General features: G+C 43.8%; 1 protein-coding gene and 1 long non-coding RNA gene across 2 annotated transcripts; one reads left to right on the top strand and one right to left on the bottom strand.

Annotated features, from left to right (window-relative positions):
• Positions 1-21068: 21068 nt before the first annotated feature.
• On the top strand, positions 21069-27381 carry LOC119803730. Its single transcript, XR_005283699.1, has 3 exons — positions 21069-21195; positions 23711-23745; positions 26764-27381. It is a non-coding gene; the product is annotated as an uncharacterized LOC119803730 (long non-coding RNA).
• Positions 27382-53007: 25626 nt separating this feature from the next.
• Pawr (pro-apoptotic WT1 regulator) lies at positions 53008-133147 on the bottom strand. The gene is given in 8 exon segments (XM_038314868.1): positions 53008-57786; positions 59284-59388; positions 62683-62830; positions 77753-77768; positions 77771-77786; positions 83223-83354; positions 131963-132576; positions 133021-133147. Coding segments are annotated over 7 exon segments (999 nt in total). The 5' UTR covers positions 132458-132576; positions 133021-133147; the 3' UTR covers positions 53008-57699.
• Between the last annotated feature and the right edge of the window lie 11032 nt (positions 133148-144179).

Here is a 144179-nt window from a genome sequence, read left to right as displayed (position 1 = left end):
TAACTATTATGTTTGTTGGTGTTTTGCTTGCATGCATGTCTGTGTGTGGATGTCAGAAGCCCCGGAGTTACAGACAGATGTGAGTTGCCATGTGGGTGTGGAGAATCGAAGCAGGGTTCTCTGGAAGAAGAGCCAATGCTCTTAACCACTAAGTCACCTTTCCAGCACCCAGCCTCCTTTCTTCTAGAGCCCAGGACCACCATCCTGGGATGGCACCACTCACTATGGGCTGGGCTTTCCCATATCAATCACTAATTAAGACAATACTTTACAACTGGATCTTTTTTTTTTTAATATTTATTTATTTATTTATTTAATATGTATACAGTATTCTGTCTGTGTGTATGCCACAGGCCAGAAGAGGGCACCAGACCCCATTACAGATGGTTGTGAGCCACCATGTGGTTACTGGGAATTGAACTCAGGACCTTTGGAAGAGCAGGCAATGCTCTTAACCTCTGAGCCATCTCTCCAGCCCTACAACTGGATCTTATGGAGGCATTGTTTTCAATTGAGGTTTCCTCCTTTCAGGTGACTCTAGCTTGTGTCAAGTTGACATAAAACTAGCCAGGACAGATATAATCTGACATAAGCTAACATTGGAAAATGGAAATGCATAGGATATGTTTTGGGGTTAATCCCAAGTGAGCCAGCAGCAGTTTTTAACTTGAAAAAAAATGAATATTGTAATGAATAACAAAGCAAAGGATATAAGCAGCAAATTTACAAATTAGGAGGAAAATTAGGAAATATATGGGAAAATATACAAAACATGCAGGTTTAAGCACACTGATACAAAGACCGGCTCAAGATGGTGGATTAAGCCACATTCTAGTTATTCCCTTGACTCCAAACCCCATAGATTACTGGAATGGCATAAGGGCAACTCAGAGATCCGCCTGTCTTTGGCCCCCGAGTGCTGGGATTAAAGGTACGTGCTACCATTGGGCAGGGTTACTGTCTTAAAGAAAGCTTACTTTACTTTTCTTCTCTAACAACACATCTATTGTTAATCCAACCCAATCTTTCACTTCAGAAGGGTGTTTTCATCTTCAAAAGACCCCTTTGCATCTTAAATATCTGTATATACATATATATACACATATATAAATACATATATCTTCCGCTTCTCTTCTAAATGCACTTCTTCTTTGACATTCTTGAACACACGGTGCATATTCATAAAGATACTTTTCTGCTATTTCCATCACCTGTCTAGTTCGTCTTATTCCTTTAAATAAGGCTGAATGTTTTGCTGGCACATTGGAAAGTTCCTTAGAGTCAACTGGCTGCTTCCAAGGTTTGCTTCTAAGCTTTGTTAGGGTGGATTCAAGCAGACCTTAGTCAAAGACTGATTTAGGCCCACTACTAAGGCAACCCTGTTGGATAATCTCTACCCAATCTGTTCACGATGCCTGGTGGGAACAAGAGCTACTACCAAACTTATTTATGCTGGAATCATTGCTTTTCCTATTGCTTCTGGATATTTGTTTTTCTGATCTCGAAGAAATACACACACACACACACACACACACACACACACACACACATCGATAGTCAGCGGGAGCAGGAAACCTCTTCCTGCATGCTCTCTCTCCCTCCTTTTCTTTCTCTCTCTATCCCTCTCTATCTACCCATTCTCCCTCCCTCTTCTTCGTCTCCTCCCTCTTCCTCTCCTTCCGCCCTTCTTTGCCCTTCTCAAGCTCTATTTCTTGAGGTACTCAGACCCACAAATTCTTGACATCTTAGTTATCCTAAACTTTGATTTCTGCTTTTCCCCCTAACTGATCATGCCAGACCCTGCTTGCCCTGCTTTGTGACTGGAAGCTGCCTTCAGACAGTGAGCTGCCTGGTTCGGACAAACAACTCATTTTATGTACGTTTCTTCCCCGTGGTAGATTTCTGTGGGGCTCATTATCCAATTTTTGGAACTTATTTAATGTATATTTGCCTCATTTTTCAGGTAATGTTAGAAAGTAAATCTTAGCCAGGTGGTGGTGGCTCATGCCTTTAATCCCAGCACTTGGAAGGCAGGTGGATCTCAGTTGAGTTCAAGGCTAACCTGGTCTACAGAGCGAGTTCAAAGACAGCCAGAATAACACAGAGAAACACTGTCTTGAGAGAAAAAGTAAGGAAGGAAGGAAGGAAGGAAGGAAGGAAGGAAGGAAGAAAGAAAGAAAGAAAGAAAGAAAGAAAGAAAGAAAGAAAGAAAGAAAGAAAGAAAGAGAATCTTGTCCTTTCATTCTGCTTTGGCTAACAGGTTGCCATTGTGGCTTCCATTTCATTTCTCTGGTGCTGAGTTCCCTAGCAAAAGGTTTGCCTCTTGCAGACTCGGAGGGACACTATCTACTTGTTCTACCCCCAAGTGGCCACAAATTGTTGTTCCCAGATCTTGGAGAGTTTCCTGCATCCATAGAACAAAAAGATGGCCAAACTTTGAAACACTAGACAGAGATCAAAACAGGAAATGCAAATTCACTGGAACTGTGAAAAAGATGCTTAATCCAATGTCAAAGAAGTGAGAATCTGCAAAAAAATGAAAACAGCAAATGATATGTTACTAATCAGTGAGAGAATGCTATTCGTTTTAAAATGGGATGTCGTTTTTTAAAACGGATTTCAGAGGACAAAAAAAATGCTTTCAAATTAAAGATGTGATAGTAGGTAGGGCCAGGGAAAAGGCTCAGTGAATAAGAGTGTTCCTTGTGCTGGACGGTGGTGGCGCACGCCTTTAAACCCAGCACTCGGGAGGCAGAGGCAGGTGGATCTCTGTGAGTTCGAGACCATCCTGGTCTACAAGAGCTAGTTCCAGGACAGGCTCCAAAGTCATAGAGAAACCCTGTCTCAAAAAACAAACAAACAAAAAAGAGTGTTCCTTGCTCTTCCAAAGGACCCAGGTTTATTTTTCAGTATCCACGTGGTGATTTACAACCGATCTTTAACTCCAGGCCTGGAATACTTTCTTCTGGCCTCCCTGAGCACTGTACACATGTGATACACACAGGCAAATCACCTATACATGTAAAATAAAATACTGGCCGTGGGAAGAGGAGGCAAGAGGAGCAGGAGGAGGAACCGAAAGAGGAGGGGGCCTAGAAGAAGAATAAGATTGGAAGAAATTCTCCATAGGTTGTATGAACCACACACACATGCAGAAACACTGTAAAAGATAAGGTTAAAAATAATATAAGAATATGCCACTCAAACCCAGGAAGCTCGGGGTCTTGGTAATAGAATTCCACACAGAAAACAAAGAGAGGGATATTATCATTGAAGTATTTCAGAAGTCATCCCATATTCACAGAGTAAACACATGTGATTCCAGCTATGTGTGATATATGACGGGAGAGAAAGAATGGAAGGCAGTCATTCCCGAATAAGGAGAGTGGCAGCAATTCACAGGTTAGGCAGGGTTTTCTTGAAAACCCCAGAATTTCCAGTGACAGTCAATGCATCATCACAGTAACCCTCAGAATTCATGTGGTAAAGATCTTTACAGTCCTCATGTAAGAAATGTGGAAGCTGAAGCTAATACAACTGAACAAAGTTTGCTGCACAGCATATAGCTAGAAGTAGTGGACCAAGAACAAACCCCAGTCTCCTGGCTTGACATTTGTCCCCTGCTCTGTTGTCTGGGCCATCTGACCTCGTCCCACTTGCTATTCTTCAGAATTAGCTGCTTCTGCAACTGAAGTTACCAGGATGGAGCTACACTCTCAGTTACCCAGATTGAGCATGAGGAAGTGTATGAAGCACTTAGCAGAAGACCCTGCACTCAGTGAGTGGCCAGCGATTGCGATTGATAATATTAATGCCAATGAGAAAAAATGAAATACTATACAACAAAGCATTAGGCATTCAAGAATGAATCCAAGTGCCCTGACCAATGGCATGCAAGAATGAATCCAAGTGCACTGAACAATGGCATGAAAGAATGAATCCAAGTGCCCTGACCAATGGCATGCAAGAATGAATCCAAGTGCACTGACTAAAAGCATGCAAGAATGAATCAAAGTGCATTGGGAACAGACAGCACCAGCAATGTCTAAGGACTGATGGAGGTAGACACAGAACACAATGGGAGCAGAGAGAAGAATCATTTAGAATGGAGCTGGTTGGCTGATTGAGAATGAAGGAATTTGCCTGGAGGTGTACGGTTGAATTACGAAGAACAGAAACAATAAGGAAGAATGTTAGTGGGAAGGACAGACAGATGTTAAAGAAAAGGACAATATAATATCTTTATTAGATATAAACTTACCTATAATATCTTATATTACTGTGCTAAAAGACAAATCAAAGGAATTAAGAACCAGGATCCTTTATACAATAAATAAAGGATAACAAGTGGCCTGGGGTGTAGTTTGGTGGTAGAATACACATTCAGTATGAGGCCTTGTTTTCAATCCCTACCACAAAAATAAACAAGATAACTAGTATCAGAAAAAGTTGCACATGAACTGGGAAATTATATAGCATCCATGATGTGTTCTCTTTGTTATATACATTATGGCTGTTTTAATTCCAAATGTATATGTAATGTCTTTGTTAGGGTTCATTTTCTATAGTCAGAATTGGCCAACAAGAATAATGGCCGAGTGGTAATTATTTTTTAAATGTATCATAAGGAAATATCCAGGGTTTCGGGAAGAAGAATAAAAATACTTTCACATTTTTTTTCAATCTGATTTTTATCTGTTCCATAGTAAAAGATTTCAATTTAAAAAGAATCACTATCTTGAAAGAAATCATTTCAGATCCATGTGATGGACCTGAGGTTGAACCTATAGGAAGGATGGAGGCAAATTCATACTGAGTGATTAGAAGCTGGTAGGACAGGGGGCAATGTCAAATACTGAAGATACCCCAGCTAGCACTGGCATGTGGACCACACCAGTCTTCCACAGTCTTCCACAGCCCTGCTTATCTGAGAGAATTCTATTAAACTCAGGTCCAGCTTAAGGCTTCCAGACCGGGAAGGACAGGGGTTCTGACCCGCGTTGGAGTTAGTTATCTGAATTGTTAACATGGTTATCTGAATTGTTAACATGGTCCCAGCCTAAGATGAAGCAGGCTGCATTGGGCCCTAGAAGCATCTGTGATATTTCAGAGAAGCTCTGAGGCTCAAGGGTCAGCCTAAATTCAGCCTGACTCGTTTGGTTTGAAGTGGCAGCAAGTTGCTTAAATGGTCATCCACAGTGCCCATACATTCCTACACTAAATTTAACAATGCAGGAATTTTGGATCAGCAGCTCTCTGTAAATCAATTTCCATGGTTCCTCCTAAATTAGGACATGTCAGGACAAATTTCGCTTAAAATAGTTGTAAGTTAAAAACAACTTAATGAGTTGCTTGTAAAATCGTTGGACTTCTCTACGCAGATCCAAAACGTATTTACTACGTTTTTGCCTATATCTATACCAAAAGGATTCTGTATAAGTGGCCCTTTGAGAGTCCAGAAGTGTCTCAACTGCAAAAAAAAAAAAAAAAAAAAAAGCAGAATTTGGGGCTGTTGAGTGTTCAGGAGTAAGGGCCTAACCACTGGAGTTTGGAGTTTGATCCCTAGAGTCCATTTAAAACTGAAAAGAGGAAATTGACTATAAAGTTGTCCCCTGACTTCATCCATGCCCCATGGACCACTCCCAGCTCCATCCTCTCACATTGAGAATAAATATAAACAAACATAAAGAATAAAACACACATGCATATTAGAATTAGACCGGAACAAGTAACTTTAACAAAGCCAACCAAAGAACCTAGAACTATTAGTTGCACTATTTAATTGCCTTCGTGGAACATCATTAAAATTTCTTCCGCCAGTCAGTAGATGTAACGCAAGCATCCCAGTGAGCATCCCTGGAACCAGGCTTTCTGCCCACCCAGAAACTAAGCTGGCGGGCACAATGAGATCCGGTGGCAAGTGTCCCACATCTGCTTTCCTGAGCCGAATCCACGTTCTGCCTCTACTTAGAGCCACCAAGGTTCCCTCCACAACCCCAAAATGTCTAACTCTCCATCCCCGTATCGTGGACTCAGCCTTGGAGCCAGCTCGCCCATGGTATTCCACTGTAGCTTGCTTACTCCTGTGTGTGTTTAATTCCCTGGGACACAATCCGTTTTCCCCCACCAGGAATTCTCTGAGAAAACAGCTCACCCAGTTCCAAGCTTCATTTGTCTTTCCCCACGGGTCATTTATCACAGGGAGCTGGCTTGTGGAGGCAAATCCTGACGGCACATCCACAGGATCCTCTGTGTATAATCTCACGCCAGCGCCGAGCAAAGGAAATCATTTTGCGCTCCGTCTGAATATGAGCCAGTATAGAAACAGAAGAAATCCTGGCAGCGGGGGACAACACAAGCTCTATCTCTTTTTTGAAAGAGTCTTCTAAGAGTCTTAGTGAAGAGATATCACCTGATAGCAGAGTTTACATAGGGACCTGCCATCTCCCTTCTACCAAAGACTTTCTTCCTATTGGAGCTGTAATTACCTTTAAAAGAAAATAAAACACTTTTTTTTAAGATTGTAATTTCATCAGGGGTTGGAGATATGGCTCAGTGGTTAAGAGCACTGGCTTCTCTTCCAGAGGACCCAGGTTCAATTCCCAGCACCCACGTGGCAGCTCACACCTGTCTGTAATGGCAGTTCCAGGGGCTCTGACGCCTTCACGCAGACATGCTGTAAGCAAATTAACACCAAGGCACATAAAATACGTTTAAATTATTTTTAAAAGAATTATAATTTCACCATTTCCCCCTTCCCTTTCCTCCCTCTAAACCCTTCATATATCACTCCTTTCTCTCTTTCAAATTTAAGGCCTCTTTTTAAACAACTAATTGTTGTTGTTGCTGGTAGTGGTGGAGGTGGGGTGTGTGTATGTATTCCAAAATACTTAAATACAACCTACTCAGTCTGTAAGATGTTACTTGCATGTATATGTTTTCAGGACCGACCATTTGGTATTGGATAACCAATTGGATTTGCTCTTCCTGGGTAAGACTATTTCTCTTAATGCTCTTAGCATTCCTTTGTGGTCTGTAGTTCTTGGTACAGGGTTGAGGTTTTGAGAATTTACCCCCATCCAAACAGCATGTCTATTGATGTCATCCTTACTCGGCTCATGATCAGACAATAATGTTGATGAATCTTTACGGGTGTAGCTTCTAGCATTTCTAGGAGACACAACCTTACAACAAACTTCTTGTTCATCTGGCCTTTACCATCTTTCTGTCCCTTCTCCCCGGTGATCCCTGAGCCTTGGGTAAAGGAGTTGTATTGTTGAGATATCAGTTAGAATGAGGCTCCGTGGCTCTGCATTTTGATTGGTTGTGACTTTCTGTAATGGTCTCCGTTATTGCAAAGAAAAGTTACTTTAATGCAGGGTGAAGGCTACACTTGTCTGTGGGGATACAGATGAGTAGTTAGGATGTAGCTGGGGATTGTGCTGGATTAATAAAATGGTGGTTGGAGGTTCTCCTCCAAGATCCATGGCTTCTCTAGCCCTGGTAAGCTGGCTAGGTCTCCAGTACTGGGATGATTTACCTCTTGCTAAGTAGGTATTAAGTCCAATTAGAGAGTTGATGCTTACCACCAAGGTATGTGTGGCACTACTGTGCATTTAGTGTTATTAGGTCATGCCATTTGTTCATGTGATTAAAAGGCATCATATCTGGGTGGGACTTTGGTGTATTGCATTGTGCTTTCTGGTACTACAACAGGACCCTAGTCCATAGTTGTTGGCAAAGTTTTCCCATCCCAGGAGCCACTTCCAAATTACCACATAGAGGCTTATATTAATTGTAACTGCGTGGCCAATCGCTCAGGCTTATTACTAACTAGCCACTACATTTTAAATTACCCATATTCTTATTTACCCTCTGACACATGGAGGGACCTCTATTAGCATGGGACGTTCATTTTTCTTCTCTGTGCCTCCTCTTGACTCTTCGACTCCACCCTTCTTTCTCCCTGTGTCCTCCGTTTGATCACCCAGCCTATACTTTTTGCCTGCCTATTAGTCAATGAGAGTAATACATATTCATAATATACAAAAGGATTATTCCATAGCACTTAGTAGGACCCCAGACCCTAGCATAATTGAGGTCATGATGAAAATACTATCCAAGCCTTGGAACCCAGCATGTAGGCAGAAACACCTGCCTAAATGAGGTCAAAGACCTAATCCATCAAAGTCCATAGTTTTAGGAAAGTCCCTAAATGTGCTTGTCTTGTTTTTTTGGCTTCTGTAGTTCCATTTCTGGGTTAACTGTTCTTGTTAATTGGGGTGTGACAAGCCAGAATGTGATTTTTGTGCTTAAAAGTTCACCCTGAAAAAAGCTCAAGACTATACCCAGGTCCTAAACAACCATTATAGTCACCAGTCAGCTAATGAAGACTTTTTTATGGGTTTGAACACATGTCCAAGTGATCTTCTTTGGTAGATACCATACAACAGTACCATGAAAGTTTGTTCTCAGGAGGAGGCTTTCAGGTCAGTTCCAGCTCAGGGGCTTCTGGGTCCTATGTCTGAAATGCATGGTGTCTTCAGTAGTAAGAACTTGCATTCCACCTCCTGTTGGGGAAGGGAGCAACCAAGGGAAATAGCAATAGCCCGCAATGTTTTGGGGGGTGTCCCTTGGACAATCCTAACAACTAGGCTTGGTGTTAGAGGTTTTGTTAGTTTCTATGGCTCTTGGAGAGAGCACTGTAGCCCAGATGGGAAAATTTAATTTAAAATTTATGTATATGTATATATGTATATGCCAGGCGGTGATGGAGCACACCTTTAATCCCAGCACTTGGGAAGTAGAGGCAGGTGGATCTCTGTGAGTTCAAGGCCAGCCTGGTTTAGAGAGCTAGCTCCAGGACAGGCACCAAAGCTACAGAGAAACTGTCTTGAAGAAAAAATAGTATAAATGGACTTACGTGTTTATAGATATGTTAGGTACACAGTTATTAATTTGATTCCTTATGACCTTTCCAGACATCATTAGCGTTGATGTTATTTTACCCACATCACTCGTTCGTCTGCATTTCTCTCTCCCTTCCTAGCTAAAGCTCCTCCCTGCTTTTCCTGTTTCCCCCTTCAGATTGCTTGTATCTTGCTATCCCTCTCTCTATTGAAGAGCTGTAATTATCTTACAGAAACCAGGATGAGAAAGCAAGTCCCAAATGTAGACATTTTCATACATCCATTGCCGAGCCCTTCTCCACTCTCTCTACCCTACCAGTATAGTAAGTATGGTTGGCGGGATAGTGGAATCCATTTATATTAACTCGGGGATATATATTCATTTTCATTCATTCAGCAAATGTGAGAATGTCCTCCATATAGCAGACACAATGAGGAGCAAGTCCGCATTACTAGAAGAAAAACAAGTTTGATTTTGAAAAGCCCTTATGCACCACAATGATGTCCACATTGATTTCTGAGGTTCAACTCTTAGGGATGATCCATACACACGATTGGAATTGGGTTAAAAATGCACAGAGCAGCTTGTGAAAATGAGCAGAAGTGACAGCATGCCAGCATGGATGACAAATGCTAGGAAGGAGGAGGGCGGGGCAATTGTTTGTGGGAGGGGATAGGGATGAAGAGATTGTCTAGAAGCAGCGGACAATAAACGAAGACAGAAAGACATCTGAGAGGTCAGTCATGGACACCCGCCTCTTCTCTGGCCCATTGCTGCCCTCTCTCAGCATCTGCCTCTTGCCCCGTTGCTTCTTTCTCGTGGTCACTTTATGCTTTGGCATCACAACCTCAGAATAGTCAGAATAATGTATAAATGGTAGCAATTCCACCTTCATCTCCTAAAGAATATACAGATATGCGTGACTGGTTTTGTCAGAGCCAGGAAGAGAAAGTATACAAGGTTTCTGAAGAAATGCAAAGGAAGAAATAGCTTCCTGCGTTCTTTGGACATTGTTTGGATTAGTTTGTCTTATTCATTCATTTATTTATTTACTTACTTATTTATTTTCCTTGGGGCATCATATTGTGAGGAAAAGATTTCTTTTTACTATTCAACTACTGGAATTTTCTGTGACTAGCAATTTAACGAGCAAACACACTACAGCCCACAGAGAAGATACAAATAGTGGTTTAGCTCTACTAAATAGAAGGGGTGGAAGGAGGGCAAAGAAATGCAAACGAAGGTCAGTAGATAAGACACATAGCCTTGTTTTAAAAAGAAAAGAAGAATGGAACTCTGGAAGGCTGTTATCAGAAGAAACAGAAGCTTAAGGAGCTAGGCCTAAGGAGATGGCTGGGTTAGCAAGGGGCTTGCCACCGAAGCAGGATGACTCAAGTTTAACCCCCAGAACCCATCAGGCACGGTAGCAGGTTCTTGTAAAACCAGCTCTGGGAGGGTAAACAGAGGGATCCGGGGAGCCAGCTGCCCAGCCAGCCTAGCCTGTGAGCTCCAGGCTAGTGAGAAACCCTGCCTCATAAGACAGGAGGAACAACACTCAAGGTCTGGCTTCCAGCACGGGCATACATACCTATACACACACACACACACACACACACACACACACACACACACACACACACACGGCCAACATTGAAGAAGTCAGGTAGTTAGTTTTGAATGTTGCTTTTCACTAAAAGTCCTTTTGAATTTTATTATTTTAAAACCACATACAGGTATTATTTTGATAAAAGAACTTTTAACTTTAAAGTAAAATAAATTCAAATTTTGAACAAATTAATCCTTTTCTGGAGAAACTAGGAAAACAGGATTATTTTTTTTTTCTTCTCTCAGAGAAATCAGCAAGTTCAGAGAAGCGCTTTTCACCCAGGCAGCGTTCCAAGGGCCTTGATGCTTTTCCACGGCATTATTATTTTCTTTCCCCACAGCTGTGGATTAGGCTTTTGGCAGCTGAAATGTTGAAAATCAGGGAGATAAGGAAACCTGGAGGACAGAAAAACGGCAAACTCCCCAAACTACACTCCAAGTAGTTTTCTGCTCCCCCCAAACGACGCGGATGACACACACCGCCTGGTTCCTCTCTGGTGAAAGAGGGCTAGAAGCTCCAGGCGGAGAACCACCCAGGTTGCCTGTGCCCCTCTGAAGTAAGACATCAATTTTCTCCACCCTCATTTCACTCTTAAAGCACCAGAGAAAATTGCCCTGGTTCTCTCCCAGTTTCCTTGGGGGTATGAACTAAGGGCATGCCTCAAGCTGGGTCTTCCACACCTGCCAGAGAGACGCCACTAAAAGTCACTAATGGCCTGCAAGAGGCCACCAACGCTGCTTTTAGTCACACAGGGTCGCCCACATCAGCATATTCGATGCTGCCAAACCAGGGGAGCAGAGCTAGCAGCAGGCAAGATGTGGGAGGATTGCTCTATTCCTTCCTTCCCGGTTTCCAAGGTAAATAAATATTTTTTTTGTAGTTTCACTCTTAATGAAGTCCTAGCACAATCTCAGTCAATAGGCCTTTGCCTTTAAGCTTCTTCCAGTACTACAATCAATAGATCAACCCACCAATAGATAAATATTATTTGCATTCTTTTTTTTTTTTCTGGTTATTTGAGATAGGGTTTCTCTATGTAGCCTTGGCTGTCCTGGAACTCACTCTGTAGACCAGGCTGGCCTCAAACTCCCCGATATCTGTCTGCTTCTGCCTCCCAAGTGTGCCACCATATGGTTCATATTTCTTAAATATTAAGATTTTCTGTAACATAATAGTGCATCCACCCAAGTACACTATATAGCCCTTTGAAGAATTAAAAAAATGGTGATTTAGCTGTAGTGAAAGGAACAAGAAAAAGTATAAGGATATATAAGTCTCCATACACACACACATATTCTCTCTCTTATATATGAATTTTTAAAGAAGTTAAAGTAAATCCTAACCACAACCTAAAACTCACCTATTGCACTATTAAATATGCATCAACCTAGCCATATGTATTCTGTGGAATATATCCCACAAAAAAAAGATCAAGTGCTGGTAAGGGTAATAGCTCCTTTTATGCCAAAAAAAAAAAAAAAACTAAAATAAAAAAACTTGGAAAAACTTTAAAGTAAAACAACTGGAAACCAATTAATTGCATAATTTTACTAGGAAATATCACTCAAGTTTGAAAGCCAAAATAAAAATAAAAATTAGAACTGAGAATTAATATACAAAGATGTCCATTTGCATACAAAGTGTGATTCCACTAAATGCAATTTGTGTGTGTGTGTGTGTGTGTGTGTGTGTGTGTGTGTGTGTCTGTGTGTGAGAAAACTGTGACCGACTACACCAGACCGTTAGTAGATCTCTGTGCACATATTACACACTAGAGAAAACTGCTGTGGTGGTTTGAATGAGAAGGGCACCCACAGACTCACAGGTTTGAAGGTTTGGTCCCCAGTTAGTGGAACTGTTTGAGAAGGACTAGGAGGTGTGCCACTGAGGTTGTGCTCTGAGGATTCAAAACCTGATAGCAGGGACCAGCTCTTTTTCAGTGCCTGCCATCGGCAGATCAGGATGCAAAGCTCTCAGCTACTGCTCCAGCTCCCATGCCTGTCTGCTTCCTGCCATGGTGACAATGGGCTGGTCTTCAAAATCTCTAAGCAAGCTGCAGTTAAATGCTTCCTTTTATAAGAGTTACCTGGTTGGGGTGTTTCCTCATGGCAATAGAATAGTATCTAAGACAACTAATTGCTTCCAGTCATTGTCTTAATGAAACATTGTTTTTCCATCAAGGGTGTAAAATGTATTTGTTGAAAATGGGAAAAAGGGCATGGCTGGGGTGGCACAGGCCTTTAATCCCAGCACTTGGGAGGTAGAGGCAGCCAGATCTCTGTGAGTTCGAGACCAGCCTGATCGACAAGAGCTAGTTCCAGGACAGACTCCAAAGCTACAGAGCAACCCTGTCTCAAAAAAACAAGAAAAAGAGAGAAAGAGAGAGAGAGAGAGAGAAAATGGGAAAGGGGGGGCTGGAGGAGAGATGGCTCAAAGGTTAAGAGCATTGCCTGCTCTTCCAAAGGTCCTGAGTTCAATTCCCAGCAACCACATGGTGGCTCACAACCATCTGTAATGAGGTCTGGTGTCCTCTTCTGGCCTTCAGGCATACACGCAGAAAGAATATTGTATACATAATAAATAAATAAATATTTAAAAAAAAAAACAAAAAAATGGGACCACGAGTAATGTAATAATTCTGTGAAAACATGGCCCATTTTTAAATATCATCAGTAGGCGTTATATGTCATAACAGTTTCTATTTCTCAAACAGAATCTCCTTCAGTAGCAGCACTGGGTTTTTAAATCCATTTCATCGGTAAAGGGAAATGCAACAGGAATAGAATCGCCCAGCTCTAATCAAGGGACTAGCCGGGACTTCGAGTGGATCAGACAGTGACATTGCTGCCTTTCCTCTTAGCCTGATGTATCCGTTTCGTCCTTGACTCTGAGGCCAATCCTTGGCTTTATTTCCCACTCAGCATTTTTGTTTTCATTTTTGAGACTGAGTCCCGTGTTAGCCAGGCTGGCCTAGAACTCTCTAGGATGCCAAAGATGATCTTGAACTCCTGACCATCCCGCCTCTGCCTCCCAAGTGCTGGAATTACGGGCATGTGCTACCACCACATCATGCCCAGTTTTGGAATGCTGGTATGGTAGGCAGGTATTCGAATGATCTACACCTCCACCATGACGGTCTATTATTGCTGCTGTTATTATTATTATTATTATTATTATTATTATAATATTATCATTATTATTACTACTACTACTACTGGGGGCTGGAGATTTATCCCATGGCCTCATGCATGCTAAACATAAACTTAGCCACTGAGCTATTCCCCCAGTGCTGAATTGAGTTATAAATGGAAATTCAAGTATAAAATGGAAATATCATCTCACAGAGTTACTAAAAGCAACAAAAGGATAAAAGAAAATTTTCCTAGACCTCAACAAATTCCTTTTTTTCTGTTCAGAAGCCTCCAGAAGACTGACATTTATGAACCGTGTGCCCTGGCCCTCAAAATCCCAATCTTTCTGCCTTATCTTCTAGCAAAATTCTCTCAGTGCAGCCTGTCCAAATTCTCTAAATTGTTCCAGACTTGACAGCAGCCTAGGCGTCATCCTACAGTTGAGTCAAACCAAAAGCCTTCTAAAAGGGAAGGCCTGTCCCCACCTCTCCCTGCCCTGTAGGCATGGTACTATCTCTTGCATAAGAACAAAGACTGAAAGTTGGAGACTTAGTTGTCTGGTTCTAACACAGTTTGCACTGGGCTCGTCACATCTGCCTTAAACTTATTTCATTTGTCAGCAACTCTGTGAGAAGGACAGTGGTCAACAGTGTTTAGAGGGGGGAAAAGCTCATTATGGCCAGAGAAGAAAACTCGGCAGGCTTCAGGAAATGTAAAGCGTAATAAATAAAAAATGGGAGAATACAATAGGTACCAGAGAGGAGAAGGCCCTGTCTCCTGCGGCGTAGCCTGCAACGTGACCGGATTGATGACTGCGGCCATATTCTCACTTGGATTCAGTGACCAGAAATGCTTTTCATCTCTCGCTGGTCGGAAGATCATACTCCCCAGGGACCTAGCACTTCATAATAATGATTCATTATTTATTCCAGCCCCAGGACATTTCGAATGAGTGTTTCAACTACTGCTGGTTATTATATTGGATTTAACTCTCCTGATGCATTTATGGACACCACAGGGATCACTGAGCCGCAGTGGTCGCCATGGCGCTCCGAAGCTGCATCTTTGTTTGATTTCTCTTTCATGAATGCTGAAACTTGGCCTAGAGAATCCTTTCTACAATAATTAATCTAAATAAATATGTTTGGGCGTTAGCTAATGAATGTCTTAACAAACTAACAGAGTAAGAATTAATGAGGAAACTTGTACCAAACTGGTTGTTTTTCTTTTTAAAAAAAAAAAAATATTTATTTATTTATTTATTATGTATGTATACAATATTCTCTCTGTGTGTATGACTGCATGCCAGAAGAGGGCGCCAGACCTCATTACAGATGGTTGTGAGCCACCATGTGGTTGCTGGGAATTGAACTCAGGACCTTTGGAAGAGCAGGCAATGCTCTTAACCTCTGAGCCATCTCTCCAGCCCTGATTGTTTTTCTTAAGGAACATGCCACATCATGCCCAGGCCTGGACCGAGGCAACCATCAGGGTGGGAACCACATCTAGTGACGCCCAACACAGCTTTGGGCAAAGGGAATGACAACCATATACCAACACATACTATCCTCATTTTTCTTTTCTGGTGGCATTATGTAAATGCCATGGAATAGAAAACTGGAAACCTCTATCTGCTCCTCATACCTTTAATCTTCCTGCCTGGGCTTACTGCTTCCCCAGCCCTAGCATTTATACAGCCTACAAAAAGACACACCAGGCCATCGGAAAACTCAGTAGGCTTCTCTGGGACACGGCTGGAAAATCAAACTCTTTTGCTATCAAGAGAAGGAAACAAATAGCATCTAAAAGATTCCCCAAAAGTCTAGATACAGATAATGGGCCACCATTAAGCTGAATCTGAATGAGGCCACAAGTCTTCATGGGTCTGTTTGCTTCCTTCCTAAGAAAGACCCTAGAGCAGTGATTCTCAACCTCCCTAATGCTGCAACCCTTTACGATACAGTTACGTTATGTTGATTCCCCCAACCATAAAACTATTTTCATTGCTACTTCATAAATGTAATTTTGCTACTGAATAGTGTCTCAGTTTCTAAGACCATTGGAAATATGTGCTTTTCGATGGTCGCACCCCACAGGTTGAGAACCACTGCCTTAGAGGGCTGAGGTGAAGCTGGTGCCATGGGTGCTCAGCCACAGACTTCCTTTCAGACACTTTTGCACTGCAAAAGCACTCAGGCTATCGCATATGATAAAGTTAAGCTGTAACATTGAGAAGCTAACAGTATTACCTAACTAAATAATTCTCTTATTCCGATCTAGAAACATTTGGCTATGGAGTTTCGTGGAGCTATCTATTCTACTTATTTTTCCTAACACGGTGCTCAATACAGTCTAATGGACCAGTCATAGCTTTGTATATGATTGAGGCCTAGGGTATAAGGCACAGGCCTGGGCAGACTTAAGGATCCTCCTATTTATCTTCGTTTTCATCTCTGTGCAGTTGCTACATTGATTTTTTGAAAACTCAAGGCTAGTTGGAGCTATCCCACATGGACAGCCCTTCAGTGGCTCAAGCTTACCCCTCAACATGACGTCTACCTCCTGTCAGACTTGCCACAAACCCTTCCTGACTTGATCTACTCAAACCAAGCCACTTGCCCTTACTCATTTTAACTATAGGAAGTTGATAGCACGTGCCAGACAACAAGGGTGGTTGTTGTAGGTCTGTGCATCCCAAAAAGCCAAACAAGTGCCTACAAACAGCAGGTACCTTTTGGCTAAGTAAATAAACAAATGGATAAATATATGATATTAAGCCCAGTTTTGATCCAGAAATCGCTGGTTCATATTTACAGGAAGGAAAATTAATATAACTATCAATACTTATAGGGATAAAGCACTCTCATCGTGTGCTGGGTTGAATAAGGACGTCCTTCCCCATTGACACATATGTTTGGCTACTTCAACTTCAGTTAGGGGCTGTTTGGGAAGGATGGGGAGGTGTGACCTTGCTGGAGGAGTGAGGGCTTTTAAGCTTCAAAATGCTTGCCCTATACTTGCAGGTCAGGATGTGAGCTCTTGGCTATTCCTGCCGCCATGCTTTCCCTCCCTGCAATGACCTCAAACTCTCTGAAGCCATAAGTTCAATTAAATGTTTTTAAATTTTATGTATGTTTAATTTTGGCTTTTGGAGACAGACTTTCTGCATATTCCTGGCTGCCCTAGAATTCACTATGTAGATCAGGTTAGCCTTGAACTCATCGAGATCCTCCTGCCTCTGTCCTGCCATACTGGCTTAAATGCTTTCTTTGATAACTTGCCTTGGTCATGGTGTTTTGTCACCAAAATGGAAAAGTCAGACATTCACCTATCTCCTCTCACTGTTAAAGTGAAGCAAACCAGGTTTTCCTAACCTACCTAAGGGCATGGGGCCAAGGAATTGAAGAATTTACCTCTCGTTATTTTCTAGTTCTTTTCTTTTCTTTTTATTTAAAGACAAAGTTTCTCTGCATAGCCCCAGCTACCTTGGAACTCACTCTGTAAACCAGACTGGTCTTGAACTCAGAGATCCACCTGCCTCTGCCTTCCAAGTGCTGGGATTAAAAGTGTGCACCACCACCATCTGGCTTATTTTCTAATTTTTATTTCTATCCTCCAACATTCCAAAAGGCCTATAACCAATCAACAAACCATCTGATTGGAAATAAAATTGTGGTCTCAATCATCTACTAAGTAGTAGATTTGTTAGACTCTTGACTTTATTATAATTCAATCACAAAAAATTATTTCAAGAAATCATATATTAGTACTAATGTACCACACAGGTCATAAATTACAGGCCAATGAGTACTAGGGAATAAGCATCACACAAGAGTCCACAACTATCACTAGCTAAAATTATTAATTCAATTTTTAAACTAAATAAATGAAAAAGCTTAACACAGAATTAATAATTGTCTCCTTTAAACAAGCATGAGAAGATGATCTATAGATGATCATTTCCTCATAAAATGCCATTTTATACCCAATATCACTGGAAACTTAGTCAACAGCCATGCAACCTCCTTGTGGGTCAGATAAAAATCTTAGGGGCCTAAAGAGATGGGTAGGGCCAGCTACTCATAGAAACCAATTCTCCAAAAAAAAAAAAATGAAAAATTTAAAAAAAAGTTTAAATGGAGTTACCCTATACCGGGGACATCACAGACCAACAAATAAATAGCCAATTGCCAGGAATGGGTTAGCTCTTTTGGAGTTGTTGGCCAGTGGAATCACACAGACCACTCTTCTAAACATTATAGGCTGTTGCCACTACTCTTTGCTTACCCTCACCGAACTTAATGGTAAAACTATATTGCTGAAGACAGCCCATGCTTGAGTATATGGGAAAACCAAGCTGATACTCACCTCAAAGCTTTACCCTATGGGCTAGCTTTCATAGTGTTGGAGAGGGAAGAGCAGTACCAGAGAAGAAAAGTAATTGCCAGTCGTGCTGAGCTGAGAACCGTGCAAGCTACAATGATGACTGGCCTGGAGAGACCTACCCACTGGTGGGAGTGTGGAAAGTGTTATAAATGCAACCAAACACTTTCTGATTGGATTTGAAGTCTGCTCCTTGAGATAGAAGTCATACCCAGCACCGTTATCAAAGCCAAGAACTAATGGCTAGATGGGTCATTAACCTAATGCCATTATTCTGCTAAATGGATATAGTATTCAACTGTTCATTAAGTTCTTATCTTTATAGGTATAGGTTAGTACAGCTCAAGCCTCATCAGAGAAATTGCTTCTTGCTGTGGATGACAATTAATAGAGACCTACAACTTCAAGAGAGGATAAGAGACTGTAGAGTGTTCATCCCCAAATGGAACATCAGTATGACACCCCTGCCCTCAAGGCTTAGGGATCAACAAGGAAGAAAGGGCTAGAAGATTTTATGAGCCAGGGGTGCTGGATAAGGACAAGGAAACAGTGATTTCTGAATCCTACAGGTGGGTTGTGTGTATGACCCTCAGAGCTGTTGTGGCTACATGCATAAGACTCAGCTATTGGCAATTGATAATGGATATGGGAGGTCCTTCTATCTATGTGTTGCTTTTATTGGTTAATGAATAAAGAAACTGCCTTGGCCTGTTGATAGGGCAGAACTTAGGTATGCAGGGAATACAGAATTGAATGTTGGGAGAAAGAAGGGTGGAGAGAGAAGCCATGGAGCTGCCAGAGACAGATGCTGGGAATTTTACCCAGTAAGCCACAGCCTCATGGTGATACACAGATTAATAGAAATGAATTAGCCAATAAGAAACTAGAGCTAATAGGCCAAGCAGTGATTTAATGTATGCCATTTCTGTGTGGTTATTTCAGAGCTAAGCTAGCCAGGCAGCCAGGACAAACAAGCAGGCCCTTCTGTTACAGTGTGGCCTTGTTGGAGTAGATGTGGCTTTGTTGGAGAAGGTGTGTCACTAGGAGGTGGGCTTTGATGTCTCAGATACTCAAGCCTGGCCTATGAATCTCTGTCTCTTCCTGCCGCCTGCCAATCAAACTCTCAGCTCCTCCTCCAGCACCATGTCTGCCTGCACACAGCCATGCCTCCCATCATGGTGATAACTAACTTAACGTGTGAACCTGTAAGCCAGTCCCAGTTAAATGTTTTCCTTTATAAGAGTTGTCGTGGTCATGGTGCCTCTTCACAGCCACAGAAACCCTAACTAAGACAGTAGTCTTCCGTCTTTGATTGTCCATAGCCTGTCCATTGAAGCTACCGCTAGCCTTAGGTATGGTGTCTCTAAACTAATCATGTCTTCTTCAGTGGTGCTCATTTCAAGTTCACCAACACATCCTTCAGCCACCACACTTGCCCTCATTTTCTGTCTACACAACAGACAATTTTTCTAATTGTATTAGACTTCATCTGTCATATGTAAAACATACAGCAACATAAAGCAACGGGTACAACTTACATCCTCTGCAAGGTCACAGAGCCTCCAGTGGCCAAGTGGCCCAGTGGCCATGTCTTTCCAGTCCCATCTCCTTTCACTGACTTGCCCATTGTATCCCAGCCTCCTGACCATGTTTCATTTATGCTAAGTTTAACCCCTGTGCGCTCTCTCTCTCTCTCTCTCTCTCTCTCTCTCTCTCTCTCTCTCTCTCTCTCTCGCCTTCCTAATGCTTTCATCCCTGTATGCAGACATTACTCCTCAAGTCAATTTCTCACATGATGCCCTACTTTTTCCCTCCCCCAAACTGCACTTGTATTATCTGTCTCCTTCCACTAATGCAGACGCTCCTTGTGGGCAGAGTCATGTGATCCACCCTGCACTCTGTCCACATGGACTGGACTGGTTCCTAGCCCAAAACGGAGCGCAGTAAACGTCTGTCAAGTAACTGAGTGACCCCTGCCAACAGGATCTCCTCTCCCAAACACTAAATGCCAACGCTTTGTTAGACACAGAACACTTGGGAAGCACTATTTTTGAAAACAAGCAACTTATCTCTTGGAGGGGAATATTTCAAAGCACAATGTGATAAGACTGTATTCCAAAGTAAAGAAATGACCTGTCACGGACACACGCCACGGGCCATTCATCTTTCATTCCCACTGGATTAAGACCTAGGAGCCTGATTTTAGCACCCTGGTCTTCAGACGAACCCTGATGAGTTATTTCCTTTCTCCAGACAATTGATAAACAGAAACTCCTGGTCAATTCTCAGTATCATTTACTGCATCTTTCATCTTTAGAAACCTGTCTGTGCCATCTCGGTGCGGTCACAGCTCCACTCTGTGGATAAACAAGGAGACAGGTTAGGAATACAGTATCGATATGTTTCCTGGGTGAACAATGGGAAAACCTGATAGACTGTGTTTGAAAGACGGTGATCCAAAATAATAATAATAATAATAATAAACATACACACACGGTAGAATGGAAAAGACTTTGATTCTTATTTAGGTAGGAGAGTAAAAATCTCTAAAAATTAAATATGAATCAAGGTCCAATAAGTATTTGGTAATTTTCATGCTTTTTTTTCCCCAATCATCTTCCATTCCTTATTTCCACCGACTTGAAACTGCTTAGCAACATTCTCCAAGGTATTTCAGCCCTGACAGTAGTTACCAACACATGCATTTTAAAGACTCACAAACAACAAAACCCAAAGTGTATTCTGTTCAGACCTAGAAATGAAATAATTAAAAGCAAATGATTTCATACGTCTGGGTGGAGAGTTCAGCCATGGCAACAAGCAGAAACAGCATGCCTTCTTCTGAGAAGAAAAATAAAAAACCAGAATGTTTTTCACTGATTAGCATCTCTTGACCCTTGCCCAGGGAAAACAATCCGTCACACGAGGCTGCCAAGAGATAGGGGCAACAGCAAATCAAGACCTCAGCAAAGTCCATCTGGCACTGCTTCCTGATCAGGTGCAGAAACGAGTTGATAGCCCCACCCAGGAAAGCCCAGGAATACTTTTAAGTGTCTTTCAGTGTGCTACCTTAAGATCATGGGTCTCCAAGCCACCACAGCTAAGCTCAAACCAGGAGCTGCACAGCGGTTTAAACCTTAAACCATCTCAGACCAGCTTCAACATGTAAGTGATGGAAACAGCAATTACTGTCCTTCCTCTAGTGAGCTGAGTGTGGGCACTGGAATACATTGTGTTTGTCACTGAACTAACTCGGTTAGGAAGCTTCAACACAGAGAGACTAGAAACTTAGTGACTTTTATCTTTGCTGGCCTCAGATAAACCCTCCCGCCTCCTCCCTCCCCGCCCCTGCTGTCCCTCGTTAGCCCTCAAGTTCTTTCCCTATCAAAACAACCTGACAAACAGAGATCTGAATTCCTTAGCTCTAAAATAAATGTTTGTTGGAGCTTCAAGGATGACCTTGCTCAAGGAGCTGAGTGGGAGGTAGAACTGTAGAGATACAGCTTGCTCTGGAATCCCAAAGCAGGCCAGGCAGGGAGGCTTGCCGGGGGAGGCGGCTCTTGGAACCTGTGAAACCACACAGCACAGCAGCTGCCTGCTTTGCCCACACGGTGGTTGCAAATCCATTTCAAAATATCAAGAGCAAGAAAAAAAAAAAAATCAAGAGCAGACTCCTTCCTCGGGTAGGTCATAGTCCACAGCCGTGTAAACACTTCATTTTCCCTTCATGAAAATAAGGATCAGGCTACGTAAGTGACAGAGTTAGTTCAAAGGGGGGGGGGGGGGGTACAGAGGAGACAAAGACTGAACTCGGTTTTCACGGATGGATAAGAATTTGTTGACAGACATGGTCAAACCATGGTGAGCAATGGATCAAAATGTGTGAGGCAGGTAGAATAAAAGCCTTGTTTTATTATATTATCCATTAGTGTGGCCTTTTATGTGCCTGTCTTTCCCTTCCAGGAGCTCCTTACCTTAGATGTTATGAACTCTGTTTACAATTAGCAGTGTTCAGTATTAGAACATAAATATGTCCTGAGCCCGTGACTGGCAGATCTTCGCGGTACAGGGATAATGATGACAAGGATGCAGCCCACCACAAAGCAATTTACAACATAATAGGTTTAGACAGAAATGTGTTCAAATAATACCAAATCACTCAAAACGGAATTCAGGAAATCCCCAAGTCTGGACAAAGTTCTCCTCAAGGCTGCCAGCAACTGTTCCTGCCTGAACCAGTCTTCCCTCAGCCAACAGCATGGAGGTTAATTAGAACGAACAGGGCTTTGCTGAGATTCCAAATGTTGACAACTGTTCCCACCAACCGTGGCGACATCAGCCTGCCTTGGTCTCTGTGTGGAGAGTTTGAACTTGATGACCAAGAAGCCTTAAGCCTGAACATTTCTAACAATTTGGGTAAATGTCCTCCAGAGTTCCTGGTGTTGGGCCAACCACACTTTTCCTTTAGCAAAAAAGCTTCATCCCTTCTCTTTCTACCGTTTAAAGACACATGAACAAGTTTTGGATTAGCTGCCTTGGTTTTGTTGACTGTGGAAATGTGGACAACCCATGATGTAGGATTCCCCTTTGTATGCTTTCACTATGTTTTATTGCCATTGGTGAATAAAGAGGCTTCTTGGGTCTACGAGAGGGCAGAATAGAGTCAGGCTGGAAGAGATATTCACTATGTTTTATTGCCATTGGTGAATAAATTGCTTCTTGGGTCTACAAGAGGGCAGAATAGAGTCAGGCTGGAAGAGAAAGTGAGAGGGTAGGCAGAGTCAGGGAGAAGCCATGTAGCTGCTGCAGGAGACAGACACCAGATGCTAGACAGAACCTTACCAGTAGGCCACAACCACATGGTGATACACAGATTAATAGAAATGGGTTCATTTAAGATATAAGAGCTAACTAACGATATGGTTAAGTGATTGGCCAAGTGGTATTTTAATTGATACAGTTTGTGTGTGGTTATTTCGGGTCTGGGCAGCCAGGAAACGAATGAACGGCCTCCAACTACAAACCCACCTTTAGGAAGGTCTCTCATCTTGCCAAAAGCACGCGGGTCCAGTTTCACATCTACAGATTTGTATCTATATGCCGGCCAAAGTCCCACTGTAAAGCCATCCTTGCAAAAGGATAAAAGGAGTCTCAGTGGGGACTGGAGAGATGGCTCAGAGATTAAGAGCATTGTTTGCTCTTCCAGAGGTCCTGAGTTCAATTCCCAGCAACCACCCACTGGTTCACAACTATCTGTAATGAAATCTGGTGCCCTCTTCTGGCCTGCAGGCATACATGCAGACAGAACACTGTAAGCAAAATAAATAAATCTTTTTTTAAAAAGGAGTCTTGGCAAACTCTGGAGTGTTTATTTGATGGGGGAGAAATACACAGGAAGGCCAGCAAGATGGCTCAGTGAGCAAAGGTACTTGCTACCAGGCCTTCCCATTGGAGTTTGATCTGCTTCCCACACACAGTGGAAGGTTTTTCTCTTAACCCCCTCCTTTGTGCACCATGGCCCATGCCCCCTACCACCACATACACACACAGAGTAAACAAACATAAAGTTATACAAATGGGAGGGTTTTTGTCATAGCATCTTGTAGTTTAGACTCACAGGCACAACTATTCCATCTCATTGCTTGCTTTATTAATTTGTTCCATTTTATCTGTTTTGCAGGACTAGGCATGGAGCTGAGTGCCTCCACATACTAGGTAGGTAAGCACTGAGCTATGGCCCCAGTCTTCTTTTAATTTATTTGAGACAGGATCTCACTAGTAGCCCAGGCTGACCTTGAACTCAGTCTGTAGACCAGAAAGGACTTGAACTTGTGATCCTCAGCCTCCCAAGCAACTGCTATTACAAGCCTAGACCATCAGACTCGATCTCTTATTTTATGAATTGAGGAATTCACTGGTAATCTATCTATATATTCACTCATCCTAACACAGCAGGTTTTATCCCAGTGATTACTAATGTGTCATTCCCATTCCAGCGGCATCACCACCCATTTCAAAGATGGACATATTGAGCCGTACCCCACTTCACCACCTCACACACTGTGGAGGAGAGGCCAGCAAATGACAGTTCAACAAGATGTTCTCACACACCCACAGATCTGAGAAGAACTTCTCTGTGCTCTATTAGTCAAGTGTATTAGTTAGGGCTCCTTAGCTTAACTGGATTAAACAGAAAAGGGAATTTTTAGGCCATGCAAATAAAAAATTCAATCACTTCAGTTATCTTGCACTGTTAACTAAATACTCCTCTGTAGAGATTATTCAACCCTTGCCCCCAGGTAGCCAATTCTGGCTAGTTTCCTGTTGCCTTTCAACAGATACTTTGCCAAGGCGCTTGTGGAATTCCATTCCTTAGCCACATCATGACCGTAGCCCCTGCTCTTACTGCATCCATGACTTAACCTAAGCCAAAACACTTTCCAGTCTCTCATCCCACCCACCGAGCGTCCTGCCTCGGCTTCACAACAGGCTTGTATTCTACCCCTGTATGAAAATTCTGTATCTGGGGGCTGGAGAGACGGCTCAGAGGTTAAGAGCATTGCCTGCTCTTCCAAAGGTCCCGAGTTCAATTCCCAGCAACCACGTGGTGGCTCACAACCATCTGTAATGGGGTCCGGTGCCCTCTTCTGGCCTGGAAGTATACACGCAGACAGAACATTGTATACATAATAAATAAATAAATATTTTTAAAAAAGAAAAAAAAAAGAAAATTCTGTATCTGCTTCCAGCCCTTCCTCACCCATATTCTTTTTCCTTTTAACAGTTTATTTATTTATTATGTATACAGTATTCCTTCTGCATGTATGCCTGCAGGCCAGAAGAGGGCACCGGATCTCATTATAGATGGTTGTGAGCCAATGTGTGGTTGCTGGGAATTGAACTCAGGACCTCTAGAAGAGCAGCCAGGGCTCTTAACCTCTGAACCACCTCATCAGCCCCCTTATAGATATTCTTACGAATTCCTATTCTGTCCAGGATCTGACCCATATGATGCAGTCACTGGTTATTCTGTCAGGAACGGTTTTCTTATTTCTAAAACTTGGTACTCATTTCAGTAAATGCATGTGATGGTAAGGACTAGAAGATTTCATACCAAGACAATGGCTTGATGATTAAACCTCCACAGGGTGAAAGGACTTACATATCAGATTGACAGCCCTTACTTGTCACGTTCCAATGTACTTGAACATAACATGACTTTTGTCCCTAATCTTCAGTCTGTCTCCTTCACCTAATGGGTGAGTTTGGGAGAAACCATGCTTAGCACAGGTCCTTCCTCTCTTCATTTTGGGCGACTTATGAGGGGAATCTTCAATAGAAGATGCCCACATCAGGGCAAGATGGAGATGGGGATGCAGGCAGCTAGGTGATTTTGCATATTCATCTTTAATTAGGTGCCTACATTGGTACCTGAGCTGAAGCTACTAAGACTCTAGCTACTGAAAGGAGGACAGTCTGGCCAAAACTGCCTGGTCTATAACAAGGGTCACTTGCTTCCCCTTTGCCTGAGTTAATCATTGGTCCCCTCGGGTGATCTGAAATTCGGGGAAAGGGAGAAAAGGGATGTCATAATCACAATGAAAGTAAATAGTAGCGACAATCTTATCTTGTGCTATCTCTTGCCTCTTCTTCCTGGAGAGTCACCGGACTCCCTAGGAGAACTTCCTTCTTTGCCATTTATACTGGAGTTGCCACGAGGGACAGACTGCTCATTTCTCACCGAATGTATTTCCTTCTGTTTTATAAAAGGTGACACGACATCTAAATTTCAGGGTGGTCAACAGCAGCCCCAAATAAAGACATTTCTTACCAATGTCATATATGTAAGTTTGGCCAGTGAGGGCTAAGCGAAAGCATTACATGCAACATCTGGAAAACATTGGAAATGGGGATAAAGTGTATTCTTCACATCCAGATGCTTCCTTTCTGCTCAATGAACTACAACCCTAAGGTCTGGACGGAGGGTGGTCCTTCCGAACCATGAATTGGGAGGCAGACCGGGCTCTAACATGCTTGAGGCAGCAGTAGCCAGGAATTTGCAAGCTGCTTGTGAAATCCTTGTGGCTTGAAATTATTCATAGTAGGAAGATTTTCACCAAATGGTAGAGCAAATGCTCTACAAATCAAACCTTCCTCCTCCGTGCCCCTTGCCCTAAAAGCTAGTTTTCCCATATGCTAATGTCAGAATGGTAGAGGAAAAGGGCCCTGAGGCCTGGAGAGTCATGAACAGCTCATCCCATAAGCCTTGATCTACATGAGAGAAAACTCAGTCTCCCTCATGCCTACATATTTCCATGTTGGCTTTCTGCCCGGCAAAGTCAAACCTAATTGTAACAAATACCCATATCGAACCCTCGGGTCTGACTACCACATGATTGTAGCTTTGAGATAATCCAGACACTGAAAAAGGATATCTGCCTAGTTTTAGGTCAAATGTCCACATCCTTAGCACAGTTTGTGGCAGCCAGCGATACGGGTTCCGCCGAACCAAACTGCTCACCCGAACCCATCGTCATGGTAGACCCTGTTAGTTTACACTTGCAAAAGATGATATGGGCTAAGCAGGGAGTCCAAAGTAGTTCACTGTGCTACCATCAACAGCCGGATATCTGACATCATTCTACATTGTCAAATGCATTCCTTCTAAGCCCATATGTCTAAATCGTTTTCCAAAAATACTTTATAAATAATTTTAATGTGTTCTTTTCGTAGGTGCTGGATACAGATGTTCTGGGCTGTACTGGGGATATCATTCTGCCATTCCCTCTTAGCCATTCAGTGTTACGCCATGATACCCTGAGCTTCATATCTTGCTGATTCCAGTACACTCTCCCCCTCCGCTTGTTGATTCATTTCTTTCGGTTCAAACAAACAATTCTAACCAGCAATGCCCTACCAGAGCTACTCATATGACGATGCCGTGTCTGCAGGAAGTTGTAAGAGTGTATCATAGGCAGCTGCGGTGACAGTCAAAACACACACATACACACACACAAAGGAAGAGTGTAATGTCCCTTAGACAGCAGAGGTTGGGGAAGCCCTTTGACATTTGACCTCAGGAAAGGCCCAGCCCTTGCTGCGTCAGGGAAGAGTCACCAACCTGTAGAGCTGGAGTCACGTCATGATTTCAGGAGAACCGAAGGCACTACAAGAGGCCAACAGCACAGTCGTAAACAGAAACGCATTCCTAATGGACTTGGACATAACAACCTTTAACCCCGCTGACTCGATTAGGGTACACAAATTCAAGGGTCTAAACTCAGCACTAAAGTGCACACACTTCAATGGATTCACATGTGGTCTGCTATTAGTTCCCTCATGGGGTCACACATGCCTGGGAGGTCTGAGCTGAAGCCCACAAATAGGACAAGATTCTTGACCAATAAAAGAGAACATTGCAAAACGGGACAAAAAGTGCTTCCAGGGAAGAAACAGGCTGTGGCGTCCATAATGGTTGACTCTCTAGAACCTATTCTGCCCCCTGGGACTGAGCATCCATGAGGTCTCAGTTTCTTCACTGAGCCCCAATTTAAAAATGGATGTAGGATTCCAAGTAGGTCAATAAGACATAAGAGCAAGTGAAGGCTTTATTAGAATATTTGCTGTCTCCTTTGAAATAGACACTAGGAAGAGACACCCCTCCCCTCTCTTGGGTCAGCTGGCTCCCCAGAAGGAAGGCTAACTGGAAAGGAGCAGGCCTTACTTCAGCAGGTGACAATGAAAATTCAGAGAGGAAAAGAGGGAATGAACAGAGCAACTAAACAGGGGCTTTAAAGGCCACCGGGAGAAGAGGCATTCTTCTCATAGGCTCCAAGTACCAGAAGCAAACTGGGGTGCTGGTTAGCATCCCAAATGAAGAGAGGAAAGAGAAAGCCCAAAAGTCACATCCTAGAAAGATGAGTGGATGCAAAAAAGCTCATGCTGGTTAGAGCATTCTGCTGGAAGCTCCATCCCAGCTCCTGGAATCCATATGTTGGTGGAGGCCGCTCGTTCGTTTCCAGCAGCCCAGACTCGAAATAATCACACAGAAACTATATTATTTGCAATACTGTTTGGCCAATAGCTTAAGCGTATTGCTAACTAGCGCTTACATCTAGAATTAACCCTTTCCATTATTTTATATTTTACCACTAGGCTCGTGGTTTACCAGCAAGGTTCCAGCACATCTGTCCCCTGCTAGGGCTAAATGGCTTCTCACTGACTCCACCTTCTTTCTCCCGGCATTCAGTTCAGTTTTCCCTGCCTAGGTCTATTCTGCCCTATTAGAGGCCCAAACAGCTTCTTTTATTCGTTAACAAATAAAAGCAACACATATACAAAAGGACTTCCCACACCACCCATATACCCAAAGAGTCTGAAATATTCTGTTGGAAGCTCCACCCCAGCCCCTGGCATCCATGTACCCAAAGAGTCTGGGATGTTCTGGTGGAAGTTCCACCTCAAGACTCCTCCCCCATCTCTCTCCATAGCCTGTCACATCTCAGAAAGCCTGCCAAATGGTGAGCCCTCCCCTAGAGATACCCAAGACCACTCCCACAGGGTATTTAAACTGTCCCGCAGAAAACAGACGCGTGGGTTTTTTTTTGGTCTCTTTTTCCCTGTCTCCTCTCTGGAGGGAAAATCATCCAGAAGCATTTTATCCATTAAACCTGGACTTTTTCTAATTTAGTCTGATTTGGATTGCTGCATTAGCAGAGCGGCTTATTGGAGTGCAGAAACTTCTCAATAGGGACTGAACGAGGGAGCAGGAATTCTGGGAAGGAAACAGATAGCAACTCATTAAAGGAATAATTATTCTGTCTGGGTTCTTAGAATGACTTAAGATGAGTCTGCCTTCCTGGAGTGGTCCTGACTTCCTTAGCAGTGGATGTTTGACCAGCCAACTGACTGACCAACTAGACTATCTGATGTCTACCCAGGCCAGAGATTTCATCCTTTTGACAAGAAAGATCTAGCTTTCCCTTAATAGACATTTACTGTTGCTGTTTACCACTATTTACCATGTGCTGGGTTGAGGAAGGCCTATCGCTAAGAACGAAATAAAACTCTATATCATGGTCTGTGTGTAAAGAACTTACAGACATGAGGGACGGGGTTTGAAGGTCAACCTTTTAGTAGACCCACTTCTCTATTGAAGGAGGGAGACTTTGGAGAAAACAAAGGATGCGTTTTGCAGAGGAACAGAAATCCCTTCCATAGTCCCTTTTTACCTGGAGTGAATTGGACTGGGCCCTTAACAGGATGAGACTGTAGTGGATATGTTACTAGCCACTGTGGCACCAAGTAGTAGAGTGGAGGGTAACTTTGGGTGGCAAGGTGCAAAGTCTCTGACCTAAGCCAGCACCTGACCCTTGAGAGAGATGCTAACATTGAGAAAGAGGGTATTGTTGAGAGAGAGAGAGGCTAATGTTGAGAGAAAGGCTCACACTGAGAAGGTATACCAGATGTCTAGGCTGATGATCTCTTCAGAGCAGCAAAATCTAAAGGTTTGCTCATAACTCTTGTCAACCACAAAGAAAGCTAAAAAGTGGTTTCACTTAAACCAACAAGCTTGTCAATTAAGTTTGAATATCACATGTGAAGCAGAACACTGCACCTTGGAGAGAAACTCACCTGCGGCCCCATTTAGGTGGGAGCATGTCTTAAGAGCCAGTGCACAGCGCTTAAGAGGGAAACCTCAGATTTTCTATGGAAAACCAAGAGACACACAGTCAGTGTTAACCAGGTAAGCAGCTACAACCTATCAAGAAAGATAACACAGCTGCCTCACTAGGGCAAGGAAGAGGAAGTGTAGGCTTCAGATCCTCCAGCAGGGCAGCCCTGGGGGGTTGGCAGGGGAAGGGTGGACACTAAGGGTTAACACCACCATCTCTTTGGAGAAGGGCAGGAACCCTGAAAGCCGCGGATTTTAAGCTTTTAAGATGAATTCTGCTGAGTCTTAAGGTTGTCTTCAGGGTGTTTAGTAAGCTGAAAGTGCCACAGCCAGCACGCTGAGCTGAGACACCACTAGTGAAGCTCATGGCAGGTGACAAGCAGAGAGTTTTGACAGGATACACTTAGGAACGAGAAAAGCCTTCCTCGTCTGTAGCCAGAGACCAGCAAATATTCCCACTCAACTGCTCTAAGGCTAATGTTTGCACTCCCTGAATGCAGGCGAACTGTCCCTCCAAGGAGGTTTCTATGGATGCAAAGGGTCACGTGATGAGGTTGCAGTCTTTGAGGGCCATGGTGAGTCAGCCTCAAAAGGCAGCCATACAGCAGAACATCGAAACCAGGGCCCCAGAAGCCTCCGAGTCCCGAGTCCATCTCAGGAAACAAATCACATTCTTCTGGCACAATTCCTGGTGTCGAGGAGGTTGCTACAAAAGCAGTTGCACACGTGACCTGGTTTCTGACCATGGCTGTCCTCATGCTTGTGTGAATTAAATGCAGACTCAAATATAAACAAATTATGGCTGGGGACCGAGAATCGGGGCAACCGCTGTGTGATGACACCCGGGGAGTCAATCCCTGGGGCATTTTTCCTTCCTTTTCTATAATAAAAAAGTTACTTCAGAATCTCTTTGGCATATCAAACCAGATAGAGTGCCCAGCGTTTGAACCCAGAAAGATGGGTCATAGGAGATAGGCAGTCGGCTCATTTTTATTCCCTAGCTATCAAAGTCTCAGAGCGGAAGTTCTCAACTTGTGGGTCGTGACCCCTTTAGGAGTCAAACAACCCTTTCATAGGGGTCACCTAAGACCATTAAAAAACCAGATATTTATCAGATTCAAAAACAGCAGCAAAGTTGCAGTTGCAAAGTAGTAACAAAAATGATGTTATATTGGGGGGAGGGTCACCACAACATGAGGAACTGTATTTAAGGGTCGCAGTTATTAGGAGGGTTGAGAAACCCTGTCTTAGGATGAGTAACCTATGATGAAGAGTCAGAGGCAAAATAATTTCACATGGGATATGGCTCAGTGGTTAAGAGTACTGGCTGTTCTCCCAGAGGACCTGGGTTCAATTCCCAGCATCCACATGGCGGCTCACAACTGTGTATAACCCCAGTTCCAGGGAATCTCGCACCCTCACACAGACATACATGCAGGAAAAACACCAATGGACATAAAAAAAAAATTTTAAAAAATGAATCTTAAAAAAAAATTTCACTATAGTCCCTTTCACAGGGACTTCTGTCCCCAGGTGGACAGATCAAGACTCAAGTAACAGACATTTAGGCTCAGGGGTCAGTTCCACATCCTCAGGTAACTGTGGTCAGAGGTAAAGACTCCCTCCACCACTCCCAAGCCAAAACTTCCGTTCCCAGAAGGTCTGAAAAGTGGCGCCAGACATTCTCAACATTCCTGTCATTCCCTAAGGGCTGAGGCAACGCACTAACCAGGCACCTGAGGAACGAGACCACTCTTCTGTGGAAAGCTGAGGACAAAGATAGGAGAAAGCCCTGAAAGAAACACAGAAGAGGGGAGAAAGTTCAAGAAACAAGCTTGGCCTAAGCTGCAACACAAGGTTCTGCTGCTCTCCCCTGAGATGACTCACCTAGGAACGGAAGTAGGGTCTGGAGAGGAAGTCAAAGCCCACCTCCCTATCCCCCCCCCATCCTGAACAAAGATTTTTAGCCAGAATAACTTGGGAACGTGGAACATGAGAGAGAGAGAGAGAGAGAGAGAGAGAGAGAGAGAGAGAGAGAGAGAGAGAGAGAGAGAGAGAGAGAGAGAGAGCGAGCTCAGTCAGAGCGCCTGTATTGAGCACTCCTTAGGAGCTTTCTGCTTTCTCTTCCTGCTTCTCTGTCAACACCAACCCCCTTCGTCCCCTTGTCTTTCCCATACATAATCGGGAACTGTGCTTAGGTAAACTGGAGAATCAAAAGAAGTCCTTTTGATTTTATTCGTTAAAGTTACTCACAGCCACTAGAGGGCAGTATGGATGCCAGCCTCTCCAGATTTCCTCTCTTCAGACTCAGGCTGGCCCATCCGCACATCCTGTAACAGGATGTTTCTAAACTCTTCCTTCAATTCTCCGTTTAAGTAAACAACCCGGGTTGGATACACCCAGACTTACATCCCGGTAACCCCACGGATCACGCAGGTCCACATTCCTGGTAAATCCACAATTTTGCCTCGTTTTATAACCGACCACAGTGAGAGCTTAAACTCACATTCTGCCTGGGTTTTGGAAGGTCTTACAAATGCTATCCCTAAGAGCGGGGCAGGGGGAGGGGGGAAAACGACTTTTCAAAGGACAAGTTAAGTGACATGGGGGCTGCTTAGTTCGTTGTACAAGAGTCCGTTTTGTTTCTGTTCCCAAGTTCTCAGTATAGGCTTTGGTCAAAAGCAGAGAAGCTCAGCTGAGCGAAATCTGTAAAATCCATCATGGACACAAACAGGAGGACAGAGAGCCAAGAATGCTTGTCTTGGAATGAGGCACTATGGGTATAGACTGGGGTCTGCTGAATCTGTCCCAGGGTCTTGGTGGACCAAGAAAAATCAAAGGTATAGTAGTCTGGAGTTCCGGGGGGCAGCCTTTGTCTTCCAGGTAGTTCAGCTTAGTGCTCAGAGACCTCCCACTCCCGCTCAGGAGAAGGCCACCATCTCATTGCCCTGGTGGTGAGTACCAAAGTAATTGTGGGTACCAAAGAACTGTCTTGGTTCTCAACCTGTAGGTCGGACCCCCCACCCCGCCCCCACCCCCACCCCCACCGCAAAGCTCTAACTCCAAGAAGGTTTAGATTACAATTTACAACAGTAGCAGAAACGTACAGTTATGATGTAGTTATGATGGCTGGGGGTGGGGGTCACCACAGCGTGAAGAACTGCAGGGTCCCACAGCTTTAAGGAAGTGGAAAACCATGCTAGGGGAAACTGTGGCTGGGCTTGAGGAGGCTGCAAGGCTCACCACAGACAGCTTTCTGGGCCCCGGTTCTGGAGCTGGACTTCTTCAGACACGGACTGATACCAGGCTTATCGTTGGTTTCTCAGCAGAGGCAGATAAGGTGAGGGAAATATTTGGAGGCAGAGATTTCTGGAATGTCCCCACAGTGCTGAAATAGCATCCAGAGTTCAAGAAGGCCATATTTGGACAATGATAACTATGTTGTGTGTTTTTTTTTTCTCTTCTATCTTCTGTGTTTTCACCGCTTCGTAATAACATTTAAACTTTTTTTTCACACAAGGTCAGTGTTGCTGTCCTAGAACTGTCCCAAAGACCTCCCCACCCGAGGACGGATCCCAGACCCTCCCAGGGTGGGAAACGTACTGTGTTTCTAAAGGGAAAAGTCCAATAGAGGCCAATGCTTACTGAAATCAGTCAGATCGGGAGTGTAGCCCAGCAAATCTTCCTTGGGAGAAAGAAGATGAAACAGACAAAGAGTTCCTAGGTTCAATATTACAATAAATTAATAAATATTGCACGGAAGTCTTTCTTCCAGCGCTGGGTAAAGTTTTCCCTGCAGGCCTAGAGAGAGGAAGTCCAGGAAAAGAAAAGATGGTAGGTGTGTTGCAGGAAGCCACCTGGGAACAGAACCACCCTAGACTACTCCTGAGCCAACAGAGCCTGAAGTAGAGTTGTTGACAAAGGGCGGAGGTGGATTCAAGAGTCTCCAGTTGCCGCCCTCACCTGCTCGCGACCTCTGAGGCTATCAGCGCGACACCAACAAGAGCTTTTCTTCCACAGGCCCTTTATTTACAAGACAGTGAGCTAGCCCCAGGAAGTCAAGTTGCGAGACCTCTCCTCACCCAGGTCACCTTTACAAATCCAAGGTCTGGCACACCGGGACAAATGAAAACAGAGCTTCGGGAAGAGAGGATAAACAGCCCGGGAAGCCCTGGGAGGAACTTGGCTAAATAGAGTTGCTTCTGGACGTGACAAGTTGGCGTCGTTCTGTGTGCTTCTGAATGTATAATTGATGTGGCTCATGTGTTTCCAGTAAAGGAACTTTTGTTTTGCTTTTCTTTTCTTTTTCACCTTCCCTTCTTCTCCTCTACTTTCACTCAGAAAGAATGGCTTTCCCATTAGGCAGTGTTTACAGACTCTCAGAAAATGTGTTTAGACCCGAAAGCCCCAGCCCCCCAATCCCTGTCCCACCCACTCTGCCACCACCTAGACAGCCAGCGGAGTTAAGACTGTTTCTTCCCATTCTGAGCTGGTTAAATGAAAAAGTCCTGCCGGGTCTCCACCTGAGAAGTCAGGTGAAACTACTAAAATCCACCGGGCCATCTATTACGCTTCTGCGGCACTCTCGTGAATGTGTGGACCGGCAGCCAGAATGGGGCTTCCCACCCCAGCCCCTGCAGTTCCTGGACGCGCAGAAGGGAAGCAACAAGAAAAGCCTTTTAGGTCCCCCAAGTTCATTAGGTAAGAACTTAGTCCATGTCTCAGGCACTGGAGTGTGATAATGATTAATATCTAGCATTAACAAGAGAACTGGACGCATGATCGATTATACATCACATAGTGCATAGGTAGTCAAAGAAGTACTACTCATCCCCAGTGTAGAAACAGCCTTGCATACAATGACATCATTTAGTCATAATAAAGGGATGGAATAGAGGTGCATACGATGACATGGGTTAACCCTATAACACATTTAGTAAAAAAAAAAAAAAAAAAAAAGTCAGATTCACAAAGAATGTATGGCTCTGTTTCTATCAAATGCCCAGACAAGGCAAAGCCATAGATAAAAGTAGATCAGTAGTTGTCACATAATTGGGAAAAAAAGCCAATGGTTCTGTGATGTTTCGGGTTTGACACAGTTGCTTTGAAATTGTATAATGGTGATAACTGCACAACCTTTTGAATAAACTAAAAGTCCTGAATTATTATCTTTTTTTTTAAAAGGCGACTCAGGTAAGTTTGTGCTCAATAAAACAGGGTAATTTTGTGTCATGTGGTTCGTGTCCTATTTGACCAGAATGCTGTCCTGCACGGCTGAACTAGAAAAAGAGACTCAGAAAGTAGCCTCTAAAAAAGAGACTTAAGTACTCGGGTGACAGAAGTAGGTGGATCTCTGTGGGTTCGAGACTAGCCTGGTCTAGAGTGAGTTCCAGAACAGCCAGGGTTACACTGAGAAACCCTGTCTCAAAATGAGCAAACAAACAAAACAAAACAAAAAAGAGAGACCAAACAGAGCCCATGGATGGGAAGTGGGGGGAAGATGGATAAAGGAAGACTGAATCAATGCTTAGGAAAGAGCAGAACATACCTAGTGCTGGGGGAGGGGAGGAGGAGGGGAGGACACTGTCCATTTGAGGGGTATGGCAATTAATCCCAATGGGCTGAGAGAATGATTGCAGTGGTCAGGGGACAGCCATGAGGGTTGGGGATGAAAAGAGCTGACAAGCTAGAGTTTGGACCTCACCCCACTGTCCACAGGAAGGCTGTGAGAAGGAGAATGATAAGATCATATTTATTCTTCTCCCGAAAGCCGAATGCAGAGGAAGAATGGACCGGAGGTGGGGCTAGATCAAAAGCTCGGAGAGTTAGCTTGGAAGTAATTGGGCGAAGTCAGAACTGGCTTTTCCCAAATAGGGAAAATTGTGAGGTTGGGGAAGGGCTTCCCAGCGCCCTGTAATTCTCTGCCAACCATAACAGCACCAGGCTCCACCAGGAAGAAAGATGTGGTTTCAACAGGAGGCGGTGCTGATGCTGAGGCGGCAGGCTTGTCCGCCAGCAAGCCCTGCTCTGGGTTCTGGTCCAGACTGTGAATTCAATCCCCTCTACACCCAAGTGCCCTTATCAGAGCAACGTGACGACAAAGATGCTCAACGTTTGCCATAGAAAAAGATCGACTACAAAGATTATGAACCTGAGGGTCAGAAGCACTGAAGTTCAAGTTCCTATCTTCCCACTGCCAAGCTTAGACTCTGGTCTCAGTTTCCTTCGATGTGAATTATGGAACACTACACGCAGCACAGCTTTGTCCGGAGAATATGTGGTTACATATATAAAAACCCTGCATCAGGTCTCAATAAACAGCTTCGCACCATTCTGGCCACTAGGATTCCAATTTTTTGTTTGTTTATTTTTCGAGATAGGGTTTCTGTGTAGCCTTGACTGTTTTGGAACTCGCTCTGTAGACTAGGCTGGCCAAAGACTCACAGAGATCCACCTGCCTGTGTCTCTCGAGTGTTGAAGGTGTGTGCCACCATTACCTAGCCGGCTTCTAATTCTATAGTTTTATAACTGTAATGCTTCATTGTGAGTCCTCTGACCTGGAACTTTTGGCATTTTAGTAGGGTAGGAGTGGCCATTCCGCTATCGTCCTAGAGACAACATACATGATTTGCATCCGTGCTTCCTTCAATACCATTTCAAAGTCAAATGCAGTTACACTGATCCCTTAGAGGTCTCAGAGCATCTTGGGAAGGGCATCAAGCCAAGCTTGTTTGCTGTCAACCCAAGGGAGGTCAAAGTTCCAGGTAAAAGGCTCCTTTTTCTAGACCTCAACATAACTCCAAGGCAGCAGACCAGACAACCAGTTTGAGGCCCCCAACAAATGGAATGCTGTCTGGAATGATAATACGGGAAGGGAAAAACAGTTTGTGTAAACACAGCAGGCCGCTGAATTTCCAGAGGGCCATCCTGAAAGCTACCGAGGCTTTTCAGGCACAGCTGTCTTCCAGGATTTTCTGCAGACAGGAAGTTTAAAAAGTAGGCAAGGAAGGAAGGTATCCAAGCGTGTTGCAGCCGCCAAGTCAGAGAGCTAGCCGCGCTGTCTGCTATCCTTCGCTAGGCTGCGATTCTTAGATGGTGAAAGAGAATTTTCATACTGATCTAATGAAGCCCCTGGATCTCTGGAAAGATCACACGTGAGCGTGCCTGCTACACACACACACACACACACACACACACACACACGCACACACACACACACACCACACTTATTTGGGTCTTCCAGGTATCGGAAAATGTTGTCTCCTCCTCCACCCCCGACCTCCGTTTGCCGGTACTGCCTGAGGTTAAACCAATTTCTCCCCCACGCCCCCATATCACCTTTGCTATGCTCGCTGGGCACTGCAGTGAATTTGGAGAAGCACAAGGTGGCAGAAGCACGCTAGAAATGCAGCTTCAAAGACACCGAGGGCAACCTGAACAGCTTAGAAACTGAAAGAAAAAAAAGAAGCGCCTTCCGGCCTGCAGACCTCATCTGGGAAATGGGATCCCCAATACAAGACGCAGGACAGGGAAATGACCGTGCTGGAATATGGATAGTGTCTGAGTTTTTCATTCTGTGCATATTAGCTGTAATTATGCTAGATGGGCCACTTTTATCATCCTTCAATTTTTAATTTTTAATTATTTTTAATTAAAAATGAAGCATTATTAATTTTAAAACGATCAAACTTTTGAACGTAGTAGAAGGGTCACATCTAACTAACTTCACACACCCGAGCATCGATTTTACAAACGGTTAAAGGCATCTGCACGGGTCCATATTTGTTAAGCAAAGCCCCGAACAAGCTCATTCATTGGTTGGCGCATGGCTTCTTTGACGGAGCCCCTTGCCTATCAGCAATGCTTTCATTCAATAAGCATCAATATCACCTGAGCTGACACATTAACTTTTTTAAGATTTGATTTCACAACAGTAACTGATTTTCAGAGATAATCACGATCAAAGAAATGGAATAGTGACTGGCATCTTTGATTCCCAAATGGAAGGCAATGAGATTCCTTTTCCGTCAGAACAGCTTTCACTTGAAAACCTGGGCAGCTTCAGCTTGTGAGCTGACCTGTAACCGGCTTGGACTTTCACCGTTTTGCTTGTCTTCATCTTTCAAACCACTCTCTGCAGGGGGTATGCACAATCATTTCCCACGCAGCCATGACATAAAACAATTTCTTAAATACCAAAGCATTGCTGCAGCAACCAAAGTCACTGGCATTTTTCACAGACTGAAGCTAATGAGATTTGCTCCCGGAGTATCCACCAGAGCCTTAATTCACCTGCTACTTTTGAGTCACTGAAGCAAGGAGGAACCTATGAAACCATTTTGTTATCTGCTTTAGACAGGAAAAAATTCACCCGACAAGGACTGCGGGGATCTCAGGAAACTGATTGGGAGACAGGGTACCCGGGAACCCTACATCGAAGACTGGTAAAAGGCCACATTATAAATCTTCATTGTTCCTGGACGGTGGTGGTGCACACCTTTAATCCCAGCACTCGGGAGGCAGTGGCAGGTGGATCTTTGTGAGTTCAAGGCCAGCCTGGTCTACAAGAGCTAGTTTCAGGACAGGCACCAAAACTACAGAGAAACCCTGTCTCAAAATAACAATAAATAAATAAGTAAATAAAATTTAAAAATAAAATAAATAAAAAAATAAAAGATAAATCTTCATTGTTGTGACCTGGATACTTTTAATCTGTTGGTCAACATACACAAAGTCAAAAGTGATGTGAAGAAATGGTTTTGCTTTTAAATGAATGCTAAATTTGCTCTCGTCAAAGAACAAAACACTGACTCCGAGGAGAAGAAATTCAAATGTTACAGACTCTGGAAGAACCCAGAGGAGGGAATTCCCTTCAGGAACAATGTCACTATGATCCCATAACCTGGAAGTGAAGCTGGGCCAAGTTCCTATCTCATTCGAATATTCTTCGCCAACTCAGAAAGGGGATTTCCTGGCCTCTGTTGCCTAGGTTAAGTCTGCTGTGCCTTCCCTCCCCCGTCACACACACACACACACACATCACATGCTGCAGAAGAAAGATCACCTTACAGAAACCATAGTATTGGGTGTTCCTGTTGCCTTCTGCATCCCTTCTGGGAGGACAGAAACAAGTACAGATCATCATGTGACCATGACATCAGAGCTAGAACGTCTTCTTTGTTTCTTCCCTGGTTAATAAGGTTTCTGAGAAATTGAGGGCATCTGTTTCCAGAGCCCTGGAAAAGATTAAAAACACTAACTACATTAAGTCCTGTGTCTTGTCTCAGGAGCATCTACGTTCTGAAAACCTGGGGATCTTGGTTTGGGAAGTCTTGAAACACAAATACTAACTCAGATGACTGGAGGAATTAAGCTAACTTCCGTTGCTCTCAATCTGGTCCCCAACCTCTAATAATTTAAGTGTTGGCCCTAGATGTCCTTGCTATTACAAGAATAGCGCCTGTCTTTCTTTCGTCTTTCCCCCGTTTCTTCTCTTCCCACAGGGGTTAAACCAAGCAAGATTAGCCGAACCTAAACTGATTCTAATCCAAGCCATGCAGTCTATGAACTCTGTTCTAAATCAAGTTTAATTTATCGACTTCCATGGGTCACAAATGCATGACCTACTGGAATCCATGATGACGTCACAGAGATTATAGACCAATGAAGGAAAACAACAACAACAACAACAAAAGCAAGTCTGGAAACAACCGGTCCAAGTCATAACTTAAGGAAAGATGTTTGCTGCAGAATTTGAATGTAAAATACTAATTTTTCCACCAAGAAATGCAGCCAAAAGACAGCAGATGCACCTGAATTCATTCATTCATTCATTCATTCATTCATTCATTTATATCACAAATATTATAAAATATGAGGAAGATATTATCATGACTTTTTTATATTAGGAAGTAGAGGTACAAGAGAGAAACGACAGTCACTTAACCATGAATCAAATCTTAAATATGATCAGTGATCTAGGAGTAGTTTAAAATTAAAGCTTTAGGGCCAGCGATGTGGCTTAGTGGGTAGAGGTGCTGGCTCATAAGTTTGGCAACCTGACTTCAATCTCTGGGACCCACCAGGTGACATTGGAGAATATATTCAGGGTTGCCCTCTAATCTCCACAGGCACACCAAGGCGTTTACATAGACACATACACAAACACACATGTGCACACACACATAAACAGATACACGTGTGTTCATGCACTCACACATATATATATACACCATATATATATACACATCACACATATATACACACATATACACACAGACATACACACCCATATGCACACATACATACACACACATATAGACACATGCATACATACACACATACTAATACACACAGACACACACACACATACACCCAGCCATACAACATACACATGCACACACACACACAAATAAATATAAGTAAATAAATAAATTTAAGCATATATGTTCTTTTCACAAGAGTTTAGGATCGTTATGCTTCCTTAAAATTCAAAACGTTTTTACTTCATTTTAATCTCTGGTTTTTGCTTTTAAAGTAGACCTGTCTCCTTTGACTTAAAGACAAAGATTAGACACACAAGAACACCCTAACAGTCACTGCGTGAACACATCAGTAGGCAAACAGGAAACGGGAAAAACAATGTGAGTCTCGGTTTTAGCATTATTTAGTGAGTTTACCTTGGTCTCTCAGACTCTGTCTTTTACCCATTGTTAGATGGGCAGAAAACTGTATTCTAAATTTCCTAAGTAATAAGAATTCATTAGTTATAAAATATTTCAAATAGTACTTAGTTGTTTTTTTGGTTGCTGTTGGCATAAAGATTTTTATAAAGAGGAAAGAAAAAACAAAATCCTAGCTTCACCTGTGCGGCCTCTTACTAGACAAGCGCCCTGCCCGCTCCTTTAACACTTCCTTGTTTAGGATTTAGAACACTGTGTCCACATTCAATGAATTCCTAACATTCCTTTACTGGTATCCCTCTGAACCACGCATCCAAATGAGGTAGTCTTTTTACCTGTTACACAATAAATCAATTGTTTTGCACAAGCTTCACAATGTATCAGTAACAAGAAGAGAGGTCAAATCTCTGATAATATCCTGACAACGCTAGGATCTTTAGGGCACAGCGTAGCTAACGTGGTCTCCTGTGACACCCTCACTAGCGGGGACACAAGTCTCTGAGCTGGGCCCTAGCTAATCATTGAGTTTCTGGCGGCGTGAGGTTTTGTTTGTTTGTTTTTTTAAACCAGCTCTGCCTCGCTTTTGTCTAATGCTAGAGACAATTTAAAGTAAGACAATTTAAAGGAAGGAAAATCTGTAAAAAGCAAAAAGCAATAACTGGATAATCCCCAACCAGACCAATTTACTGACTCAGTGAGCATTAACGACATCACCATCTGCTCCGCGGCTTAGAAAGTCAGTGTTTGTCCATCATGAGGGTGTCAGGACCTAACTGCACTACCTTATTTGGGCACCTCCGAGGTGTTCAAAAAGTTACTCAGCTGCCACATTAATCAGCATTATTGGCAATCCCTTTAATTCTAATTAATGTTCAAATATTTATAGTTAAAAAGATTCTATCACTTATTTTTTCCCCTTTGACTTTCACCCACCAGGAATGGCGGAGGGTCCTATCATTTCTGAACTAAACTTAACAAAGATATTAGATGTTATTGTATCTCACAAAAATCTCAAGTACATACAGCGTGCTTAAGATGAGCAGGACAACGTGAAATCCAGAATGTTTGAAGAGAAAACTACCGCACAGGGGATTTAGCCTTTGTCTAAAATGGTGCAAATCTACATTCTAGTTAGGTCCTTCTCCTAGATCACAGGGAAAACACTACTTTCAAACTGGCCCAGTTCGGCAGGAAATACATTTTGTTCTGAGCTTTTTTGTAGGCATTGTGTGGCCTTCTGCAATGAGGACAGATCTTTCCTCGTGCCAAATGTCTCCCATTGTTTCTCTGCTGTCTCGTACTTGTCCACGAAACAATAAAAACTGCTTGCTATCCAGAAAGAAGCCAGACGGGGAATGATGTCTCGCTTTGATCTGCTATTTAGGACACACCAATCACAAGTGACAAACAAAAAAGCCACAAGTAGAGAAGGAGACTGTCTTGTTATAGCCCCACCTGTTCCTAGCTAATTCACCTGTTAGTTTCGTTTCTGCAGCCACTCAGCTAATGACATAGCCCTGGAATACATCTGCCTCACAGTCCTGGCACAGAGACTTCTCGGGGCAGTAGCTGACCCAGGTGATTCCTATCTGGGCGAGCCATGAGGAAGAGTAAGGGAAGAGGGGGATGCTGGGAAATGCTCAAGTAAGTTAGCTGGAACCCTTTTCTTCCTAAAGGCTATTTTCCTTCGTTCCAGACTTTTTTCAGTGTCTCACGAGTAGCTACAGTTCTCTGTGGTGGTAGAGACAGCCATGCTGAAGAATACTGCGTCCTTTATTAGCTGAGTTCTCACTTCCGTGGAGTTTCTGAGGACAGACTTTTCCCACACACGACCCAGAGGTAGCTTATTGGATGCAGAAGCTTCCTGATAATCGTTTTTCATTTCTGGAGAAAGAGACATTATAATGTCCTCAACTTTTCTATTGGTACAACCCACACAATGACGTTGTGTAGAGTGACATTGTCACACTGTACATTAGTAAACTGTAAAGCCACGTGTACAAGGTCAGACAGCTAAAGCCGTGGAACTGGAAGCTGGTACCCAGGGTAAGTGTTGTATACGAGGATCAACTCCTTCATTAAGCAGCGGTGTTCCTAAAGACTCATAAGGGAGGTCCTCGGACATGGCACTGTGGCTCGTCAGAAATTGAGTGCCATTTTCTCAGTCTTCTGACTTCTTGACACAGATCCAAGCTGAAGTTTTTTAATGCTTGTCTCAAAAGCTGGATCCAAAAGAACTAATTCTCCTTCAGTCCTGTGTGTGTGTGTGTGTGTGTGTGTGTGTGTGTGTGTGTAAAGAGAGAGAGAAAAACAGACAGAGAGACAGAAGACGACCTCACGTATCATTCCTCAGGCACAAGAGTCTGTCTCCTTGGAGTCCACCTGTTGGGTCCAGGTGATATTGATGCAGGGATGGGAGGGACTTTCATATTTAAAGAAACACCACTTCTATTAGCAAAAAATTGAAACCAGTTTCTGAAGGAGGCAAAGGATACAACCAGGGTGAACCCCACTGGGCTCTGCAATATTTTTTATAGTATTTTAAAATCTTCAAGTTTCTTTTGAAACAGGCTATGCTACATACTAATTCTCTCCTCTCCACCCTCCCTTTCTCTCTCTCTCTGCCCCTCCCTCTCTCTCCCCCTCCTTCCTTGTCTCTCCACCTCTCTCTCTCTCTCTCTCTCTCTCTCTCTCTCTCTCTCTCTCTCTCTTTCTTCTCTCTCTCTCTCTCTCTCTCTCTCTCTCTCTCTCTCTCTCGTCTCTCTACGTAGCCTTGGAAGTCCTGGAACTCATTATGCAGACAGGCTGGCCTTGAACTCAAAGATCCACAAGCCTCTGCCTCCAGAGTGTTGGCATGAAAGGTATTTTTCTGATCCTGGCAGAAAACTGAATTTGGTTTTCTCATCACATGACTTTTCAAGGTGAACCAAGGCCCTCCCATAGCTTTCATTCCCCATCTTCAAAGAGAGCCGCGTCTTTAGTGGTGAGACGCTCTAGTGGAATGCCTTTAAGACACGTGAGAGAATGTTCCCGAGTCTCCCAAGGAAAGGAACTAGTTAAAAGTGTTTCAGTTGGTCTCAAAAGATTCTAAGTTGGTAAGTAAATCCTGCAGACTTCATCTAATGCTCTCAAATATGTTCTCCCCACCCCCCCCCCAAAAAGAAACCCTTAGACAAGAACGACCGCAAAAGAATAAAGTGTCTGCAGTACTCAGTTACAAAAAGGGAAAAAGTAAAAGGATGATTTCAACCGTGGTAAGTTGAAGAAACTTGTAACCAGATACAAAGAGCTTGTCAAGAACTGTTCTTGGTTCCACTTCAGCTGCAATGCTCAAAGGCAAAGAAAAGCACAAGCACTGGTTTCAGTTTCCCATAGTGGCTATGGGAATTTCAGGAACTATATGATCACAGATACTTGGAAACTCATTACAAAATTAAAAATGTTCTGAAACTAACTTGCCGCTTGAGATGATCAGAATGTACCAAAAATGTGGGACTCTGACCCCTCCTAAGGCCTTAAAAGCAACAGCCACTAAAAATAAGACTTCTGGACAAAAATAAAATGCATGCCACAAACTCAATTAATGGAAACAGGACTTTGTCCTCCAAATCCCTGTTCATTCAGTTTCTTGACATCAGGGACATCCATGTCATTTCCATTCATTAAACTTATTCCTACAGTTTTTGTTCGTTTGTTTGCTTTTAGTTTTTTGAGACAGGGTTTCTCTGTGTAGCCCTGGCTGTCCTGGAACACACTCTGTAGACCAGGCTGGCCTTGAACTCACAAAGATCCTTCCACTCCTGCCTTCTGAGTGCTGGGACTAAAGGCGTGTGCCACCACACCTGGTTACCTGCACAATTCTCACAGCATAAACCACAGTCAAGGGCTGGAGAGATGGCTCAGAGGTTAAGACCATTGGCTGCTCTTACAAAGGTCCTGAGTTCAATTCCCAGCAACCATGTGGTGGCTCATGGCCATCTATGGTGAGGTCTGGTGCCCTCTTCTGGCATGCAAGCATACATGGAAGCAGAATGCTGTACACATACTAAATAAATAAATCTAACAAAACAAAACAAAACAAACAAACAAACAAACAAAAAACAGCCAAGAATGAGTCCTGCTGTGGTCTCAATAAATTGAGTTCAGTGCTCACCTTTTTGAAAGAATCAAAAGATTTATTTTGAGAAACAACCCTTCCTCATCTCCAGGTCTGCACTCTTTCACTGGGTCAAGAGGTTATCAAATAGTGTATGTAATGGTCTGTCCTGTCCCTTTAAGAGACAAGCCCCACCCCCACCCCATCCACTGAGGCAAGAGATCTTCCTTCTGCTTCCAACCTGGGTCTCTCCCTTTCTGTCTCTCCCCCACCCCTGAAGAGGCAGTTTCTGCCTCTCTTCCTTCTCCCCACTTCTCCAACCCCTCGTTTCTCTTTCTTCCTCTCTCTCTCTGCTCTTCTCCCTTCTCCCCTTCCCCTCCATAACCCACTAAATAAATACCCACTTTCTCTGCATGGCGCATCTCTGCCCTCACCCACCAAGCAGAGCAGCTCTCACCGCCACCGGGCTCCCTGCCTGGGATCCACTGGTTCTCATGGCAGGGAACCACAACAGCCTTTTACCACCGCTGTTCCTGTGGCCCGCTGCCCGCTGCAGCCACTTGGGAAATGGCGTCATTTTACTTTTACCATAACGGTGTGGGCTAGGATTGTTTTGGTTTATTCTTAAGTCCCTAGTACCTGATCTGAATCTGCCATAAAGGAGGTATGACAATGAATTTTTGTGAACCAATCTAAGCTATAAAAAAATGAAAGAACTCTAGACTAAAGCTGGTTTTCACATCTGGAAAAGAAAACACAGTGGGTGTGGTAGTCTGAATGTCACTGGCCCCCATAATCACACAGGAAACGGCACTATTAGGAGGGGTGACTTTATTGGAGTGGGTATGACCTTGTTGGAAGACATGTGTCACTGCGGGGTCAGGCTTTGAGGTGTCCTATGCTCAGGATACCACCCAGTTTCAGTAGACTTCCTTTGCCTGCAAGATGTAGGACTCTTAGCTACTACTCCAGCACCTATCTGCTTGCATGCCCAATACATCATGACATCTGAAACTGTAAGCGAGCCACCCCAATTACGTTTCCTGTATAAAAGCTGCCATGGTCATGCTGTTTCCTCACAGCAATAGAAACCCTAACTAAGACAGTAGACCCTTCTTTTTCAGTGGAGAGGTTATTGGTAGTAGAAAGGTTTGCCAGTTCTTATTGCCACGGTGGTCCCCCAGGTCAAAGCTGCTGGCAACTAGACTTTATTCCAAGCACCTAAGAGGCTCTTGGTTCATTAATCACCACAGGCAACTTCATGACCTGCTCCTGATGATCAGCAAACACTCCTGCCTCAGAAGTAGCAGTGAAAACTGACCAGTGATTGTACCTCTGTGCACACACACACAGACACACACAGTTGTGCACCCCCCCACATACACACAATGAGACCTTGACGTGATTTGTGGAATCTCTAGTAAAACCCATGAGTTTGGGTCAAACGAATGGGCAAAGCACAATCTGGCCATCACTCTCTGTGTGTGTGTGTGTGTGTGTGTGTGTGTGTGTGTGTGTATGCACTAGTGAGTATGCACAAATATAGATAGGCCCGAGATTAACATCAAGTATCTTCTTCAATCCTTCTCTACTTATTTTTGAGACAGGGTCTCTCAAGGAACCTGGAGCACAGTGGGTGAGCTAGGCTGGTTTGTCTGGAGCCCTGGGGACCCTCCTGCTTGACGGCAGGTGCATGTCACCATGCTGGGGTTTCTAAGGGGACTCTGGGGACTCAAATTCAGGTCCCTATGCTTTCACAGGCCCATTTTTTTTTCTTTAAAAGATAGTTTTAATTTTTATATACCTTGATGTCTTTTTCACATGTAGCTCAGTTATCCATTTATATATATGGCTACATTCTAATTTGCACACAACTTTAAGAAGTGTTTTTAACAAATCAAAACAAAAAACCCTCGACATTTCTGACTGATCTCTTGCCCTCTGGAATACATTTGAGTAGATATATGTTTTCCAAGAAGAATGAGAATTCTAAGCCTAAGAATGAGGAAAATTAAAAAATGTCAAAACAGACACCTTGAATATCTAGCTGAATCTATATTTAACCATTCATAGTGAAAGTAGAAGTTAGAAAACATTGCAATCTCCGGTAGATTTCCCAGCTAAGAACAACATCAAGACAGCATGGTATTTGCAACAGACCCCTCAGGTGCTAGCAAAGCTTCATCCTCTACAGAAGGAGTAGCTCTCCCTGACACATCCTGAAAGCGAAACGGACAGGATGAAACTGGACCAGCCTATACCAGAAAACCACCGCAAGCGCTACCAAGAACTGGAAGGATGACGGGGGTCCGCGTGAAAGCTCCCACTGGCTCAGGATCAGACAAACCGGACATAAAAAATGACAGCAGCCGTATAAGACACAAAAACACATGAGACAAACTCATGACTTACCTTTGATGGTTGCCAAGACTCTGGTCCATGATTATAAAATTGGTGAAGAATGGGGCTGGAGAGGTGGCTCGGCAATTAAGAGCACCAGCTGCTTTTTCCAGAGGACCTAGGTTTGATTTCCAGCACCTTTACATCCTGGGAAGCTCACAACCATCTGTTACTTGTTAGAGGGTCAGATGCCCTCTTCTGGCCTCAGTAAGCACCTAGCACACAGCTGGTGGGTGGACATAAATGCTGGCCAAACACCCCTGCACATAAAATTATTCTTTTAAATAAAACAAGATCTTGTTGCATTTTGAGAAACCAAGTAGTTGATATCCTCCCTCTCTCTCTCTCTCTCTCTCTCTCTCTCTCTCTCTCTCTCTCTCTCTGCCTCTCTCTGTTTTTGTTTTTTTTTTCAACAGTCTCGCTATGTAGTGCAGTCTAGCCTCAAGTCCAATCTTCCACCCTCTCACTGCAGATCGTTGATTACAGGCATGTGCTATTACGTTGAGCTGAAAAATTCCTCTTTGAAAGCTCTCTGATAAACCAATCTGCCTCTGTCTTAGGCTACTAAAGTAAATGGAATGATAGAATTACAAAACAACGCCTTCACAAAACTTAATAACCATCCATTTCCTGAACACATTGAAGATGTAGGCTGGGTCTAGTAGTGAGCCCCATAATCCCAGCTGCAAGGGTAGGCGGAGGAGGAAGGAGAATTGCTAATTAAAAGCTTGCCTGGGATTTCCAGCGCAACTTGCTTGCTAGCCTAGCACACCTGAGGCCTTGAGTTCAATTCCAAGATAGGATGATAGAAAGGGAGATAGGGAGGTAGGGAAGATGGATTAAGGAGGAATTCAAAATAGAGAACCCAAGCTGGTTAACATTTGAATAAGCAGTCCTTATATCCTGAAAAGACAGACAAACATTATGGCTTCTCTTAGGATGCAATAGGAACATGCTATCTATAGAACTGCATTTCTAGTCAATAGTCTAATAAATAGTACATTTATCAACTTACAGAACGTAGTGCTTGACAGAGGGATATGATAAATAGAACCATAAAGAGTCAGTCACATCCTGACTGTGGGGAATTCTACAAAGCCAATTATCCAATCTCTTCAGTTTAAAAAGTGGCATGAAATAGAACATGGGACTATGGAATAGGTTAAAAGAGACTGAGCCATAACAAACGCAACGGTTGACTCACAGCAGAAAAAGTCAAGAGGCAAAGGACCCTTTCTTTTTCCTGTAATATCTTGAGGAGATCTGAACACACATTTGACTGTGAACAGCCCACGATGGTACAGTTGTCAGATGCTGGGGTTTAACTGTTGGCTTACTTTGCTCTGAATTCAGTCTAGACTTCAGCTGAAGCCGCCTTCTTACTGGCTTCCCGGAGGCACTCGGTGAACACGAACCCAGCACAGGTTCACGGCACGAGACACGATTCTTCTTCCACTTGAAGAACGTCTTTACAGAACAACCCTCCCTCCCTCCCTCTCCCCTCAATCAGCCCTGCACCTCGGCCAGCTTCGGCAGCTTTCTCTAGCTCCCTCATTTCCATGAAGAAAGGTTCCTCCTAATAAATCTGACAAGACCATTTCTCTGAGAACCCCGCCGGAATACAGATTAGAAAAGCCGCACTTATGCACTCATTTTACCGCCATGACAATACCGTGGTTATTGTTATTGTTATTTAGTTCTCACTGCAGGAAAGTCATAAAGAAATATTTATAGAAAAAGAGACTTTAAGGACCCCAGGGAAAGTGGGTAGATCATAAAAATAAGATCAATAAATAACACTGAGATTTCCTGCACTTTTGTGTGTGTAGTGTCTAAAGGAAGATGTGATCAATCCTGAAAGCAGCTAAGGATGTCAAAATGAAGGGACATCTGAGAAATAAATGGGCACAGCCAGGAGGAGCCTGAGACAAAGACAGAACTGTGTAATTTGCAACCTAAAGTAGGCTTTGGAACACTCATGCTCTCTCTCTCTCTCTCATCTCTCCTCTCTCTCTCTCTCCTCTCTCTCTCTCTCTCTCACACACACACACACACACACACACACACACCAGGGAAATCCGAGAGAAGCAATGGAAAACTGGGAACTGAGTAATTTATCAATATTGATTCATTACTGAACAACGTGAAATATGAAATATAAGATGCAATATGGGAAGGACACAGGATTTAAGAACTCTCTGTGCAACTTTAATTCAGTAAAGCTAAGCATATACTAAAGCTTTCTTTCTTTTTTTCTTTTTTTTAACCAAATCTTATTTGTTGGTAATGGTAGCACAAATTTTTAATCCCAGCATTTGTGGGGTAGAGGCAGGTGGATCTCCATGAACTCAGTGCCACACTGATCTACACAATGAGTTCCAGGCCAGCCAGTAATTATACATAGTAGTACTCTCTAAAAACAGAAGTAAATACATTTAGAAAAAACAATTTAAGTTTATCTTAAAACACCATGTTTAAGAAACTAATGACCCCAAATTAAGTGTTTACCTTTCCTTACAGGAATGCCAACTCTGCATCTGTCACCAATAAGCCATGAGCTAGAAAAATGCCACCTGAGCTGGGCAGTGGTGATGCATGCCTTTAATCCCAGCACTTGGAGGGCAGAGGGAGGTGAATCTCATTGAGTTCAAGGTCAGACTGGTCTGCAAAGAGAGTTCCAGAACAGCCAGGACTACACAGAGAAATCCTGTCTTGGAGAAAAGGAAAAAAAAAAAAAAGGTGCCACTTGATTTTTCTGAACAAGAAAATTTGAAACTTTAGACTCCCTGAGAACCCCCACAGTGTCTGCATTGTACGTGCAAAACAAAACCTGGCACCCGTGAAACACTATTTGTTCCAATCAAGTTTTACAATTTGATAAGAATGCATGGTTGTTACTGAAACACCCTTCAGGAAATAGCCATTAAGAAAGAGAACCAAGGCCGGGCAGTGGTGGTGCACACCTTTAATCCCAGCATTTGGGAGGCAGAGGCAGGTGGATGTCTGTAAATCTGAGGCCACCCTGGTCTACAGAGCAAGTTCCAGGGCAGGGTCCAAAAGTTACACAGAGAAAACCTGCCTTGAAAAACAAAAAAAAAAGGAAGAAAGAAAGAAAGAAAGAAAGAAAGAAAGAAAGGAAGAAAGGAAGGAAGGAAGGAAGGAGGAAAGAAAGGGAGATAAAAAAAGAAAGAAAGAAAGAAAAAAAAAGAAAGAAAGGAAGAAGAAAAAAGAAAGGAAGAAGAAAAAAGAAAGAGAGAAAGAAAGAAGAAAGAAAGAAAGAAAGAAAGAAAGCAGAAAAAACAGGAAGAAAATAAAAAAAAAGAACGAAAGCACGCAGGACGAAGAAAGAAGGAAGAGGCAGAAGGAAGAATCACCTAAATAAAGACAAAAACAAACGAAGAAAAACAAAAAAGAACGGCAGAAAAAAAAAAACGAAAAGGAAGGAGACGAAAAAAAGAAGAACTAAAGAAGGAGACGAAAAAAGCCAGGAGCAGAAAAAAGAAGGCAGAATCAGAAAGGAAGAAAGAAAGAAAGGAAGGAAGGAAGGAAGGAAGGAAGGAAGGAAGGAAGAAAGGAAGATGAAAGAGAAGCAAGATTCTGTCGTCCGTCCAATTTCCTGGACTTTGAAGAATGCACCTGATTTCCAATGACAACACTATACTAATGGGACACGTCCAGCTGCCAGAGCCTGTGTGAGGAGGATTTACTGATAATGTCTTTATCAAGGAAAGAAACAAAGAAAAGACTAAAATTCACATCATTTTCTTTAGACAATAGGTCTAAAACAAAGCAAACGACAATGACAAAGACAGAAATCTTTGCTTTGATCAACACATGATTTCACCCGCCAGGATTACCTGAAGCCTTTGGTAGACAAATGACTGGACTTTACCCTCTGAGTTCCTAATTCAGGTGTTGGGTGGGGCCAAAGACTTGTATTCCTATTAAGTTCCTAAGAGAGAGTAATGCCTGTCTGGTGAGAAATACCAAGAACACAGGCCAAACACTTTGTAGGGCAGTGGTTACAGACTTGAGTCTACAGATCAAAGTCCTGTAGTCAAATGCAGGAGCTTTGTGAAGTCTGCGAAGGGCCCCTCCTGCAAGCCTGCTCACAGATTGGGAAGAACCAAATACGACTGTTTGGAAAGCAGGGAGCACACACAGAGCCATTCCAAGGCCGCCAGTAAGCATTGGCGTTTTTAAGGTCTCGTTCTGTGAAGACGCCCGCCGACCCCACTGATTTCAGTAGGTGATCCTGAGCATGAGGGACATCCTCATACTTTTCATTACTTACCATTGCTATCTGCCGTCCCTGAACGCGGAGCCTTCGACGTCCCACCTAAGGGGAAGCTTTCCAGCTCTCCTTAATGCTAGCTAATGAGTGTTTTCTTATCAAAAGCAATTTTCTGATTCTTCCGCCTGGATTCCTTACCTCTGAGCGACAGCTTTGCTAACCCTTTCCCACTACAAAAAACAGTAAAAGAAATCTAATACCTTCCTATCCATTTTTCTTAACAATTGCCTTCTATAAAGTTAAAATACCCTACGGTGACAGCTTCTACCGCAGGTTAACCACAAGAGATAGTTCAGATTTTAAAGGATGACAAACATTTCTCCGGCTAGAAGCCTGTAACATAAATATGTGCTTAGGCCCCTCAGAACGTCTAAGTAAGAATACCAGCCAACTATTAATTGAGGTGATATAGCAAATAACAGTATATTTTAACATGGGAAAAAGCAGACGTTATAATAACCCCTTTTTTCACGGCTATAAAGTAAAAGCTCAATTATTTTTTTACTTCATTGATTTCTTTTTTTTTTCACACTGCATTCCCAATACAGAGCGCCTTTCCCTTTGTTTAAAGGCATTAACAACGGCAGGGTAACTCCTTAACATTGTTCTAGAACCAGTACCTAGCATGTATGAGCGACAGACACACATTACTGCTCTCTCACAGAAATCTTCGGTGACAGCAAAACTGTATCCAGCCCATGATGAAGAAAAAAATTTTGCTTCCTAGCTTTCTTGCTATCCCACTAGACATAAATAAATAAATTAATAAATAAATGGATGCAAAGGTCATTATTACCAGCCCCATGTGTTTGACATGAAGGCTTAACATCATGTCATTGTTCTGAAGGGCAATGGTAAAATGTGAAGAGGCAGAGAAAGTGGAGACCCGGGGTCAGGGACCAGAGGAGCCTTCAGCTCGGCAGCTAACAAAGGTTGCACGCATGCTTGCGCACGCGCGCGCACACACACACAGTAAATCTGGAACTAAAAAACCTTTATATCTCAGATATAAAGGTTTCTGTTTCAATGACGATGACGAGATCTCTGCGTCTGAAGGAGGGCGAAGAGGGGTGCACGGGAGAGCTTGGAGGGAGGAAAAGGAATGGAGAGATGTTGGGATTATTATAATCTCAAAAAAAATAAAAATAAAAGAGTGAGGTCGTGCACAAACTTTTTCACTAGGCGTGCTAATTAGAGGAATACCTTGACAAGGATGCTGATGCATGTTAAAGACATGCGGTATTACTGAGATCTGATGCATGTTAAAGACACGCGGTATTACTGAGATCTGATGCATGTTAAAGACACGCGGTATTATTGAGATCTGGGGAGAGTTCTCTGGGGCGAGAGGGGCTAGTTAGCTTGTGCAGGCGGACAGAGAATGACACCTTAGCTAAAAGGTTATGTAAACCATTTGCTGGAAAAACAAAGACTAGGTTTTTACATTCCCGAACCCTACTATCTGTTTTAAGCTACTTGAGAGCTCAAATTCTTCGCACGCCATCAGATTGCGTGACAGTTCCAGCTCTGAATTAATAAATCATTTCTGTAGTTTTGGAATGCAAAAGAACTTTTTTTCAGCCACAACTGAACCTACTTAGCCAAATAAATAAATAAATAAATATTAAATAAAAAAATGACCATTAGTGAATCCTGACCTTAACCCTGTTATTTCTTAATGTTTTATTTCTTCTTAAACAATATAAAGACTTTTGAAGTACCACTATCATTTTAGTATAAGCTGATCACGATGATATCCTATAACTTTAAAATAAACTCCTAATGAGAATTCCACTAATATATAGAAGGAAAAAAAAACAATTAGCCAATGTTGAAAAGAAATGAAATGTACTTTTTATTGAGGATTCATTTTTTTTTTACATGCAAAGCTTATTCTAAAAGTGAATCTGTATTGAGTTGACCCTGTCACGAAAGAAGTCCACACATGGGAAAAACCAAAGCTGTTTACACAAAACTTCATTCCAATTACTCAATCCAGATAATTTTCACTAGTATTTGGGTTCAGAACTTCTGATCTTAACCAAATAGTAAGTCTAGCTAGCTTGTGACTTTTGCTGGTAGTGCTTCTCAAATTTAAAGAAAAAAAAAGTTACATGAGAATAAAATCCCTACAGAGTGAAGCCAAATTTTTTAAGGAGTAAACTAACAAAAACAAAAACGAACAAAAGCCCCACAACAATAACAATAAAATAACAAAACAACAAAAAAGGTCAATACACTCAATTTGGCATGCAGAAGGAAAACCAAAATAAAACAAGGCAATCCATGTCCATCATGAGGTTGCCATTTACATTTTAATTACCAGAATGACTGACATCATAAAAACTGCAAGTCAGATAGAAGACGGCATAGTCAAAAGGAAACCAGTAATCAATATTGTGTAAGAAATACTAATTTGAGGATAACCGACCAAATCCATTTGAATATGACCAACACTTCTGTGGATGGGACAGGAACTTCATTCTTTTTACTTTGTGACATTTCTAAAAAATTAATTAAAATTCATTTATTTATATGTGCATTGGTTCTTTGCCTGCATGTATGTCTGTGTGAGGGTGTCAGATCTTGGAGTTATAGACACTTGTGAGCTGCCATGTGGGTGCTGGAAATTGAACCCGGGTCCTCTGGGAGAGCAGTCAGTGCTCTTAACCGCTGAGCCATCTTCTCAGCCCCTTTTTTGTGACATTTCTTACTGATCTTTTCCTAATGTATAGTTATATTAAAATACAGTAAGATACTTCCCAGTATGCACCAGTTTCTTCCCTTTCCTGATCAGAAATGTTGGAGCAAAAAACTCAGTACCTATCAACTAGACCAGACAGACAAGGGATAGATAGTGATGAAGCCTATCTGGAACCAGCCATTCAGACTGGACAGACTAATGCCAGCTAAAGCTGTACCTCCCGCTGCTGGTGCACACTACACGGACTATACTCTGCTAGAATTAGCAGATGCCCACTTCAATGTCTGCTTGAAATGCACATGAAAATCTAATACCAAACAGACTTATATGTCACTACTTGATTTGGGATCAGGGTGAAGATGCAACCTGAACATGTTTGGAATTATAGCTAAGCAAAAAAATAAATTTAAAACAGGCCTAGGCAGAGGATCATGACATTGAGGTTGGTCTGGATAATAGTGTGAGTCTCAGGCCGGCTTGGGCTATAAAGGGAGGACCTTAAAAATTCAAAACAAAGGACAAATATTGGCTTGGGTTTTCTTGAATAAAGATTTGTCTTATTTTCACATTTACTGTAAATGTGTCTCTCGGTGTGTGCACGCATGTGCGACACATTAAACATCTAGAAATCAGAGGAGCACTCGAGGGAGTTGGGTCTCCTTCTACCACTGTATGGGTTCTGGAGTTTGAAGCCTGGGGCTTGCCAGTGTTGGGAGGAGGAGTTTCTCCAAGGCAGGACATCGCTGGCCCTGGTTCAAGTCTCCCAAGCACAGGATGATAGCATCGCCATCTCCACAGCAAAGAGCAAGTGACCAGCATGGAGGGAGGGAGCGCCTTTGGCAAGAGCTGACCAGAAAACTGCTGGATATTCCTAGGGTTCTGTTTTCAGTTTAAAGGGACGAAAAGCATCACACCATTTTCAGGTACGTATTGTTAGTTAAAATTCTTATGCATAAGATGTCCCATGGAATGCACACACTGTGGTACAGCACTTAGCCTGGAATCTGTGAGATTCTGGGCTTAATCATTGGTACCACAGAGAATAACAGTAACTATAACTTAACAATTAAAAAAGGATGCCCTTGAGTTCCAGTATAAAAGAACTGTGCTGGTGCACACCAGGAATGGTTTGGATGCAGATGTGGGTGCTGGACACTAATTTTAACTTCAAATGTTTGTTCTTTTGCATTTTGTGTGTTTTCTCTAATGCAAAGTTGGTGCACCTAGGTTCATATCGTCCAGTGAGGACACATGACTAAATCCTGGGGGAAATCTGAAACGGCCTGAACAAAGGTAACAGTGCTAATTAATACTGAACGTCTCTCTCGGGTTGCTGGAAACCACACAGCCCTCCCCCTTCCCCTTCTAACACAAGTGCCTTACAGCAAAGCCACCAGGACATCTGGAAAGAAGGAGATGTGTAGCAATTTTCAGTTCTTGTCGGCATCGGAAAAGCCCACTATGCTCATTTGAGGCATAATGAAGTTATTGTTTTAGAAGAACTCTGTGTTCTGTGTTATGGTATTACAGGTATGAACCACTGTGCCTGGCTCTAAGTCACAAATGACTGGTGAGCCAAAATTGGCTATAAGTCTTGCTTTAACATTTTATAGAAGTTCAATTTAAAAATAAATTGAATTGTAGATCATATGTCTTTTTCAAAAGCGTGTAAAAATCTGTATGTGGAGTAAATACGTATTTTAAGGAGCTAGGGGAAGGGCTCCAACGGAAGGCTCTGCCTAACTGTACAGGTTCCTGTAGTTCTGCCTAAGGATGTGCACACCTGCGAGTATTGTTAAAAAAGAAAAAAAATATGTGCTGAAAAGAGCTCCAAATTAGCCAAATGGGGCAAACTTCAAAACAGCTCAGTTTTTAAAACTTTCATAGCTGCTTTAAAAAGTGAAATTGTTTCTTTACATACAGATTAAAAAGGAAATTCAAACTATCTTATTGAAAAATCAATATACTACTGTATTTTAGGGTTGGCTATTGACAGCATTTTTACAACATCTAAAGGTAAGCGAGGAATAAGGTAATGAAGATACTTGTCACAGGCCTAAGGACGGCCAAAGAGAGAGTACCTCGCGGCCAAGGGGTTCACAGAGTCTGGCGTAGTACCTTATGCGTGGGCCTCCCTGCTGGGCAGGCCAGGGGACCTAAGTCAAAGGAGGAAATGTAGGAGAGAGAGTTCCAGCGCCAGTGACTTCAGTGGGAAATACAGGCAGAAAGAGAGAGCAGAGCCAAGGGACTCAGGACCGGCAGGCGAGCAGCAGCAGAATTCTGGAAACCAAGGCCTAAAGTGGGCCTCTCCAGGAGCTGGTGTTTCTGTTCCTCCAAGGGTACGGTCGATCTGTAACTTCTGGGGGTGAGGAGTGGGAAAACCCTTGTGGCGAATAAAGAGACTTGTAGAAGATTGCATCTATATGGATCGCTCCTCCTCCTTCCCCCGATTGTCTTGTCTTATCTTGTTTTCCCAGCAGCGGATAAATGAATGGATTTTGTTAAGTGGAGCAAAAGGAGCCGGCAGGGCACCCAGTGGGGCTTTACCATGTTCAGGTTCTGAACTGAACTCTGATGAGCAGGCAGTCTGCCTGAAAATCACCTAGCCAGCCACTCAGTGGCAGAGTGCCTGCCGGGTTCAGCCCCCAGAACCATTACAAAGAGGGAAGAGAAAGGAAAGAGAGTCAACTGCAGGTATCCATGTGTTGAGGGAGGAGGAGGGGGTCCCAATACGAAAACACAACACAAAACAACCCTAGATACAAGGATACTGAACAGGAGCCAACTTTATTTTTATAAATCTTCAAATATGGTCTCTTTAGGATTTTCAGTATTAGGAAGCAGGAGCCCTTGGGACATGGGACTGTTCTCTCATGAGGAAAATTGCATCCCAGTGCCTCTCCAAGTCAGGAAATCAGCTGAGCTATTCTGCTTATCAAATGTATAAATATTTTTAAGTGTGGAAAAATATTTCGGTTCTGATTTTGAAGCACATGCTATTAAAGGCATCGATTTTCTTCAACACTGAAATTGTATACAACTCGAGACCTCAAGGATAAGCAACTTTTTAAATATCCCATATTTACTGATAAAACCTAAAGCCATAAAAATGATACGATAGTACCTACATAAGAAACTATACATTAACTGTTTTTTTCAGAAGTAATTGAAATTTTTCAAAATTCAAACACAAAATAGTAAATTTTCACTTACTATAACACAGTTCAAGTATTCTCTTAAGTTTACATTTAACCAGCTAGAACATATTAAGTAACTCTATAAAATCGCTTTCCTTTCAAGATTACCGCTATACAAAATAGTGTGTCTATCACTACTCAGAATCATTCGAGCACATGGAAAGAAAGACGACCGCAGAGAGGTCTTTATGAGCAAGTATTAACACACAGAAGACTGCACACATTAGTAATAAAGCATTTGTAGGCAATTCCCCAAGTACTTAAATTCATGTAAACAAAGACTAGGCATATTCCTGTAGGGAAAATATGTACTAACCTAGATAAAATATAGGCAAATGGTTGCTACTTTGAACCATATATTACTGGGATATCACACAAAACCAAGAGACATTACCTTATCCTTTTTAAAAACTAAAAATGTTACGAATTTGTGAAACACAGGTTGATATTTTTTTAAGGCTAATAATGAAAAGGAGTAATTTTGCAAACCAGTATCCATCTGTTGTCAGAAATAAATACAGTTATCTCAATGTATTGCTTCACGGGAGCGCATCTTCTCTGCCTTAGCCACGACATTCAATCAGTAGTTTAAAAACATTCTCCACACCGAGCCTTGAGTCTTCTACCTTGTCAGCTGCCCGACAACTTTCAAAAGAGTTTTATTCTCCTGCTTGAGCTGTTCATTTTCGTCTTCTATGTCATCTAGGTCCTGGGGAGAGAGAAATCAATTTAAAAATACTGAAAAACGTTCTAAAGGAGACTTGAAATAAAAATAAAACACAAAGATAACTCATTCACCAATGGATTTTAAAGTAATAAGTTCTAAAAATTACACGGACTATGCTCTAACGTTACTTGACTGGGCCAATTCTCCTGGAACACCCAGTTTTTCAAAACCAGCCAGGAGTCAAGGTTTTAAAATTGTGACACCACACACACACACACACACACACACACACACAAACACACACACACAGTGTGTTCCCTGTGCTAGAATTCTAGCCACAAATACATAGCCATATAGCCCGTACTAAAACCATAGTAAGTTTTAGTTATGAGAAATATCAGTTGAAGGAAGAGTAGACACAAAGACTTATCTTTGCAGTTTAGAATATTAAAACTTGACAGAGTCCACCTGCATGACAAGAGCCACACAGCTGCAGGGTTGTCGTGAGCGTACACTTTGTCGTTGGACAATTGGGCACACGATTAAAGCGTTAGCAAAGTCAGAATTTGCATCTATTCACAGACTGAACAAACGCTAAGAAACAAGTCTGTTCAAATTGTGATAAAAATGAGGTTTCTAAAATTACTTCAACTGAGATCCGCCTAAATTTAAATGAAATGATAAAATACATTCGTGCAGCATTAAGCAATACGCTTGAAAAGGGCTCCTAAAATTAAAACTGTTAAAACACATTCATGAGTCACGACTGAATTACAAACTTAGTAGGGAAGCGGCTTTCTGCTTATTTTTAATGCTCTAGGTGTCTGAGACAGCACAAACACATCACGGGCATCACAAATATTTGCCGAGCCTCTTAAACTGAATTCCAGCACAAATAAAGGCATGCTTATAGTGGATCAAGATGAAAGACTACATAAGACCCAAGTCAAATACTGGCCCAGCCAACAGCGACACGCAACCTTGAGCAAGCATCAAGTGGGGTGCCCCTGTCCTCACCCACAACTTGCAACCATCTCCTCCAAGCTGCATTAGAAGACGCTGGAACTGAAGTCCCCTCCTTCGGTGTGGCATATGGGATCAAACCCACGGCACTGCCCGATCTAGGCAAGCACTTTACCATTTAATTATTTTGTGGTTAGGACTGGATTAGGGGACCAAGCCTTGTCTCCCTGAAGTAAACCTTTCTTTCTTCCATCCTCTAAAATCCTCCAAAAAAGCAGACCAATGGCATCTCTTCTCCTCACAGCCCCCTGAGTAGATGCTTCCAACTTCAAGCAGGAGGGACATTCTAGGGCTGAACAATTCTTAAGTGTTGTCTGAAGATAGGGTGAGAAACTCGGCTTATGGTATGAAACTAGAGGTCGCACCATTAATGGCTGCTTTATTAACTGAAGAGCAAACCCTACAAGGCAATGAACAGGTTTTCCACCCTCCCATGCTTTCATCCAGCTACTCAAAACACAAAACGAAACAAACAGAAACACACACACAAACAACAACAACAACAAAAAGACTTACTCTGTTTAACAAATCGATCTCTTCCTTGAGTTTCCCGATCATTTCCTCTTTGTCTTGCATCAGTCTCAGAAGCCTGAGGTTTTCTTGCCTTTCTCTGGCTATTTCCTAGTAAACACAGATCACAAAGCATTAACCGGGAGCAGGTTGCTCAGAGTATTTTTAAATGACCAACACCCATCATTCACAGCTCAGGACTGCAGACATTGGCCAAGACCCTTTCAGCCACATCAGATACAGAAGACATGCCTGTGACAACAAATGCCACCTCACCCCTTTGTCAAGGAAAGGGTATCTGCATACTTTTTAAAAGAACAATATTGAAAACATTTGTTGATGTGGATGTCCTTCCATTTATGTGTTGCTTTTATTGGTTAATGAATAAAGCTGCTTTGGCTTATGGCAGGGCAGAATATAGCCAAGCTGGAAGAGATAAAGAGAGTGGGTGGAGTCAAGGAGACGCCAAGTGGCTGCCAAAAGAGACAGATGTAGAACCTTACCAGTAGGTCACAGCCTTCTGGTGATACATAGATGAATAGAAATGGGTTAATTTAAGATATAAGAGCCAGGTAGGAATACACCTAAGCTTTAGGCCAAGTAGTATTGCAATTAATATAGTTTCTGTGTGATTATTCAGGTCTGGACAGCTGGAAAACCAATGTGCAGGCTCTGTTTACAGTTTGTGAATTAAAAAGGGAAAGGTATTTGTGGCTGTCATTGTTTTCCTTTAAACAACTATTTACTGGGCATGATGGACCATACTTACAGTTAGGAGTTGGGAGTCTGAGGCAGGAGGGCAACCTGAGTTCCATAACAAGGGTGGAGGCAGAGAAAGAGGCATTTTCTTTAGTGGTGTAATCATTAATAAGATGCCCGTGAGCCTGTACACAACCCCAAAGCAACTCATTGGGACACACACAGAAGTGGGGCTAGCTGGGAAGAGCATTAATGGGAGTGGCAGGGGGCGATGAAGATGCATGTATAGTGCGAATTCAAATTGGTCTTAATAATAAATCTCAAAGCCAGCTATCGGGGGAGAAAGCTGAAAGACCAGAGATGCAGAATGGCCAGTCACTAGAGTGTTCTTACCTCTACCAACAGTCAGACCGAAGGGGCAATCCTGTCCTCAGACTGCATTCTCAGACTGACTGAGACGGCTCTGTTCCTCAGACTGCTCTGAGCTCCTGTCCCCTCCTGCTTTATTGTCCTCTCTCCACCCAGCCACATCACCCCGTCTCTCTCTAGTGCTGGGATTAAAGGCGTGAGATCCCAAGTGCTGGGATCACCTTTGTGTGAGCTGTGTTTCTCTTTTAGACAGATTCGATCTCACATAGCCCAGAGTGGCCTTGAACTAACAGAGACCTGTCTGCCTCTGTCTCCCAAGCGCTGGAATTAAAGGCATGTGCCACCATCCCCTGGCCTCTAGTGGCTTAGTTCTGCACTCTGATCTTAAAACACAAACAAAATATCACTACATACAAGTGACCGACATACATTATGTTCATATACGAAATGCCATAATGAATCTTGTTAGTAAAAATAAAATCTAATAAAAAAGAACCACCTAGGGGATTAAAAGCGCACATCCTTGGGTATGCTTATATGGAACAAAAGGGGAAGAAGGGAGTGCAGACAAGCACTTGTTCCTCTGTTTCCTATCAGCCAGGAGCTGAGCATCTCTGATGATGTCTGTTGCTTCACCGAAGACCAGAAACAACAGGGCCAGTGACTATGGATTGTAATTCTAAAACCACGAGGCACGCACGGTAAGTCTCCAAAAGAAACGAGGGACAACAATAAACCTCTACAAAGTGCCTCACACAAAGAACAAACAGGCCGGGAAAACACTGTGTGCGTGACATAATCCAGTCATAAAGACAAAGGCCACATGTCCTTTCTCATTCCTAGATCCCAACTTTTAATGTATGCAAACAAGGGTGTGAGAGTTGGTATAGGTTATGAAATAGGTATCAGATCATGAGAGAGAGAGAGAGAGAGAGAGAGAGAGAGAGAGAGAGAGAGAGAGAGAGAGAGAGAGCGAGCAAGAGGCATTTTAAAAAAGTAAGGGAAGATGGCATGTGGGAAGAAAAGCTACCACAGAGGGGAGGGTACAGGGAGGAAGGGAGAATAGCAGGGGAGAGTGAGAAGAACAAAAACACAAATTTTCAGCCGGTTGTGGTGGCGCACACTGGTAAAATTTGCTGAAGGAGGCAGAGGCAGGAGGATTATGAGTTTGAGGCCAGCCTGGGCTACCCAAATTTTCATTAAAAAAATGCCATAATGGATACTATGTAAAAACGCCATGATACTATGAAGCTAATAAAAATGATTTTTAATTAAATTTTTAAAAAAAGAGAGAGAGAAATCTTTATCTAGAGGTTTTTGAATTCAGGGCCTCCAGCCAGGTGTTTTATACACCTATGATCCCAGCACTTGGGAGGCGGAGGCTGCCAGGTCAGGTCTAAGATTACCATCAGTTAGCTGCACTGTATGCCTGAGACCCTGTCTCAGTAAAGCACAGACAAACGAAAGACCTCAGGGCCTCCGCGCAGAGCTGGAAGGGTCTCAGAGAAAGCAGCCAGCTACCCACAGCTATTCAAGGCTGCCAGATGCCGGCAACCAAGCCCAGCTCTTCTCGAACCTCCTAGAGTCTCTCAGAGGAACTTACGAAAAAGCAATAATGTGTGGTCTCTAAACCCTTAAATTTAAATAATGATTCCAATTAGAAGCGGGTGCAAGCTTCAATGTAACCTACAAATAACCACTGGGCCAGTAGTAAATTATATAAATCTCAAGATGATCTTAGTATCACAGAAAGTGACCTCCGTTCATGAAAACAAAACATATTTCAACCGATTATTTCAGCACCATTATCGATTTTAGATCAATGTCCGCGGGACACAGCTGAGATTCTGCAGTTCGTAACTTCATGGGGGCATTTGACTTACTATAGAAACATCTGTAAGCAAGTTTATCTTATTCCTATGTGAAAATGGTTCAAGCACCAAATGCGGGCCTAACTCGGAATCCCCGAAAGCTACATTTGCACTCGGTTCAGATAGGGCAGCGCATGCAAGTGCAGACAGCTGAGCTCTCACGGACACTGCTCCTCATGCTACAAGACTCGACAGAAGAGGAATGGCTACCGGACTGAGGAGTCCGAGAAGCCTGCCTCATTTCTAAAGTGGACAGAAAAGCAGCAAGGAAACCAGGAAACCCCTAATCACTGCGTCTAGGAGCTAATGCACAAGACAGCGAGTCAAAGTTGCTCCTGGAGTAGAACCAAGTATCTCACCCCCTGCTAGTGCCCCCCCCCCTCCTGTTATCGGGCACAATGCCATGAAACTGAGAGAAAAATGCTAAGACGTGTTCATTTTATTTTGAATAATTTTTCAGTCATACCTTTTCGAGATCTTCAATTCTCTTTTCCAATGTGCTACTGGAGGCAAAGCTGCCCGCCATGTTGGCATCTCTGCTGTGCCTGTTGAAGCCACCTCTGTCTGGTCGGGGATATCGACTGGAGGCGTCATCTTCTGGGGCAGTGCTTGTGCTGTGGAAATAAAAGTGGGTGCTTTATATACATCCCCAGCACTCTAGATGAAAAAAAGCCAAGGCGGTTTTCTCTTCAGTCTGAACAATTCACTCCCTGAGGACACACACGACGTATCTACAGCTGGAGAATCTAATCCTCATCCCAACACAATGGGGGTAAATGTATAAAAGCACATGAATTCTCTGGGCTAACAACCAAGTGGCTGTTAGTGTCAGGTACAGTTCCAGGTACTGAAGATGTCTATAGCAACCACAAACACGGGCTGTCCTTTCAACAGGGAATATGGGAATATTGTACCAGGTACAATATGGTAATGACCGCCCACTACTCTTTAGTCAAGGCTAAACACATCAGAGACCTGAACTGAATGGAACGGGTCTTTTAGACCACCTACAGTGAAAATTCACTTCTTATCTTTTGTTTGTTTGTTTTATTTTTTGAGACAGGGCTCTGTGTAGCCCTGACTGTGCTTGAACTTAGAGATTCACCCACTTCTATCTCCTTAGTGCTGAGATTAAAGGGGCAGCGCACAACGCCCGTCTGCGCCTCCGCTCTATGTACTACCATACAGTTCAGAAGCTTCAGGCAAGGGGCTGGAGGTTGAAAGACACAAAGACTCATACAGAGACAGACAGACAGACCTCTAGGTCACTGGTAAGAAGCCCTTTATTCAATAGCACCACGGAGGCTTAGATACCCAACAGTCAAGTGGGCCAACAGGTGAAAACCTTATCCTCTGATCCTCAAAGCCAAGGCAACACGTGCTCGTGAAGCAGAGCTGGTAAACAACTTTGACACAGCCTTTAGTAACTCAAATCAGAAGGAAAGTAAAGATCTCTAGCAGGGAAGAGCAGCTGGAGGCCAGGACTCCAAATGGTCCCAACATAAAGGTGTACACCACCAATAATGTCTGGATTATATTTTCTTTTTAAAAATGCTTTTTATTTTCCAAGTTCAATGTCTGGTTAAATCCAAAACTTAAATTGAAATATAATTAGAACAATAATAAAGAAAAGAACTGCCTAAAGTTGTGTATTTCCAGCTGAAAGTTTGTATTACAGGCACTTCTTATATGCTGGTAACTTAATTACTCATACTGCAAACTTAGCCAGCACTCACTTAAATTAAATGCTTACAGTTGATTAACAGCACTTGTCCCTATTTAAAGAATTCCATGCAACAAGCTTTACTTTGATCTATTGTCTCCTACTACATAAAAATTACTCCCAAAGTGAGTTCCAGGATGTCAGGGATACACGGAGAAACCCTATTTGAAAACAAAACAACAACAGCAAAAAAAAAAAAAAAAAAACATTGATTGAAAAATCTATAGGTTATGCTTTTAAAATTTTTGTTTCCAATCTTCCATAGTAGCCACTTGAAATAGTTTATATATAAAATTATTGCAAAATCTAAAGTAACCTTCAGAGGAAAAATGGATCCCTGGTGTATGAACTTGCCACTCAGAGATCTTTGCAACCTGTCTGATTTTAGGGATCTGATGGTAATTTTTGAACACGCAATGCCACAGCAACCGCTGCCTTTGTCGATTATGCTAACTTAGGAGCCCTAGAAGGCAAGCTATGGAAGCTTTGCCCTATAATTTCTACCCCTTTTTTTTCTTTGATCTTATCAGCCACTGACAAACATCTGACATTCCTTCCTTGCACAAAAGGTTAAGATAATTAAAAAAGAGAGAAGTGGGGAGTGGGGTTGTGCTGGGAGCCAAGTAAGTCTCTGGCGCATATTTATAAAGCTGGCGGCCAAACTGCGTTCTTATCTTGCAAAAACAGCCAAAGTTCATCCTGAAGTTCAAATACTCCGGACTGAAATTTTCCCTTTGAAAGCCAATGTATAACCACTTAGCATACAAGAGTCGATTAGCCTGGATGATAAGATCAACCCCGAGCTAACAGTTTTCAGGAGTCTCAGACTGAAAACATTACTGGTTATTCCCCAGTGCCTTTAAGTGGACTTCTACGAATTGGGTCGAAGGAGTTCGGCTCACACAGCAAGGCTTTCTCAAAGGACAAAGTACCGCTTACGTTCTCAAGCAGGCAAGCTCCTTCTGCGTCTTCTGGGTGTGGCCACTTTGTCCCTAATCACAGTGGGGGATTACAAAAGCAAAGCAGAACTGCAAACTACGCATAGCCTCCTTTTAAAATTCATGTATTTTACGCGAGTTGCATCCATCAGCAATGAGGCTGAAAAATAACTTGTGCCAATAATCAACGTGCTCATCGCCTATGGACGCTGTCTTGAGAGCTGACGGTCTCAAACACTGTCTTGATTCCTAATAACACGCAACTTCCCATGGTTCCCTTACCAACCTTCGCACTTTGCAGACCTGACTAGTCTATACCCTATGCACTATGCTTACCTGACTAGTCTCCCTACACACTATGCAGACCTGACTAGTCTATACCCTATTCACATATCGGCGTAAGCGATGATCATAGGCGTATAGAGGTCAGAGGAGAGGATCGAGTGTCATTCCTCAAGCACGGTCACATTTATTTACTTACTTAAAAAAACTGAGATAGTCTACAAGAGCTAGTTCCAGGACAGGCTCTAGAAACTACAGGGAAACCCTGTCTCGAAAAACCAAAAAAAAAAAAAAAAAAAACTGAGATAGAATCTCTTCGTGAGCAATGCAGTATAGACTTAGCATTTCTTGATCATCATGGCTGAAGTCAGAACTCAGCTTTACTGAGAAATGACACTTCCCAACCAAACCCATGAAGATGCATCCTGTACCTCTCTGGAATGACTTCCACGATCACCACTCAACCTTCCCTTACTGTCACAATCAGAAAAGGTGTGTCTGCCCTCATCAAAAAAGTCCAGCAAAGCTTGCTTTGATGCTAGTAAATTAAAATCCAAGATAAATACAAATTTCCTAAGATTTAGGAAACCATTTAAAAAGGAGAAACTTAAAAGAATGAAAATATATTTTCATTTATTTTAGCAGTCAATTCTACATTTAGATTGTTTCATTTATGGAACTCAAATCTGACTAACATTAGCACAGTTTCTAAGCATGACAAATGCTCTCACCTTCCTCAATTCTTACATGGGTTTTTAGTCACAAATGACTGATACAAAGTGCCAGATGCTTGAACAGCCTCCAGACTACCAGGCAATTTCCTTGTACAAATCTATACACTGTGCAAATATGACCACTCTATACCCTAGGCCCAGATCTGAACAGTGTACCCTAGGCACAGATTGAAAAAGACTAAAATTTGTTTTATATTTATTTATGCTACAAATATCCATTTGTAGCATAAATAATAGGAAATGCCTATTTAAATCTTAAGAAACTACTGAATATGCTTTATTCTTCCTGAGGATCTAGTTTAATAAGGATTTAATACCCCATGATCCAGAAATTCAAAGAATGGTCCATTTGCTTATTTGCCTTTAATGGCTATCACAGAGATGCAGAATCTGGAAGGTGTCTAAGAAGTTTACTTAAAACCTCCAAATCAGTTTTAGTTCCTGAGCACAGGTATGACCTTGTGCATCTTACCAGATGAACAGCCATGTGTCACGCATGCACTTACGCATTCGGTCATGCTTCTCGTAAAGTTCCTAAGCCTGGACTTACCTAGTGTGTGATCATTAGCTAAACTAGATAATTTATAAACCCATTAAACACACAGTCTAACTTCAATATTGTGCAACGGGGACAACATGAACAAAGAAATTCGCTTTCTGAACCCTTCGGGGTCGACCACTGGGCGAGGGGTACAAGACAACATGCCTACACAGCCATGAACAGACGGGTGCTTAAATACCATTGGCTACTTTTTTTCCCCTCTAGAGAAAAAGGTAAATAAAACCAAGATAGGGGTGAACACCTATAATGCAAGTTCCTTGAGGAGGCTTAGGGAGGAGGAGCTACTCAGGCTCTGAAGTTAAAGAACACCCTACACAGTGAAACACCAACTCAAAGCAAAAATCAATCAATCAATCTATTGATAGTAAACGGAGATGGTAGTAATGAACACCTGCACCCCGACAGGTACTCTTGTACACACACCCCCTTGGGAAAGTCACTCACTTATCTAAAGCTAATAGCAGCTGGGAATACAGTACAGCAGCAGGCCCTGGCCTCATGTGTATGAGGGCCTACATTCAATGTCCAGCGCCAAAACAAATAAGGGCAACAGGAAGCCATTAAAGCAGAAACTAGAATAGAAACGCTTTTACAAAACACACTGCGAATCAGCAAGGACAGTGGAGCAGTTAGGCTAGGTACTATAATTCACGTAGGCTATGTGGTAGAGGCAACGAACAGCCCACAGTTAATCTCAATAAGGGCTGCATAACCAGGTAAAGATGAGATAATGAAATAAAACAATGAATAACAAAGTAGTTCTTGCAGGCCTAAGGCCCTGGGTTCACACAGTGTCTGAGCCTCCAGCTTCAGCACTATTGACATCTACTGTTGAACACCGTGAGCTTAGCCTGCTTCCAGGTATCCAACTGTGGCTGATTCCTTTTTGTAGAAATAAGACAAAATAGAAAGAAACCAAATTCTAAGAGACTCAATGCAATAATACAAAGAAGAAAGGACAAAGAAGGCTGAGACAGGAAGAAAGCCAAGATAGGATTATAACCGAGTCCTGCCGCAATACAGAAAAGCACTGAAACCATGCTAGGCGTTGGTTCATACACTTTTTTTTGTTTTTGTTTTTTAGACAGAGTTTTTCTTGTACCACCGTGGCTGTCCTGGAACTCTCTACAGACCAGTCTGGCCCTCGAACTCACAGAGATCTGCCTGCCTCTGCTCCCGAGTGCCAGGATTAAAGGCAGGCACCACCACCACCTGGCAATATATTTTTCAAAAGTCCAAATTTTCTACATCAACCACAGATATCCAGATAGAAAGACAATGGTTTAACAAACGAAATGCTAAAATGTGGATGTCTCTTAGTGGCTCCAGGTTTGCTCAAAGAATATGCTTAAGAGAATGTGCTGGATGGCTGAAGAGATGGCTCAGAGGTTAAGAGAACTGGCTGCTCTTCCAGAGGTCCTGAGTTCAATTCCCAGCAACCACATGGTGGCTCACACCATCTATGATGAATCTGGTGTCCTCTTCCGGTGTGCAGGCATACACGCAGGCAGAATGTTGTATGCATATAAATAAGTAAATCTTTTAAAAAAAGAGCTGGAAAGAGGATGGAAGAAGGCTCACAGAAAAAGCATAAACACTGTAGGGAGAACTGTGGAGGCCCAAAAATGTGAGCCTATTTCTACCTTGTCTGAAGGTCAGAGAGTTTGAAGTTGCTCAGTTATTAACAACACTCAGGGCTACACATCCTGAATCATAATGTGTTTACTTAGTTTTTTTTGACATTAAGATGACCCATACAGCTAGATCCACTCCACCCTGACCAACAGTGTGTGGTGTGTGGGAGGGGGGGGATTCAAGCATACTTCTGCTCCTTCTTTTGAAACAGAAGGTTTGACCTTGGGAGTGGCTGCCTTCAGGATACTTGGTCTAGGGTGGGTTCACTGCCTAAACAACAGACTGTTAATGACTTGATATTTCAAAGTACTGAAGCAAGTAACTGTTCTAGTTGTCCTTTGTAGCATGTTAAAGTGGTCCTTTGTCTTCTTCCCATTGTGGTATTTGGGTATAAAAGTGTATGGAAAATTAAACGTGGGGATTTCAGTATTCACTGGAATTCCCTCCTGGTACTATCCTATGTTTTCTGTTTTCTTGTTTTCATATGCATCTTCATACTCTTTACTGATATTTCTAAATCTTCAAGCCCCTACCCTGGCAAGAGGTGTTTTTGTCGAGGTTGGTCCCTGACAGAGAATGACGAAGGGAGAGTGTGGGAATTCAGCGAGAGATGAGAAATCCATGGAGACCAGGATGGCACCATGAAGTGTAAAAAGTGCACTATAAATTTGACTCCTGCCCCAAGCCAGGGGTAATGCCATGAGTCAATGTAATGGTTTGTTCTGTCCCTTTAAGAGGCAAGCCACCGCCCACTACCTCCCCTATCTAGTTCTGTCTCCTCTCTGTCTAAGAGGCAGCTTCTGTCTCTCCCTTCTCCCCACTTCTCCCTTCCCCTTCTCTCTCTCTCTCTCTCTCCCTCTCTCCCTCTCCCTCTCGTCTCTGTCTTCTCTCCCTTTTTCCTTCCCTTCTATAACCCACCCACTAAATAAATATCCAACCTCACTCTGCATGGCGTGCCTATCCACGTCTCTCACGGGCCGCATGGCTCCCTGCCCAGGACCAGTGGCCTTTGGAAACCTGTGGCGTGGTCTTGTGGTGCGTCTATCCATTTCAGTCTCTCATCCACCACGCAGTTCCGCATCTAGGACCCACTGGCCCTCATGGCCTACGCGCTACTGGGGGGCTCCCTGCCTGGGACCCGGCTGCCTTCGTGGCCTGCCGTGGTCTCGGGACCCGCTGCCACTTGGGAACCTGCAGCGTAGCCTCATGCCCACTGCCGCATTTTACTTAAACCCTAACAAGGACTATCACCATGCACTCCAGTTCTTAAACAGAAGAGTTCCCCAGTCCTCCCTGGCTCTGAATCTGTTCTGAAGAACTGCCTGATGTCTAGGCCCGCTTTAATTCACAGAATGAACACACTTGGGATCTCTCTCCAACCGCTTAGAGTCCAAATTCCCATAGATCAGGTAGCTGCTTGCCTGAAGATCAGAGCCACTGCCATCTCGTCGTCCCTGCACGCTCGCAAATGTTTGGGCAACACCTGCTGAGAAAGCTGCAGTCTCAGGAACCTGGCTAGATCAGCTGCAGAGCTGTGAACCTACAACACAAGTCTGTGCCTCAAGATTAGAAAGCGCAGCTCCGGCCCGCTCACGCCTAAAGCTCTACCTCTTCAAACTCCTCCTACTTGGAGCTTTAACTGCGGCAGCCGCCGTCAGCGCTCTTCTGAGAGGCCTAATATGTCTCTTATCAGCCTGTGAGCCCCGTGCTAGCGACCGACACCAGACGTCTCAGCGTTACTGCTGATCCCATCGTGGGGCCCGAAAACATGGGGCACTGCAGGTTACCTGGCAGAGGGCTTGGTGCCATCAGCACTTACTTCTGCCAGGTCCTAGACGGACCATCTGCACTCAGTCACCTCCCAACTACCAACGCTCACCTTTGCACGTTTGCCCTTTTGCAAACGGCACCCCAGCCTCGCGCCTGGACCACTGCCACCCGGACTTGTCCTTTCAGCAGGACCCGTGGGTCCCACACTCCCGGTGCCCACGTCCACCACAAAGCTGAACAACTGCTTCCACAAACACCTGCAGTTTAGATGGGCCAGACAATGATGACATAACTGGAAAAAAAAATATCATGTGGAGGCTATGCTTCTACATGGATAACAAAGCCATGACATCTATCTAAATGACCCCTTTAATTCATGTAAAGGGGAAAAGATTTCCCCTAGAAAACTACTACATAAAATGAAGAAGACAGCACAGTGCAGCGCAGCAGCTAGAGAGACAGCGTAAGAACCAGGGGACATGAAAACACAAGGAAGCATACGTCCGATAGGACAAAAATAACTCTAGATCAGTGGTTCTAAATCATAGCCGCAACCCCTTTGGGTCAAACGATCCTTTCAGGGGGGTCATATACCAGATATCCTGCATATCCGATATTTGCATTATGATTCGTAAGAGTGGCAAAATTAGAGTTATGAAGTAGCCACAAAATAATTTTATGTCTGGGGGGGGGGGTCACCCCAACACAAGGAACTGCATTAAAGGGTCCCAACGCTAGGAAGGTTGAGAACCACTGCACACGAAAGAAATCTATGGAGTTCTTGGAAAGAAATCCAAAATAATGGTCCCAAGGAAACCGAATGAGATACAAGAGAATATAAGTAAATAATTTAACAGGTGAAGGGCACGGCCATGCTATCAATGAGAAGTTTAACAGAGATAAGAATCATATAAAAAAAGAAACCAGCAGAAATTGAGACGCTGAATCACTCAATCAATGAAAGGATTAGAAGACAAAGGAAGGCAGGCTCGTGAAGAAAAGATGGGGTCAAAGGGTGGAAGAGACAGGAGGGCGAGGGAGGATGTAAGCACAGTGCACTCATATGTGCAGGAAGCACTTCGACCAGTACAAAAAAGAAAATGCAGCATAGGGACCTGAGAGTGTCCCTGTGTCAGCATAATAAAGGGAGCAGAACTGGCGTCACTTGTGGAGAAATGAAAGCCACAGCGGTGAGAGGCACGGGAGGCCAGGCACAAAGGTTGGTCTCTGAGATGACAGGAAGGCAGTGGTCACTAGAGACCAGGACAGGGGAGAGGGAAATGGAAGTTCCATGACACATCCAAACACATAGCTACATAGGAGGAATTTGTTCTGGAAATGGAAGTTCCATGACACATCCAAACACATAGCTACATAGGAGGAATTTGTTCTGGAAATGGAAGTTCCATGACACATACAAACATATAGCTACATAGGAGGAATTTGTTCTGGTGGTCTAGATCACAGCAGGGGAATTTAGTCCACAGCAGTTTATGATATACTTTAGAATAAATAAATGTGAGTACAGAAATTCCTAAAATAGGCAGATAATAAACATAAGGTATGGATATCCTAATTGCCCTAATTTGATCATTACACCACACGCATTCAGTAAATTATTACTGTACTCTAATTATGAACAAATAAACATCAATTAAAAAAAACAAAACCAAGTGTTAGGAGTTCACTTATTAGCTATAAGACCCCTGAATGTTAGGCATGTCGATCCATAAATGAAACCCGACGTGTGTGTAAAAGCAAAGAAGAATTGCAGAAAAATTAAATCATCCCTTCAGCCCTCACACACATTACATTTGAAAGAAATGTGCCGACAATCATGATGGGATAGTGTTATTTGATTTTGTTGCCAAATTTAGCTGCTTATCCTAAAACAGAAATGTTTTCAACCTATTTTATGGGCCGGATATGCACAATGGAAAATATTCAGAATAAAAAAATTTGCTTTATGAACCCCGAAAGGTTTGTGATGTTCTAGTTAGGAATGTAATACAAACCTACGATCCACGAGAACTGTCTACTCTTGGCCACAGAGATGTTGACTAGGATGTTCAGTAAAGGGAAAAGCAAGCAGGATCGCTGGAGATAAGCAGCCCCCTTTACTGGAAGTTTTGCCCCTTCTGGGAATTTTCACCTCTTCTGTGGAAGATGAGGAGGGCGCTGCTGTGTTCAGGAAAAATAACACTGTTATTCTAAAGCCATCCTGAGAACGAGATTGGTAGCATTAAGAGATTACAGTCCGAGGAATTTTCCACTAATACAGCCATTTGAAAGCCCAGCAATGGGATAGAAATACAAGACTCATGGGTAACACCTTATTAAACAATGGGTATCGAACATTCAGAAGTGCTAGGCGGATCACGACCTTCTAAGTCCCCCGGTGAGCACACACTTGCCCTGACTCTCACCACCCTGCTGAGCCCCACAACCTGCTGTCATCCTCCCCTTCCTTTAAGTACAAGCACACCCAACTAAGCTCAAAGCCAACACCCAGACTCCATTAAAACTGCAACACAATACTCACTGTAAGAAACAGGGAACAGTTTAAAAAGGAATCGCTGTCCACTAAAGGGCCACAGACCTATCTCAAAGTCCCGATTGTCTTTCCAGACCTTTTTCTTTTTAAATTCAAGGTTTTCTGGTTTGTCTCTGTCCAGTTTCACTTAACCCCATGCTCATGTGGGCCTCACGGGCTCAGAAGCAGGAGGCCACCTGCACAGTGCCAACTAAGGATGCCACTAAGGTCACTTTATCCCTACATCTTTTCTGTACTTGACATGTATAGATTTAAGAATATTTGTTCAGGGGCTGGAGGGATGAGTGCTTAAGGACACTTGTTCTTACAGGGAACCCAGGTTTGGTTCCCAGCACCCACATGGTACTCACAATCATTTAGGTCCAGTTTCTGTGGGTCTCCATGCCCTCTCCTGACCTTTGCTGGTACCAGGGCAGACACAAAACAAAAAGTTTAAATCTTTCAGTGTTTCTTAAGAGTACCTCAAATCAAATACACTTATGTTATAGAAGAGAAGTCTTTCCACATAAACAAAGGCAAAGATTTAGTTTGTTAAGCCATCTACCAGAGGTAAACCTCCCGGACTGCAACGTGTGCTTGTGAAATCCAGTGCACGATTAAAAAAAAAAAAATTCAACACAAGCTGGATTATAGAGAAAATGAAGCTAAGGACATAGTCTCAAAAAACTACTTTCACTGACACAGGAAATGGGGTGAGAGAGGGGGAGAAATGTTACCACAGTCCCTTAATATGTCGAATACCCAGAAATACATAAGGGTGGGTATTTTATGACGAAGAGGTGAATATGCTTATGGCTGGTGACTTTCCCGTGGCTCATGATTTCCCTCGTGCAGTGTGAGAAAGAGAGGAGGGTGGTGAAGGAGGGGGAAGGATGGGCTGAAGCCAGCCTGGAAGGGACACCACCCACAGGAGAAGCGGGCCTGCCGTTTGCACTGGGCTGGTTGACAGATGTGGACACTACATACCTGTCTGTTTTTTGAACGTCCCTACGGAGCTGAAGGTGGAGGTCACTTTATGTGCCCCCTCACACTCGTTCCAATCAAAACTATGTGCATACACGTGAAAATCTGAGAAAGGGTTAAAGTCCTGTCCCCTGATGCATCAGCCAGGACAAACTGCCTTCCCAAAGCAGGCATTACAACGAAACTGACTCTGAAGAGATTGTCGGCCTTTAAGATGCATGCTCACTGCTTCGCTCCAATAAAAAAGGCACAGCAGCCTTCCCAAAGCTGTAGGTTTTCTGTGCATCCCTGTGCTGTAAATGTTGAAAAGGCTAGGCGGTGGTGGCGCACGCCTTTAATCCCAGTGCTCGGGAGGCAGAGGCAGGCGGATCTCTGTAAACTGGAGACCAGCCTGACCTACAAAGTGAGTTCCAGGACAGGCTCCAAAGCTACAGAGAAACCCTGTCTAGAAAAAACCAAAGGCGGAGAAGCTGCAGCTGAGAGCAGCCACAGTTCACATGACTGGAAACTAAGTTGCAGACACCCAAGTGCCACTGCAGGGCTGACAGGACTCTGGATGGCAGGATTAGGTTTTATCAATGCCAATTTTCTGCATTTGTCACATTTCCATTAAGAAGTCCACACTGCTTTTAAAAGGCAGAAAACGGGGCTCTGTGGGCAAAAGCCTCTCACTGTACATGCCTGGAAGCCAAGTTCCACCCCAGCATCCCAGACAGGGGTGGGAAGAGGACTCTGTGAAGTTGCTCGCACTGTGATGCTGCATCCTCTTGGCCACCTGGCTCTAACCCCTGGAACCCACAGAGATGTGGAAGGAGAGGCAACTCTACAGAGATGCCCTCTGACCTCCTAGGCTCGTGCGGCCATGCACCCAGCCACACCTCCCCTCACATATGCACACAAACAATAGCGCATTCATTATTAAAGGCTGAAACAATAACGTGTGAGGATCAGTCCCTAGTATTCTGAGAAGCCGAAGAAAACCGTAAGAGAAGGAAAGTAAGATAAAGTTACGTTAACTACAGACACGGTAGGGCTGAGGCCTGCGGGTTTTCTCTATAGCACGATTTCCAGTCAAAGAGAAAATGACGTAAGGAAAGGTCACTGAACTGAAGCCTTTTCTCTACAGGTAAGAAGCCCCCTGGGTGCTACCAGGCTGACGGGATAACAGGCATGCAGAGGCCTTACACACCAGTACACCTACTTATGTAACTTGAATAGGAAGAGTGTTAAGAATTATTTATTAGCTGGGCAGTAGTGACACGCCCCTTTAATCCCAGCACTTGGGAGGCAAAAGCAGGGGAATCTCTAGGAGTTTGAGGCCAACCTGGTCTATAAAGGGAGTTCCAGGGCAGCCACGGCTATACAGAGATAGCCTGTCTCGAACCTCCCCACCCTCCACCATCCTAAAGAATTATTAACTAGTAAACAGCTAATACTGACCCAACATGCTCGAACACCCAGGGGAGTCGCTACAACGGTGAAAGAGGAAAGCTTTACTACCTGTCTACTGAATTCCACGTTCAACTGCAAGCAGCCCGACACAACCTAGAAAGCCCCTTGCCAGGCCTTAAGGACCTGCATTCTCTTCTCCAATTTAACCAAGGTACTAGAAACCTAACCAAGTAAAGACTCTACTGACAGAATCGTACACTGGGAAAACGAAAGCCACAAACGCCAGCCGTTGTCCCATCTTTTCCCAAACTGAGTATCAGAAATGTCAGTCTTCATCTCCACATGTGAAATTTAAAATGAAAAGCTAGCGAGCGTGGACAGGACTTTCTAGAGGAACAAACCGGAGTCTAGGCGCCACATGGCCAGCCCAAAGCTTCATGGAGCTAAAAACCTGCCTTCTCAACATTCGTAGGAGAAAACGGGCGTGCAAGCAGTGAGAGAGAAGAGCATGCGGGGCCAGAGACTGGAAACCCCTAGAGACTTTCCCCGAGTCGGTGCCAACTGTGCGTCCGTACAAGTCATCTGGTTCACAGAAAAGACTGTCTAACGTGATGTGATGGCAGCGTTTTATCTCTTAGGCCATTCCTCATTTCTGTCATCCCCGTTTGTCGGGAGACACCCTCGTTAAGAGACTCCCGCTCTCTGATCGCTGCTACAACTTGCTGACAAATTAGAGAGGTAATGACCTGCTGACAGACAGTGACAGATAGTCCTGGGAGCTACAGAGCGGTTAATTTCAGATATATCCTCTCAGCTCTACACTGCGCTTCTTAAAGTAGTCACCATAACTCAATGAAAAATTATTACAGATTTAAATTTCATTATTTACTCATTTAAGCAGGGTTCTCACTAAATAGCTCAGGCTGGCCTCAAACTCGCCTTCCCCTGTCCTTTGGTTATTTAAAAGTATTCTTAGTAAGTACTAAACATAGGGCTAAACTTTTGAAAAGCTGAAAGTAACAAATCACATACTTAGGGCCACAAAAATAAGCGCGTAAGCGGATGAACATGTCATATAGAAAATAATGGTTTCAGAACCTTAAAAATACATACCACGGGAAACGACTTCTTACTAATTTAACACAGCGGTTTGATAACAGCACTGAAAGGACGGTTTATTGTTGTCACTGGCTGTGTGTGTGGTCTGTGCTGTACGTGTCTGTGTTCATCTGTGTTGTGTTTGTGTGTGTGGTCTGTGTGTGTGAGTGCATCTTTACGGTCTGTCTGTCTGTCTGTGTGTAATGTGTGGGCATGCAAAAGTGCAGTACCCTGACAGGCCAGATGAGGGTAACAGAGCTAGAGTTACCACAGTTGTGGAGCCCCCTGATGTGGTGCTAGGAACTGAACTCTGATCCTTCCCCAAAGCAGTCTCACTCTCACTGTTGACATCTCTCCAGCCCCGTTGGAGAGATTTATAGGGGGGGGGTAAATTAAGTATTCCCTCACTGAATTTGATTCAAGAACACAAATATCCAGCCTGGTCTACAAGAGCTAGTTCCAGGACGGCTCTAGAAAACTACAGGGAAACCCTGTCTCAAAAAAACAAAAGAAAAGAACACAAATAGAAAAGTGCCATTTATAATTTAAATTTTGATTAGAATTACATATTTATAACACAGTTGATAAGTTATCCAATTTTATCTTTGTTTTCCAAGTGAACAAGAACTATGATGTAATTTTTCTGAATACGTCTGTGAATGGGTTCAGGTCAAGCCCTTGGGCCATGGGTTTCTGGCAAAAGAAAATTTATTCTATTTGGATGTAGTCATGGTAAATAAAAACTACTCAGTTCCATATCAAGGAAGCATTTTCATTATAAGGCACATGCAGACATGAAATAAAAGCAACAGCAAACACCAAGAGCTTCCTGTGGGTCACGGATGTTGGGGGGCGTGCTTATTCAACTCCTGCCACACAGGGCCTCTCATCCTTCCCTTTCTCACAGATTGCACCAAAGGTAAAACCACAATCACACTTTACTTTGCTTGCTTGGAACTAAAACTGAGAATAGACAAAAGCAAAGGTTTTATTGTATAAGTCTTGATAGATGATCTTTTGGTATTTAGTAAGTGTAACGACTGGAGTGAGACCGCCCGAACTCAAATCTGATATATGCTATCAGCTTGGCTTGTATTTTGAGAACGTATTCTACTTTATAAACCCCCTTCCTTTATCTATAAAATGCCAGCAGATATTGTATCTACCACATAAGCCACTATGAGAGCCACACGAGAATCTTAATATCTCACCAAAACCCTTATCTAATTAGAACACACTCTGTAGCCTTTGTGGTCCCCACAGGGAAGAAGGTGACATGATACATTGCATCCACAGGTACAGAAGCCCTGACTGCCAATGTGACAGCTGTGGAGAGGACGCCTCTGGGGAATAATTAGGGTCATGGGGTCATGGGGGTGGACACCTTCACAGTGTAGTTAGTGGCCCATATAAGGACAAGAATTTGACTCCAATACAGGAAGATGACCAAGAGCAAACCATTCCCCAGCATATGCCACTGCCACCAATGACATTGTCACCGCTGCCGCCACCACTGTCCGGGCAAGGCTGGTCCCCAGTTTTCTTGTTTAAGCCAATGAGTTTATGGCATTATACCATCACACGTGTCTCCTTGTGTTGTCAGTGTGTAACTGCACGAAGGAAAATGAATTCTAAGTTTCTGTGTCAAACCCATGAATATTCACAGTATAGATGGCTTTCAAAGGCTCTGGGATAGGTCAGAAACAAGCAGGGGCTGCCGAGGCTAGACTTTTGTCGATAGGGAATTTCTTTGAAAAAACACAATATCCAGGTTTTGTTTTTTTGCTTTTGAAGACAGTGACCTCAAAGCAGTTCTAGTTAGTCGAGTCAGCATCAAGACAGGCAGTAGCCTCAAGCCTGTAAGATACAAAATCAAGACTCTTACCTCTTGTATCTTCCTGAACTGTTCTTGATGGGTCCTGCAAAGGAAAAGATGAGAAGTCCAGCTGTGTGTGCGTCAGGACCCAACTACAGATTGCAGAACAAACAGAAGAGCAGCTGCGGGAGAATCGTGTCAGAGCAGTCGCACGTGTGCTTAGGAACGTGTCACAGCCGCCGATCAAAACAAAAAGAACCAGAATCTAGCTTTTCACCCAAACCAACCATGTTTTAAAATATGGAAAGATTTTGGGTGTGACCCTAGCCTTTAAGGGTTAAAACCATCTTTCCAGCCCAAAATTCTTAAAGCTAGAAAATAAACATGGGGTAGAGCGTGAGTACTCAAAAAAAAAAAAAATCTTATTAAAATTTTTTTCCTTCTTTCCTCCTCCTTCCTTCCCTCCCTCCCTCCCTTCCTTCTGTTCAGGGAGGGTTTCACATAGACAAGGGCTGACCTGAAACTACTAAGGGCTTAAACATCTCATCTCCTACTTCCACCCTGAGTGGTTGGGGATTATAAATGTTCGCCATTATACCCAGATTATGGCAGGGGAAACAAAACCAGGGATTCAAGCATGCTAAGCAAGCATGCTGTCCCTCTAGGTGGCTTCCTCCAACCTGACAATTATTATTGTCTTAATACCATTTCCCTGTCTTTATTATGCTCTCATTTTAAAAAAACAAAACATCAGCCAAAAAAAATGGTGTCGGTCTAGTGACTCATGCCTTTAATCCCAGCACTCAGAAGGCAGTCAGGAGGATCTCTGTGAGTTTGAGGTCAGCCCGGCCTACAGAGCAAGTTCTAGGACAGCCAGAACCACATGGAAAGACCCTGTTTCAAAAACAAGCAAAAAAGCCGGGCGTGTGGCGCACGCCTTTAATCCCAGCACTCTGGAGGCAGAGGCAAGGCGGATCTTCTGAGTTCGAAGCCAGCCTCGTCTACAAGAGCTAGTTCCAGGACAGCTCTAGAAACTACAGGGAACCTTGTCTTGAAAAAACAAAAAAAAAAAAAACAACAAAAAAAAAAAAAACAAGAAAACAAACAAACAACAAAAAAAACAAAACCAACAGCAAATAGGCAGGTAGGGGCAGGAGAGGTGGCTCAGTCCTCAGAGTACTGCCTGCTCCTATAGCACTACAGTCCAAATCCCAGCTCCCAGCCATAGTTTCAGAACCATCTATGTAATCCCAGCTCCTGGGCATCCTCTTCTGACCTTGTTGGCAGTTGTACTTACACATATATACAATACACATAAATAAGTAATAAAACTTAAAAGACCTAAACTCACCAGAGAAAGAGAGACAGAGAAACAAGAGAGAGATTAACTTTTAAAAGTACAGCTAAAAGTAAAAAATGAGAAAAGTACATATTACTACTTGCGATGATGCTAAGCTACAAAAAATAAAAAAAAGAGGAGACAGACAGACTGCTGAAGGGTAGCATTAACTTGGGTGGGACATTACTAGTGCAAATCTGTAGGCAGAAAACTGTGATAAGTCTGGGCTCCTCTCATCCTTCTTCAGTTTCATCTTAGTAAACATGTCAAATTTTAAGTGTGGAGCCCCTTTCAAACTGACAGTAGTGTTACGGCTAAGGGAGAGTACATAACTAAAGAATTTCTGGTCCGTTAAAGTGAAAGAATAAGCTCGCTTTATGAGCTGACCAGTCCCACAGGGAAACCCTAACGACCGACCTGCCATTAACTCCACGGCATGGCTACCTTGGAGGCAGTCCGGATAACCGGTCAGGAGGAAGAGCTAAGCCACCTTCCAGCAGACTACCATTCAGCAGGCACTGGGACTAGGGGGCTCGGGTTTCTCCCAGTGCCCCAAGAGGAAGCAGCAGCAATGCCCATTGTATTGTGGGATTATGGCGGTGCAATTGGCACACAGGCTTGGCAGTGCCAAGTTGGTAAAGATTTAGAAAGCTCAGTCGGGTATAACTCTTTATTAACTTTTTCCCATATACATTAACCACTCCCATTAATTCTCACTAAAACAGTGTAAACACTAAAAGATACCCTTTATCTTGGTTTCATTTTCATTCCTTATCTCTTAAGTAAATATGAGCTTCTGGAAGCCCATCCCTGAACCCAATCTAGAATTCACTTCTTGGCAGTCTGATATCACAGGAAAGCAAAACAAAGCCAACAAAACCAACAAAAAACCCAAGCACTTGGGAAGTTTATCAGTCAGGGGTAAAAATAAAAAACCAACTGCAAGATTCTGGAGTGTCTGTGTGGGACTGATCTCCATGAACTGAACTCAGAACACTTCCGGTGACGCCTCTTGTGATGTCTACTGCGAAGCCACTTCCTAGCGGGCTATCAGCTGGCCTTAATGCAGAGAGAGCAGCAAACCTTGGCCAGATGTTTGGGACATTTCTTCCCCGTCATTAGGGATGCATCCCCTAAAATGAGGAAGGACCGTCTTTTTGCTTTAATGTAGTAATTAAGTAAAACAGATTCTCTGTTCTAAAAGTTAGTTATCTCCAGAGAACCACACACACACACACATATAAAATTCTAGCTACCCATGTAAGCGCACCATGCTTCTTTTATAAGGGGACAGTCCACTGTTCCTCCACGTAGAATAGACTTCTACACAATATAAACTCGACCTTGACCCGGTAGTTCGAAATTCATTCCCATGACCACACGCAATTCCCGAGCAGAGGAGCTAACTAACTTTATAATTACTAGGGTGTTTCGTCAATAACTATAGTATTACTGCGAAAACTGACAAGTCCACTCTGTGTGAACTATCTCCCGGGGCTTGTGTTCCCTGATCTTGTTTCATGTATGCTTCCCACCTGTTTCCACACCACGGGCCCTCAACCGCCTCGGCACCTGTGAGGACCGTGCGCCTGAGATGCCCGTATTGACTGCTCTATGTTCCGCGAAGCCAGGGTTTGATTCAAACTTAGGCAAAACAGTTGGCGCTTTGCCAACATTCTCGCAGCTCTGCACAGGTTTTCCCCATCCCTTAGCAGGATAAACGACACACCCCTGCAAGGAAGATTATGTCAGGAAAAGGAGGCTTGAAATCGGTTGTGTGACAGAACCTGGAGTTTGTCACAGGATCTCATTACAGGGTCCCTGGAGCGTCCAAAAACGAGATCAAATTCAACTGTTCTTTGTACAAGCAGTTGAGTGCAGGAGACTTTCTCTGCTTCTTTTTCTTTTTTAATTTTAATTTTATTTTTAACAGACTAGTTTCCTATCAGCAAACATGACACAACCCGAATTGTTGGGCTATGTGATCAATTCATCTGCGGTCTCTAAATTCTTCACACGGGCTAGGGGTGGGAAGGGGTCGGGAAGCCGACGGCTGACGGAGCGCTTTCGGACTGAGGGACAGTCACAGACAGTGACAGCACAGTGATTCGTAGCCAAATTCCTCTGCGCTGCCTTGGGGAACACGACTGGGGCCACCAAAAAGCTTTAACGAGGCCGGAGTAAGAGTGAAGCGGTGTGGTCACTCGGGAGGCTTTGTTCTCGGGAAAACAAGATATCCAGGGAGCAGTTTTAGAGGAAAAACGTTTTCTGTATGTCCGTGTGACGTTGCAGCAAGCTGAGACTGTTCTGGAGTAAAAAATTACTAATGCCCACAAGGCAGAGTCCAGAAGAACTACGGATCCACCGCCAGAGACAGATATGTTGAGACCTTGCCGTAGGCCACGAGCCCTCATGGTATAAAATAATGGGTTAATTCTAGATGGAAGAGCTAGCTAGCAATACGCTTAAGTAATTGCCAGCAGTGATTTAATTAATACAATTTCTGTGTGGTTATTTCAGGAGTCTGGGCATCCAGGAACCAATAAGCAGCCTTCCTACAACATCAAGCCAAACTCCTAGTGGCATTTGTAGTCTTCATTTCTAAAGACCTTGAGTGGCTCAGAGCTGTGGCAATTGCTGAATGCAGCCTATTAAAATAGAACAACCAACGATGCTAAGACTGTTCCCGTCTTCCTCCTTCCTCCCCACACCACTCCTCCAGATGTTGGTGCTGTGAATGCAATCCTTGAGGAGCAACGGGGACTGCAAGCGGAGACGGAAGCTCAAAGAGATGTCGACTATGTGGACGGGGCATTTCCTATTCCTGCTGCCACTTCTGATGAGCAATTGGGGAGGTCCACGGAGAGGACTTAGCTTCACTCTCCTGCTAAGCAAACAGCCTGGCAAAAATACATTTGAAGCCAAGGTCACCAGCCGAGTGACCAACCTTTAATCCCATTACTAATAAAACAGACAGACAGAGATTGAAGAAACGAAGGGAAGGCCTGGGAAGAGCTCAGAGTTAAACGAAGACAGATACATCGGGGGCAGTGAACTCTTGAGGGCCAGCTCAGCTGAGCTGGAAGTCCATGCTAGCATGTGTGCACACACTGGAAACTTTGACATTTCTAGAGACAACAAGGAGGGAGGAAAAGGAAGGAGAGGAGAGGAGAGAGGAGGGCAGATTGGAATTCTGAAAACACATAATGACCCTGGGATGCGAACTGCTTGATGGCAGTCCTGGGAAGGCGGAAACAGGAGGATCACTGGGGATACACAGAAAGTTCAAGACCAGCCTAGGTCGTAAGACCCTGTTCTTAAAGAAAGAAAAGCTGGGGTGTGGTGGCTCAGGCTTATAATCCCAGCTGTAGGGAGGCAGAGACAGGCGGATCCCTAAGGCTGACTCACCAGCCAGTCTCGTCTACTTGGCAAGTACCAGGACATCGAAAGACCCTGTCTCAAAAAAAAGCAGACAGTATCTGGAGAATGACATCTGGGGTGAGTTATACCTTCTGTCCTGTGCATGTACGCACAGATATGGAGAGAGAAATAGGAGAAGAGAGGGGCGGGGGGAGAAAGGGAGGGAGGGAGGGAGGGAGGGAGGGAGGGAGGGAGGGAGGGAGGGAGGAGGAAAAGATGGGAAAAAGGGGCAGTATAAGGGTAGGCAGGCAGACTTAAAATGTCACAAAAATGAACAAGACCAGGATGAATTACACCAATAACATTTCAAAACACACTTGACATAACTGATTCTAGAGATGAGAGACAGACACAACAGGGCAGTGGATTCTGGATCCCGAGACAGGGTGATTTGTTTCATCGTCAGAGTAAACAACTAAAGAGAAACTGAATTAGGTTTCATTACCTAACGTATTTTAAACTGTACAGGAACACAAGTGTTTCTGGGAACTCTTAACATGACACTACATTACTACATAATGTACTACAGTACTGCCTTCTGCATAACATTGTATCATGTCTATACAGTTGACGGGAGAAGCCAGGTCACATTTTTTTCTTCAATGCAGTAGGACCCAAAAGTCAGCCTAGCGCCAAACAACGATCAAGTCAGTAAGTCTGGATAGAAGAGAGATCAGTGGTTAAACCCACAGGAAATGCTGGAGTCAGACTGATGCTACCAAAATTTAGTTTAAATACGGTTGTTCAAATAGTGGCTTCCTGGTCATTTTAAACACTCACCTGGGACAGGTAGGAAGTGCCTGGGTCTAAGAGGCTCGCAGCTTCGTTCTGAATGGTGTTTTGCTGTGTGATGGCATCTTCTCGTTTCCGCTCTTTCTGGCCGGCTTCGTCGTCTTCGTACTCATCTAAGCACTGAGAGAGAGAACAGTCTCAATTTTGTGCCCCACATAAGTAGCAGAATGCCTTACAGTATTTAAAAGCACACTGTCTAGCATTAAAAAAAAATTCTGTATGAAGCTGAATGGTGATGGTGCAGGCCTTTAGTCCTAGCACTCGGAAGGCAGAGGCAGATTCTGAGTTTGAGGCCAGCCTGGTCTACAGAGTGAGTTCCAGATCAGCCAGGACTACACAGAGAAATCCTGTCTCAAAAAAATAAAAACCAAATAAGCAATCAAAACAAAAACAAAAGAAAATCTGTATGTAGCCATAAATTATGCTCATACGAAAAAGAGATTCCTTTTTAGCAATATATATATATATATATATATACACACACACACTCCATCCCTATAAATTATATTATCTCTTAAATTCCAACATATTTATAGTCTCACCCATGACAACATAAAGCCCTAAATACCAATGACAAGTTTCTCAAAGAGCTGGCTCATCCATTCTCTACCATTCATTCCACATGGCACTCAATAGAGGGCAACACTCTAAGCATGGAATTTATAGTTCAGTAAGGAAGGTGTGTGTGTGTGTGTGTTAGCGATAAGGTCATTTTCTACCTTCACACTGCCTATAGGGACATAAAGAAAGAATATTTTTTCACGTGGGAGCCAAGGCTCTGGAACAACTAGCAATTTCAAGGATGGTGTAATTTGGAAGTACACATCTGGACAAAGGGGAATTCAGATGGTGAGAACAGAGCACTGAAGATGCTTACTAGAGGGTTACTAAGAGCTGAGTCAACAGCAGCGATTATCTAGCTCCAAACCTGCCACAAGGAAACCAAACTGAGACAAATCCCTACCCATTATGCTATTACAGCACTGGCTATGAGCGGCTCAGAGCACACATCTGACCCGAATGCTGATCCCCTTAGCTTCTCTCTCAAATCCAAAACCTCATGTCTATAGGCATTGCCCATAAAGGCATTAGGACAATGACCAAAACCCAGGATGGCAGGGAGACACCAGGCTCTACCTGCAGGATCAGAACAGGTCACTGTGCTAAGAAAAGCCACTAGGAGATGGGTTAGAGAACGTGGTGAAGGGGAAGGAGCTGCTAGCTTCTCAAGGGCAATTCAAAGACAAAGTGGACCGAGAGAGACTTGGAAAGACATCTGTCTCGGTGGAGAGGAGTCTGGCAACAGACCAGAGAGCAAATGAGATGGCAGAGAGCATCTAGGTCCTTCTGGAGAGTTGCAGAGTGCTAACACAGGTAGGACTGAGCTGCGGCTCAGCAGACCAGCCGGCAAGGACTGGGGTGAGGGAAAGTATGATTCTGTGTTACTCTTACTGCCGTGAGCCTGCCTCTCGACTCCAAGCCAGGAGACCAGTGGCTTCGGCTAGGACCCACAGGTTAGCCTGCAGGCTCTTGAGGCAAGAACTGGAAAGAAGGTGTATTCTCTCATCTCCAAGAAACACAATAAATAACCTGAGAAGTTCAGAAAGCTGTTACAGGACTTGGAACATCAATACATGGCCAAACCAGCGTGTGTAGTGTGTGTGTGTGTGTGTGTGTGTGTGTGTGTGTGTGTGTGTGTGTAAAGACTTTCTTAAAGCAACAGACACTATCGGAGCTAACGACAAAATATCAACAACATTCAAGAGTAAAATCAGACTCAAGAGAGTGATGTCATCTACCATGTTCTGGAAGAGTGCTGGGTAACAAAACAGCTCAGATGACTTCAGGACTCACTCGTGGGTTGGGAAGAAAGCAACTATCAGCATTTTATATGATTTACTTATGTATTATTAAAGTTCCCGAAGACTTCTTTTTGATAAACACGAGGAATAATACCTGCCCAACACAACAGCAATGCACACTGAAGCAATACCAACACTTCAGTGCACAGAGGAGGCTAACAAGCAAGAGTAAAAGATTCAGGCTGGTAAGATAGCTCAGCTGTTCTTTCAGAGGACCCAGGTTCGATTCCCAGCACCCACATGGCAGCTCCCAACTGTCTGTAGGTGCAGTTCCAGGGGACCTGGCATCCTCACACAGACATGTATGTAGGCAAAACACCAATGCACATAAAATAAGGATAAATAAAGTATTTAAAAGAAACAGTAAAAGATTCAGGGAGAGGGCCAGGCATGGTGGGGCACGCCTTTATTCCAGCATTCAGGACCCGCACTTGGGAGGCAGAGGCAGGTGGATCTCTGCGAGTTCAAGGCCAGCCCCGTCTACAGAGCGAGTTCCAGGAATGAGTAATCCCATCTGTGGTCTTCCGCTCTGTTAGCAATGACAGCAAAAGTTCCCAAGCTTATTATAGGGAGCTCAAAGTCAGAATTCTAAATCACAGGCGTGTACAGGCAAAAAGCCAAAGTTGAGGCAGGTGGCCATGGCCTCTCTCAACACTGGATGTTCATTTGTTCATGCTTATTTTCTGAGACTCGGCACCTTTCAATTCCCCTTTCCTCTGCCGCCCCCTTAATAACTGCAGACCGCCCCCACCACTAGCAAATTAAAAACTAAAGTGAAGCATCCGGTACGTGCTTGATAATGAATCACCCAGATGAGTCACACGGCGAAGCCAAAGCTAACCCCATCAGAACTCTGCGCATCTTCCCTCAGAGCATCCTTTTCCCTGCTGCCAGGTACCTAGTCCTTCACACTTGGCATCTCCATAGGAGACTGCATCCCACCTTTGCAGGCAAGCTTTCAAAAGGGATTGATTATATGATTCTTTACAAACTCTTTAGAGACCGGGGTGGCAACCAATCCAGATCTATTGTCTACAGATATTCTAAAAATCTTTAAGCTTTTCTATCTACTTGGACAAGGACCAAAAGATGGAATCTTATTTGGGATGGGAGGATGTCAGTGGCAGGAGTGCATGCTATATAAGTTCGGGGGCTTGAGTTCAAGTCTCCAGCACCCATGTACAAAGTCAGTTATAGTCTATGAGCACTGTAACCCCAGCATTGTGGAGGGGTCAGAGGCATGAGAGGTGCTGGGGCACGCTGGCTGACAGTCTAGCTTTGGGGTCAGTGAGGAACACTGTCTCGAGGGAATCCGGTGGAGAAGGACAGAGATGACCCATGTAAATTCCTCTTTTGTACACATACACACACAAGCGTGGCACTTGGTACATGAATACAAACAAAACTTCACTTTTCTCCATGTTTAAAGCAACCTTCTCTACCACTGACATCTCACGATTCCGTGACAAACACTTCAGCCCCGTTCACTGTCCTGTCACCAGATCTCAGGGCTAAAGTCCTGAAAGCCAACTAAACAGCAATATTCAATCATAAGAGATTGCTCTATCGCGCTGTTTGAACAAAAACTAATATCCTTGAGTGGGTGGCCTTTTAAACAACAAGGTGACACCTCCCCTAATAACTCAGTCAATCAACCCATATTATAAGAACCCTTGACAACAGAGACGAGAAAGAAAATAAAAAGCTTCCTGCGCTTACACCGCAGTTCACGTGGTGCAAGCCTTCCCACAGCGTCCTCTCTAGGCAGGCGAGGGGAGCCCCGCTTGGCAAGGTGGTTACGTGGTCTCACCATGTGCAGCACAGAGCCTGGCCGGTGCACAGCACAGACTGTGACTACAATTTGTCCGCTCCTGTCTGTCTGTGTAGCTAAATACTAAATAGCCCTTCTTCTCAATATTTGGATGTATCTGCAAGTTCCATAGCTCTTTAAATATGCCACCAATTTCCATCCCAAAAATCTTACAGAAGGGTTACCTGACAGGGAGATGAGGACGACCATGACAATGGCCACGATGACCACAGCCACTATCCTACCTTTCTCTAAACAGATCTTAGGGAAATAAAGATCTCAATGAACCTCACTTAGCAGGGTGAAGTTTTGTCACAATTTTATTGGCTTAGCAAATTTATTAGGAAATCTCTTTATACATCTTGATTTTCGTAGCCTATATTTTCTTGATTATTATTCACATTCTGGGCATCTAAGAGGCAGTCAGAGCTACATAGTGAGACCCTGTCTCAAAGGGAAAAACAATCCATCTTTATCACGTATTTTTACAGGAGTATATTTTTCACTTTCTATTCAGTCTCACTGGTCTCTCTACAGTAATGCACAGGGGGACACTGTTCTCACCACTGTGGGTTAACAACATCTACGAGCACCTGCCAGTTCCACTCTTTATGATTCACCGCTAAATCTTCTTTCCTTATCACTAGCCAACTTATTTTTCCCATTTGAATTCCTTGGTATCTTTCAGTTAACGTATAAATTACTCAGAGAAAATCCAGGGCAATACTCGTTAGGGTGTAACCTTGTAAAATGGGGACGGTCAGCAGCTACAAAAGGGGGTTGTGGTTATACAGGTTAGCAGTGACTTGAAAGTAAGAAGATCAAAGATCACATGGGTTATGGGTAGACTTAGAGCAAACACAGATGCTCACTGGACGGAGGAGAGAAACTCGGAGAAACACAGTAACGAGAGAGACAACTCTTACTCTCACTAGTGTTAAGAGTAAAGTTCAACAACGGGGAACTGAGGGCCGTGGCAGAGAACTTGCAATACTGGTGAAACACAAGGTAAGTAAGCAGAGGGACCCGCAGGACACAGGGCAGATGAAACACCTTGGACTAAAGCTCTCAAGAAGAATCCAGGTTGACCCGGACAATACAGGCACATAAAGCAGAAAGCCTGGCTGTAGTCTCCATCGTTTGCGATGACAACACCCTTCTGTGATGAGCAGAAAGAAGAATAAGGAGAAAGAACATACACAGGAAGCTTAGGATAAATTCTAGAAGAAACATGAAAAAAAAAAACTAAATAAAAACGGGAGGAATTTCCAAACAAGTCCCGAAGGCCTGGGCCAGGAAGATGACGCTAAGACTTCAATGGCACTAATCTATAGCGTTTCTAATCAGCTGGTACTAACTGTAATTACATTAGTGCTAATCTCCTTTGAAAGTGATTCAGATTTCCAGCAAGCTTGCTTATTTACTCGCCCATTTATTTATTTAATCCTTAGCTGCTCATTTTTGAGGCAGGGCCTTGCTAAGTAGTTCCGGCTAGCCTTGAGTTTTTGCAAGCCTCCTGCTTCGGCCTCCCGAGTGCTGGTATCTCAGGCGTGCACCATCAGGCCAGACTGCCTTATTTTAGGAACGAATGTGGAAGAAGGTCACTGCCTATCTTTTCACTGCTCAGACAGGTTACTCAGCAGCAAGTCCTGACAGGCACGGTATTAACTATGCAATTATATTTGAACATACTTTTGCTAATGGCATTTTCCAGCAACATCTGACTCTTTCCCCGACTGGCATGTCTTCCTCCTTCTAAGTTACTAAACGCGGTCAAGACTGTAGAACAAGACTCGTTTTGGGTGAAAACCCTCTCCTCGGTGTTGCATACTTCATACGCTGTATGTTGTTGCCCACAGCAACATTCCAACCTGAACAGCCTTGTCTCAGGGCTTTCCAGTTGGGAGGTAAGTAAGCCTGGGTATTTACAACCTAAAAATTCCTCACCATGAGTCACACCGTGCAGAGGAAAACACAGTGAGCACTAGCTCACGGTAAAGAGACATCTGAAGAAGAAAAGAACAAACAATGCAACGCGTAGCGGCCACTCCGACTTAGAGGCAGCTATGGCGGCTTTTAAACAAGCACCGTGGACAGCCAACATCAGGCTCTCACAAGGAGAGCTCGGCTCCCAAAGCAGCAAGGCTCGAAGGCATCGAAGAGCGCCAAGGCCCTAAAAGGTGCGTTTAGTTCGCAACGTCCCAACAGTCCAGTACACACAGCCTTTCTTTGGTTAATTCAGTGATGAAAGCTGGACCCTGACAGTTAATCTTGAACTTTCTAGCATCTTGCACACTCAGTCACCCAAGGCCTCAGTTTCCCTCATCTCTCTTAAATGGGAACAGCACCAGCCGTGCCCAGTACTTGTAATGAGTAAATGAAAACGCACCTAGGAGACATCCAGCACTCCATCAGGGTTATGCTGTCATGATTGCTGGAACTGCCAAGAACACGGTTGTGCCCAGAAACATGGCAACAGCAATACTAGTACGAGCGCCAGTTTCTAGACTTGTGGCCAGTCCGTCTCAACTGGAAATCACACTTGACCTCTCTGTTAAATCAACCCACAAATGTGCAGTTCTTCACAGGGTAGGAACTTCATACTGATTCCTGAGAGGAACTGGTCCTACAGTGCCAGATACTGAGAGCGATGGCTCAGCGGATTCAACGCTTGCTGAACAAGCACGAGAGTCTGAGTTCGGGCCCCCAGCACCAACATAAAATCTGGGTGTGGAGGCACACACCTGCAACAACAATGCTGGTGTGCGGGGTGGGGGCGGGGGAGGGGGAGTTGGAGGATCCCGCCAGCTTTCTGGACAGTCCAACCAAATTAAAGAAACTCTAGGTTCAGTCAGAAAGCCTACAGCCTGTCTCAAAAAATAAGGTAGAAAGCGACAGGAAGACGCGCCAACATAGACTTCTGATCTCCACACACTCACACAATACTGTCCACACACAAACACAAAACTGGATGGCAACTTTTCAATTTCTCTTCATTTTCGACAGTTTTACCCCTTGACACAGGGTCTCACTATGTCCCCAGGGTTGGCTTTGAGAGCCCCCCAACAAGGCAAGAGCAGAGAGCATACCGCATGTCCCATTCAGATGCTCACACCCTCCACAACCCTCCTTCCTTCCATATTATCAATTAATGTTCTGACCAAGGTGAGTTAGGGTCCTTGGTCCATACTCAACAATACCTAAAGAAACAGGAAACCATTATAATAAATAAGAATGAATATTCCCTCAATTTACTATTTCCCAAGATCTTAGTGTAAAAACTTACATGACTTACTATAAAATGTTGCTTATTATTCTCCCCTTCTGCCTCAGAATATAAAACAAAACCCTTCTGTACAAAGAAAGGCCCTTCGAGAACCTCTGTCAGCATTCCCCTGGGCAATTTCACTGAGGCCTCTCAGGACACACGGGACCTGCAGCCTGTCGCACACAGCAGGGGCGTGCAGCGGGGCACGCCCAGCATCCACGCGTTTCAGAGTGGAAGCTGTCACTGTGACTCACCACTGTGTCACACGCCACCACACGGCTGGATGCAATCAGATCTAAGTCAGGATGGAGCTTAAAAATCGGCTGCTGGGGCCCTGATACTTTACAGACACCTGGTCTTGTCGCTGGGGGGGAATGTTGGGAAAAGCACTGAGAATTGCTCTTGTGGGGGACACAGAAGGTTAGCCACTAGCACCGAAGGCAGAGAGCCACATGCTGAGTATTCTCCAAGCCCATATGTTTGCTGAGGATTCAGAAATATGTGGAAAAACCCACTGGCAGGATAATTTGTATACATACTTGGGCAGGAGGAATGACGGCGCAGAATCCACAGGAGCTTAGCCATCACTCTGCACGTCACACGGATGCTTCTGGAAACAAAACCAATGGTTTCTGGCTCCTTTGAGGCAGAGTTATTGAGAGAACACCATCATTTGGTAAGTATTACTCAGGAAAGATGGTCACGGGGAAAGGCCCTGCTGGCACAGCACAAATCTCTGCCCTTTGGGTTGGGGTTTATTGCGGCTTTCTTCTCAGCCTTTCTCCGCCTACTCCACCGAGAGCGTTACTGCTGTCTAAACCTCTTCTCAAGGTCCTTCCACACGTTCATCTGAAGATGAGTGGGACCTCATCAAAGCGGTCATTCGTCCCAGTATGTACTCCTACTTAGTTTAAACCACAACTGGTGGATAGTGTAAACCTGCACTTGGCACAGAGGCTGCAGCCTAAAGGTACATGGGCAGTAATTAAGTGAATGAATGAGCCTGGTCACAAGTAAAATAATCTACGAATACTCCCACAGTTCCCTGCGCTCATTTCTATAGAATGAAACATAGTCTCGCTGAGAGTTCCAAACTGTCAACTTCACACAATCCAGAATCAAGGCATTGGAGATTAGGTTGCCTGGGGATACTCCTGTTGGGGGATCATTTTTATTAGAGTGGGAGAGCCTCATACTGCAGGAAGCACCATTCCCTGGGCTGCGGATCCTGGGCTGTTTCAGAGCAAGAGCAAGCTGAGCACACGCATGCATTAACTCAGGGTCCTTTGCTCTTTCACTGATGACAGAATGTGGCCAGTTCTTACAAGCGGTGCTGTGACTGTCCCCACCATAGTGGAATGTAACCTGGAATCATGAACAAAACAAACGGTTTCTCCCTAAAGTGGCGTTTGTCAGTCTTTTGTAACAGGAAAAGAAACTAAGTTCTCAATCCTAGCTTTTCGGAAGATGCAAAGATGCGGCTACATTTACTGAATCTTCTTTCCCTGTCCCAGACTTTAGACACATGCTGGGACCAAGAACAGAACCACAGAGAATGTGCCTCTCCAGCTGCCTTCTTTGGATACGCAGCCCTCTGACGGATGGAGGAGAAAGAACCCTAGAAGAACGGGGATGAGCATAAAGCCCAGGAAGAGTTTGCATAGGGGACCTTGGATGAGTGCTGGGTCTGCAGGCCCATCCGAGAGGGTGATGTCAGAACAAACCACACCATGTCCTATTAAAGGAAAAAAACGGGAAGCTTCGGCCCGATTTTCTCTAAGTCGTATACACCATACCCATCATTTAATGCTGGGTCTTCAGCTTACCTTTATCCTGTAACTTTAAACTCTCTGTGCGCCCTTCATTCTTAAAGGAGGAAATTAACTGATAAAGCTTTACTGTTTGGGAATTTCATCCATGAATATAATGGGTTTGGGTCCAAGCCACCTCCACTCCCTCCCCTCCAACCCTGCCTATGTTCCCACTACCACTTGTCTCTCCCAACATCATGTATTCATGGGAACATGGGCTCGGGGACCACATGTGAAGAAAATGTTAGCCCCACCCCCACCCCTTGTGGTAGCCAACTGTCAAGAGCTTGAGGGACTTTGTGAGAGCCCCACCCCCATCTATGAATTTTGACTTGTGGCGGTCTTATGTCCGTCTTGATCTGGCAGCGACAGCTACCGCCGGTCAGCTCATGTGTTCCCCTGTCCTGTCCAGAAAACTGCCGTACAGATGTCCTCGGCTGTCTGTCTGGCGCATCATCTGCCCACCCTCTTCTCCTCCATGACCCCCTAGCCCTTGTGTGGAAGGGTAAGATGCCAATGTCCCTTTTAGAGCTAAGCGCCCCATAGTCTCTTAACCTCCGTACTTTAGCTAGTTCTGAATCTCTGTATTAACAGCCATCTGACTATGGTTGCGTACTCTACCATCGATGAGCATAAAGATGAGCCTTTGAAGCGTTACCTGATACTTAAAAGAAAATATTTTTTTTTAGAGAAACATTATCCAAACATAGCTGGTACAAAGAGGAAGAACAACCAAGTATGAGTTAGTCATCTAGATGGCAGCACGGTGTTGCAGAGGTTTTCAGGGCGTAACTCTCAATCGCTCAGCCCCATGTGCAGCCCTGATTACCCTTCTGCACAGACTTGGAGGGAGCTACAGAACAGGCCTGAGTCACGTCACTAATAAGCATTGGGACTGTGACTTTAAATGCAGAGTAACGGCTGGAACCGGCACTTACTAGACTAGACTGTATTTACTGCTTTCTGATACCCAGGCTTGTTCCCAACCGGGGCATTTGCAATACAGCAGGTGTTGTATAATACGCCGTTATGGAAAAACGTGACAGAGAAAAACGCAATTAAGGTATAAGACAGCCGTCACTTAGACCGTCAACACGCGGCTGCTTAATAAAGGAAGCAGTGTAAGAAAGGGCATGACTCTTGAAATCTGCTGCCATTCTCAAAAATCTCCATATAATAATGGAAGGGAATCAAGAACTTGAAACAGCATAATTAATAAACAAGGCATGGCGTCCTACACCTAGAATCCCAGCATTGTACGGGGAATCAAAAGCGGGAGGCACACGGAGTTTCAAGACCAGCCCGGGCTAGCAAAGCAGTAAGGTCAGATGCCAGCTTAGGGACGCACACCGAGGACCCCCTCATGAACAAACAATTTAAAACTGAGGTCTCGTGGCTGCAGAGATGTTTAAGAGAGACTGCCTTCCCAGTCACGAGCACAATGGAACACATGCAACAGTATTCCCAGTACCGCCAAAACAAAATACCACAGGTGTGAGGGTAAACCACAGAAATTATTTTCTTGCAGTTCTGGAAGCTGCAAGTCCAAGATGAAAGCGGCAAGGAGGTGTGAGCTCTCCCCTGGCATGCAGAGGGCTCCCTGCAAGCTGGCATGGTCTTGTCATTGAGCGTGTGCATCTTTGGGATTCATATCTCTTTTCCCCTCTGCCCCTTCTCTTCAGTACTTAGGGTGTATAAATCCAGGTGTGCAAAACTCAGTCTACAGCAACGTGCAAACAGCTGCCCTTACTGCAACAAGAACATTGTAATTGTCATAGGCCACTGAGGAGGCCACACTGATGTGATGTTATTTCCACCTAGGTTCAACTATGCAAAAGGAAAGAGAAGCCTCCTCATTGGAGGCTAATGTTGGTAACTACAGGGAATGTTTAAAAGTCTGTTGTACAGCCCAAGAAAATGTTAGTTCTTGTTAAACAAGCTACATCAGAATCCACTCACAATCTGTATTATGAAGTGCTTTTCCTCTACACAGCTTGAGAACAAGACCGCTGTGCATGGTTTGCCCTCGCCAGGGCCGTGCAAAATCATATGCATACTCATCTGTATACAGCATTCAGCTCAGGAAATACCAGGCTGAGGAGAGAAGCGGAGGCAAGCAAGAGGGAGTGCAGGAGGAAGATACCCATTCCTATCACGGTAACACCACTTCATCCTTACGTGTTTGGGGTTGGAAACTGACTGTGTGATTGACCCAAAACAATATTCAAAAAAAGAGATGAACACACACTGAAGTTCAAGGTGTAACATAAACCTTGACTGTTTCTTGGCTCCATGCCACGGCTCATTAAAGTAGAGAGCAAGAACACCTTCGAACCAAACACACTAACACACACACACACACACATACACCACACAAATGACACACCATGACGTGCAAAGGAGAACTCTTCACAGAACATATAATTGCTGGGAGTCCACTAGAAAATTTGGATTTCTTTAGGGTTTTGATACCAGGGAAGAAACCCAGTCCTAGAAGAATGGTTGAAGCCAGCTCGTTCTGCTGTTTGAGAGCACCAATTTTATAAAATGTGTCTTCCCAACGAAAAGCAGCCATAAAACATAAACGTTACATATAATATCTATTCTAAACCCTAGCTATCCAGAAACCATCCGTGTATGTACACTCAGTTCAGGGTTTATTTACATTTTTGAGTCAAGTCTACGGAGGTAAGAGAGGAAGCATATGATGTATGGTAAGCGATAGATGCTTTCCTGCCATGATTTGCCCTAGTGAAAAAGAAAGCAGGGCCCACGGGGGGGGGGGGGGGGGAATACTCAACCACCGGGAAACACTGACCGGCCCTGGGTCGAGCGGCAGTCTTAGCGACCACGGCTGGTCATTCTCTCCACACACCTCAATCCAGGTAGAAGCAACTGCGAGGGCACAGGTCTCCTCGACTCACGTGTCCAGCCAGGCATCGAAACGCAACAGTCATTCAGGGGGAAAACAGTTCTTTGAAGCAAACATGCTCACTATGGTGGTTCCTCCTCTTTGGAACTGAAATTTCAGATTTGTCTAAACGGCCAAACTCCCATTATCATCGGGTTTTAGTCCGTCTCACCAAGGACCCCCACCGTTCCTGATGTCACTTTGGAAGGACAAAAATAAGACTTTACGAGAAAGAGAGAAAGAGAGAAAGAGAGAGAGAGAGAGAGAGAGAGAGAGAGAGAGAGAGAGAGAGAGAGCAAAAACGTCTTCAGAAAGTTGAGCTAATTTGTCTTCATTTTAACAGTTCATGGAATTACTGTTGCATAGCATTCTTTGCCAAGCCTTTTGAAGAATGATAATAATATGCCTTTCGCATTACAATGTTCAGATCAAATTATATGCCTAACAATTGCAAGCATGAAGCATTCATTTACATACCTCCCTCAGTGTTCACACTGTGGCCTCCCATTTCAAATCACTCAATGGAGTTTAGACAGGACATGGGTAACACGCCGCATGGCTTCATACCTCACTTGCTTTTCCTGCCGCTTTCCTGCCGCCTTTATCAAATAACCAGTAGTTAAGTAACGCCTTTCTTTAGAATGTTTAAAAAAACTATTACTTGAGGTTAAAGACAGGCAGAGGAGGGGAGGGAGCGGGAGAGGTGGAGGGCAGAGGGCTACGTGCAAAGATAGGGTTACTGCTGGTTTTCTTTTGCTAGTAAAAATATGCTCACTTAAAAAAAGAAAAATATTAAAAACAAAACGCTGTGTGGTCTCAAAATGAAACTTGAAGTTCCTTTAGATTGTAAACCAACAAGTCCACTTGTCCCAGGGCGCAACAATCCTGAAATAAAAGATAGAGGAGTTTCTCAATCCGGCACAAAGGTGCAGCAATTCAAATTCTTCTCAAATTGCTTTGTAGGAAAAAAATTTAGAAATCAACTCACTAACTCGTGAAAGTTCTTAAAAAAAAAAAAGAAAAAGAAAAACCAGCCAGGTGATGGTGGCGCACGTCTTTAATTCCAGCACTTGGGAGGCAGAGGCCGCGGATCTCTGACAGTTGGAGGCCAGCCTGGTCTACAAGAGTTAGTTCCAGAAGTCGGATACTTTTATATTCTAAGCACCTTGTCCTTAAAAAAAAACCAATTTCTTTTTTTGCTTTTCATCATTTTTTGTTCCTTTTGAATTTTCTGAGGCATGGTTTCTCTGTGTAGCCAAGCTGTCCTGAAACTCGCTCTGTAGACTATGCTGGCCTCGAACTCAGAGATCCTCCTGCCTCTGCATTATGAGTGCTGGATTAAAGGCGTGGACTACCACCGCCCAGCTAAAAGCAATTTACTTACGAATGAAAAAACCCTCTTCCAAATCACTGTGAAACAGAAAATAAAGACAGAAGTTCCAATCTGATTTCTAGGATTAAGAAGTTTTATAGTGCCACGAAGAGATTTTGGTTGATTGAGAATAGAATAAAAATATTTTTGAAGAAGAATTAAAAGAATTCAGGTCTATCATTCATTCAGCTGATTTGTGGGACAATGGTCTTTCATCTTATCACTTGTATTATTTTTAATAAAATGCTGATTGGCCAGTAGCCAGGCAGGAAGTAGAGGCGGGGTGACCAGGCAGGAAGTAGAGGCGGGGCAAGAAGAACAGGAGAACTCTGGGAAGAGGATTCTGCAGTCTGCAGTCGTGATCCATCCACAGAAGAAGCAAGATGTGACTGCATCGCGTACCAAGCCACGTGGCTAACATAGACAAGAATAATGGGCTAATATAAGTTATAAGAGTTAGGAAGAAGTCTGAGCTACTAGGCCCATCAGTTTATAACTAATGTAGACCTCTGTGTGATTCCTTGGGACTTAACGACTGTGGGAACCGGGCAGGACAGAAACCCCGACAACAACTGACAACTGGATTACTAGGACATACATACCTAGGCTTCAAGCCAAAGTACTAAATAAATGGAACCCCAACGACAAATCACAAACGTTTTTCCGGCTGGGTCTGCAGGCTCACCCTTCGCAGTCCTAGCTATATGAGTGAGGCAGGAGCATCCCCGAGTTCACAGCCCTCCCGGGACTAGAGTTCATTCCCATCAGCCTGGGCAACTCACATAAATGCTGTGTCAGGCTATTATAAACTTCTACATAAATGCCTGAAGTCTCACATTTTTCACCAACAGTCCTCCGTTCTGTTCCCCTCGGCTCAATTCAAGTTCCCACTCTGGCTTTAAGAGTTCAACCGCAAGGTCTTCTGCATGTCACAAAAAAGCCTCCCTGGGCCCTGTGCTGTCATCTTACGTGTTTTTTTTTTATTTTGTTTGTTTTGATGTTAGGAAAAACAAACAGGGCGCTTCCAGTCCGAACTCTTCTGCGTGGTAACACAGATCTCGGTAGAACGTGTATTAGAGTAATGGTAGCATTACTCCTCCAGAACTTTTCCAGAAGACTGGAGAGCTCTTAGTTTCCAAATACAGCATTGCTTCTCCAGTGTGAGGGCCGAGAACAATCCCAAGAGCAGCTTTCTGCCAGCAGAGCCCCAAATCTCAACAAGAACAGTTGAGTTGAAGCCATACTTGTCTACCCTAAACCTTCGGCAGTTCCTTCAGCCTCTGCCTCCTCACCCGGAGATTTCATTTTCCAGGACTACAGGTTTAATGATATTCCCATGGAACTGTCGGTATGGAAGCCATTCGGAAAACGCCACTTGTTACTATACGAACAGCCTAAAGCATACCCTCTTCTCTCAAATCAGCACACAACGGGCTTGAGAGATGGCTTAGAGGTCAAGAGCACTGGCTGCTCTTCCAGAGGTCCTGAGTTCAATTCCCAGCACCCACATGTTAGATCACAACCATCTACATGAGATCTTGTGCCCTCTTATGGCATGCAGGCATACATGGAGGCAGAACACTGTATACATAATAAATAAATAAAACCTTTAAAAAAATCAGCGTACAAGAGGCACTGTCAGCCAATGACGACAAACAGCCTTATAAAGTTCATAAAGTATATAAAATGACTTTAGATTCATAGGCAAACAATGGCCAATAATTAGGTTTGCTGTTTGGGCATCTCACAGAGGTACTAGGCTCAGGGTCTGGGCACCCCAAACTTTCCATTTGACAGGAAATGTTCATGGTGCTCCCCTTCCCCTGACTGAGGACCCAATTACATCATGGTCTCCATCAATAAAAAGCGGCGGATGGAAACCCCCAAACTCTAAGTGCCCAACAGTTCTGCTTTTTAGTTAAACAATGTCAGAAGTCACTGCAACAATAAAAAGCCAGCTACACACAACAGACACATTTTCGCGCATACGAGCACACACATACCCGCCCCCTGGTTATATATATGCCATACACTTCTTGGCTTGCGTTCTTACAGGCCAAGGGATGCTTAACAACTTTAAACTTAAATTCTCTACAATTTCAGAAATCCCCCTGCATCTGCACTATCATAACAAGCAGGAATTGGGTAAAACTGAAGGGAGACCAGCTAGTTTCAAGTGTGCTTTTAATTACTCTGTGACTTGGGGCTCCAATAATGTCACCTGGGAAACAGAAGGCTGGGTGAGCACCTTGGTGGTAAAAGGAATGTTGTCACAGGCACAGTTGGTAACACTACTGGCTCTAGCTGAACCTTCTTCTTTAACTGGAAAGCCGATCAAAAAGTTACACGTTAAGTGTCCATGTTCCACAAAGCAACAGCAGGCCTTGCTGTCACAACTATTTCTTTGGGTAACAGCGATGGGTTAAACTATTATGTTAAGAATGATTAATGATCAATATCTAATCTTTTTTATTGTATTTTCACATAAATCTTTACCAAGAGATCATGTTTAATTCAATGAGTAGTCAAAACGCTCAAAAAAGTGAGTCCTTCAAATTAGGCTTTCCAGAGACAGACAAGCACACTGCCTGCATTCGTTCTGATTATGCAAACATTCGATTTGCAAGTTCACGTGTTCTAAGGAAGAAAAACAATTTGTGGAACCCAAATACAAAGCATTAATGCCCCTGTACAAATAATGTCCACAGTCAGAAAAGAAAAGCGAACTGTCATCAAAAGGGGAGAAAAAACTGGCTCAAAGAATAACGGTAGAGAAGCTGCATTTGGAACTTTACCTTTTAGGCCTGGACCAGGTTTTAGACTTCCACTTTTTTAGATCAGACACTGTAAATGAAGCTACCTCATGAGGTGTGCCAGTCTAGATCAGGTCAGAAGATCAGACTATTCTCATATATTGGCCAGGCATCAAAACAATAACTCAAATGGCACTGAAAACATTACCAAAGAGAGACATCATTCATACTATCCCATTCCTTGACACGAAAGACACATGATCAATATTTAAAATCTGTGCTATAAAAGGAAAGAAATGGAAGCAACCTTCACCAACCCACCGATGTGTGCATGAACCATCACACACACAAAGTGGAAGACAACGCAGTGTTTCAGAAGGAAATTTCTGCCACGTCAGTGCATGACTAACCTTAGAAGACACTGCGATAAACGAAACAAGCCAGTCATAAGAGAACAAACAGGGACAATCCCCACTCCTGTGAAGTATCTTGAGAAACCACGGCAACAGAGACACAAAGTAGAAGGCGACTGCCGGAGGGTAGGGCTAGGAGTAAAAACACAAAGTTTCTTGAGTCCATGGGTTCTGAGTTTCGGTTTGAAAAGATGAAAACGCTCTGCAGGCAGCGTGACAGCGGGCATCACATGCATACACCACCATACAGTACAGTCCGAATGGTAAATCCTGAGTTATACATGCATACTTTGTATAAATAAAGATGAAAACAATTAAAAGTGCAAACCACTGTAAAACCCCTCAAGTCTCAACAGTATACATGGGATTTAAATATTTAATTTACTAAGCAATTCAAAGACACTTACTTGTGGCTAAATGTACCTTGCATCACGGACTGCAAAGTGAGTGTGAGAATTTGAGCTCACTAATGAGAAGCTTTCCACAGAAGTCACTGTGAGGCTTTTGGATGAAAAGGCTTCATTCAGATCAGTGATTCTGGGGTACGTGTCTTTTCAAGAGGGCCCTTGGAAAGGGTTCAATCATCAGATAAATACACACAGTGTACCATGAAGTTACTTCATTTCCCAACCTCTATATTAACCTATGCCTGAAATGTATTGTAAAAGAATGCATGTTTGGCAACAGATGTCCCATCAGTCACCATCTGGAGACCTTTGGCAGGGACACGATGCATTCCTGGGAGGATTTCAATAGTCTGCAAGGGACTGAAAGCTGGCTTATAAACAGAGGGCTGGGTCTAGGAATCAGAGCTTCCTTCCAAACAACTTAAAGTATTCCATCATGGGCTTTGTGCTTCCCACCCATCAGTAAAGAAACAAAATCATACACAATCTGAATTCAGAACATGCGCTGGTGGCTGGTGGCACATTTCTAGTGTTGGCTGGATCCAACTACACAGTCCTTTAAAGGACACAGTCCTCTAAGTCACATTTCCACTTGCAGCCAAAAAATACAGGGAAGGTGGGGATGGGGATGAGCGGGGAGGGACCAGATCACTTATCTCGCTTTAGGAAAACCTGCTCCAATGCATTGAGAACCTAACTGCTCTACTTTTGAGGGTCAGTTCTGTACTAGAAAGCAAGACAGGTTGTTGTTGTTGTTTTAATTGCTGCAATGTCAAACTCCTAAGATGTTTTCCATTTGAGGATTTGTGTTTGTTTGCTTGTTGCGTTGAGACAGTTTCATACTATAGGCCAGGCTAGGCTGGGACTCGCTGATCTTCCTGGCTCAGTCTTCTAAGAACTGGAAGTACACGGGCACACACCCTCACGTGGGCTTATTTGTTGTCGGTATGGAGGGGCACACCTCGTTCTGGCGCGGCTAACTAGCCCTGTGCTGGCTGGGCTCCCTCACCAGCTCCTTGGCTTTCTTTGTTGAAGCCTGAGGAAGGTCTCAACTGCAGACAATGGGACTCGGTGAATTTGGCAACTTTTACTTTACATATACAAATCCGACGGTGACCGTGTTACGTCACAGAAAAGGCAGACATCACTTGGAAATACTGTTTCAATGATATGAGGCCTTCCTAAGTGGTTGGTGAGTCGTCAAATCAGCGTGGCTCCTACAGGGAATTACCTGAAACAGTTGCTGAAGGGAAGGGGATAGGGAGAAGGGGGACCACGGGGGTGGGGGGTGGGGGGCGTGTTTACTAGGTGAAGCGCTCACATGACAACTAGGACCTGAGCTAGGATCCTCGGAACGCACATAAAGAGTTGGTCACAGTGGTCCACACTTGCAATCCAGCTGAGAGGAGATGGGAGTAGCCCTGGAATCCAGCAGGCCACCTTCAGGGCCTAAGGGTAACTTTGTAGACCAATGAAGAGAGCCCATCTCTAACAGAAAAGGGGGAGGGGTCTGTGTAGACCAATGAGAGAGCCCATCTCTAACAGAAAAGGGGGAGGGGTCTGAAGACTGACGGCTGAGGTTGCCCTGGCTTCCATACACCAGGCAAACATGTATCCACACCCACGTACGCAAGTTTGGACGGACGGACACACACACACACACACACACACACACACACACAGCTACTGAGAATCTGAGCAAAGAAAAGTAAAATAAATACATAACAAATCAAAATGAACTGGCAACCCTTGAGAGGACAGAGTAAGACCAAGATTCTTGTAAAAATTTCCAAAGTCCTTTGACTCAGTAACACAGCATCCCAAATGAATGGCAGTCTACCATTGATAACAGCGTCCATTCGCTCAACGCAAAAACTGTCCAGCTACACACAATTTCGCTTCAAATTTATTTTAAGACCAAATACTATTTCACCAAAGGAAAGAGCGAGGCATGGACCAAGCAATCCAGTTATGTGACTATTATTATTATTATTATTATTATTATTATTATTATTATTATTATTATTGAGCAGCAATGAAACCAACTTGTTTTTAAAAGGAGAGGGGGTGTGCTTCCACAGGGGCGGGTTTCACATCAATTCTGAGACAATGGCTCCAGAGACAGGCTCTTTTGTCCCCTACCCAACCAAGAGCCATGTGCTACTCTTTACCCAGGAGCCAAACAAAGGCCTGCAGCGCTGGCTTTCCTTGCTGGAAAGCAGCTCAAAAAAAGTGAGAGCTTCAGCACCCACCCCTCCAACCCCCCAACCCCTCCCCCATGGGAAGACATGCTCCGTCTGCGGGCTGCACCTAAAAACCCTGCTTTCTGTTCATTAACTCTTTCAGCCTGCTGCAGTGCCCGGTGTCACTGAGGGGACTCCGAGGGGAAAGTTAAGGAAGCAGAAATAATTTGATAATACAGTCATGCTGCCCCTGTAAGTTTTTGACTGGATAGCCCAGAAGCTTAATACAATGAATCAGACCCTTAAGCAAACCCCAGTTTGGGAATCTGCATTTTTCTGTTTTGTTTGTTTTGTTGTTGTTTTTTGAAACAGGGTTTCTCTGTGCAGCCCTAGCTGATCCTAGAACTAGCTCTTGTAGACCAGGCTGGCCTCAAACTCAGAGATCGGCCTGCCTCTGCCTCCCTGGTGCTGGGATTAAAGGCATGAGCCACCACACGCCTTTAAGGTACCCACGGTTCGTCACAATTAGCAACATTCACCCCTACCAGTCCCAGGCCTATTCTAATGTCTCATGACTCTCCAAACATTCAGACTTTAGAGCAGACATGAGAAAACATCCCAGGATCTGCAGGTGAAGATGGTAGGCCCAGGAAGACCCAGGCAGAACGGTGAAGAGGCCAGGACAGCCTAGAGCCTCTTCGTAGAGTCAATGGTACTGACCACCAGCGTATACATGAGGCCACACTCCGAGGCTGAGAGGAAAGCCACCTATAAACAAGCCTTTGCCATCGTAATGTCAACAAGAGTCCATGTTTTAGACTGCATGATCAAGTTGCAAAAAAAAAAAAAAAAAAATCATACAAGTACAAAGAAAGGGGAAAAAAACTTTTATTGCTTCGATTGACAAGTGAAGGCAAGCTTGCAGGCGGAGGTTGAAAACATAATGTGGAGAATGTATGATCGCAGTCATGTAGGATTTCAGAAAACAAGAAGCAAACTACTCTAGCAGACCAGAAGGCTGGCGTGAGGGGTGATGATGGTGGAGGAGGGAAGGAGGTGCTGCAGAAGAACCTAGGAAAACCTTACCGGGATTGTCCCTTGAACATCTCAGCTGTAGCGATAGCTTTTCTGTATGTGCAACAACTAGCCACAGGGTACAGATAAATGCAGGCAGCTGTGTGCTAACTGGACCTCAATAAAAATCTAAGACACTCATCCACATACACACAAAGCTAACTACAGCATGGAGGGGGCTGACATTCCTAACAAATACTAAGAGGCTTGAAAAGAGAGGCCAGAAGAGGAGTGATACAAAACATCACCAACATGTAAGAAAGCAGCAAAGCAAAGAGATTTGGTAAATCTCCATGGAGCAAGAATTGAAACTCGGAAAGCCCAGTATCTTTGAAATAAGGAAAAAGGTGGTTTGGGGTTTGGGGGGTAAAATGAAAGAACTATTTGGTGTCAAACGTGAGGTGAGGCTTAAGTTCAAAGCACAGAGAGGAAGGAGAGAGGTGAGGAGGCCGGGATGATGCAGGGAAATGGGTACCACAAACAATTCTCACCCTTCATCCAATTATTTTGTCACCTTCCCTAAATGGGTAAGAAACTGGCAGGCAGGCCTGGGGAGGGGGGCTAAATCCCTTTCTGAGTATGCTCTCTCAGCGAGCCACACCTCCAGCCCTGATGGAAGACATTTTAGCTCAGATTCAACAGTTACGAAAAACTATGACTCCAAGATGCGGAAGGTTTCCTGCACAGGTGCCCTCCTAACCTTTACGCTATACTCAACATACACAAGAATTAATTGTCCTTAATTGGGTCTCTAAATGAAATTAAATCAGAATTAAGCAGACTTACTAATGCATATACTCTTTAAGCATGGAGAAAAGGTCAATCTGGAGAGCTTATCTTCATCTACCTGTAACAGGAAACTAAATACCTGAGATCCTTCCAGTTTTTCTTTTCTTTTTTAATGAGGAACAGGAATCTTTATTTTTCCCGTCAGACAACCAAAGAGAGAAATAAATTTATTTTTTTAACATCATATGCTATAGTAAAAAGCCTGTTTACACATAGATGTCCATTCACCATGTCTGTGAAAGTATCAGATTCAATGCAAAGGACAATCTTCCAAAACTCTTGCAGATTCCTGCTACACAATGCTTCCAAGTTAAGAGCACAGACCAGTCATTCCTTAAAAGAAATGTGGCAAAAGAGCTACATGAAATACCTATTTTTGTTGATAATCAATTCCCAAGTAGCTCAAAGTGAATAGTTTTTTAAAAAGGTTATCTAGTCTCTTGGATCTCAGCAACCACTGAAACACCCCATTCAAACTCAAGCTTTAAAAAAAAAAAGTCCTAGATTAGGAAGCTTTAAAACCTGCCGTATACGACAGAAGAGGGGCATTTTAGACCGACTGAAAGAAATGCAGAAGGCCAAAGATGACCATATTTGTCACAATGACTGGCTTGTGTTTGCACCCGTCCTTAAAAACACCGCCTTGATCTCCACCCCATGTCTGTAGCTAAACCTCAATCGTACAGAGGTGACACCGGACAAAGGCTATCCCAAACAGCCAATCCCTGATGAAGATTTAAATGTTAACAACAAGAAAAGTTCACAGCAGGCCCCATTTCACACTATGCAACACTTTTATTCTGCAACAGCTCAGAATATTATTGCATCCTTAGCAACTAAAGAGGGAAAATACAATGCTGTAAACCTGAGAGAGCGCTATTAAATTAACAAGTCTATCACTGATATAAAAAGGGCAGCAACTTTTTAAAAATTATTGTCATATTCAGAAAAGATTTTGTCCTGTGCCCCTCCTGTTCCCATCTTTCCCTGATACTTGACAAAAGAAAATATTTGGGTTTAAAGGGCTATACACTCCCCTAAAGTAAGTTTTACAAATTGTTCAAGAGGAGATGAAAGACAGTAGAGTAGGAAACAAGGTGTGGCCAGAAGCTTCACTCATTGTAATCATTTATTGCACAAGGCTGAAGGAAACTATAATAAAAAGAAAATAATAAAAGCTATACACTGCCTGCTATACTGAGTGTCAGGCTCCATGTTACAGTTTGGGAGACTGCCTGGCCACTAAACACACACCGCAGACACTGAGCTAAAATGGTATTTTAGAGCTCAGACTGACTGAAGTCTGACTATTGTACTCCACCGAAATGAAGGAAGGAACCAGCAAAGACAACACTCTTGATGCTTTTTCCAAGGATACAACCTCACAGAGGCACGGACAGGCGCCTGTAAGCTCCTCCTCCTCACAGAGGGAGGCATGGGTAGAAGTCTGTATCTTCTCTGATCAACTCAAGTATAGGCAAGACAATGAAAGGAATCATTGCTTTATACAAACACCATGAGTGGTAACAAAACAGAAGCAAACAACAGACATGCTTAGAGAGCTGCCTTCAGAGAAGGAAACGAAGGAAGAGGGAAGAAGGGAAGAAGAGTATAAAAGATGACTTCCTAAAGAGGTGACATCGTGAAACCATGCCCATCAACAGCACCTCTCCTGCTCAGAATCACAATCTTTCCCTGTGTTTATAGACCTGCAGAAATGCCTGTGCCAGGTCCTAACTACGACATGCATTGACAGGGCCTTGAAAAGTTTGCTAAAAGAAGTAGTTCTGGGCGAGGCCAGAGAATTGCATGTCTACTGAGCTCCCAGGTGATGATATGTTGGAAGCAAACACACTGAAAGGCTCACCTCTATACTTACCCTTCCATATCCACATCCAACTCATGACCCTGACTAATGTCTGTCTTCTCTGAGCACAGGGACTCCATGTACACACATCACTGTATCCAAAATAGTACAGAATAAGACCATGGTGAAAAACATGGAAGAGGGCGGGAGAAACAGGGATGCTGAAGAGGTAATCCAAATTTAAGGAGTGGCTTAAACCAAGAATGCATTCAAGTCTTTTTTATGATTTGGTTTTATTTGTATTTATTTGTTTTGGCTGCATGTATGTATATGTGAGGGTGTTGGATCCCCCGGAACTGGAGTCCAGACAGTTGGTGAGCTACTGTGTGGGTATGAGGATTGAACTTGGTTCCTTTGTAAAGACCCTCAACAGGGTTCTGTATTGCTTGCCTCTCCAGTCCCCAAGCCATCAGGACCAGCCACTGAAGTCTTAAGCAGCGTGGCGTTAGCTGGATACTAATTTTAAAGTGAGGTTCTAGGTCAGAGAAGATCTGTGTGACCGTGAAGGGAGAATAAAAGCGAGGAAGTAATGTTCTATCAGTAAAAAAGATGCTCAGGCAGAGATGGGTGCAGAAGGGGAACCTGGGTTTTGATTCCAGAACACAGAGAGCTAGGTGTGTGGTAGTACGTATTTGCTGTCCCAGAGCTGGAAAGGCAACACAAGGCCATGCATGATCCCTGGGGCTCACCGGCTAGCCAGTCCTATGGTAGCTCTATGCGTCCCAGGTCAGGATGGAGGCGGTCTCGAAATCTACAAAAGAACTACTTGAAGAATACATGAGATGTTAGCCTCTGACCCACCCCACCCACACACATACAAACACGCCTACGTACACACGGCATACACACCCCAAACCATACATTTTCACAGTGGGAACTCCCATTGATTTTTGAAGTGCAGGAAAACACGTAACGGATGTGCTGTGTGTTGAGCATCCTGGACCTTAATCATCATCGCTAAATTTACTGTCTATGGGGCGGACACACACAGTAACCGGCCCCTCCAAAACCAGCTTGTTCTCTAACAGTTTATAGATATATAGTATCAGTTTACTGGTGGGTCAAATCATTTCCTTGCCAGTAGACCAAAACCTCTAATCTGGGCTGGAGAGATGGCTCAGCCCTTGACGGCTGTGCTCTCAACCAAAAGGTGCAACCTCTTTTTCTTTCCTATCTCGTCTCAGCAGGAGGACCTCGGCCAAGTTCTCCCCGTAAATAAGTGTTGCCTTTTCATTCTGTTTATCACTCCTTCTAGTAATCAATTCTTGTTAGGGTTTTGTCTGCATTTAGTTTTAAATCTATTATTTAACGATCACTACGAGGCACCTCACGTAATCATATGACAGTCCAAGTCGTAGAGTGTCAACTCCCCAAATGCAGCAGTTCACGGGTCTGAAAGCCAGACACAGTTTTCTTCATTTGCCGAACAGGACAGTGTATGACAGCAACCCGCACAAGGCTTAGAGATGCGGCTCTCGACCGCCCCAATGCGGCCACCCTTTAGTGTACCGCTCCTCATGTTATGCTGACTCCCCAGCCACAGGAGCACTTCATGGCCACTTCATAACCTTACTTTCCTACTTATGAATCATAATGTACCTATCGGTGTTGAGAACCGCTGACTTAGAGGCCCACTCGTTAACAGTACTGGCTTCTGTTTCTCACTGCCACCGTCATTTCCCAACACTGATGTACAGATCATCCCGATGGAGGGGGTTGGCCTCATTTTACAAGGGAGGAATCAAAGTCGGGAGGCTGTAGGACCCGAGATGTAAAAATCAGTTACATTTAAGTTATCTACTGAGCTTGTTTGTTTTTTTTTTTTTTTTTTTTATCTATGCCCCCAGCTCCTGTCAACATCAAATCAATTCTCAACAACAGTAGAAGAGTGTGAAAAAGAAAGCTGTTCTCCACGATTATGTTCAGAACTCACAAGGTAAGCCCTCAAGGCAGACCTGACGTGACAGAGCTCCCCGACTTCTGATTTTAGGGAAGGGGCACACTCTTTAGGAATACACCACAGCACCCTGGTCTGCAGAAGCCCAGTATTAATAGTCTTACTGTAAGAGCGGAAGTCACCTGTCAGCCCCACCCGCCCATGGGCTGATAACTTCCTGGAATGCTGGGGGCTGTGGTTCTCGCGAAATTAACAAGTCCACGCTTTTGCTCCTGCCGACTACACGGACTACACCGGATGTGCTTGAAAAAAATGCACGGGAGGTGCGTGGGCAGGAAATACGTCAGGGGCTTCGCTTGTTTCCTGATTGGACCCTGATGGGAAATTGGGTTGGCCAATTGTTTCACATTTTAAGTTTTTATTAAAAAAAAAAAAAAAAAAAGTCAACCATTTCCTGGGAACCCAGAAATGGAGCAGGCCAGAGTTCATCATCCCAGCTAGTGTTTAATTAAAGCTGGCTTCAACATAGCTCAAAATTGAGGAACTGGATTTTCTCTTGCAAATCCCAGGTCTAACTCTAACAGCACTAAGGGTATTCAGGAAGTGAAGAAACAGGCCATGAGGGGACTAAGACCTATGTCATGATGGCACAACTTGAGTGGGTGCCTTAGGATACAGAATTATACCCTTTCCTGATGGTAAGTAATTCTAACAGTTTGAAAAGCACTGAGTTATATAATAACCCCTGTGATGACATAACATTTAATCTCTTTCTACAGTTAGCAAAATTGAGGTTCCTATGATCAAATTTATACAATGTGTTGTGTTGTGTCAAGAAACAAATGAATTGCTTTTCTCTCCCAAAAACACGTCCTTGACACCATCACACTGTGTAGGGTCCGGCTGACCTGGGATCCACTACGTAGACCAGGGGGGCCTCTAACCTCGCAGAAATCTGCCTGCCTCTGCCTTCTGAGTGCTGGAATAAGAGGTGTATGCCCACCATAACCCGGCCTAAGAAAAATAATTTTTATAGCTGACGTTGATAAGAATTCTCTACCACTACCACTCCACCTTCTGTGATATAATTTCTTTTTGTCGTTTTAATGATGTTGTTGTATATTTTTCCCATCCACATTATGCTTCTCGTCTACTGCCCAAAGCATCAAAAGTTGTATGTGTCCCACTGAGACTTTCACGCCGCTCAATCATTATGGTTTAAATAGAAGAAAATTATCAAGGGAATGGGCATGAAGCGCATGTACAGCATGTGCTTCCTTAGCACACGCATGGCCCTGGAATGAATTCTCAGAACAAAGGGGGCAAGCACGTGGTGGGGGGGAGGCCCTTACATATAATTTTAAATGTTTTAGTAGTGACGTTTAAAAAGTGAGGGGGAGCCGGGCGGTGGTGGCGCACGGCCTTTATATCCCAGCACTGAGGAGGCAGAAGTAGGCAGATCTTTGTGAGTCTGAGGTTAGCCTGGGCTACAAAGCAAGATCGGAGCCAGCCGAGGCTACATAACAAGACTGTCCTCAAAATTTGAAAACAAAAAAAAGTGAAAGAAAAAGTAAAATTACTTTTAACAATATATTTATTTAACTCGATATATAAAATATTTCATTGTATAATTTATAAGATATTAATAGAATTTTTAAAATCACGATCATTATTAATTTATTATTACTTTTATTTCACAGTAGATCAGTGCGCATTTCAGAGCCAGGGTTCAGCTCTACTCCAGGCTCATCCATATTTCAGGTGCTCACAGCCACAAGTGGCTCAGGAACCAAGAGAGAAAATTCGAAGAACAAAGGTTTCAATGAACTGAAGGCTCCAAATTCCTGACATTCATGCCTAGCTAATCTGGGGAAGCAATTAAGACAGAAAGAAGGCCTTTCTCCTTTCACCTCCTCTTTGACTGTGATTCAGAACAAAACTGTGTAACTGAATGCATTAGCAGAATCAAAACGCTTCATCAAAGGCAAAAAAGAAAAGAAAAAAGAACTTACAAGTTAAGGTTATCGGGTAAAAGCAGAAATGTATTAATGGAGTACCTGCTATGTCTGACATTCATTCATAAATAACACCAACAATCTATTTCAGTCAGTGATTCCTGAAGAGTCAAATTCAAAAGTAAACTGGCTTCCAAACTGGGAAACTGCTGGAAGCTTTTGACTGATGACAGGCCCCCTCGGTCACGGATCCAGACAATATTCCCTTGGCCAGCACCACCTGCCACCTCCCGCCCCTTCTGGCCACCTCGGAGGGGAACAAAGTGCGGGCTACAAACCCTTCCTGCTGCCTTCTAAACAGCTACAACGTCATTTTTCTTTAAAGTTCCACTTTTCCTGTCGCTGAGGTCTAAACTCCTTCCATATATTTGAATAAATGCTGCCTCCTTTATTTGAATAAAACTTTGCTCCGCCCCCACCTACACCTCACCACCGCCTCCCTGAGTTTAAGATACTCCCTTTGGCTTTCTAACTAAGCCTCCTCTCTTTGGGATCTCTTTAGATTCTCACATGGTTTAAATCATGTAATTAGTTCTCGAAGGATTTCCCTGGAGTAACAGAATTGACTTGGGAACAAGTCAGATATGCACATTCTCAAGCCGCACCATCAATATGCACATTCTTAAAAATGCACATCAATGCTTCCTGAATGAGAAATGGTTTGGGTAGAACCCAGCAGTCTGTGTGACTGCACGGTGAGAACCACTGCCACAGGCTGATGAACTTGAAACCCTACCTCCCCTTCCCCTCATGTCTAGAGGATGGTCAAGCCATTCGCTTGTATTTTTTTTAAGAAGATAGGATTAACTATTCTTCATATTAAACACAATATGAAGACTAAAGATAAGCAAAAAACTGTAAGATCTTAGGCTTCTACTCTTAAGTTATAATTTATAATACGTTTTATAATTTTACTATATGCATGTAATATAGGTTGTGTCTGTGTATAGGTATGTGTACATTCAATGCAGGGTCCCTCAGATGCCAGAAGAGGGTGTCAGATCCGCTGGAGCCATACTTAAAGGTAGCTAGAGACATGGGTGTGGGAACCAAACTCAGGTCCGTAAGGGCGTGAAGTGACTTAAGCACTGAGCTATCTCTCCATCCCTTAAGTGTATATAATATTTCTAAATTACAAAAAAGATTCAAATCCTTATACTGTTTAATAACAACCATGACAGGAAAATCGCTGGGAATAACTATACATATTATTGTGGAAAATGGATCTAAAAGAACATTTCGAATGTAATATTTCAAGCTCCATCGATGGGATGAAGAAATGGCTCAGGAGTTTGGAACACTTGCTATTCTCGAAGACAACCAAAGTTCAGTTCCCAGCACCCACAGCAGGTAGCTCACAGCCATTTATGACAGCAGATGGAGGGGATTGATGACCTTTTTTGACCTCCACAGGAACACACACACACACAGAGACAGAGACAGACAGACGGGGGGGGGGGGGGGGGAGAAGGGGAGGGAGGGAGGGAAAGAGGGAAAGAGGGAGGGAGGGAGACAGAGAGAGACAGAGAGAGACAGATAGAGAGAGAGAATGTTCCATTAAAAACTAGGAAAGTTGCCAGGCAGTGGTGGTGAATTCTTTTAACCCCAGCACTAGGGAGGCAGTGGCAAGGGGATCTCTGTGAGTTTGAGGCCAGCCTGGTCTACAACAGTAGCTCCAGGACAGCCAGGGCTGTTACACAGAGAAACCCTGTCTCAGGGAAACAAACCAAACACAAAGCTCTAGAAAGTCTGCTGACTGCTAAGTTTGCATCGCTCTACACACGTCGGAACAAAGCCCCGCGCTTTTTGCTCTGTTCTCATTTCGCTCCGTTCTTCCTGTCCCTTTTCAGAGGCATCCCTGGAAAGCCTGTGGGTCATCCAATGTGATAGGACCATTTGGACCATGCCCTTCAGTTCAGACTGAAGAGTATAGACATAAAAGTGTTATATATCTAAAAAAAATAGTAAATAATGTCAGGCACATAAAATATCGCCTTAAATGTAACCCATTCATTCATTCAGCTACATGCTCATGACAGACTTTCAAATGGTAGAACCACTGTTCCCTCTTTCCCTTCCTTTTTTCCCCCTTCCCATCTCAGCCCTTGTATACAGTAAACGCTCACACACTGAGCTACAAATCCCAAGCCAAGTACTGAATCAGCCCAATATCCATCAGCTGATAAAGAAAGGCAGTACAGATTCACATAAAATACCATTTAGTCATCTTTTTTAAATCTTATAAAGTCCTGACATTTGGAACAGGAATGAAATGTAGAGTTAAGGATAGTTACAGACATGGTGCTGGGAACCAAACTAAGGTTCTCATTAATACTGTAAATGCTTCCCTGCAATGGTGGCGCATAACTTTAATGCCAGCAGCACTCAGGAGGCAGAGGCAGGCAGATCTCTGTGAGTTCGAGGCCAGCCTGGTTCACAAGAACTAGTTCCAAGACAGGCTCCAAAGCTACAGAGAAACCCTGTCGCGAAAAACCAAACCCTTAACTATAGTATTTTTAAATTGCAAAATATTTTAAACTCATTATATTAAAAAAAAAACCAGAAATATAAAGTAGAAAATGTCTCTGAAGGATATTTAAAATGGTATAGAAATGGTGTTTGAGTAGCTAGATTATTTCAGATCTTAGATTATCTTGAACTTTTTTCTTTTAGAACATGAACATTTTAAATGTAATATTAAAAATAAAGTCCTATACGTGGTTCAAGGTCAGAGTAACCTTTTTTGGAGCAGGGTCTCATATGCCTCTGGCTGGCCTCAAACTAACTGAAGGATGAAGTTAAGCTTCTAATTTTCTTGCCTCACTGCCCGAGACAGGCATGCTCTAAACAAGCCTGGCTTGTGCAGTGTTGAGGACTGAACCAGTGTTTTCATGTATGTTAGGCAAGTACTCTATCAACTGCATCTCTGGTCCCATAGTATCTTTTTTAACTCCAAAGTATATGAAGGGCAAGAGAGAGGGGAGGGAGAGGAAAAAAGAGGGAGGGAGGGAAGGGAGGGAGAGGGATCTAAAAGTTGGCCATCATGGTAACACATAGCATTGGCCAATTCCCATGTGCTGGCCGAATTTGGTCACTGCAATCATCACCTAAACGAGACAGTAACCCTTCAATTAATTGGAGGGGCAGTTCACAAACTTTCCCCAAAAGTCTAGAAAATGTATTCTTTGGGGGCTTGCTCTACACCTCAATAATATGAAACACTAAAAAACAATGAAAGAAAAGATCTCATTTCTTCTCTAATTTAAGACTTTCCATGGAATGATTATACTATTCATAGGGTTCTAAAAAAAAGAACTCTAACTTTCTGTGGTCTGAGACAAGGTCTCCCATTGCTAACTTGAAGCCATCCTCCTGCCTCAGCTTCCAGTGCTGATTACAGACATAAACCATCACAAACCAGCTTCCCTCTTTCAGGAAGTTTTATAAATACAAAAACTATCTTGATATTCCTCTTATTTTGCAAATATCTAACTCGGAACATTCTTCAGTCCACAGACCATGCTATTAACGTCTTATCTCTAAAACAATTTTCACCAGGTCCAAAAACAACAGAGAGTAAGCCCAACTGGAGAAGATTTATTTTGCTGACAGCTTATTATACTTGGTCAGCTTCCGTCCATCCTTCAACTCATATACTTCCCACTGCTAGCCCGCATTAGCCTATTTAAAACTGCCAATATTTTAAAGAGCTATATATAGTTAGCTCAATAAACTTGTCTCATCTGTTGGACCATAAAGATTCCAGAAGTCAATTAAAGTACCCACTTTTTAAGGACAGGCAAACTGATTTCACATTTCCTCTCAAGTATACACAAGTAAGCAATTAAAATGACTTCTTTCATTCGTAGCTAAGGGACAAGAATTGGATTTTATTGTGCCTAATTAATCTACTCTTTACGCTGGCCCTGGCATGCACCTCCCTCTCTTCATTTTATTCCATTCCAAGGTTTTAGTCTCTAAGTTTTATCATTGTATGCCTTCTGACGACTTCCTGCCTTTACTCAGGAGTGCTGCAATTTGGGAGTAATTCTGGAAGCAGATTAAACAGCTCAGATTTTAAGACCAAAACTTCAGCAAAACTCTATATCCTGTAACAGAGGCTGTATTTTTTTTTTTCTCCTATGGAGTTAACAAAAATCTACCCCATAATAAACAAGCTCTTTAAACTATGCACAGACATTATCTTGTTTAATCTTTACAAACATTTCTATAAGGAAGTTGACCGGTCACAGCGTCTAACTGCGAAGATCCTGTCCTTTAAATATTCCCCAAGCAACTTTCTTAGATTCTAATGTTACTTAATATACTACTAAAGCAAACGGCCTTGTAAAAGGTGCAGCTCCATCTTAATAATTCAAGAGAGCAAAGCAAGTGGATCGGTAGCCTTCCCTCACCTGCCGAGCACTCTTAAGTAGAGCAAGCTTCAACAGAGCTTAATCCTCTCACCTTTCTCTGTGGCCAAACAAAACCAGGAAAGAAAGTTCTAGCTCCCTTTTTTAAAAAGACTCTGTTTTTGTAAATTGCATCTACATTAGCGAGATGGCTAATCTGAGGTGATCACTGAGGTACAAAAAAAAAAAAAAAAAAAAAACAAAAAAAAAACCCTGGAATCAGAGTAGCTCTATTTAGCAATCGCTAATAAAAATAAAAATGGACCAAACCAAAACAGCTCCAGAGGCACAGGCTAGGCACCACGGAGATTCCAGGGTCCACCTGGCGCTCTCTCTCTCTCTCTCTCTCTCTCTCTCTCTCTCTCTCCTCTCTCTCTCTCCTTCTCTCTCTCTCTCTCTCTCTCTCTCTCATGCCCCTCAATCTTTCAGGAATGCAGGGCAAGCTGAAAGGCTCCCTCACAGACACAGGATCTCACAACAATCTGAGTAGTGACGCACATAGGCAATGATGGGAATCCAGCTGTGCTCTGCAGCTGGAGAGTAAAGAGGGCAGAAATGCAGAACACGGGTCGTCTTAAGTTTCTGTCTTACAGAGCGGTCATTGCGAAGATGTTGTTTATGTCAACACACGAGACCGTTTATTCCTGCTACTTCTAAATGACAGAAATGTCTAAGTTATCAGTCTTGTTTCTAGCAAGACAAACATTTGTAGATACAGTACTATTAAACACAGACCAAGAAATAGCTGAGAGTCCTCAGTAATTTTGAAGACTATGAAGGGATCCAAAAAGTAAAAAGATTGGCGACAGGTGTCCAGCCAACTCGTTGGTCACTGCGGACATCACAGAAGATGAATGGATCAGACCACTCCTCTTTTAAAAACAGAGAGCCACCTATGAAGAAGTGATCTTTCTACAAAAGCAATGACTGAAACTGAACTTAAAACAAAACTTAATCCAACCTTCAATTACAGGAGGGGCTGGAGAGATGGCTCAGAGGGTAAGAGCACTGACTGCTCTTCCAGAGGTCCTGAGTCAATTCCCAGCAACCACATGGTGGCTCACAACCATCTGTAATGAGGACCTGGTGCCTTCCTTGCCAGCAATGCATTGTAAGCTTAATAAATAAATCTTTAAAAAAGAAAAAAAGTCAACAAGTACAATTTACAGGAAATAACAAATTCCAAGGGTTGCATTAAACTTTAAAGATAAACACTATAGAACAAATGACCAGCTCTATGCAACAAACAAATTGCAAAGGCAGACAGACAGACAGACAGACAGACAAATCTCCAATATACAGACCTTATTTGGTCAATACATAAAACCACAAAGACACACATGAAAATTTGAACTCTGAGATGGTCCATCGCAAGGGATTATTATATATAATAGTGATATAATGCTTATCGTAAAAAAAATCAGTATATTGTAATATTTTTTTTTGTGCTCCAACAAAGAAAACTTGCCTGGAGATCAAGGGGTGGAGATAGCCACTAGTTAACCATAGAGGTCAGGCAGTGGTGGCACACACCTTTGATCCCAGAATTTGGGATCTCATGCCTTTGATCCCAGCACTTGGGAGGCACAGGCCTTTAATATCCCGGCACGAGGGAGGTGGGAGACAGGAGGTGTATATAACTGGGGCAGAGAGGAATATAAGGCTGGAGGAGACAGTACTCAGGCCCCTTCGGTCTGAGGATTTGGTAGAGGTAAGAAGTCTCTCTTGATCCCTCTGATCTTTCAATCGTTTACCCCCAATATCTGACTCCGGGATTTTATTAATAGGATCAATTCATTGTGCTACAGTATATGTCTTTCATAAATTAATACTTTTACAGGTGAAATGTTGGGAAATCTCAAAAATAATGGGGTTGGGGAAAATGGGTGAAATAGATTGGTCATAAATGGATAATTATTAAAGATAAACTGGCATATCTACATATAGGTTTCTTCACACTGTCTTGTTTTCTCTGCCTGTGTGATTTTCTCAAGCAAAAGTGGGGGACATTTTGAATGGTTCCAGCAACCAGAAAATTTATTTCCTTAGTAAGTAGAACAGAATTCCGCTTCAAGCCTGTGGCGTTTAAGCCAGTGGAGGTTCAGATAGGAGCCACTTGTGCTTCCAGGGCACCTGGAACGCTCTGTGTTGCCCTTCCCCCACCCCCACCCACCCCCATCCCCACTCACTCTCAACACCTGACAGGAAGGGAGATGAGACAACAGGGGGGAGGTCGGGGCTCAACAACCAGACAGGGCTACAGACTGCACTGCTCACTAAAGAGACACGGGCAATCCATACAAGGCTCTTGTGTGCCATTGCCCAGACCACAAGAGGCACAATTCAGAGGGGACAAACCCAGGGATGAAGACCTTGGTACACATTAAGATAATTTCTCCTGCCTTGACCTATGTATTTCAAACACTTCAAAGACCCTGACTGGTTTCAATAAGAATGACCACAGTTTTAAGATACTGGAGGACTAGCCCTAAAAGCTGGCGGCCTGACAAAAGTCCCCGTGCTAGAGACTCTATGTAAAAATGAGGGGAGGCCAATCACCTTAAATTAAGGGTTTTATTTATGCACACTGATTTCTTTTGTTGCCATTGTTGTTTTTGTTTTTTGAGACAGGGTTTCTCTTTGTAGCTTTGGAGCCTGTCTTGGAACTCACTGAACTTCCTTTGCAATGGCAGAAGACCGGTACCAATATTGGAGAACAGGGCCATGCCTAGTCATTCAAATTACCTTTATCTTCATCAGACATTATATATTGATGATTGGTTCAGGTCCAACGATCCGTGCCATCATAGACTTAAGTAACATAGATACATGATAATCATCTTACCTGGTATTTTTCTTGTCTATTCTTAGTTAAGGAACTCTCAAGTATTTCTTTTTAAAATGTCAAAAGACGCATGGAAGAAATATACTGAACTGTAAATAAACAGCTATTCTTTTCTCCATTTTGACTGGGCTGCCACTAAAGGAAAAATGTCAACCGCTTTAACCTAAGAGTACACAAGACGGCAAAAATGTGTGTTTGAAATAAGACATTATTAATCACATTTTCTTGTTACTTAAACCATAGCAACTTTTTTTGGGGGGGGGGCGTCCTGTTGATTTTGTAAAATCATAAAGTTTTTATTTTTATGTGTATAAATGTTTGCCTGTATGCATATCTGTGCATCTCCTGTGTGTATGGTGTCAGAGGCCAGAAGAGAACCTGGATCCCTAGAACTGATTGACAGACAGCCATAAGCTGCCACGTGGGTGCTGGGAACTGAACCCAGGTCCTCTGCAAGGCCACCAGCGTTCTTTGCCGCTGAGTCACCTCTCCAGCCCCTGTTGGTGCCTTCTTTTAAACCGTGTTCCCAAGGATTATCATGCAGTCAGGTAATAAAAGCTTCAAAAACCAAACCATCCAATCTTTTTCTGGGATCAAGAAAAGACCACATAAGCAATGCATAACCGTATGCGTTATTATGACTAACTTCTCAAAGGCAAAACAAATGCCCACTGAATTTTTTTCCACAGGAAAAAGTATCATTTTTAAACTCTTAATCAATTACATCCTTTAAAATAAACACATTAACTAATCATCGTCATCAGCAGGCTCACTGCAACAGCAATTACTACATGGGGAGGAATTTGCAGAATATTACATGGGGGTCAATCTGCATAATAGCAGAGTAACAGCCACGGCCGTAACTGACTTGTTCTAATGGCCACACAAACTGTTGACTGATATATTCTAATATTCAATATTAAAGCTGTAGCTCACAATTTTCAAAAAGAGATAACTTCTTTCACTACAAGTTTTAAGTCTATTCTCAACATTTTGATTTGAGAGAACTGCGGGAGAAAAAAAATTAAATATAAATAAAATCATTTCTCCACCTGGATACATATCCTATTCTTTGAAAATTCTTCCTACTCTCACATGGGCAAACAGATGCTGAAGACACCCTCAAGTAAAGAACCAACCCTCAATACTTCAAGCCTCAAAGGTAGCCAGCCTACAAAGTAAAACGCGCTTTGTGTTCGCGGGCTTCAACTGTAATCCAGAAAAAACAAAGTGATGGGGAACACAGTGAAAATAAGCATCTCTGGGTTCAACTGCAGCACTAGCAAAAACAAACAGTCGCAAACCAAAGGATGGAGATCAGCTTCCCCTAGCCGCTGACGATGCAGCTTGCTCTGCACTTTATCTGTCTTGACCTTTGTCTGGTGTCTCCCTCTGCACACAGGCTTCACTCAGGGGACACAGACCTTTCTGAGACACTGCATAACCGAGGGTCATTCCCCTGAAGCCTGTTCTGTACTTTCTACCAGGACTTTCCCCTCAGCGCCTTCCTTTAAATTTCTACACGACTGGTGCAGTCCCCAAACTCAGGCCTCGGTGCAAAAGCATTGTTCCAGAAGAGGTTTCCCTCACAGCCCCAACACGGGATGGTCACTCTGCAGCCCTCTCTCTTAGCCATGTTCTTGTGGAGACCTCTTCACAGGACCATGACCAGATTTCCTATCTGCCTTATCAACACACACCCTTCTATCTGAATCAGTTTAAACTTACACGTAACACACACACACACACACACACACCTAATTTTTTTCTATAAAACTGCAAGCACATAGAAGGTAACAAAAATGTTTCCTCATTTGTATATAACTAGTTTCAGTTTTAAGTTTCATTTATTTTTTTTAATTTACTTATTTTCATTTATGTGCATCAGTATTTTTGCCATGGGTGTCAGATTCCCCTGGAACTGAAGTTACAGACAGTTGTGAGCTGCCATGTGGGGTGCTGGGAATTGAACCCAGGTCCTCTGGAAGAGCAGTCAGGGCAGAGAGAGCCATCTCTCCAGCCCTTAAGTTTTATTTATTTACTAACTCTACATTGCGGACATAGTTCATCTAAACACAGCAATGCATAATCCCTAAAAAGAATTCAAAACACATACTAAACCACCACCGCAACTAAAACTGAGACCAACACTTCCTTGATACTGTGAAATATACCCAGTTAGGAGCTGAAGAGATGGCTCAATGGTTAAGAGCAGTGGCTGCTCTTCCAGAGGACCTGGGTTCGACTCCCAGCACCCATATGGAGGTTCCCAACCATCTGTAAGTCCACTTCCAGGGGATTCTGGCCTCTGAGACAATGCACACACATAGTGCAGACATATATGTGTGCAAAACACCCAAACAACTAAAATAAACAATTCTTTTAAAAAAAATCAACCAGAGGATAATTTTTTTCAACTACTCTGGCCATTGCTACATGAGCCAATTTAATCCTATTTCTATCCCTGTCCACACAGAACTGGGGAGGCGGGGGGAGCTGGTCCTTTGCCTCGGCTTGCTGGCATGTCCTGCCTGCCCCCTGTTCCCATCAGCGTCACCTAGACTGTTCTTGACCATGGCAAGAACATGTTCTTGACCTCAGGTGGCCTCAGAGATCAGTCTTCCTGTGCCCCTGTCCCTCAAGGACCCCAGCAGCTGAAGAAGCTGAGTGTGGGCCCCTCACGGACAGGCCCAACGGAGCCCTCTTCCCAGAGGTCTGCATTTCGGCCTGCAGGCCTCTGCCCAAGCCTCTAAATGTTTCCGTAGTTTAACTTCATCCCAGTAAATGTGCAGAAACTTTAACGGTGGTTTGCACGACTAAAAGCTGAAACTAAGTGTACTCCATCAACCCGTTCATGTGCCGGTAAGGTACGGTTCATCTTTCCTGGTTCGGAGTTCACAATCGTATGAATTAAACTCCCTGTTAATAATAGGAATTATTAAAAACTGAGAATATTCTCTGACTCATTAGTAAGGATATATTCACATAGAGCTAAACCATTAAATCCTTCTGATGTAGGTTTGATCTCTGAGGGCTGAAAAGAAGAGCTAGGAGCAAGCAGAATATCGTGTATCAGCATTCTGGATTTTCAGACAAGCTCCTCAGAAACAGAGAGCATTAGAATTTCTAAAACCTGGGGTCCTGAATTGCTGCTCGGCTGAAGAGCACAGGCTCCACCTCCGTGAGGCCTTGGAAACATCCCCAGCGTGAAAACAGAAAAAAGAAAGAAAGAAAAAAAATCAACTGAGCCATCAGGCGAATAAATAATACCATCAAAAACCTGGCAGCATAAGAAGCATGAGGGTGCCGGGTGTGCTTGGGTTTCCTACAAAAGGTGACAGCCATCCCGCTCTGCAGCTCAACTCCAGAAAGACCAGAGGAGACAGACCAGAACCGACAATGGACTTCTGAAATCGGGAATTCAGGACAACGTCTCTCCTCGGGGTCTTGCCGTTACAGCTGTACACAAGACAGCAGCATCCTCCCTGAAACTGGCCTCAAGATTAGCGACTGATTGTGTGCAAAGCACACAGGACAGAGGCAGGTCCGCGCGGCACACAGCATCAGCTACGGTGAATAACGACCACCTGAGCTCATCCATGATCAAAATGATATTCCATGATCTACCTGTAGTGTGAGTGATTTCTTTATTTAAATTGTTGTCTTTGAAATTATCAAAGCTAGTAACTCAAGGCAATTATAATCTTTCCTACATACTCCACCCAGTTGAGGGTATGAGCGGGCAGTTAAAGACCCGAGACTGGGAGCATTGTCAATAAACGGCGTTCAGCTACAGGGTACTAACGGTGTCACACACAGTGTCCCCAAGTGGGGTATAACCACCACCTCTGGAACAATCCTCTCCCTTCTCTTTCCTCCCTCTCCTCTGGTCACCAAAGCCCAGCAGCTGGGCTCACACCACCTCAGGGACTCATCTTGGTCAAGAGCTCCTGCAACCGGGCAGGTACCTTCAACTAAAATCCTAAGTCGTTTTTATGTTTGTTTCTCTATGCTGCATCTCTATGCTGCATCTATTCACCTGTCACTATCTCCTAATGTAACTCCTATCTCAGTCATGCTTGTGACAAGCCTCTGGCCATCCTGCTCTTCGGGCCTCAAACGCTCTTCCTCACCTGACCTTTTCTCATCGGTCCTTCAGGAACCCCCTCGCTCTTCTCTCCTCTGCCACCGTGCACCACATGCCCGACTGGGCTTCTCTCCCTGTCTGCTCACAGGACTCTCAGAATCAAGCAGTTGCTGGCCAAGGAACGAGTGCAAAAATCACCCGACTCACCAGTGGGTTTGGATGAAAACGAGTAGCAGAATTAGGTACATCTCCAAGGAGACACTGGAGGAGAAGGAAGCTGGGCACGAAGGAATCACACACAGTAGCCTCACTGAAGGCTGAATCACCATCATTGGCCCCACCAGATGAAGCTGAACGTTCTTAACCTCCCGGGACACGTTTAAAGTGGGGGTGTGGTATGTGATTACCTGTTGCACATGAACCAATTGGTTTGTTCAGTAATAAAATATAAAACCTTAAAAAATAAATAAAATAAAGAAAAAGAAATGTCACAAATTACATGCGCCCCACCACAAAAATTCCTGGGCTAGCCAGACCTCAAGGATCTCCTAGCCTATGTTTCTGCATTAACACGTCAGGTTTGATTGTATGCATCCTTTATCTTTTATTTTCATTTTGTTAAGACAAGGCCTTACGTGTAGCTCTGGCTGTCCTGAAACTCACTATGTTGATCAGGCCAGCCTTAAACTCAGAGATCTGCCTGCCCCTGCCTCCCTACTGTTGGGATTAAAGGCATGCAACACCACGCCTGGCCTATATACATCTTTTAATGTTCCAGAATCATCTTAGGTACGCATGTGATACACATGCACACATGATGGCAAAACACTCATATATATAAAATAAAATATATCCACAACATTTTTAAATGTTAAAAAAATAAAAAAAATTCATGATATAGTATCAAGTTTAAAGGAAGGCTATTATATATATACTTAACACAACACAATATATAAAAAGAAAAGAAAGTATATCAAACTGGTAAATTTTAATCTATAGTTGATCTTGCACAAAATTCACTTCTTTTTAAATACATTTATTTTTTTTAGTGTGAGTGTGTACAACACAGAGTATATGTGCAGTCATAGGACAACTGTATATATATCTCCTTCCTTATTACTTCTGTCGGTCAAAAGAAAATAAAGGGGCTGGAGAGATGACTCAGTGGTTAAGAGCACTGGCTGCTCTTTCAGAGGACCTGGGTTCAATTCCCAGCACCCACATGGCGGCTCACAAGTACCGGTAACTCCAGTTTCAGGGGATCCAACAGCCTCGTACAGACATACACCATGACATACAGACATGCCGGCAAAGCACCAGTGCACATAAACAAGAATAAACAAAACATTTAAAAATGTTTTTCAAAAACTGGGTTTGATGATGCATATCTGTGATCCTTGCACTGAGGTAGGTGAGGGGAAAGAGATACCCAGAGTTTGCCAGCCAGCATAGTCTAGCCCCCCAAATGGCAAGTTCTGGGTTCAATGAGCAGTTGCCTCAAAAAATAAGGTAAAGGGAGGAGCTGGCTCAGTAAGTAAAAGAGTGCTTGGTATCCAAGCATGAGAGCTTGAATTTGCATCATCAGCACCCACATAACAAACAGCAAAGTCACATGAACCCCAGTGCTGGGACAAAAAACAGGCATACCTTGGGGCCTCGCTGGCTAGCCAGCATAGTAAAAAATGTGGGGGCTCCAGGTTCAGTGAGAGACTGTACTTTAGGGAGTGAGGCAGAGCACAGTATGCAGGCTCTTCGACATCCTCCTTTGGTTTCAGCACGAGTGTGCAGGCATGTACACTCACACACGCGTGCACCCTCACACATACATCACGTGAGACAAAGTGAGTGTCATTGCTAATACCGTAGTTGGGAAAGCACCCGAGTTCCTCCAGAGCCCGAAAAAGAAACAAAGGACAGGAAGGAAGACGTAGAGAAACTGCGCAGGAAGTGAGAAAAGATTCCAAGGTGATACTTGTCTTGTAAGAGTTGGATTCTGCGGTTCAATTCCCAGCACCCACATGGTGGTTCACAATCATCCGTAATGAGATCTGGTCTCCTCTTCTGGTGTGTGTATACATAATAAATAAATCTTTTAAAGAAAAGTTGTATTCCAAGAAGAATGGGAAGCAGCTAAGAATGCAACGGAGGAGACCTGGCTTTCCCACAGTCCACCAAAGTCCAAACTCAAGCAAACGGCAGGAAGCTGTAAACTTCCGAGAGACTTACGTCCAGATCACATTCTGACAACTTAAAAAAAATGTATTAGACGTATTCATTCATTCATTTGTGTGGCAGAGGAGTGGAGAGTGTACACACACCATGGTGTATACATGGAAGTCAAAAGACAAGCTGCAAGAGTGGGTTCTCTCCTTCTATCACCTGTCCTAGGGAGCAAACTCGGGCTTTCAGACTTGGCAACGGGGGCTGTAACCTCTGAACCATGTCACTGGCCCAGATCCAGGATATTTAAAATCAGCACTGCCTCTTCACCTCACCTCCACTTCAATCTGCCCACCCCAAAGCATTCACAAACCTTCATTATAAAGGTACATTTGTATTGGATTCTCTCCCTCCCTCCCTCCCCCCCTCCCTCCCTCCCTCCCTCCCTCCCTCCCTCCCTCCCTTCCCCCCCTCCCTCCCCCCCCATCTCTCTCTCTCTCTTCTTTCAAGGCAGTTTCTTTGTGGAGCCTTGGCTCTCCTGGAACCAGGTTTCACACTCAAACTCACAGAGACCGGCCTACCTCTGCCTCTTGAGTACTGGGATCAAAGGTGTGCACCACCACCTCCCGACCAAGCTGCTTTCTAACTCAGAAATTTGAAATTCTTTCTTTTACTGTATATCTATTATTCTACGCTACTTCATACAGTTCGTTACTCTTCAGGAGAGTTACCTGTTCCGGAACAAAGAATCGCCCTTGTAAGGACTTCACATTGGACAGGAAACCTCTTTCCTTTCCAGAAATTAACAAGAGTTGTTGTATAAACAGGTACGGACAGAGGAAGGAAGGGCCCTGCCAACAGTGCTCACAATTAACAACAGGATCAGTTGGATTCCTTGGCCTGCCACTGGGATCCATCCCATGCGGAGCTGGTCATTCCTCATGAACTATTCTCCACTGTGTCCCACCAGATTCCCCACACATCAAAGTTACTCTGTCAGAACAGATCCAAGGTGTTTCCAACAATGACACCAATGTGCGAGCGCTGCCTTCAAACCGATTTAAAGTCAGGACCAAGTTCTGCCAGGACAGCCCTTGGCCAAGACCCAGCTTCTTTGAGGCTCGAATTCCTTGTCTTGTACAACGATGGAAAAACCCACCTTAGGAATCAACGTGAAGAGGTTAACGTGGGGAAGGCCCTGCTCTAAATTTACAGACATAATTTATGGATGCAGAAGCTACTGTCTCGCTGCTCTGGAAGAGAGGTGAGCATTCTGAACCACAGAGTCATCTACCTTCCAGCCCCCACACTGCATTTTAAAACGACAATCTTAGGATGTGTCTTCTATTCACATTCATATCTATTCATAGCATCATCTTTTTTTTTTTTTTTTTGGTTTTTCGAGACAGGGTTTCTCTGCAGCTTTTTTAGAGCCTGTCCTGGAACTAGCTCTTGTAGACCAGGCTGGCCTCGAACTCACAGAGATCCGCCTGCCTCTGCCTCCCGAGTGCTGGGATTAAAGGCGTGCGCCACCACCGCCCGGCCATAGCATCATCTTCTGAATGTTAATTCTGTTCTTCGCAACAGAGATTTACATTCTCCTTTAATACTAAAATATTCTTGTATCCCCAAAATAAAAAAAATTAATTCACATATTATAAGGCAATTTCTCAAAGAAATACAAGCTTGTTTACAGGCCTATAAGTTCAGTCTTGAATTATAGATTAGCAGACATTAGACATCGATTTCCACTCTATTTCTCAAACTCAATTCTTTTGTCAGGAATCCTAAACACTTAACCCCCTTGTATTTATTACAGATCTGAAAACAAACTGATCTACAACATAAACCTTCAGATCCATGCATTCCAGCAAAACCCTAACAAAACAATGACTTTTAAAACCTAAGGGTCCTACTTCTTGAAATTCAATGCAAAACAACGCTGCTTGAAATGCTGGGCTTATAATGCTTGCCTATGATCCTAGTACAGTGGAGGCAGAGGCAAGAGGATCTCTGTGGGTTCAAGGCCAGTGCCACGCCAGCTAGGGCTACATAGAGACCCTGTTGTCTCTGGAAAAGAGAGGGAGGGGGAGAGGGATGGAAGACGGGAAGAAGGGAGGCCAAGAAATTATTTGAATATTTCTAAAAACATCAAGGCGCAATCAATTAGCATCAAACCACATGTTAAAATATGAACTTGGAGCTATTTCTACATTTGAAATGTATAGTTTTGCCACCTTTAGAAACTGGGTGTTCTTACAGATCTCACATGTATAGTGGGTGAACTAAAGAACTAAGACCAATCCAAGAGCAGTCCGTGTCATGGCTCTTAATGCACCTGTCTGAGACAAGCTGCAAGTTCCCTCTTCTCCACACATGTAAGAATCAATTGCTAGTTCCTCAAGCCAAAAGTCTAACGGGTTAGGGTATGAAACAAAGGAAAACAACACTTCACCGAATGCAAGTTCTAATAAGACTGGAAAAGCATTAGAGAGTGTGCACTGCCGGTTATTGAAGGTATCCATAACTGTTCTGTGTGCTTCCCCTTGATCCTATGTAAAACATGGGTTACAGTTAGGTTCTACTTACATCTAAATATCAGGTATTTTTCCTATTGTCTAGGCTGTGGACAAAGGCAGGACAAGAAGCGAAGTGGATGCATTTTGCATTAAACACATGGCATTCTATAAATATTTAAAGTGATATAAATTTCCAGGGAGATCAAGTTATCTCTGTTTAAGTAGCTGTAAAAAAAAAATTTACAAGCCGGGCGGTGGTGGCACACGCCTTTAATCCCAGCACTCAGGAGGCAGAGGTAGGTGAATCTCTGGGAGTTCGAGGCCAGCCTAGTGGTCTACAGAGCGAGTTCCAGGACAGGCTCCATAGCTACCAAGAAACCCTGTCTCAAAAAACCAAATAATAATAATAATAAAATAAAGAAAGAAAGAAAAGAAAAAACAATGATTACCATCCTTGTATCAAGTCCCCTAGACAACAAGCAGTTATCAATGTAATTTCCCATAAGCATCATGTGAACATTTTTACAAGCTTCAGGTTTTATTGAGACAGTGTCTTCCTGTAGAGGTCAGGCAGGTCTCAAGCCCCATCCTCTGGCCTTTGCTTCCTAAATATGTCTGGCTTAACAACATCAATCTGTTGGAATCATGTAACAATTCTGCTAGCTAACCAGTATTAGTTTCGTTTCAGAACCAGTACACTAGACGTTGTGCAAGTCACTTCTCCAACTCCAGGCGCACACACAGAACCCCTCCGGAACATGTCAAAACACAGTCTCTGGGTAACTCCCTCTACCCAGGTGAATCTGGGAAGTCAGCACTGAAAATAACAGGTAAGTGTCACCCAGATGGTCTGTCCCCTACCCAAGCCACACTTTTAAAGGTATCGCTTTAGTCAATGACCTTCAAGCAACCTAAAACTCCATTGTCTTCTCATACAGATCAATACTCTCAAGTGGTTCTGTAATCAGGCTCTGCAGGTCTCCAGGAAAGGCACACACATACACAAAAAAAAAAAAAAAACCAAAATAATGTAAAGCACTGTATTCCATTAAATACCTCTAACACCAAGTTCTAGTGTAAACTACTGGTGGCAGGTGCCCAGGTTTCAAAAAAAAAAGTAGAACTAAGGAGTCCATCGTTATTTCTTTTCTGTGAATCACAGGAAAGATGGCTATTAAATTACTTAAAAGTTATTACCTTGTCATAGTTTGAATACCACCGCACTTCACTGAGCAGAGGACGGAAACCTAGCCAACCACAGGTCCCAGAACGTAAAGAAAACTCCTGATAGAAATAGGAAAGCACTTCCAGACCACAGCCTCGGCATACGGTGGAAGAACGGAATTGCCCACTCACCTCTCTTTTCTGTTGGGAGTCAAACCGAGGGCATCGTGCATGCTAACAAGCATACTAATGGTGAACAGTAGACTAGGTCCCTAGCCCCATAGGGTACACATTTAAAAAGATGCATTTTATGGGATGTGGTGCTCTCCGTTCTTAAAGGAGGAAAAAGGATCCTGAGAAAAAGGCAAGTCCCAATATTTACCAACAATTTTAAACGTAGAAAACATTTTGTACCAGCCCTCCAGGTAGATGAAGAAATGCTGTTTGGTATTCCCATTGTGTTCCAGACTGTCTACCTTTCTGGGTGATGAATCAGGAGAGACAGTACCAATGACTCAGAGATGGGGAACATCTGACATGTGGATGGGGGGTAGTATAAACACTCAGGTCTCTTAGAACACTGGGCTTGCTGTAGACTAAGCACCACATTCTAATCTCCCTGGATTTCTAGGGTTTACTGGGAAGAACATGCCCCATGCACCGTTCAGCAAAAATGCTGAGCTAACTGCTGCCTCGCCAGTGCTCCCGGGGAAGTGAGTGCTCTCTATAGCAATTGATCCTCCAGCCTCACCCTGGAAGGCCTGGGTTCAAATTATGCAGTAGGAACACCATCTTGAGATTGGTCATATTATCATTTAGGTCATATTAAAGTATACACTTTTGAATTGCTAACAAAAAAATAATTTCCTATTTTTCATTTTGCTAGCACTCCGATATTAAAAAAAAAATCTCCTGATGCAAACTAGAGAGGTTCTGAGAGCAATCTCTGAGCCTACAAATTTGGCTCCGTTTCTATCCAATTCCAAACCATTACCAGCTTTCTCTTTCAAATGCCTAATTATCAAAAACAACTTTAATAAAACATAAAGGGAAAAAGCTAAGGAAATACACTACACAATGCAAGGTTAATTCTTTAAAAAAAATCTGTTTTTCTTCCATGTACACATACCACAAGAACACTAAAATACTGCTTTATCACTTCTGTGCCATCTTTTTTAGTCGGTATGTAGTAACTGTCATGTTTATAGCTATATAGTCGCGAATCATTTAAACTCTAAGCCTTTATGTTCTACTGTGGTAACAGGGATAGAGTAGCTACCTAACAGGGCTGCAATGACCTTTAAGTACTTCAGCCAACCCTTATGCAAGTAGAACGTTCAACTATGTGTTGGCTTTTTAGCATAAACCAAGTTTTCATGGCTGCCTAATGAGACACTCCTATTTGCTGTGGCAACTGTCTTCAGGTAGTAGCTCTTGCAAATAGAGCAGACACACAACTGTCTCAGAAGTGCTCAAAGCCACTGCCTCCTCTGAAGAGGTGGCCTGCTTAGGGATGAAGCTAACTCACCATTCTCACCATGCTTCCTTAGCGTACTCACGAGAACCTGCAGACAACGCCTGTGTTCTAGTGCCTTCTGGGTCCTCAGACTGCGACCCGGTGGTTCTTAACCCTGACTCACATGGGAATTACATGGGGAGTTTATAAAAATATAAATGCCTCGGCTCCATCCCAAACCCATTAAATCACATGGGAGTGGGAGTGGAGGGCAGGATGGGCCAAGAATCGGCCTTTATTTTAAGTTCTGCACATGGTATCAACAGGCTGCCAGAGTTAAGAACCGCTACACTTTGGCCCTTCAAACACTGCATTTGTGTGCAAATGTGCATGAGATTAGGCGGATGGACAGGTGGGTATGAAAGTAAGACTCAACCCAAGAGTCTCATCCTCATTGGCCTCCAGCTCAACTGTCTCTTCCCTTTAAACATACATCATGCCAACACGGAACCAGCAGCAGGCTGCGTGCCCATGCGCTCAAACTGCTACGTCGGTGCTATGTTCTTCCACTTCTTCCTAGACCCCAGCCTTGCTCTCTCCACATCTACACAGCTTTCTTCTTGTTTTGCCCACTCTGCCGCTTTGACAATGCAGTGGACACGGGCATGTATATAATGATCATTTGTCGCATTTGATGAACACAAAGACTAGTAGCAGGTAGCATGCCATGTCCTAATTATTCGATGAGAGCGAGATACTACCACACGGGAAAGGTAGAAAATGCCAAAAGTCAGGGAAATTAAAACAAGAAACTAATGAATGAAATCCAGAGTTTATCTCATTAAAGGGTGTCTGGAAATTTGGACTTTTATACTCAACTCCCCACAGTCCCTGCCCGGTATCCTATCCCCTACTGGGAAGTCTTAGCTTTTAACCCATTTCCTCTCTAAACTATCTCCTAGTTGCTACTGGGATGTTTGGCTGGAGTCAGGTGCCGTTGCAGCAATATAAGCAACACACGAGAATAATACCATGAGTTGGTAAAAGCCAGAATGAATACATCACACGGATGTTTGATGTGTGCATTTGGGGGGATGGGAGGATACTGTTTCACCGTGTATTCTTAGCTGGGCTCAACCACACAGATCCATCTGCCTTCCTCTGCCTCCGCCTCTGCAGTGGGGTGGAAGGCATGGGCCACCACAGCCTACAATGCTGCTTGAAGGAACAAAGATTGTCAGCCACTGAACTAGGCCCTCTCAGCACATTCCAGGATAATCTGGAATAAACTCATTTGGGAATACTGCGTGAATGAACGCAAGTCTCTTTCAACAGCACATCTTTGTTTCCCTACTGGCAGAAAGGGCAATACCTAAAAGTTTACAGAATACAACCTCCTAAAAAACAGGAGTGCTAAGCGCAACGCACCAACCCTTTTGGCAAGTGGCTCTCACTATTCAAAACTGGAAGAAATGGCTTGCAACTCTAAAACAGCAATAGCCTAAGAGCTATGAAAATGGTTCAGCTTCAAAGTTCAGCAAGATATATTCTGCAACTGTTTAAACCATATTTCTTAAAAAAAAAAAAAAACATTCTAAAATTCCAACAGTAAGGGAAGGAGACACTTGAGAAGTATGCCTGCTAATTAGATACTGTGGTAAAATATGACTTTGTTTTGTTGGGTCCTACAGCTTGAAACAGAGCCATGGTTACCACTAAAAGAAAGCAATCCTCAATTCCCTATTCAATAAAAAAAAAAAAAAGGTTCAAATTCCACAGACGAAGGAAAAAAAAATGGTACCCTGGGTTGTTTGTTTTTAAGGAAGATTAAATTTAGGAGTTGCCAACACCCAAACGAAAAACATTCCAGAGTATTCGACTCAATTGCAGTGGGGAGTCATCTACATTCACTGTGTTCCCTCACTCAAGAGGAGGACCCACTAACAAAGGATGTTTCTCAGGCTCACACAAGATACACCCTACTTATTTTCCCGGGGTTTTTCTTTTTTTTTTTTCAAGTAATTAAAAAAATAATTTTAGCCCAAGCAGCCAGACCAAAAAAAATGAAGTTTAACATCTGCCAACATAGTTCCCAAAATAAGATCCCTGTCAGATGAACCCTAAAAAAGGAGCAAAAAACGGCAAGTTCTATTATTTGGACCATAAGTTACTTTTTAAAAATAAAGCTGAGGAATGCAGACTTTCCAAAGCTTTGTCTTCAATTCTCCTTAATCTTCATATTTTTACATTAAAAAAAAGAACCTGGAAATTTGATTACCATTCTTATGAATTCTTTTGAAAGCAACTTTAATGAATAACAGATATCTGTACAAGTAGTAAACCACAAAGGACAGTTGTTCTGGCTGATAAAAATCTCTGAAACATTCCCATAAAAATACAAAAATAAACCCTACAGAGACATACTCCGATTTTCTAGTTATGGAAATCATATTAGTACTTAAAATTATAATTCTAATATACTCCTTACTACAAATCACTTAAACCACAATTATTAATAAATTAGTGGGCGTTGGGGTGGAGATGGTTTCACAAACGCATAACCCTGACTGGTCTCAAATGCTCCATCTTCCTGCCTCAGCCTCACAAGGATGCGATTACGCGTATGAGCCATGATGCCTGGCTTTTAACATGGTTTTGCCTTTTGTTCTGTTTAAGCAGTGCTGGCGATCAAACACCAGGCCTTAACACATTCTAAGCAAACGCTCTACCACTGAGCTACACTCCCAGCCCACAGTTAGTAAATATTTTAACAGTCACTTAATGGCCAGGAATAAAGAAGTTGTGGGTGGTGAACAAAAACTAAAAAGCCACTGAGTAAGATGTGGCTCCTCGGGTGAAGCTCAGTGGTCAAACCACTTCCCCCCCCCCCCCCCCAACGGTTTGGGGCAGCTTCCTTCCAGGTGGACAGAAGTGGGAGAAGACACTTCGGCAAAAAATCTTTACACAGACCCTAAGAGAACGTCCCTGCTGCCTGAAGAAATGTTTTTGTGAAATAGCAAAAATAACCCCAAACAAAAGTGCATACCTCCCACAAATGCTTGCCCAATTATTAAATACCGCAAGAAATCCCTGAGCCTCCAGAACCGAGATTGCTACAGCATCCCTGCTTGGGTGGGGGTGAGGGAGTGGGGTGATACAGGCTACACAGCAGACTTTTATTTGGACACACTCATCATCGGGTTTACCGCGAGATAAACGCCGCCTTAGATATTGCTAGGGCTACGCTTTCTTTACAGGTGCTCTCCTGCAAACACTGCTAGGGAAGTGGAGATAAAACAACCTGATAGCCGGAGACGGACACGTGGGAAAGCAGAATACGTCATCACCTCCACGAATCGATTTTCCCTAACTGATCACCCCCACACGGAAAAGTCTATGCTGGCAAACCTTGGGGACACAAACTGTCTATCATTCTAAAGTAGGAACCCGGTTCCCAGGGCGCAAAAAAAGCACGTGTCCTCATCTGGGTCGGAGAAACTTCCCAGGAATCATTTGCTCAAAGTAAAACTCCATCCCGGCTGAAAGGGAGTGCAAGAGACCTCCGGGCCCTGGGTCGAGGGAGCTCCCTGGTGGAAGACACCGGAGGCGGCCCCGATCCCTGAACCCTCCCCGCCCCGCCCCGTCCGGCTCACCTCCGCGGCGGGGATGTTGACCACGCCGGTGGAGCGCCGCTTCTCCCGCAGCTTCCTCTTCTCGATCTGCCCCTTGCCTTTCCTGGCGCTGGGCCCCGAGCTGCGGCCCTTCTCCGGGGCGCCGTCCGGTTCTTCCTCGTCGCCCCGGGACGCGGGCGCCCCCGCGACTGCAGCGGCGGTCGAGCATTCCTCCTCCGGCCGCCGGGAGCCGGGAGCCGAGCGGGGCAGCGCCGAGGGACCCAGAGCGCAGTTCAGGGCGGTGGGCCCGGGGACAGCAGGTGCGGCCGCGCCCGCGGGGCCGTGGTTGAGTTCGGAGGTCCCGGCGACCGCGGTTGGGGACAGCGGTCCAGCAGGGGACTTAGCGGCCGGATCGCCGCCGCCGCCCGAACCCGGGCCCGCGGGGTTCTGCTTCGCGCGCATCTTCTCGCGCTTCGCCTTCCACTCCTCCAGGAAGTCCGTGGTGCTGCCGCCGCTCCGGTAGCCGCCGGTCGCCATGTTCCCAGAGGGGCCGGCGGGGGCGCCCCTCTCGCCGCGCGTCCCGACTCCCGCCGCCGCCAGCCGCCTGCCCGGGGAGCAAGAATGCGAGGGGGACGGCGCGCAGCGCGACCCAGGCTCTGTAAGGGAAGCACACGGGCCGGGGGAGGGGAGCGCGGAGTCAGGTCCCCGGGCAACCGCAGTTCAGCGATCGGCTCCCCCTAGGCGTCCCCGCGAGTTCCCTGCAAGTTCGCAAGACTCACCTCCGCCGTGCACCCCGAGATCCCTGACCCCGGGGAAGCCGAGAGAGGCGAGCCCCACCCTCGCCACCCTCCCCTCTCCCCCGTCCCACCCCGGTGGGCGACCGCGCATAGGGACACCAGCGCCGCTGCCACCTGTGTTCCGAGCTCCCCGCGACTCCTCTCCGCTGGCGCGGGCTCATGCTCCCGCGCCACGGACGCCTCCATTCCGGGACGGGACATGGAGCCCCCTAGCCGGCTGGAACAGGCGGAGAAGTGTGTCCAGCGGAGAACGGGACCGGTGCACGAGTCCCGCGCGGGAGACCCGGGGAGCCCCTTCCTTACCTCCGAGAAGTTTAGATGGGACAAGGCGCGGGGCGGGGAGGAGGGTTGTCCAGGTGAGCCAGAGCGCTCAGGACGCGCACGACCAGCCACGGCAAACTCGCCCGCTGGAGTTCGGGGGCAGTCCCTGGCCGGAGGGAGGGAGGGAGGGTAGGAGGGAGAGAGCGAGGGGCGGAGGGGGGCGGGAGCCGAGCGGGGCCGAAGCGGGGCGGAAAGGACCGAATCCCTGCCAGAAAGTGAGAGGGGGGGAGGGAGTGCCGCCGAAGCCCCGCCCTCCGCGCCCAGGTACGCGGCGCCCCGCCTCTCCCGCCGCGGCGTCCCCTCCCTCCCGGGGCTCCAGTGGCTGGGAAACCTCATTCTTCCAGCTCTTGAGATTCTGGGGCGGGTTCGGTCGCTCCACGCCCCTCTCCTCACTCCACTTCCCCGCCTCTCAGGTCTCCCACCACTCTTCCTTTTAAGTCCAAGACCGTATTATTCTAGGGAAAGTTGTGACTTGCTGAAGGCAAGTGCTACCAGCTAGTGATGATTCAGGACCTGGCTCGCCAGGGTGGGGAAATACCCATGCGTCCCTTTCCCTCGCCGCTGTCCACCCCTTTTGGGATGCAAGGGGTGGCGAGGAGGACCCCGTGAAACCCAGCAAGCCTCTTCAAAACAGCGAGTGTCGTGAGAAGGGAGTTAGCTAAAAGAAGAAGCAAAAATTATTGATTTATCAAGACTTTGTTATTCTCTCAAGCTTTTGACTCGACATGATGCCTTTGCACACTTTTACTGTATTTTGCAGCTCATCCCGTTTTCACTCAGTCTCTACACCGCTTATGGATGGTTTTAGCAGCAAATCTCCCACTAACGTCGTAAAGCTGGATAGTCTCCTTTTTTTCCATCCCTACTGTGCTCAGGGGTCCACCCTCACACACGGGTCTTCTAAGGTCTCTAGATCCGGGGTGAATGGGCCCCCGCTGATCTCTCACTTCCCTGTAAAGGCAGAGTGCATCTTTGTCAGGGGCTGTGAAACCATGCCTTCATGTCCTAAAAAGTAAGAGCCGTGAGTCACACCCAGGCTGACCTAACAAATCTTTCTCATTTTGCTCAGGTGGCACAGTGTAGGCAAGGAGGCTACAGGCACCTACTAGAGCAATGGGAACAGGCGACAATGACTCACAGGCTCTGCATTTCTCAGAAGCAGTTCTGGTCTTTGGCCTGCCGGTTGGGCTGAACATACTTTAACTTAGAGAACGCTTAGAAAGTTACTTGGTAAAAGGTCTCACCTTAGAGACTTTAAAACATACTGATCGTGAGCGTGGCTGGAACAAACTGAATTGTGGTTTTGTTTGTTGGGGTTTTTAGAGGCAAGATGAACCTGGAGGTGGCGGCACATGCCTCTAATCCCAGCACTCAGGAGGTAGATAGAAGCAGGCGGATCTCTGTGAGTTCGAGGTCGACCTGGTTTTACAGAGCGAGTTCTAGGACAGCCAGGAACAGCCAGGACTACATAGAGAAACTCTGTCTCGAAAAATAAGACAAAAAAAAAAAAAAAAAGAGGCAAAATGGAGCCTAACTATAAATTTTTGCATTCAGGCATTGATCTCTTGGAGGGGCTGTAGACCATGCTGGAAAGAGGACCTGCTCAGTTGGGGTGCCCAGACATAATTTATCACAACAGATTTTTAGCGTATGTTTAAATTCTCTGAAATTCTGTAGGCTTTCCTTTACTACAAGATCAGCAATAGTAGCCAATAATGTTTTTAAAGCTGTTTTAAGAGTTGACTCTGACTGTAGTATGCTTGATTCAAAAGGCCACTCCTGTTACTATAATAGTCAAGATTGTCCTGGGGTTTCGTAATTGGGGAGACACAGAAAGGAGAAGAGGAGGAAGAAGGAAGAGGATGAAGAAAAAAGAAGAGGAGGAGAAATGGAAGAGTACGCAGAAGAAGAATGATAGAGAAGGAGGAGGAAGGAGGGAGGAGGGCTTTTCTGGGGGGGGAGGACTTCGCCTTCTAGACCTCTCCCTCCGAAGCGCCCGCCTCCTCCCCTCCGCCTCCCCCTCCGAGGAAGGCAAGCAAGATGATGAATACATATTAACTTGAAAACAATAGACCTTAAATGAACAAGGGTAACATTTATGAAAATAAATTTATCACCCCCCCCCCCCATCTCTTAGTATTTATCGGCTCTGAGTCAGGAGTGTTGGCTGGCTTGGCTTTGGGTAAGTTGCTTAACTTTTGTGCCTCTGTTTACCTGCATATAAAATGGGGATAATGATACTTCCTACATGTTAAGAGCATTGTGAAAGTGCCTCGGGTCCTTAGATAAAAGGTAAGACGTGAGAACCAGAGCGGTTACTAGTCTATAAAGTGCCCAGGGAATCATGGATGAAAGAGATTATTAAGGTACAAAGCACTCTGTTTTGTTATTGTTATTGCTTATTATACCTTTTGTCTTGACTTTATCATTCTCGGTATTCCCAAAGGTAGATTGCACAACCAGGTTTCTTCCAACATTATAGTGAGGTATTTAAGCTGAGTCAAGCCTGCCCTGTAAGATGTTTGCATATCATCTTTATGTATAGACTTCTGATGAAATAATCCTCAAAGAAGTGGGGCTCAGTTTCTCAGCCTCCACACTATTGACATTTGGGGCTGGGTGGATCTTTGTTCTGGGGTTTGCTTCATTCATTGGAGTAAGCTTAGCATCGTCTTGGACTTCAACCTTCCAGATGCCAGAAGCATCCACGAAACCTTTTGTGGCACTGCCAAGTGTTCCTCGGTCAACAGTAAAACTTTCAGAGTTGGCCTGACATAACTCATTTCAGTGATCCACTTGTACTTAATAATAAAGGAAAATATGCTAATGCTAACAAAAGAGGCAAGATTTTATTTGAATGTGTCAGAGTGAGAATAATTATAAACACTAACCCTCACTTAGATCTTCTAGACAGTATTATGAACTAGTGTGTTTTTTATTCTTTTATTTTATTAAATTAGTTTATTTATTTTCTTTAAACCGATCTTTTCTCATTTTATATACCAATCCCCGTCCCACTCCTTCCCCTCCTCTGGCCCCCCCACCATCCACTCATCAGTGAGGGTAAGGCCAGCCTCCCATACAAGTCAACAAAGTCTGACACTTCACTTTGAGGCAGGACCAAGGCCCTCTCCTCTCTCTTTCAGCTGAGCAAGGTATGCCTCCAAAAAGAATGGGCTCCAAAAAGCCAGTTCAAGCACTAGGAATAGCTCCTGGTCCCACAGCCAGTGGCCACAAAGACTGCCCCAACCACACATCTGTCACCCGCATTCAGAGGGCCTGAACTAGCATATCTGTATGTGTTGAAATAATAAAGAATAGTATATGGGAAAGTAGCCATTTTTATTTCAATGCAAATATGTCTAGAGCATATAGCTTATCCTCAAATTAAAATAATAGACAAAACTGGTGTAAAAGTTAAATATTTCAGTTCTATAAGGATTATAACAAAGGATAGCAAGCTCTTATTACCCTCCCCACCACCCATACAGTCCTAACAATGACCTCCCAACTGTTTCTGATAATATAGATTTTATGTTTATTGTTTAAATATTCTTACCTTGTTTCCTACTCTTCTGTTTGCCCATTTTTGGTGAGAAATAGTTCTCTTATGCTAGCAATGCATACATTTTTCTTACCCATAAACTGTATCTATATCTTGATTCTAACTAAATATACACTGTGTTTTTTAGAGCTATGATAACACATTGTAACCCAGAATTGTGTGGTGCACTCTGATTCCATTTTTCTCATTTTTACAACTGTATTTCCATGCCATAAAAATACTCCTTTGCAGTTCAACCTTGCTTTTTATTTTCTTTTTACAATTACTGGTGTATTTTTTTTCTCTATACCGTTTATAAGTTGGCACCTTTTGCAGGGGGCCACTTGTTTGTCCCAGCCGCCCAAAACCAAAATAACCACACAGAAACTGTATTCATTAAATCACTGCTTGGCCCATTAGCTCTAACTTCTTATTGGCTAACTCTTACATCTTAGTTTAACCCATCTCCATTAATCTGCATCACCACGAGGTCATGGCCTACCAGTAAAGTTTCATCATATCTATCTCCTGTGGCGGATCCATGGTGTTTCTCTAACTCCACCCTCCTTTCTCCTAGCATTCAGTTCCGTCTCTCCACCTACTTAAGTTCTGCCCTATCAACAGGCCAAGGCAGTTTTTTATCTATTAACCAAGAAAAGCAACAAACAGACAGAAGGACCTCCCATACCAGGTACCCAAATTTTTCTCTTTCCAGTATAGTTTGGCAGATCGGCTAAATTAATTGACTTTGTTTTGCTTTCTCTTGGGAGGCGTGTCTCTTGGGTCTTAGTTTGGGCCTGCAGTCCTGGAGTCAGAGTCAGAGTGCTCATGATTCAAATGCTGCAGAGGAGGAGTTTCAAGCAGTCTCCTTACAGAGTCGTGTAAGCCTACTTCCTTGCTAGAAGCCCTGCAGACTTCACTTGATTTTCTTTCTCTGTTTTGTTGTCTAGTTTTGAATGTTTGTTTTGTTTCTGTTTTTTTTTTAATATTTATTTATTTATTTATTATGTATACAGTATTCTGTCTGTGTGCATGCCTGCAGGCCAGAAGAGGGCACCAGACCCCATTACAGATGGCTGTGAGCCACCATGTGGTTGCTGGGAATTGAACTCAGGACCTTTGGAAGAGCAGGCGATGCTCTTAACCTCTGAGCCATCTCTCCAGCCCCCTGTTTTTTTTTTTTTTTTTGAGACTGGGTTTCTCTGTGTAGCCCTGGCTGTCCTGAAACTCACTTTATACACCAGGCTGGCCTCGAACTCACAGAGATCCGCTTGCCTCTGCCTCCCAAGTGCTAGGACTGCCAGCATGCACCACCACTTGGTTTTCAACTAACCTGGTTTCCACACCCACTGGTTGCTTTTTTTGTCAGAGATGTATACTGCTGCTTGTAGTTTCATCTCTGCATGTATGATGTAGGTATGCATGTGCACATGTAGTCATGTGTGTGAATGTGTGCACACATGTGCCGTAGCTCACACATGTAGAAGTCAAAGGACAACCTCGGGCTGGAGAGATGGCTCAGAGGTTGGGAGCACTGGCTGCTCTTCCAGAGGTCCTGAGTTCAATTCCCAGCAACCACATGCTCACAACCATCTGCAATGAGATCTGACGCCCTCCTCTGGCGTGTGGGCATACACAGAGGCAGAATGTTGTATACATAATAAATAAATAAACATTTAAAAAAAAAAAAAAGGACAACCTCAAGTGTCAGTCCATGCCTTACACCTTATTTGAGACAGGTTCACTTCATCATTCATCACTTGGACTCCTTCCTCGCTGGCTCTTGATCTTTCCTTTCTCTTCCTCCATGAGGAACACTGATTTTCCCGCTGCCACATCTGGCATCATGTGTTCAGGAGATTCCAGCTTAGGTCCTCCTGCTTCTTCAGTGCATTACCCACTGAGCCATCATCCCAACCCTGGGTTCCAGTTTCTGAACTTCCCTTCGGGCGCCTGCAAGACAAAACCCATCAATCCTGTTGCCGGTATCTCCTGCTCGGTATTAGAATTCCCCTTGCTCTACTGAAGTCTGCTTTCCGCTCTCTCATCATCCAAAACTGTTCTTCTGCCCATCATTTGCCTTTACTGTTCTCGCATCTTTCTTCTGTTTTATGAACAACACTAGAGGAGGCAAAGGTGAATGCGCATGATTAATCTGTTATGATTATAGGACTATAGGAAATCCAGTTCACCTACTTCACGGATTTCCAGATACTTTGAAATCTCCACTGTAAGTGTAGGTCAGCAAACATCCTTCTCCTTACTCATTGAATTATGTCACACATCCATACTGATTAGTGACAATTCATACTATGACAAAGAGCAAAATCTTTTTATTTCATACACACATACCACACAAACACACACACACACACACACACACACACCTATTCACCTCAGAAAGTTAATGCACAGACAAAAGTAGGGATTTCACCCAAAGTCCAACTTGATAAACCAATGAGTTTTGAATGGTGTTGTTAACAGGAGTATGAGTCAGGAGTTAGTTACAGGAGCAGGGACAACTCAGAAAAGCAGCTGCATCACCAAACAAGACAAAAACAACAAACAAACAACAAAGCCCATCCAAACACTGGTGAAGAGTCAGAAAAGCTGGACCCATGGGCCCATGGAGCTTACTCCTTAGCACGTAAGTAGCTCAACAGTCCCAGAAGCTCTCCCCTCCACAGTTTTCCCTATTTTAGGGTCAGTAGGCTATCAGTGTTAATTTCCCCTCCCCACGCCATTTAATATACCCGCAAGCTCAACGAAGAAGAGCCAGAAGGTCTTTGGTGCTATACCTTCCAGACCCTCTTAAAGAGTAGCGTTCCCTAGACGCTGAGACCAGTCTTGTCAGTGCTTGCTCCTGTGCACTGTCACCGTCCTCACCTCCGCTCCTGTCACTCTTCTCGTAATTTCCCAATGCTTGTTCCTTCCCCCCGCCCCACTGATGGACTCACGACTTGTCAAAATTATCAACAAGCTTCATGTTGACAAACCCAGCACTTACATCATTTAAAAAAATCCTACTTAAGGGGACTGGAGAGAGAGCTCAGCAGCTAAGAGCGCTGGCTGCTCTTCCAGAGGACCCAGGTTCAATTCCCAGCACTCACATATCAGCTCACAACTGCCGGTAACTCCAATTCCAGCTGACCCAACGTCCTCACACAGACATACATGCAGGCAAAACACCAAGGCACATAAAATAAAGTAAATTTTTTTTAAAAAAAAAACTCCTACTTAAGCCGTTTTTATTATTTAGGACAATGACTTTTTCATTGTTTCAAATTTCCTTTTTATAATTTAGTCACCAAAAGAATTTTTATTTTCCCACCAAGTTCACCAATGCATCTTCTTGGTCTCTTTTAACCCAGTTCTTTGCTGCTTAGCCTCGAGAAACTCGGGTCATCCCAGAACATAGTTATTGTTCTTGTTCCCATTTTTTCCTCAGGCAATATTGTCCCTAGATGATTCCATGGAATCTCGCGGTTTTAGAAATCACTGCCAAATTAATGCCTTAACGTAACCTTTTCCTCCCTAAATTCCAGGCTTTCGTGTTCCATTTCCCTGGGTGACAATTCCATGCAGCTGTCCAATCACCCTCTCTAAGAGTCTATGGCTCAGCAGAACACTCCATCCCCTTCTCCAGCTGACCACTCCCCTCCCGATTCCTCCCAATATTGATAGAGTTGCCATCAATCCAGTTGTTCAGACCACAAAGGCTTCCTTAGTTCTTGCCTTTCCTTGACCACACAAATTCACTGCACCAACCCATCAGCCACCATTTCAAACTTCAGTCCTTAGAGCACCCAGAATGCTCTGCTCCAAATATAACCAGATACAGGACTCCCTTGAGATTTCTTTCCTTGTGTTTAGCCCCTGAACACTCAATGTCTTCAGGTGGGGGTGGGGGTGGGGATGCCGGTAGAAGGGATGGTCAGCATCCCTGTGTTGCTTGTTCTGCAGGGACCATGACAGCTTCCACTGAGATTTCAGAATCTGGGAGGCCAGGCAGAAACTTGCTGCTGAGCTGGAACCCCAGCAGACACCTAATGGGTAATGAATGCTTTGTGAAATTGTGGGCATGGTGCTCTAATGGGGACCCCAAAAGGGAAACTGTTTCAGACAGTTGTCAACATCAATTTACAATGTGAGAGAGAAACTAGGTGAGCAGCAACTAGCAAAGCCAAAGGGTCAAAATCTACAATATTTGGGGCTACCACTTACTGCACCATGTAAAGGATAGTGCTGTGGGATAATGCTCTTGTACACTGTAAAGATTTGTCACTCATATTGGTTTAATAAAATGTTGATTGGACAGTAGCCAGGCAGGAAGTATAGGTGAGGCAACCAGAATAAAAGAATTCTGGGAAGAGGAAAGGCAGAGATGCAGTCACTAGCCAGATGTAGAGGAAGCAAGATGAGAATGCCTCACTGATAAAAGGTACCAAGTCACATGACTAAACATAAACAAGAATTATGGGTTAACTTAAGTTGTAAGAGCTAGTTAATAATAAGTCTGAGCTAATAGGCCAAACAGTTTATAAATAATATAAGCCTGTGTGTGTTTTCTTTAGGACTCAATTAGGACTCAACAACTGTGAGAAAGACAGAAACTTTTGGCTACAGGATAGAACTACAAGTATGTGCCGTCTGCCTTGCTGGACTTTGACCTTAGTGTTGTAGTTACTGTTTTATTGCTGTGAAGAGACACCATAACCAAGGCCACTCCTATAAAAGAAAGCATTTAATTAGGGGTTTGCTTGCAGCTTTAGAGGGTTACCCCATGATCATCATGGCATGAAGCACACAGGCATGGAGCTGGAGCAGTAACTGTGAGCTTTACATTCTGATTTACAGGCCACAAGAAAAGAGAAAGTCTGGGTCTGGCAGGGGACTTTTGAAACCTCCAAGTCCACTCCTAGTGACACACCTCCTACAACAAGGCCACACCTCCTAATCCTTCCCAAATAGTTCCACTAACTGTTAACTAAACATTCAAATACAGGAGCCTATCGAGGTTATTCTCATTCAAACCACCACACTTAGTTTAAGCTAATCCTTCCTTCCTTCCTTCCTTCCTTCCTTCCTTCCTTCTCTCCTTCCTTCCTTCCTTCCTTCCTTCCTTCCTTTCTTCCTTCCTTCCTTCCTTCAAACTACCACACTTAGTTTAAGCTAATCCTTCCTTCCTTCCTTCCTTCCTTTCTTCCTTCCTTCCTTCCTCTTTTCTCCCCCCCCCCCCCTCTCTTTCCTTCTTCTTTCTCATTACTCACTTTCCCTATTGGAAAAAGAATGTTACCCCTGTCTCTATCTCACCAAATAACTGACTTGACTTTTACTGCACAGGGGTTTCCATTTGAGTTTGCTTTGGGGCTCAGAGGAGACTTTGCACTTAGACTTTTGAGTGATGTTGGAATAGTTAAGTCTCTGGGACTATTGAGGATAGAATGAGTATTTTGTGCATGAAGCTTAGGGACTCAGGATAAATGTGATGACTGGATTTAGGATCTAGGAGGCTAGGATTGTAGCCATGGGAAAGGTGACAGAGACTCGAGAGAAGGATCATTACAACACTGCAGGCATACCCTTGCACATGGCCATGAAACTCCAGTCTCTTTAGTTCCCTGTTTGGTTCCACAGTCATCTCTCCATTTTGCACACACTCCTACTGTGTGCCGTGAGATCCTCCTTAACTAAACTAATGTCGGGGCCATGTGTTTGTCTCTCCAACACTTTAAGCAAAATAAGCCACTTTTCCTTATGAAGCCACCTTACCTCAGGTATTTCATCTGGTAATGCAAACCTCCCAAATACAGACCTCAGTTCATTTAGTTCCTGTCTTCCCTTCTGGCTAAAAGCCAGGTGATGCCCTTTTGCATTAAGTTCACCTTTATACCCTATTCTTAAAAAGGGCAACCTCATTCCTGTCTTATTGCCTAGATATAACCATACTTTCCTCTCATTTAGACCTCAGCTCAACTGTCACCTCCCCTGCAAATGCTTTTCCCATTCGCTCAATCTGAAAAAGGCCAACATCTACATCACAATTATCAACCAATATTATTTTATAGTTCATTGTATTATCATTATTGGTAATAATCTGTGTTTTTTTGTGTATCTCCTCTTGCTTGTCGATGTCACCTTTGTGTCTCCAAACACCAGTAGTTTCCAATAAACACTAGGTATCTACTAGAAAGTAAATTATTAAGCCGGGCAGTGGTGGCACACGCCTTTAATCTCAGCACTTGGGAGGCAGAGGCAGGCAGATCTCTGTGAGTTCGAGACCAGCCTGGTCTACAAGAGCTAGTTCCAGGACAGGCTCCAAAGCTACAGAGAAACCCTGTCTTGAAAAACCAAAAAAAAAAAAAAAAAGAAAGAAAAAAGTAAATATTAAATTTATAATCTAAGTTCTGTGGGAGAGTTGAAAAGCTCTACAAATCAAATAGGAAAGTATGTCCCATTGTTTGGCAGAGAATCTGTATGAATCCATAGGAAATTGTTTAGACTGTCAAATTATGACATTGTGGAGTTCGGTAACATACAGTTTTCATCCTGAGTTATCCATCTATTGTTAGACCTTGAGTATATACTGCTGCTATGATAATAGATGTCTGCCTCTGATTACAGAAAACTTAGCTTAAGCACCCCACCTCCACCGTGGTATTAAAGATGAGAAGGAAGGGTTGTGGTCAAGAACAGGAAGCTAAATATACTCCTCCACATCACGCTCAGGCATTTTTAAGTCATGTGACCATGCAAAGAGCATTTAAGCTCTTGGTCAAGTTATTTATCCCATAGATTGGGGATATTAAGTGAAATTCAGCCTCTGGATTATGCTATTGATATAACCACTGAATACACACACAAGTCTCACACACACACACACACACATACACACACACACATTTGCCAAGATTCTTGCCAGTGAAAACCAAATTTCAGTTTGGTTTTGTTGTTGTTGTTGTTGTTTTCAAGACAGGGTTTCTCTGTAGTTTTGGAGCCTGTCCTGGAACTCATTCTTGTAGACCAGGCAGGTCTCGAACTCACAGAGCTCCGCCTGCTTCTGCCTCCTGAGTGCTGGGATTAAAGGTGTGTGCCACCACCGCCCAGCTAAATTTCAGCAAAAATTTACTGAAAGAGTGCGCCCCACCTTGTAATTCCTCAGCCAAAAGAAAAAAATACAGAGGAATAAGAGATAGCTGGAAAAGACACAGTGTCTTAAGACATACTTTACACAGACAAAGACGTCAATCATGACCAAATGAAAAGACAGCAGAACGGGAGGTAAGAACTCAGTGGCCTATCATACAGGGAAAATTGTCCAGAACATTGGAAGAAGTATGACAACTTAAGAAAAAAGACAACCGTGAATATGAATATTCCATTCAGAGCACTCAAATCAGCAGGAAAAGATGATCGGAAGAAAATGCCAAATTCACCAGAAGGTATCATCTTCCACTTACTGTACTGGCACCGTTCGGGACTAAAAAGGCCAACTGTGGTGTCGGAGGAACTGATAAGTGCTGAGCTGTAACTGATCCAATGATGTTGGGGGAAACCTCGGCAGTATCTGGCGAAGATGTGATTTCCCACAACACGG

The sequence above is a fragment of the Arvicola amphibius genome, chromosome 17 (assembly GCF_903992535.2).
Source record: "Arvicola amphibius chromosome 17, mArvAmp1.2, whole genome shotgun sequence".
Lineage (NCBI taxonomy): Eukaryota > Metazoa > Chordata > Mammalia > Rodentia > Cricetidae > Arvicola > Arvicola amphibius.
The sequence above is the reverse complement of the archived record's forward strand: the minus strand, read 5'-3'. Positions and strand labels throughout refer to the sequence as shown.